Source organism: Ammospiza nelsoni, chromosome 6 (genome assembly GCF_027579445.1).
Source record: "Ammospiza nelsoni isolate bAmmNel1 chromosome 6, bAmmNel1.pri, whole genome shotgun sequence".
NCBI lineage: Eukaryota > Metazoa > Chordata > Aves > Passeriformes > Passerellidae > Ammospiza > Ammospiza nelsoni.
The window spans coordinates 49,988,734-50,097,609 of record NC_080638.1 but is presented as its reverse complement, the minus strand read 5'-3'; the positions used below and the strand labels follow the sequence as shown (position 1 = coordinate 50,097,609).

Here is a 108,876-nt window from a genome sequence, read left to right as displayed (position 1 = left end):
ACACGAGGCTGAGCTTGCTTCCCAGGGGAAGGGGGCAGACTCCATTTCCTCTGCCCCTTTTATACCAAAGCCTGCAACGTTTGTGTTTAAATTCCATTGCATGGTGAAAAACCTCTTCTGTTTCAACCAGCCAAAACCAGCTGCTATTTCTTCCTTTGTTTGAAATAGCAAAGCAAAATAGTGTTTACTTTAATTCTTGAGAGTGTCACAGATAATCTGTGGGATGGAGTCCTCATTTTCCATGCACTCCAAAACCACGGAGTGTCACGCACAGCTGTCAGGAGTACAAAAAATGAAATCAACTTGCTCAGCTCAGACAAAAGCAGATAAAAGTTCTGTGTGCATTGCCCTGTATGAAAAAACATGGAAGGGATGAGGAGAAGAATCTTAATATGGAAGAAATGTGAGGATATTAGGCACTCACAAGAGGATAAAAGAATCTGAAATCTGCCAGTAAAGAGGGATCTGTTGCCTTCCTGAAGCATGGGAATCTAATTACTCTTTTCTTCCCCCTCTTCATTATGAAGCAACTATTGCAGAACATAAATGACCTTATAGACTCATGAGGCATTCCTGCCAAAAAGCGTGTCCATTATCAAGTAATACATTTTCTGCTTGTGCAGTTCCTGTGTGCTCTTTTGAAAAGCAGTAAGTTCTCTTCTGTCTCCCTTATCACATTTCAGGATGCCTTTAGTCATAGGACTCTGCTTATTCAGTAGTTCATGTCAAATTTACTTCAGTAAGCAAAACTTAAGAGTTCTTTCAGAATTACTTTCCTTTTCCCCAGTGAGGGAAGTGTTAGGCTTGCTCCTTCTCTCACTGAAATACATTTGAGCTTTGCTGTTGATTTCATGAAGGCATGAGACAAGACTTTTTGAGCCTAAGTCTCTCCAGAGTTATTCTAATTCACACCATCTGAAGTGTCTTTTGCAAGAAATCAACAGTGAAAAGAAAATAAGCTTTTGGGACAAGCACTTCAAAAAGGCAGAAACTAATTTAAAAATTCATCATAGCTCAAGTCCTCCTGGCCAGCTGTACTGTAGAGCATGAAACCTGGGTCTTTGATAGGTCTTGTCTGAAATCAAACAATAATTCCTGATAGACAATAACCCCCAGATGCTATAAGCTCTCTGAAATGGGAGGGTGCTCCCAGTGCCTTTGGGGACAGCTGGGACCAGTCCTGCCTCTGGCCCAGCTACAGGATGCTGGTTGGCATCAATGCAGCCAGGCCATGGACTATCCCAACCAGTTATCCATGCAGTGGGAATGGTCACTGAAAAGGTAGTACTGTAAATTCATATCAGAATCCCAAATTCAGGTAAGCACGTTGGCCTCTGATGTCAAAACCGGGTTTTAAGGGCTTTGCTTCATGATACATTTAGTAATACAATAATAAAAGATCATGGTTTTGTTAAGAGTGAGCAAATATCCACTGTTTTGGCTAAGAGAGTGAGCCTTTTGTTTGCTCAAAATAACTCATAAATTGGAGTTGTGCCTTTAATAATACAGCTACTTGCTTTCATTTAAGAGAAAATTTAAATTGCTACTGTTATTGTGTCCCAAATTTTATTCAGTCACAATGGTACTCAGGTTTTTATTGTTGCTGTAAAACATTCAGGCATTTCTATGAATGGAACACCAACCATTGTGGTGTGGTGCATTTTCTATCAGACAATTTCAGATTTGCAACAAAAGAAAATTTAAAAAAAGAAACAGAGTTTGCAATAAAAGAGTCCAAGAAATGCAGGAAAATGTTCTGATTTTTTAAAGCAATGTTTCTTGCTGGGAACTGAGTTACAGTCACCTCTCCAGCCTGCTGAAACACTGAGTGCCCCCCATTCACAGCAGGGTCATCAATGGCTGTCCCACAAGCACCACTCTCCAGAGACAGTCATGGTGTCATTGTCATTTTGTGCTTTCCCCAGATTCTGACACTAAGAAAAATGAACTTCTGCATGCACCCACATTAGATGTTTCAGGCTTTTGGTGGCCTAAGAAGTCCTGCTCATCACCAGGCTGAGGTTCATGGCCCTTCCCAGCTCCAGCCTCCACTCCCACCCATCCTTCTGACACATGGAAAGAAGGCAAAATCTCAGCATGTTTTAGTACAAGTCAAGGCTGTTCAACACACTGGACAAATGAAGCTAGATGTGGGCAAACAGTCCACTTCAGCAGCAAATAATTTGGCTTTGGCATGATTTAGGCTGCTCTTAGCTTCTCATTGCAGATCGGGCCAGAAAGTTCTTTTGCAGAACCTGGAGTGGCCCAAGCAATTATCAAGACCCCCCCCCCCCCTCCCAGATAAAAAAAACCAAACAAAAATACAAACCATGATCATAAATCATCAACCAATTACCCACCAAATTTTATGTTCTTGTAGCTTATAAAAAGCATGACACTGAAGATGTCAAGATGGCTGCCACACACACCCAAGGAGAAAAGACTTAGTCCTAACCTTACTGTTAGTTTTTGCTAGGTATATACATGCAAGTATCCACACTACAGTGTAGATGCCCTGGACACCTTAATTAAGTAGATAGGAGCAGGTATCAGGCTCACCATGACTGTAGCCCAAAACACCTTATGTTCCTGGCAATGATCATGAATATTGAGAGAAGATCCCCTTCAAGGATTGTGTCGCTATCCCCAAAGCTATGGGCTGCCTTGCAGGGGTTACCTGGCAGTTCAAGGGCCTCAGAATGACAAGCTGGTGTGATGGAGCCTTCACAGGAAATCCAGTTTTGGCATGGGAGAGCTTTTCCTGAGCCCAGCACCCCTTAGGGGCCAACGCTGCCCCAGGGAGATGGGCTGTGCATGCTCAGGGAGATGCCAGATGTGCCCCTGGACGCCAAATCCTCCTGCCCCCTGTGCTGCACTGCAGCCTGCATCTCCCCAGCCATGGGCAAAACAAACCTGGTTTCTGACTCTCTTAAAGGAATTAAAAGGCAATCCCCCGGGCTTCTGAAGGAGCAGGTTTCTGGCAAAACATGGAAGAACCACTGATTAATGGGCCAAGCAAGTCTCCAACAGCGCACTACAAAGTTCTCCCTGTTGATCTGAATTCAGTGGATAAAAATTAGGAAATTACAGCTTCTGTTTTCATTGCTTTTGTTCAGTTTAAGTTTTAGTTCTTGTGTCCAAAATAGGCAAATAAATGGGGTTTTTAAATGAGTTTCTTCCCTACTGTAATGCCCCAGTAGCTTTGTCTGTGTGGATGTGACTCGCAGGGTATTTCCAGTCTCACTGCTGACCTGGGAAAGGTTCAGTCAGATCACCTGTACACTCCAGACAAGTCAAGGCTATCAGTCTCACTGTGCCCCAGTTTTCCTTTTCTGAGGTGAAATATAGTGTGGAATTAGACAGTTCCACCTTTCTCTATGCCTGGAAAATAGCTTCATGCTGAAGGAGAAATAGACTTCCAAGGTAAGACAGTAGACTTGTTTGATATGGACTGTCCTCATTTCTTTGCCATCAGTGTCTTATTGCTCTGAGACAAATCCTCTGGTCCCAAAATACAAATATTCCCTCTAAATATCAGGCTATTAATGTGTGTGTCACATTAAATGAAAAATACCCATTGATACACTCTCGAGTACTGACAAAATAAATGCCACAGAACACCTCTAAGCAAATATCTACATCCATCTGTATCATAAGGAGCAGATCCTGGTTTCAAATGAATTTGCATCTTGTAGTTGATTCTTTTGTAAAAACTGCAGCATGTGTTTGTGAGAGAAGGTTTTATGTATGTCCATAGCACCAGAAAAAGCTCAATCAGAATTACACACTAAACACAGGGTATGTTCTTCATCCAGGAAAGACAACTTGAATGATTGATGTCTAATAAAGCATTAACTGTGATCTAGACTTTTCCTGCAGTTAAAGTATTTAGACTGGCTCTTTCCTGTGTGGATTCTCTGATACTCTCTCCTCTACCCAGCTGTTTATTTAAGACAGAAATTGCAGGAGCATCCCATCATTATGATTTCTCTTTCTCAGTCAAATCTGGTTGAAACTGGTCCCTAAGTTCAAAAGTTACTATGAGAAGAGCAGTTAGAGATACAAAAACACACACATATACATTGACCACATGGGCCTTTTCACCAAAGTTAAATATAGAAAACTAATGAAATACACAAAAACTGCTTTAAAAGATGAAGGCTTAGGCTTAGGCTGGAGAGAGACTTTTTTCCCCCTCTCCAGCATTACCCATCAGTGTTTTGCTGTCTGGGCCCAGCACACTGATGGGTGCAGAGTAACCCAGCAGCCCTGGCAGTGGTTTCTCTGATGAGAACAGCAGCACAACCTTGTACCACAACCCTATTCCCAAAAGGACGAGGACAGGGGTGCAACTGTTGCCTCTGGGGAGGAAAAGCTGCAAATCCTGCCCTTGTATCCAGGCTGCCACCTCATCCTTTCCATGGACTGTCTCCAGGGAATGCCACTGCCCCCTAACTTATATATATTGATATCACAAATAACCATGGAAATGGGACTAAACCAAGACTCAGAGCGGAACTTCTGCAAAAGTTTGGATCAAGATCTTCATGGCAGAGCCCACTGAGAGCCTCCAGCTTTGGGACTCTGCTGATGTGCCTGCAAGGGTTTGTCAGTCTTTCCCAGGACAGCAAACCCACCATCCTGCAGGGTACCAAATCCATCTCTCCTAACGAAGATGATGCACCCTCATGTACCTCAGTGAAGCACAGATTACCCAAGCAAAAACCATCAGGTCAATTTAGTAAACAGCAGATTTTGCAGGAATGTGACCTGCTTGTCTTTGTTTACCCAAATCCTGGGATTTCTCAGCTTTGCAGAGAACTGTTTTCATTCCACCTGCTGCCTGCCACAAAGGTGCAGTTGTGCTGCTAGGTAAAATGGAGACGGCTGCAGAAAAGCACCCAGACTGCATCAACAAAAGGTCTTAAACATGAGGGAAATATCAGAAAAAAAAAAAAAAAGCAGGACATGTAGCTCAGCCAATGCAAACATGTAAGAAACTCTGCAAGGGCTCAGAAGAGAAACCAGATTGCTGTTGAAATAGCTGGTTAACATTTTGTCTGGAAGCACAGCTTCAATAAAAATAGGTAAGGAAACCAGCTAAGGACCCCCAATGGCAAACATATTTATTGAGAATCCAATAAAAGTCTCAGAACAAATAGCCTGAAGGACCTGTAGACACAGCCTCTGCTGTAATAAAAATGCAATACAAGGCATCAGGGAAATAGTAAGGGAAAAGGGCTGCTCCATGAGAAAACCAAACAGGAATCCCAGAGCATGAGGCCTGGAGACACAGGCTGGGATGTAATAAAATAGCTGCCATTGGGGAAAAAGAAAGAAAAACAAAACATCTAACAAAGGCACAAAGAAGCCCCAGATACCCCAGCTAGTCTAAAAAATCACCACAAGTTGCCGTAAAAACACATGGGAAAATAGGAAAAGGGTAATGGCTGCAAAGTGATCAACTCCTGCAGGTACCTGAGGGCAGGGCGTGGGTGAAGGCCCACAGGAAGCCATGTCAGCTGCAGTAAACTCTGAGGGTGCCGAGGAGACAGGGCTGTAAAAGGTGACAAAACAGCAGCCTCAGAGGGGCTAAATCTCTGCATGGGAGAAAGATTTACTTTAAATCCAAACCCCATTTTGCACGGGGTTTGTTTTGTTTATCTTGGTCAGCAAAACTTCCGGGTAAGTACAAAAAATGCCAGAGAATTTCTAAGTGCACAGGAAAAATAGTTTTCAGAGACATCTGCTAGCTCAAAGGTTCACTCTATACCCACTTATTGTGAATTTTCATGTACCACAAAAGCAGCCAGAAAAATGGGCAATTATTGTCAAAGTCATTGTCATGTTAAGCACTGCTAATGAAAATTATATAAAAGAAGGGCTCCTAAGAGCAAGCATGATTTTTTAAAAGGCAAGTGAGTAAACTGGGAAAAGGAGGTGATTTTCATTTCCTGGCTTCAGTCACACGCTGCAGGTCTCAGGCATTAAAGAGCAGCTGCCACAGAAAGGTGAAGATCTGGGGCTGTGCCATGACAGCTGCATGGGGAGCACGGGGGACAGCACAGGGGACAGGGGACAGGATGGGACAGGACAGCACAGGGGACAGGATGGGACCTCTCAGCTGCTGGCAATCCTGCTGCAGAGGGGCTTTTCTGCACTGCCCCACCATCAGTGGACAAGGGCAGCATTTGACAGCTCTGCCTGGGCTCTGCAGGGATGCCCTCAGGACAGCCCAAGGTGCAGAATTCCCCTGGTTTTCTCCAGGTAAATGCCAGCCCCAGAGGAGCTGCGGCACACATAACAACACAGGTCTGCAGCAGAGATTTGTGTGTGTCTTCAAAAATTTATTCAATCCTCCTTTAGCTTATTTAAAAAGAAAAAAATATACATATATACACAGACACAGACACACACACATATATATATATATATATGTATATGTATGCACTTCTTCTGAAACAGCTGCAGAATTAATTTGCTTAGATATGTGCTGGAAATTGGTAGTAACAAAGTGGTTTTTTACAAGACTCTGAATTAAGACACCTAAAGGTGATGATGCTTTGGATCCACTTGTCAGGTTTACTTTTCATTGCTGACAAAGAATTGTGTGCTTTTTCAACAGCACTTCTTCCACCTGCTTGTCAGCTCTGCCCCTTGCACCAACCACTTTAAACCACCCACACGTTTGAAACTGTCCTTCCTGAGCTGGGCTGCACAGTCCTAGGTTTCCTGGGCACAGGGTTCAGTGGCAGAGGATGTGGGATGTGGGATTTGTGAATGAATCCCCAGCCGAGCTGTTCCTCACAGCTTTGATCTCTCCAGTTCCCATCGATACTTTGGGGTAGAATTTGCCCTTATTGTGCAATTTACAGCATTGCTCCCCTTTCCAGGACACTTCGAGTCACAGACACCTCTCCCAGCCCACCTGAGGTGGATTTATCCGTCATTTCCATGCAGTTTCCATGTGCTCTATGCCAGGAGGAGCTGCAGGGACACAGCTCTCTGCAGTTCACCCAGCCACACGTGCAGGGGTGCTCTCATCACGTGCAGGTCTGGCAGGAGGAAAGCCCAAAAAGACCAGGAACGGCAGAAAGGGGAAAGCTCAGAAAGGTTAAGCTGTTCTGTCTGTGGTCCAAAAGAGCGGTGAGCTGAGCTCATTCCACCAAGTCTCTTGCTAATCTGGTGCTCTCATGGGTGTGAAATATTATCAGCTGTTAGAGTTATTAACCAGTGTTAACCAGGTAGTGTGTGCACTGAGCTATGTTTAAGGTTAACTGTGCCATTAAGGGCTTACAAACTCAATTAGAGATTTTAGTGCTCAACAGCTAATGGTTAATTTCTGCAGATGTCCTGTTTCCAATTACTATTCATATATAATGTAAGCAGCATGGCATCACACTTCAACTCAGACAGACCCATTTTTTTAATATATATTTTAGCCCAGCAGAAGGTTTCACTTAATTGTGTAATGCCAATATTTAGTATTCCTGGAGTGTCTTTGAAACCCCCTTTAAATCCCAACTATTTTCACCTTTCTTTTTCTATTATTATCACTGTTCCCCATGTCACTTGTGCTCATCTGACCTTACAGAGATGTTCTCTGCATTGTGCCATGACCCTGCTGCCCAACAGGGAAAAGGACTGCTGCAAAGTGCTCCTTCTGCTTCCCAGAGTCACAGGGAAGAGACTCAGAGGTTTTCTTTTTTATCTCTCATTGGACATGATGTGGGAAGCTCACAGCCCCCAAAGTGTATGGAGGAGCTCAAATGCAGATTTAAAAGCCTACATTTGATCCTCTGAGTTTGGAAATTTTTAAGCAGCAAAAACCCTCTTGTAAGACCAACTTTGATAAGAGAGAGTTTGGCTAAATCTGCAGAGAGAGTTAAGTGGAAAGTTCTGAGTCCTGGAGTTACACCCAGGTGGAAGGAAACTTGCTGCTGTCAGTAAAGAGCAAGAGTGAATAAATCAGCTCTCAAGTAATGAGCCAAATAAATTCATAACTGGAATCACCCATTAGGAAAAATCAATTACTTTCCATACAGGCAATTGTGATATTCCTCCTGAGAAGGACATGAACACATACCTAGTTCTGCACATATGAGTAAATCTATGCTTATCATTAAATCTGAGTTAAGAATACAATTAAATTGAAATTAAATATTAAATGCCTTGGGAACTACTCATGAGCTTGAAATTCAGTCATTTAACTGCAATGTTGAACTGGGCCTCTGGGAGAAAAGGACCCCAGGGAGATGCACACCACACTAGGCTTGCAAAATCCTGTGAGAGGGTTTCACAAGCCCTTCCAGACCTCTAAAGACTGTGCTGTTATTAAAAAGGCATGTCCCACCTCTGCTCCCTGCCATGCTTCCCCAGCACTGCAACCAACCACATTGTTTGGCCAATTGCATCAGCAAACTGATCTAGACAAAACCCAATCCTCCAAAAAGCCCAATAATTTTCAGATGGGTGTGTTCCTTGGCTCATATGACTGCAGGTGCTGTCCCACAAAATGGAGTGGTGGGAGGACAAGGTGATCCCATCCCTTGTGGTGGCTGCAGAGCCATCAGCTGGTCAAGCTGGTAAGGAAACTCTTGTGCTCTGAGGGCTTGTTACCAAGTTCACATTGTTAAGAAAGTATTTGCAGTCCCTTCTGACCAGTTTCATTGTGTATGAAATTGTGGCTGTTTGAGTCGTTTTTTCAGGTACAAAGAGCTTTTTGGATGATATCTAAGGAGATGATGTTCTGTGACATTTACAGAGGCGCGGTGTCAGTGCCTGTTATGGATATTCAGGTTAATGGTAGTCTACAGAAAAGGTGTGAGCCACCCAATGATAGAGATCTGCTTTTTTCTGTGAGAAACACCAACAGGAGTAATTAACCCAGTGATGCAAGTGTGCTCAGCCATTTTAAATTGGGAAAGACTTGAGCAAGAGATTGACAGAAGGGTGATACAACTTCAGCTATTAATTACAAAAGAGCAATGCTAAGTTCATATAATGGGTTATAAAAAAAATTATTGGGGATGGGAATAACAGATGGTTGGGACTCAGAATTTTTCTAGATGTCTCTGAAGTTTTGGGGTGAGATCCATCCTTCTCAGGCGTGCAGGGAATTCACACTGTGCATAAAGCTACTCTGGGCAGTGGTCTCCACTCTGGGGCCTGTTCAGAAGCTGTGGGAGGAGCTCCAGCAAGATGTTAGACCCATCCTAATGCTCAGTGCTTCTTAATCCACGTCTCCCACAGAAATACAGACTATTGAGCACCTCTAAATGCCCCCCACAAAGTCCCCAAAGGGGAGAGACTCACCCACACAAGCCTGTAAATGGAAGGCAAGAGAGAGGAGGAATAAGGCATGCATGACAGATACTCATCACATTCCTCAAAGCATCTCTGGATGAGGTTCACATCAAAAACCAAAGGATTCATCTATAAAAGACAATGAGTGGCTTTTATGAAATGAAAGAAAGTTTTTCTTTCATTTAAATTAATGGAAAAGAAAAGAACAGACAATCCTGCTTAAGGAGTGATTTTCACTTGGCACTTTCACTTTGAAGATATTTATTTATATCAGGCATTTACTTTACAATGGCACAGGCACCTCTAACCAAGACTAGGCCATCAGAGCACAGAATAACCCCAGCTCCCTACAAAGAGACAAAATCAGGAGGAGTTGAAAAGGTTTCTCAGACCTCAAAAGATTTTTCCTTGCCTTTTCTTTTTTCTCTCAGTAGAAACTCAGAAAAGCACTCCAGTGAATGGCAAAGTGTCTCACAAATATCTCAAATAATTTGGCAACCGCAGTGTTCCACATCTAATTTTATTACAGCACGTTGAATGTTTTGAGGGTTTTTACAATGGTTTTTGCACCTTTAACAACATGTTGATTATTGCATTTTGAAATAGCTCACTTCTTTAAGAATAACTTAAGTGAAAATTTCATTTAGAGTTGCAACACCTGGAGAAAATCAACATCATGTGACTTGTAGGCACTTCTAAACAGGAAATACTCCATTTATTTTTTTAGCTGTGTTTGTGTAATAAAGTCTAGCATCCAAGTGTGAGCAACACATTTTCTCGTTTTATTAAACAGCATGAAAGGATTTATTACTTCTCCACTGAATGCACTTCTGGCACCAAATGGAGCTGGACAATAATTGTCAGGCACTGAGTTTAACATTACGAGAAAACACCTTTGGTGGAGTTCAGAGTTTATTGTATAATGAAAAATACACCTAGATGGTGAGGCTTCCTTTGAGAATTTCTTTGGTGAGTATAATCTCAGGTACTGCTCCTAATAAATTGGATTCTTTGAAACAGAAATTAAAGTACTGAAATAATATCTAAGACAGTTATTTTTCTTTTCCTCCTCCAGCTATGCAAAGTTCCCTGAGAAGGGAAATAAAAACAGAGGGGATGGAGAACATTTCTTTTACAACTCAGCAGGTTAGGGCTGTGAGGTGCTCGCAAGAGCCATGTACCACATTTGGAATTTTCCCCCCTTTCTCCTCTGATCTTTCTTGAATACTCTGGCTGCTCATCCTCCTGTGAATGGAAAAAAAGAAAAAAAGTCTTTCCAGAGAAAGGCTTGAAGGACTTTCCTCTCTGTCTTTGTTTTATTCCCTGTATTGCAAGGGAAAGTTGCCCCAGCCAGGGTAGGAACCTTGAACACAGGCTTGGCTGGAGAGAAAGTCAATGAATGTTGTGCAGTGTGCAGCATTCTCATACCCTCAGGAGTTCCCCAGGAATGGAGACAGATGAGAAAAGGGAGAGAGGTGGTAAAAAAGATGTGGTAAAAATGGAATCCTGCACTTCAGAGGACGAGCAGCAGGGACTGATCTGCAGCACCCTGCTCTGAGCTCACAGCATCTCACACAGGCAAAGGTGCCTATGCAAAGTGCCTGGGAAACGTGGCAGTTTTATGCTCTCTTGACTCCATCACAAATGACTGCTCAAAGTTGAAATAACAAAAAGGCCCTGTGTATCTCTAGGGTCCAGGGCTGACAAATTCTCCCCGATGTCTCTGTGGAGCACTGCAACACTCAACATTTGATTTGTTTTCCACTGAGACTGGCAGCACATGTGTTAGAGGTTTCAGGTTAACTACAGGAATGGGAATAAACTTTACACAATCCCCACGTTCGGGGCTCTAACTAATGAAAAGCTCTCCCATTTACTGCCTTCCTCGGTGCAGGACAGCAGGCTGCAGGCACCCCGGCACGTCCCGCTGGGGAGTGCGAGAAGGTGGGGAGGGGAGCAGGGGTGGGACCGGTCCCATAAGGCAGGGAATCACTGGAACCATCGTTATTGCGAGTCTTTCACACCCCCTTGGAGCGACCTGTAAATTGGGTTATGTCCAGGGAACTTTATTCTGTTCTGCACCGCGGTGCCGCTGTCGCGGTCCCCCCATCCCAGAGTTGCCCGGGCCGCCGGCTGCTCCCGAGATGCGGGCGGGCGCCAGGAGAGGGCAGCGGTGCCCGGCGCTCAGCGGTGCCCGGAGCTCAGCGGTGCCCAGCGCTCAGCCCTGCCCGGCGCTCAGCGGTGCCCGGAGCTCAGCCCTGTCTGGCGCTCAGCGGTGCCCAGCGCTCAGCCCTGCCCGGAGCTCAGCCCTGCCCGGAGCTCAGCGGTGCCCAGCGCTCAGCCCTGCCCGGCGCTCAGCGGTGCCCGAAGCTCAGCCCTGCCCGGAGCTCAGCCCTGCCCGGCGCTCAGCGGTGCCCGGAGCTCAGCCCTGCCCGGCGCTCAGCGGTGCCCAGCGCTCAGCGGTGCCCGGAGCTCAGCTCTGCCCGGCGCTCAGCGCTGCCCAGAGCTCAGCCCTGCCTGCCCGGCGCTCAGCCCTGCCCAGCGCTCAGCCCTGCCCGCCGCTCAGCGGTGCCCGGAGCTCAGCCCTGCCCGCCCGGAGCTCAGCCCTGCCCGGCGCTCAGCGCTGCCCAGAGCTCAGCAATGCCCAGAGCTCAGCAACGCCCAGAGCTCAGCAACGCCCAGAGCTCAGCTCAGCCCGGCGCTCATCGCTGCCCGGAGCTCAGCCCTGCCCGCCCAGCGCTCAGCCCTGCTCGGGGCGCATTGCAGGCGGCTCCGCGGAGCCCTGACCCTCGGAGGGCAGTACAGGACATTTTCTGTATCAACCATCGCCACTCGGACGTGCTGCTCGGCTGCGGTTCAGGTTGCCGTGCCGGTCAGACGGCACAGGAGCCGCCGGACACGCAGGCATTCATTCCTCTGCAATTCCCGAGTGCAGGGCAAGGCATTGCTGAAGGGGAAGCAGGTTTTAAGGCCAGAAAGGACCTTTATGGAGAGGCACAACATTTTTAGCAGGGCCTGTTGCAATAGGACAAGTAATGGTTTCAAACCAAAAGAAGGTAGATTTAGACTAGCTATAAAAAATAAACTTTTTCAATGAGTGTGGTGAAACACTGGCACAGGCTGCCCAGAGAGGTGGGTGGATGCCCCATTCCTGGAAACAGTCAAGAATAAATTGGACTGGACTCTGAGCAACCTGATCTAGTTGAAGTTGTCCCTGCTCATTGCAGAGACTAAATGACCTTTAAAGGTCACTTCCAATCCAAATTATTCTAAATCGCTCTTACTTGGTTACTTTCAGTTGCTCCTGAGTTTAAATGATCCTTTTCATTTGTGTGTACTGCAGATCTATTGGCAATGCATGAGAACCTCAGGTGAAGCAAACTGGCAACAAAAGAAAAACTTTGCTGGTCTATAGTTCTCACAGAAGGAATATAGTAAAGCACAGTCAGTAAATACATTTAAAAGTAAGATAAATCTTGAAAGTTGTTTGTGCTTTTACACATTAATGTCTGAATGCAGAAAACAGTTATGCATATAATTGATGTTACCACCCTGATAAGCCCATCGTGGCAGATTAGCTGTGGGTATTTGCATTTTTATAGAAAGCCACAACAAGAAACCACAACAAGGTCTTTCAGCTCTACCTTAGGCAAGTTGCAGGATTTTTTGTCCTTATGAACATGTGGAGAAATGACATTTTGAGGGAAATTATTATAATTAATAGATATTCTAGGATCGAGACCTGGTTATAAATAACAAGGTCATTGCTAAATTGGGGATACTTTCCAACCAGTTTTAAAGTTTGTCCACCAAAAATAGGTCAGGCCATACTAAATGGTGCTTAAGGCAATTATAAAATCAGTTTGGAGGAATTGATTCAGATCTTGTGTGAGATGTATCATGAAATTTTACAACTTCAGGGAGCTCAGATCACATTTATGTGGTTCTACTCTAAACGTGAAACTTTGGTTTCAAAAAGCAGAATAATAAGTGAACCTCAGAAATCAAATGCAAGAAAGACGTGGTGAGAAACTTTGGTTTCAAAAAGCAGAATAATAAGTGAACCTCAGAAATCAAATGCAAGAAAGACGTGGTGAGAAAATATCCTGAAAACAGTCTTTTTCTTATGGGATAGGTATGTTTGGCATGAATGAATGGCAAACTTCTGGGGCAGATCTTAGGGGCATGTTAATTGCCTTCATAATCCTGACTCCTCACAGATCATAGATGTCTCCTTGGCAATCAGGCCCTGGAGACACTGATAAAGGCTTCATTTGGCTGGGAAATGACTCCTGAGTACTGCAGTTGCACACACAAAGGTACACACTGTATGAAGGCCTGTTCCTATGGAAAAGTGCTGCTGGGATTCCAGCCATTGCTTATGTTTGTACTTGGTCTGTTTTTTCATGAAGTCTCTCCAGTGTGATAGTGATGATAACCCTTGCCTGACTAGACAGCTCTGTGCCTCGACACTGTTCCCAGAGACAGAAAAACCCAGCCTGATAACTCATATTGGTGAGATTGAACTGTGACAGGAGTAAAAATAATAACAGGTATTTTTAAGTATGTGTCTCCTTCCAAGGTTCTACACAGAAATCTAGAGCTGGCACTCCTATAACATTTTTACAGAATGGACATTGTTCCTGTCTGATGATTTCAGCAAAGCAGCTGAGGATGTATTTAGATGTGAATGACAGCAGGAATGAAGGGAGAGAGAAAACATGATCAGATGTGGCTATTCTTCCTAGGTGGGCCTGGACCCTGGAGATATTTGGGATGAGGAGGTGATCCTTAGAAATTGGGCATTTATATTAGGGTTAGCCAGAAAAATGTTACCTCTCAAGAAAAGAGGGAATTGGAAAGACTTACCTTGTACTGGTAAAATATATAACAGTACATATATAAATACAAAACCAGCCTCCAAGTCAAGTCCTCTCCATCATCATCTCCACAGAATGCATGCACATGTCAATAATTTCATCATGCCAGTGCCAGGTACTCGTGCAGGAAGAGGTTAATTCCGCCTCAGCCTTTACAAAGTAAAAGCTCTTGTTATTTTTGTTTTGGTTTGGTTTGGTTTTTTTAATCTGTGTGAAGAAAGAGGCAGGCTTTAAATATTTGTGTAGGCTGCTTGGCAACAGATTGCATGCGATCTTTACAAAAACAATGAGCTCCCATAGAATTTACATTGTTCGAGCTGGGTGCTGATGGCTCCTGAGCAGAGCTCAGTGGCTGCTCTGTGCGAAGAAGCAGAGAGAGAGAGAGAGAGAGAGAGAGAGAGAGAGAGAGAGAGAGAGAGAGGTGTTATATTGTGCATTGTGTGCTACTGCTCTGGCTCCCCGAGAAAGAGGACTAGGGCAGGAATAAAGCTGGGGCTTTTACAGCACATGAAATGCATGAGGTGAGAGCTGACAGTGGCTGCTGTTGTGAGGTTAAGTCTGCACACATGACACGGTGCTCCCAGACAGAACCTGTGGCTGCAGGCCTGTCTCCTTTGGCTCAGGAAACAGCAGCATTCCCAATATTCTTCCTTCAGAAATGACATCTACTTGTCTGCAGCAACAACACTATTAAGCAGATTGCAATCCTTTCCCTATCAACTGGGAACTGATTTAAAACTGATATATCATCCGTTCAGCTGTTCAGGAAAGGCAGAGCATCCCTGTGCCTGCAGCTGTTCAAAAATAATTGAAATCAACTCAGAAATTATGAGATGTCTCAGAGCAATAAGCGCTACTTGGCTTGTTTGTTTGTTTGTTTGTTTGATTGTCCCTTTCACCTCTAGGATACAACTGCAGCATGTTTTCTTAGGTTTCCTCCAATGTTGGAGCAGAACCATACTTCATCACTCCCCAAAATTTTCTTCCTGACAGGGAAAGGGACTTTTAAGTAAATATCTTTTGCAACAGCAGTGAGAAGAAATCTGAGAATTTCTGGTAGTGAATTTTCCCATAATCTGGGGAGATGACACTATTTCCCTGCACTGGCAGCCTTAGATTTTGATCACAGGAACTAAACATGAGTGTATCTGATACCCTACCTTAAAACATGCACAAATAAAACTCTGATCACTGTTGCTTCACTGTTATCAGCCAAGATAGAGGCATTGCTTCTCTGTTTATACAGGCAATAATGAAACCACACAGCTTTCCTGAAACTACCTCCGCATGAAGAAACATGAATATAGCAGTTCACAAGAACTGGGAAAAGTAGGGAACAGTAAACCAAGAGCATCCAGTCCTATACATAAGATAATATGAATTCAGAGAAATTAGGTGACTTACATATGATCATATATGCCCTAAGCCACAGCCAAAGCCAAACTAATATCCAGACTTTTCAAAATCAGATGCTCTCAATTGAGTGAATGATGCTGATAACATTTTGTAGGTGTATCAATATTTGTGTTTTAATTCTCAGAACATATCTGAATGGGGAAGATGAGCTCTTGACAAGGATCACCTGGTAACAGGGCACCCCCTGACTCTCTGATCGTCTCTTTGCAGATACCATGTCAATGTTCTGAGTCTTTATGAAGTTACATAAGAGGAGCAGGAGGCAGTAGCTTTGTGTGCACAGATGTGTATGACTCGCACAAACAGCGCTGAGTAAACCAGACATTCACATGCTCATGTTCCACCAACAACACTCTTCTGTTTACCCCCATATTTATTAATTCCATACACCTGTATATACAGGTACACACACAATAATTTTAGACACACCTTTGACAGAGAGGCCATTCAGGTCAGGTACATACACGGGCATGAACTGTGCTGTAACAACTATCTAGCAACATGTATTTTCAAATGTCGTGGCATTGACTAAAAATTCAGGATAACCTCATAAAAATAGGCTGTGTGATTTAGGGACTGTCTTGCTGAATTGATAGAAGAGGATTAAATTATGACTATCAAACCATTCACCTTTGTCAGTGGATCTAATCACAATCCGTGTGATAGCGACCAAAAAATGCATCTGATGGCAGCTTTGTAGCTTTGTGAATGAGTGAATTAGTTCCCACTGGCTGAGCACTAACTGCAAACTGTTATCACTTCACAGCTGCTGTTATGACTTTTGCTTTGCTCAATGGCTTCATTTTCCAAGGCAGAAACCTGTAAGGAATGGAATTAAAATACTTTGACCTAGTCTGTGCAAGAGCTGGAAAAGCGAAAAGAAAAGCAGTACTCTTTTAAGATAAACCTCACAAAAATAAAGGCAAAGGACCATTAGGCAGATCCTCTGATACAGCTTTTATTTTACAAGTCATTATACTTCACACAATTAACCCACTTTTGAATAAACTGTACTGTTAGTATGGCACATCTTCTAGAAAGGCACGCTCTCTCTCTGAAGAAATTAAGAGTTGGCAAATCTTCATTTCTCTGGATGACTGACTCACTATTAAAATCTCCTCATTTGGATTCATCTTGGCTTCGGCTTCTGGCCATTGGTTTTTGTCTTTCTTGTCCCCAGTGCATTTTAAAACCCCTTAAGCCTGGTGTTTTCTTCTTAGGAAGAAAATTAACTGTGTATGTGAAGAGCTCTGAACAGTTTGCCTCTACATCAAACACTTCACAGATGTTTCTCACCAATGATCATAGGAAAGAGCTCCTGGACATATGCATATTTTAAAATCAGTTGTGCTATAAAATGCAACAAGTTTTGTAAGTTTTTTTACCGCTGGTAAAAAACCACTGAATACAAAAGGCAGAGCTCTCCAACGTGCCTACATGTGGTCACAATTTTACCTCATCCTGGAATCTCAAAATAGTCCTGTAATAGTTCTTCTTTTGGATAAATGGGATAAACCACTGACTTGTATAAAAACACGAGAAAGAAAATCTTTTATTTTCAAGTTTTGCACCTTTTGGCAGTCTTACTAGAACTTAACAAAATTGGGAAATTTGTCAGATTTTTATCTCAACAGTTCTGCAGTACTGGAGATAAATATTGCTGTAGGGACTTCCATTCAAACCCATCAACTTGCAACTGTGTTGGTTTTGAGAGGTAGGAGATGGCTCCAAATGCCTTTTCTGGGCTCTGCAAAGGGGAGAATTAAAGGGTATTTTCAATCTCCAAAATTTCTACTCAAATTAGACCATCTGAATTTTGTACTGTGGTATCTATGATCATCTACCACTTCAAGTCAAGGGAGCTGCAACATAAATAGATCTATTCCTAAGCCTCTCTCAGAAGCAAAGTACAAACATTTCCATCAAAGCTGACTTAAGTGAGGATGGCTCATACTTTTGCCTTCCTCATTAACTGTTGTTCATTTTTTGCAAAGTTACTAAAAGAGGGAAAACAATCCATAAATACATACAAATCCATCCCTTTTTATCCCCTCAACCCAGCTCTGTGCTACAGGAGGGACTGGGTGGTGCAGAGGGAGGTTGGACATGGGGAAAGGCAACATTAATAGAACCCCTCTACTGAACCCCAGGCAAGTCATCATTTCTATCCTTATTTCTATCCATCATTTCTATCCTGCATTGCTATCTTCATGCACACACCAACACCTACAAACTGAGCACAGAAAGTTCTTTTTGATACTCCATACCCACAAGATATTGCTGTTTTTTTCTCTCCAGATTCCAGATTTTTCTGTTTAAAGGATGGGTTTGAAATCCAGAGCTCGATTTGGAAAATGCATTTTGGCAAAGAGGACAAGAACAGGTCAGAAGGAACCAGGCAGCCTCCTCTCACTGGACACTCTTCCTGGCTGGGTGCTGCTCTCCAAACCAGCCCTGCTGAGCACAGCAAAGCCAGGACATCAACACCTGCTTAAGAAAAGGCTCCACTGTGTGATCTCCAACATGACTTGGAAGGTGATTAGTCTTTAAGGGCATATTGGTTAGAGGATGACAAACCCTGACTGTGCTGAGGTGAAATACCACCAACCAGGACTTCTAAACTGCCTCTATAGGCACCACAAGGACATTCCTAGCACTTCTCAAGGTCACACTTTGAAACATGATAAAGAGAAACTTTCTAAATCATCAACTTCCTTCTGCTAAGGAATGACTGATGGGTTTTAATTCTCCTTATTTTCAGAGGCTTCTGGCAGAACTGCAACATTAAATATTCAGTGAAATATAAGTAAGGTTTGAAAATGCCTGCTCTGAAAGAGCTTGGAATCATTAGTGAGTGCATCTCATACTGCAAAAGCCTCTGTCTGGCAGATTATGCATCGGAATCATCCATTTCTTACCTCAAAAAATTATCAGTTTATTTATCAGCTACAGGGTACAGCCCCTCCACTTGAAGCATTTATATATTTCTGTTACTTTCCAAGCTAATAATGTTTGGGAAGGTCAGGGAAGGAAGCTCTTCTCACATTTCTTTCACAGTCAAGCTGACTTTACATCGGATGTAAAATTGAAACCCCTTCTTCAAACAGAAGCAAACAAATAGGGAAAGGTTGAATTGCTTCAGAAGGCTGCTGCATTGACAGGCAGTTTAGCTGAATGTTGCATTTGAAGAATATTTGACATCTCCAGTGCTGTGAAAGAGGTCAGGCAGTTCAAAAGAAGCCTTCTTGCTTGCTGGCTTCTAAGAAACCAATTCATTTTGTTACTATGGTGAAGTACGCAGAATAGATCACACATAATTCATTCCCCCACAAACATTTTATTGCAAAAATATACTGGTTGTTTTCTGTAATATCAAATATTATTTCAGGGCTTGTAGATTTTGTTTCAGACAGGTTATGCCAGGCAATTACAGAAAATTGTAATATACAAGAGATTTGAAATCTGCAGATGGAAAGCAGTGTATAAAAGTCAGCAATGTTAGCATTGTTTATACAGCAACCACAGTGCTTGAACACTAATAATTACCTGATGCCATGCTTCCAATCCTAATATTGATGGGGTAAAAAACAGACCAGGCAATCTCCATTTTCACTTGAAGCATTCATTTTCAGTTGGTGTTGGAGAAGGCTGATTTATAATTTACCCCACATTAAATATTTGTAGTTATGTCCAGAAATAGTCTTTGCCAGAAAGTGCTATTGCAGAGGCCTTGACTTGTATCTCTGGGATCTAAAATGAATGAACCACAAGTTTATCTAACCAAGGGAATTCAGGCAGAGGAAGGTAACCAGGCCAGCCAGGGTTAGACCTGCAGCTGAACATTGTGCAGGGATGGCCACCCCTGAGCAGCATCCAGCTGGATTGCTTCTTCCTGCACACCTTCACCATCTCACACTGCTCTGCAGGGACCTTCTGCCACCACCCCATCTGCAGAGACATCCACACACCAGTTCTCTGCTTGCTGTCCCTCTCTCTCTCCATGCAGGAAGCCCTGACACAGAATTGGCCCCTGCATTTCCTTATTGTTTAAGGCACTGCTTGCACCAGGCTGGCCTCTCTACCTTTGCATGGAGACCAGACAGAATGAAACCATGAAAATCATGTTAGAGGAGCGAATTCTGAAGAGATGGAAGCTCCTAGGAGATGCTCAGATGCTCTCAAGGTGAACGTTTTGCTTCTTTGGTCTTTTCCTTCCTTTAGGGTGGTACACAACCTCTAGAGCTGGACAAATGATCCCTTTACTGGTAAACATTGCAACCTTTGTTCAGCATCTACTGGGGAAACAAACCTTCATGGTGTGCTGGAGCACACCGAAGGGAATCTGAAGGTCCTGAATTCAGCTGGTCACAGATGAGTAAGAGCAAGTCAGGCTCAAAGGGGCAGAATTACACAATACTCTCACATGGATGAGACAAGTGCATCCCGCATCCATCAGAAACAGAAGGAAAATAGAGGCAAAATAAAAGGGGAAAAATAACTAACAAGTTTCCAAAACCTAGATAGAACTTCTTCTGTGTCAATTCCTCTCTGAATCAAGGAAGGGTTTTGTCCCAGTAAGGGGAGATTTTGAATGAAAGGCTCATGGCAACAGAAAAGAAATCAGCTCCACAAGTACATAATATTCAAATGAGTTTTACATAACTACTCTCCTTTTCTTCCAACTTTCATCTGCATGGAAGAACAGCAGAAAACCAAACTGAATGTAGGAAAACCAGCCTGAAGGCCAGAGAACAGCCTTTCCCACTGCCTCTGTCAAATACAGTACATATGTTCTCAATAAATCACACCTTAAAATAAACCACACTTACCAATGAAAATGAAAAACAAAAAGAGGGAGGACTGAGAGTGACCCACACAACCCTGACTGAGAGTGACCCACACACCCTGCTCCCACCACACCAGCTGTCCTGATGAAGAATCAGAAGGAACTCACCTTTACAGCTCCAGCACATGAAAGCTGTCCCTGTGATCCCTCCCCATCACCCCAAAAGACCCAGACTTGGAAATAACCAAATTATTTTGTTGCTAAGTTGGTCCAAACAAGATTTACCTTGGTAGCAAGCAAATAAAACAAATTCACCTTCCAAGTCAGAAGCCACTGTAACTCCTGGCATTATTCATGGACTGTGTGATGAAACTCATGCAGAGCACATGAAGACCTTCCAGCAATTTCCATAGTCTGTTTATTGCCAGAATGTGGCACCAGTTATTGTGAATCACTGTGGCTCATCAGGGTGGCCTACATGGTGGACTTCTGGGAGGCAAGGAAGGAGGAGGCACAGCAGAGGGAGGCTGCTCAACATCCAGAGTTTGTAGATATGCTCAGTGGTACACTGAGGCAGGGCCAAGTGTCATCACCTCTCCATCTGAAAGGGACTAAGAGGAAGATGGGTCTAGTGGGGCACAACACTCCTATTTCTAAGATGGTATTCATTTTATTCATTTATATTATCTCAGTATCTCCTCTTGACTTGGTTGAATTAGACTGTCTTTTCCTCTCCTGACTTTTTTTGTGTTTTGCTTTGAAAGTCTGTTTTACATGGTATCCCTCCCATTGTTTACATGTGTGTGGGCAGAAGAGCCAGACTATGGGGTGGCTGCTGTCAGACAGGGTTATAGAAAATAAATCTTTGCTTACCTATTCATCTGGGAGAGCTAATGACTCTTTTCTCTGCACTGGCCCTCCTTGGTATTTCAGATATGGGCTAAGGAAGGAAAATAAAATCTTGATGAGACCTACAGGGGCATGATTATTGCCTTAAAATGGAGTGACCACTCAAGTCAGGTTGCAATGTATCTGTAAAATACAAGAGTTAAATAAGAATGTGGATTACTTTCCTGTGTTACAGACTTTTAACTTCTGCCCTTTTTTCTCATTCAGCAATAGGGTAAGACAGCATCCATTTTCAGTTCTCTTCCTGTAAGCCTTCAGAAAAAGGGTTAAAAGTTGAGTGAGATCCTCACATACTCTGCAGCCTCTTTAACAAGGCAGAAGCACTCAAGGACAATGCCAGTAGTGCCGGGGCAGGATCCAAAAGTTTTTCACCTTTCCCAAAACAGTTTGTCATGGACCAACATGAAACATCTTGCAGACCATGGCACTCAACAAGGATGTTTTGGGAATGTAGGCAGAGGGAGGTCTAGAAAGGATCCATGGAAAGTTGGTTTTGTAGCTCTGTGGTCTGAGCAGCCATGGATGGCTGAGGCATGACTGGATAGGAAGTTACACTTCTCTGAGTTTTGGGTTGAAATGCAAGATATTTTCACCTATTTCAAGATAGACAACATCTTTTTCTGGTCACCATTGGTCTGGAACTATTTTAAACAAAAACAGGAAAACATCCATTCCTAGAATGACTGTTCACATGGAGAACTCTGTTTATAAAGGCTAAACAAATTAGCTACGATGGCATAAATATTTTCCTTAATTTCAGAAATCGCTTCCTTTGTGTCAGATACCTTCCCTTGCCATTTTATCAGGAATCACAAGGATTCTCCATCTGGACAGGCACAAAGCTGAGCTGTAGAATTTGATGTCTTTGTCCCTACTATTACACAACCTTGGAGTGTAAACTTTCTTCTAAAACTGAGAATTCAACTCATTAAATCACTCACTGCTAAGATAGGCAAAGGATGAGAAACTAAAAGCTTTTTAACATCCTTATTCTGCATACACTAAAAAAAAGATAAAGGCAATGCAGAAGAGTGGTAGGCTCCCCATGAACTTCATATCAGACTCTCTGCCTTCTCATATGTGACAAAACTTTCTTTAATAAACCAGCTATTATAGTTCAGAGCCTCTGCCAAGTGTTTACAGCATTGCCCTAAGTAACAAGTCTGAGCCAAGGGACTTAATTAAATCTAACCTGCTTTTTCAGTTATAGAATAGTCCTTTAACATCAAAAGGCAAGTGGACTTTGATAATAAAATCTAAATCACTTTTTGTTTAAGAGAAGTTCTTTACTCCTCACTGCATACAATCAGTTACTTCTTAGAAGGCATATAGTATTTTCACAGATAATTTTCACAAGCCTTTACAGAGTTTACAACAACTAACATAAGATTTGGTGTTCTAGCTTTATATGAGAATTTCAGATTTCATACTTTCTTGTTGAGCTGATTCACAAATCCTAGGTTGCAGGGAAGAACTTAAAAACTTAAAAAAATGTTTATACACAATGCCCTGTCGATCTTATAATTTTTAAATGTTGTTACAACTTTAGAGGTTTACCTTTCTACTTTGGAGCACTTGGTTCTGCATATATGGAAATGTTTTTCATAATTATCTCAAAGGAGGGTCTACATAGGTTAGGCTTGTCCTAACCACAAAGCTGATGTGGTTAGGCTTGTCCTAACCACAAAGCTGATTTGGGAAAGGTGCTGGAAGTGAAAGTGAAAGTCTGGTATGGACAATTGCAGGTGACATGGCTGCTGTCTTCCTGCACACCTGCTAAGTGAAACTGGATCAGGCTTTTCATCCACAGCCCACGGTGTTCATGTAAGATGAAGTTGATGCAGCTTATATTGGTGTGCTGGGCTGAAACTGGAGTGATCAGACCTGGCAGACAGGCTGAACCCCAGGCTGAGGTGCTGCCTGACTCGCTGGCAGGGGCAGGGCAGGTTGCTGTGTGATGGCTTTGCCTCCACTGGCACAGGAGGAGCTGGCAGCCCCATCCTGTGCTGCTGCCTGACCACACCAACCTCTGCTACTGCACAGGGCAACACAGAGCAGGTGTTTTCCCAGCTAAGAATGGTCTAATGACTTTCTCCTCCTCTCTCTAAGCGGAAGTTTTAACTTCCCTGTGTTCACAGTGTTAATCATTTACATCTTAAACCCAGCCTGACTCTGAGACCCAGACTGAGCAGGTCAAGTGCAGCCACCTGGCAGGCTTGGAGGTGTCAGTGACGTGGCTACACCCTAAACCACCATGAGAGTGGAGGTGGGCAGCTCTTGCAGGAGGACAAGGAGGAGGCTGAAGGCAGTAATTAGCTCTAGGGACATCTGCAAGAACAGTGAATCACAGCTGTAACATCACAGGTCAGCCGGGGCTGGCACAGAGGAGTTACAGCAGAAAGAGTGTGGCCAGCAGGAGCAGGGCAGTGACTGTCCTCCTGTACTTGGCACTGGGGCAGCTGCACCTTGAATCCTTTTCAGTTTGGGGACTTCATTGCAAGGAAGACATTGAGGTGATTGTGGAGCTGGAGCACTTCCAGACATGGGCAAAGAAGGTGGTGACAGGTCTGAAGCACAGGTCTTGTGCTTCAGAGGAACAGCTGAGAGAGCTGGGAGGGTTAGTCTGGAGAAAAGGAGGCTCAGGAAGGATCTTATTGCTCTCTACAACCACCTGAAAGCCAGGGGAGGGTTATTCTCTTCTCACAAGTAACAGGGGACAGGACAAGAGGAAATAGTCCCAGGTTGTGCCAAGGGAGGTTTAGATTGGATATTAGGAAAAAGTTTTTCACTGCAAGAGTTTTCAAGCATTGGAAAAGGCTGCCCAAATGGTGGAATCTCCATCTCTGGAGGTATTTAGCAGACTTGTAGATGTGCCACTTAGGGACGTGTCTTAGTGGTGGCCTGACAGTATTAGTTTCACAGCTGAGCTTGATGATGTTAAAGGTCTTTTCCATCCCAAACAATTCCAAATCTGTGAGTCTATAATTCTGCAGCTGAAGGTTGCAGGTTGGTTTCCTTCTCCTCATTAATTTGTGGTGTACTGACCATAGCAAATGGCCACTTGGAGGTCTCACAAGCAGGCCAGTGCAGAATGGAAAGGACTATTTAGAGAGCTCATGGCACCCCAGCTCCAGGAGGATGCTCACGCACAATGGGACAAAGCCTCAGCAGTCCCCATCTGGCTCTGGGAGTAATCCTGCTTTGAGCTGCAGCGTGGGTGAGGGATCTCCAGGCACCTCTGGCAGACAGTATTTCCATTGATGCTGTGAAGTAATTCACCTGATTTTCCCACAGTCACACTTGCTCAGTTTCCAGCTCCACCTCTAAATGTGGTACTGATGCATTCAGCCCACTTGGATAATGCCTGGAAAAAAAACAGGTCCTCCCAGTGTAAAATGAAGGCAAAGCCTGGCATTGTGATTTGAGCAAATCTATTTGAGTTCAGACACTTTTTCTTTTCCACAAGCTGTTTTTTTCTGCTCCTTACATTCAGGCTTATAAACTCTTTGTTATGGCATTTATGTGTCCTTAGACCTGTGCAAAACTTTCCAGTCTTGATATGTAAACAGCTGAAGACTGCCTCAGACTCTTGGAGACTGTATTTTGGGAGAGCTGACTGCTACATGTTCCAGTGGTGACGAATCCTTAGGAGATGCTTAAGGGATGACTTTGCTTTCTCACCATCTCCATCTGATTTTGAGCCATAATGGCAAAATCACCAGAGCAGGCTGTGGGAAGAGCAATGCATTCCTGAGCTGGGTGAAACAACTGGTTGTGTGGAGTGTTTGCTTGGGATCACACAAACACTTCAGACTTGAAAGAACCACAATTTCTAGATCCCCGTTTGTTTATATTTAACTTTGTAGATTTCGCTTACATGTTTTGCTAGTCTAACTCTTGATGCTATACTGGTCTGACTGGATCATGCCAAAATTTGCTGTTTACCTGCACGAAGGTACAAATAGTGGTATATTGCAATGAAATGCTTTGTATGCAAATGAAATGCTCAAGCTGTTCATCAGGTTTGTAGAGAACAAATCTCAGTGACACCGAAGGGCCTTGGTAACAATTACTGTCCTAGGTGGATGAAAAACGGTGTACGTGAAGACAGTCAATGTGAGAATTCACCTCAAAGGAAATTTGAGAGCCTGAACAGACTACCAAGAGCAAACTAAATCCGAATACAACTGTGTTTTTAATGGGTAGTGGCACTGATTTCATGCCCTCGAGTAAAACCCCTCTGCTGCTCATACTTTTGTTCTTCCACTGCTGCTGTGGGTGCATGACACTTATTTTGGGGACAGCGCTCCTTCTGTCCCCAGGTACGGCAAGAGGTCTCGGCGTTGCCGGCGGCCCCCTTGTCTCGGCAATAAACGCGTTTTTATGGGGCGGGCTGCGGCGAGACGGGCGGGGGTCCCGGCCTGCACCCGAGGGGGCGGCCGGAGCGGGGCCAGGCCGGGCCGGGCTGAGGGCGGGAAGGGGCGGCTGAGGGCAGGGAGGGCAGGAAGGAGAGAAAGGGGCGGCTGAGGGCAGGCAGGGCAGGGAGGGCAAGAAGGGGCGGCTGAGGGTAGGGAGGGCAGGAAAGGGCGGCTAAGGGCGGGAAGGGGCGGCGGGCACGTCGCTGCCCATGGCAGGGGCTCGGCCGGACCCCCGCCCGCTCGGCCCCGCCGCCCCCGGCCGGGCGGGCAGAGTGAGGGAGGCGGTGGCAGCGGAGGAAGGAGGAGGAATGGAGGGAGGGACGCGGGGCGGGGCGCAGCCGGCGCGGAGAGGGGCCGCCCCCCCGCCCGCTCCGCTCCGCTCCGCGCCCGCCGTCGGTACCGGTGAAAGCGGCGGTGGCGGTGCCGCCGGCTCCCGCCGCCCCCCTGGCCCCGGCCCCGCGCCCCTATGGCCGGGCAGGAGTGGGACTGGTTCCAGCGCGAGGAGCTCATCGGGCACATCAGCGACATCCGAGTGCAGAACCTCCAAGGTAAACCAACACCCCGCAGAAACCCCTCCCTCCGCCCCCGCCCGCCCCGCTCCGGCCCCGGCTGCGCCCCCGCCGCTCCTTCCTCCCCTCCCGCCGCCCCCGGGCCGCCGGCGCGGGCTCCCGCAGCTCCGCGGAGCGGGGGCGGTGCGGGTGAGGGTGCCGGGCCGGGGGAGGAGGGCGGGCGGCGGGGCCAAAGTTTCCCCCGAACGCGGCTCCTGCCCGTCCGGCCGCGGAGATCCCGGCGCTGGGACAGGAGCGGCCCCGGGGCAGGGATGGGGACGGGGCGCGGGGGCTCCGGTGCCGGGGATGCTGCGGGGGCGGCACTGTCGTGTCTCCCGGGCGCTGCTGCCACCCACAGCCTCCCCTGAGAGCCGTCGGGGCGGGGGTGCGGGCTCCGGCTGGGCTCGGGGGAGATCTGGGGGCTCCGGGGCTCACTGTGCCGTGGGGTCCCCGCGGGGCCCGGCCGGGGCGCCCCGGGTACGGGCACAGCCCGCCCGCTGCTCCCCTGCCACACCTGGGGTCACCCGGCCGCGGTCAGGGCACGGCTCCGGGGCCGCGATTCGAAACGAAGCCGCTATCAGAGGACTCAATTTAATGTATCTTCTGATATGCTACTGTTGAATAAACATGGACAGAGCTTTTGGATAAATCCTCTGCGAGATGCTCTCCTGTTCTGCCACAAGCTCTGCCGGCGGAAGGGATGCAAATACCTGGCTCTGAATGTAGATCGGTGTCAATGTAGCCGAAGTAGTAGTTCCTCCCAAGTTATGTTTGCCCCTCACCAGGTAACTCCTCGTGACTGGAAAGGACAGCAAGACTCGATGGAAGAGGAAAAAAACAGCAGTGGTTTACAGGAGAACAACTTGTTCAGTGTAACATACTGATCTTAATCAATAGCTCACATAATACTGCGATGTATCTTCATGTTCCATAAAAATAATAGACTTGAATCAGAGGTCATTATCTCTTCCTGTCTGTGCATAATTATATTAAGGCACTGTCTACTGGCAGAGCAGTAGACTTGCTGGAAATTAGTTTTGGTTTGGATTGATTATAGAAGATGTATAATTTATCAGAAAAGAGAGTCAAATTAGCTGTTCTTTCAGCTCTGGTATATTAATGCAGTTAGCTACTGATGGGGTCACTCCACATCATTTTGACCTGCATCATCCTGCCCTCTGAAATTCAGATTTTGAGCACAGTCAGGGCGGTTGATTCCAGGTTGCATTCCCCTTGGGTTTTGAGAGTCTCTCATTACATTGTAGCTCAATGTTCCTGGCTTCTCTCTCAGTCTCTTTCTACTCTCTGTGTTAACATGGCTGGCCTGCCTCTGATCTCTTGCTGCTCAAAACTGTAGTCATTACGCCAAGTTTAATCCTTAGTTCGTGGGCATTTTTGAGAAGAAATACAAAAGTAATCTGTTCCTAGAAAGAGTAGTATGTTTTTGGCTTTGCCTCCCATTTGTGAGAGAATAGTCAATTTCTCTTTCTGGAATTTAAAATGCAGATGCACACAGTACAAATGCACACAGCCCCATCTAAAATTCCTGTAGTTGTATAGGAGAATGTCATCCTACAGAGCAAATTCCTTTGAATGACATTATGTTCATGAAAAAAACCTCCTGTTCTCTTCCTATCATCCAAGAGAAATTGTGAAACATATATGGATTATCACCTTGCTTGCACTGCTAAATAGGTTTTTAAGAAGTTTCATGCCTCATGTGAGCTCTTATAGGGCAGAAAAAACATTTGTTCTAAGGTGCTGCTCCAAAGCAAGTGATAATAGCTGTCACAAAAGATATGATTTGTAACACATAGTTCTCACATTATCTTCTAGAGATGAAAAACATGTTACAGATGGCGAGTCTGATACTCGTGAGAGTGTGATTTTTGTCGCTTGGGAGCTCGGTGGCAGAGCATGGTGCTTCTCTTCAGAACAGTTTCTTGTAAAATAGCAGCATATGCTCTATGCTCATATGTGGTAATTAAACTTTCTTCTGCTTTATAATTCAAAAATCACTCTCCCCTCTCAAAACAATGCCATCTGAATAAGTGCTAGTATCATTGTCTATCAGTTGTAGAATCAATAACAGCTTTGATGTGCTACAAAGTCAAGAGTTTGGGATGAAAAACTAGGTGAGGACCACAGAGCATTTCCATCAGCACCATCAGACCCCCCAGGCCCTGCTGCCCAGAGCCTCATGAAGGACCTGTGCAGTGGAGATCCCCATCTGCTGCTGCATCTCCAGCTCCTGCAGCACTTTCTTGTAACTCCAGCTGTGTTTAGAGTGTCAAGGGGATGGTTTGTCTGATTCCAGAATGCTCCCATTCACTGGGACATTTTGCATATGTGGAGGTCCCTCCTGGTCTCTGGGGGACCCATCATGTTTATTCAGACCCAAGAAGGAGTAAGGAGGGGATGGGAGGCAGCAGCTCAATATTTGCAGATCTGAAGAACACATGCAAACACTGGCATGTGTGCATGCAGGGTGGAGGTTTCTGGGCTGATGCACAGAGAGGTGTGTGAGGTGTGCAAGGCAGGCAGAGGCAGTGCAGCCACGCTGTGTCTGAGCCATCCTGCCCAGCTTGGAAGTGCTGGAAGAGCCCAAGAGCTGATGGCTCAAACGGTCTCAGGCAGCCTAGCTGATATTAAGGTTTCTGCAGGAATCACACAGACATCTGCTGTAGTAGTTCTCCACACCCTTTCTGGCTGATTTAAAATGTGAAAATTGTCTATTTCTCTTGCAAATTTCTTCATTATGTCTTAGCTGAGCTATTGAGCACTGCTGACATGAATTCTATTTGAAGATAGCATATGTTGTTTCAGTCTGTTGCATCTTCCCTCTCTAGTTTGGTTGTTCCACACCCAGGAAGAATCCAAGATGCCAGTTACTGGGAAGTGTCTGCTCTCATGAAGATGCTTTTGCAGTGATATGATCCCACCAAACTGAGATGTTGTAGGTGCATGTGCTGGCTGCAGAAGTAGCTTCAGGAGCTATATGTTCTGTCATGTGTGAAATTATGGCCGCTGTGGGTTTTTCAGCTCTTTCATAGGGAAACTCAAGCTGACAGCAAGGGGCAAAATTTACTAAATGGGTAGGACTTGGGGGTGGAAAAAAAAGAGTTTAAAAATGGAATTGCATCTTGATATTTAGGTATGTAATGATGGGCTTCTATTTTCCTTTTCCATCAAGAGATTTTCTATTTGATTTTTTAAAAGTAGGAAGTGACATTTCAAAATTGTGTCAGCTAAGTGATGCTAAAAGCCAGGCACAATTCTTCCATTCTCAACAGAGGTGATTTCAGAGAATAGAAGTAGAAGTGACAATTTAATGGAGAAGAGGAGAGAGGAATATAAAGAAGGAATAAACACTAGGTGTGGTGATGCACAAAACAAGTTCCTCCCTCCCGATGTGCTCGGTTTCTAAATACATTTAATAAACTGATACCCTCGTGCTCTTTGTTCTGATTGTATATTCTCCATAGTGAATTTCTCCACATACTGAGAGAGAAAAATGGAAAGCCTGCACAGAATGTAGGAGCGCATTGTCAAGCAGGGGAATGCTCAATAATTAATTTCCTGCCAGGAGATGGTTTTTTTCCTCTTTCTTTCTTCCATTACAACACCATTGGGAACATTTCGTTACAATACAAGAATATTTTAAAATCTTCCCTACTGGAAGCTTGATTTAGGACCATCAAAAATATACTTCCTTGTGTGGGGAATTGCACTTGCTAGAAAGAGGCAACATCCTCATCCTCATTTAGATGATATGTTGGTTGTGTGCTTTGCAATAGTCTAAATGTGTGTTGAACAGTACATATCTTTCCTTACATTCCTTGGAATGAAATATATAGAGATGAATAATTGTGCAATCAGATGTATCATCTCTGGCAAACAAGTGCTGCTACCACAACTTTAAAATAATTATGGTTTGAATGTTCATTTTGTATATTTCTAATAGAGTAGATGGGCTGGGATGGTAGAACTCTGCATTTCTGCTGTCAGAGGACAAGTCAAGGTCCTGCTGCTTGTTATGTCACTACTCACTCAGGGTTTGATCCAGAACTCACAGAAACCTGTACATGTTTGTTTCCGTAGATTTAAATATTTTCTTCAGTCTCATTCTTGCTCTGCTGAGGGGTACATGGCTTTCAGAAGTATTTGGAAGGCTACACAGGAGTGTATTGTAGCATTGACCAAAATAGTGGAGAAAAAGAAGGGTGACGGACTGGAAGAAATAACCTGAACAATATCAGCCCCACTGGTTCCCCATCCTTGCCGTAGTTTATATCTCTGGGTGGATCACTCAGGCATAGAGTCCCAGCACTCTCTGATTTTGCTTGGCTTTCTGTTTGGATCCTTGAGATCTGGACTTCATAAGCTTTGGACAGTAGTAGTAACTATAATTGTCACTAACATGAATCTCATCATCTTATGAGGTAACAGATTCTGAAGCCTCTGTCTCAAGAAGTCATACAAATGCCTGACTTACACAAGTTAACTCTGGCAGTGAGAATATCTAGATATCTTTACTTTGTGGGGGCTTAAGCATCACTGATGGATGACCAAAGGCAGGTGCTATAGTCAGTCTTGAAAATGTTTCTCTCTGTACTTTTTATTTATGTTTGAGGCCTATTTTTAATGACTTTTGCACTTAGCTACAGAGAGTAATAATTTTCCTTTAATTACAAGATACAGCAGCATTTAACTTGTTTGCTGTAGTTTGACATGCTTTTCAAATACATGGAAATTTCACAAGTAGAAGGAAACCTTTTTAATGTATCCATTCATTCTGACAAAAGTAAGGTGCTGTAGCTGTTCATTACTTTAACTCTTCTATAACTTGTCACCATACTCAGCAAGATTTCATTCTGCCTGGAGGCATGTTCATTTAGTGGAGATCTTTGTAGATTCAAGTGACATTTGGAAAGATTAAATTGTCTAGAGAACCTTAGGCAAAGCACTGTACAACTACAAAGTGATCCTATTCTGTATAAAATTTAAGTTAAATAGGCCTGAGAATTATAAATGTGAACACCCAAAATAAAGATTCAGATCCATGAATGAGATGAGAAGCCAAACGTTAATGCTGGAACCCAAGTGTCCTAGTGGGCATGGTCTGTGTAAGGGCAGTAGCTGTCAGCCATGGAGGGAAGACTTGCCCTGCTCCAGATGTAGGAAACCCTGGACTGAAATAAAGGGGCAGCAAGAGGTGAGACAAAGTGCAGATTGCCTGTTTCAGCATGCAATTTTAACAATTAACAAGGTTAACACCTAATTTCTCTAACAAATTAGAAGTCTGGGCTCTCTGTCCCATTGAATGGATGAAATGACACCAAATTCAAATCATGCCCAGTAGCTACCCAGTCACATGAACTCACTGGTGTGCTGACACTTTGTCTTAAGAGAGGCTCTGCTTGGCAGCTGCATGGACCTGACTCAAGGCATGGGGTAGATGTGCTGTCACTTGCCAGCATCACCTTCTCTGTCTTTGCTGGTGAGCTGTTGTTCAAGGGCTGACCAGTCTCAGCACTGGGAGAGCTGGTGAGATCTCAGATCATGTCACTTGCCTGAAGTCATGGTTTAAAAATGACAGTCCTCAAAACACTGTGTTAAAGCTAGTGATGATTTAAAAATATAATGGACTTTTCATAGTTGTCCTGCCTGTTTTTTGTTTTGCCCACTTGACTTGGACAGAAATTCAAACAATTTTCTTTCTCCTAAGGACAATTTCAAGGTTATGTCACTTGCCTTCTGAAGAATGTGTAGCATTTATTTTGAAAATATCACAAAGAGATTACTTGATTTCATTTTTTACTTTTAAAGACAGACTTCTGTTGGATTAGAAGAAGCAACCTTGGGCATTTTGGCTTGTCAGTGTCCATTTAGACATTATTTGTTTATGTCCTAAGTTGTTGGACCTTACTGTTGTTTCAGAATGATTCTTAAGGGCATATGTCTAAAGGGAAAGAGCCAAATATCTGTCTTGTCATGTAGAAGTCAAAATGATCTCCAAAATGTATTCAGGAGTAGAAATTACCAGATAGGCAGTGAGATGTGTGTCAGTGCTGGGGTGGTGAAGGGCATCACAGCACCTTATAAGAAATAAATGTCTTTTTCTACATGTCTATGTACCTGATATTCTATTTTTATATCTCCCCAGCCAGTTAAATACAGGGACTGTAGGTGGAGGATTGCAGGATGAATTTTACTTCATTATAATCGCTGCATATTTCTGTGCAAAGAGCTGAGCTGTATAGCCATGAACAAAAGTTTAAATTGGCATGTTCTAGGATGGTTGTAATAGCAACAGCCTGGATAGCTACAAAGGGAATGCCTGTGGACCTGTAAGCTTTAAGCAGAGGATTTCTTTATAAAACCAGAAATCCCACTGAATCTGAATAGATGTTATCAAAAACATTTTAAAGATAACTCTAATCCCGTGCCCATTACTTAATTTGATAGCATGATTCAAGACATATTTGTTATAATAATGTAATACTTTGAGGGATTCTATTGCTTTTCCAGTAATTAATTTCAGACATAAATTAAAATGTATTTTATGTATCTTGAAAGTTACTCCTGATGTTGGTCAATGTAATTCAGACCTAGTGTATTTGTGAAGAATGAGTTACCTTGTTTTTTATACGTTTTATATTAGCATCTCTTACTCTTAGCAGTCAGAAATAAGACCCTTCTAGACTTTGAGCAAATCTAGTGTTGATTTGCTCCATTATGTTTTTCCTCTTTTTGTAGTGTAATTGGTAATTAGTTGTTTATAAAATAAATGTTCATTAAATATGTTGTCACAGAGTTCATTTTAAAAACAAAGATTTATATACCAGCCCTTTTTATATTTAATGCATTCATCCTTTTGGATCTTCATTTTATCATAATTAAGACTGGAGATGAGTGAATTTTGTGGAGTCCAAAGCTACCCTTCTGTAGTGTCCATTACCAGGACACACATCTGTTTAGATGCTCCATATGTCGGAGTTCCTCTTGACCCTGCTAAGGTCAGGGATGCTTTACCCAAGGAATGCCCCAGATCCATTTTTACTCTTCCAGCCTGTTTTTCCTAAGTTTTCTTCAAGAGATGCCCTTAACAGTGCACTAAACCCCCTGACAACTGGGAGGCCATGTGTTATTCATGTGTTGTGAGAGCCATATCACAGCCTGAAGTGTCCATTTCACAGGACTCCAGCTGAAGCTCTGAACTGCAGCCAAAGCAGAGGGAGCAGTTATGTGCACAGGCTGTCTTTCTGCTGTGCACTAATGGCCAGATAGAAATACTTTGCCATTTTGTGTCAGTCCATTTGAAGAACCCCCTAATGCATGTCAGTAGGTGTGGGGTGTATGCAGTCAGGGTAGTTCACAACTGAGGGCTGATTATGCTTCTCTTGGCTCAGTGAGAAATAGGAAGGGCAAGAGAGACCTGGCTCTGTGACAAATGGAAGCAGTGCCAATGAAGATAACTTAAAATCTGATCCTTCATATGACTGCATCTGGACACATGATTAAAGTTTTCTGGCTCTTACTGATGTTCATGATAAACATGAACTGCAGCTGTAACTTAATGAAGATATAGCATTTATAAATAACATGGTATGAATGTCCACTTCAGACTTATTGTCCTAAACACAAGGAATGAAACATAAATCTGTCTGGGCTGTTTGCCCAGGGAGAGTAACAAGGCAAACGGGAGCAGGCCCATGGAGGCTCCTCAGAAACCCAGATAGTGCAAGAGGGACTCTGGCCAGTATTTGCATGTCATACTTCAGCTTGGTGAGACATAAAAATCCTGCCCAAATGAGAAGATGATCTTCCAGAGACAAAATTCCCATGGACTCTCCTTTTTGATAGGGTACTCCCTAGGCCTGTTTCTGGTACAAAACCTGAGTGATTTCAAGAGTAACTGGTAAGAGTAGCTGGGAAACATTTGGACCCTCTCCATGTTCTCAGATTTCAGGCTGTGGAGGGGACTTCCTGGCCTGATGATTAGTACTACTGAACAACATTAAATTCCTGTTACTCTCATTTTTTTTCTTTTTCTTTTCTTTGTTTGGTTTTTTGTTTGGTTGTTGTTTTTGGTTTGGTTTTTGTTTGTTTGTTTGGGTTTTTAAGATCTCTCTGGATACAGGACAAAGGGTGATTTGAAGTTTTAGACTCTTGCCTGAGTTCATCTGTTTCTTCCCCTCATAGAGAAAAAAGTTGTTAAGGGAGTTGATGTTAGTTAAAATCACTTGTGCTCAGCCTTCTTGCAGAAGTTGTTTGGTTATTGACATTGGAAAGAAGACAGAGTATGAATTTTTACTGGCTAAACTGCATTTCTTCTTGTGAAGGTAGAAAGTTGTTTTGACGTACTAAGTGTTGGCCTTTCAAAACTTCAAAACATTATGCGTTTCCTTATCCTTATCAGAAGGATTAAAGAAGATAGGAGGTTTTCATTCAACATCTGTGTGTATGAAGAGAGGAAGCACTATATTCTGGTTGCTAGCACAGCTAAAGGATGCTGTAAAATCCTTGGTCTAAGCTGCAGCTGACAGTATCAGTCATCATGAGTTTATTTTAATTTAAGAATTTGAAGGTTGCACCAGTGTGACTCCTGTGAAGTCAGGAAGTGGTGGATGGGTTGGCCCTGGTGATGGGAGCCCATTTCTGCAGGAGAAGGACAGTGCATCCTTCCTGTCCCCACCCAGCCAAGAGGGGCTGTGCTCAGGTGCTGAGAGAGGCCAGTGTGGCTGAGGAGGCCTGGGAAGCTGATATTCATCTGTCTCAAAACTGGAAGCTAATGAACACAGCAAATTATATTCAGATTTTGTTTTAACTGGTCAGATCTTAGTACTTTTAAAGTCCTTGACACCCTTTAATTTTGGGAAAGGTTGAAGCATTATTTCATTGCCCATCCCACAGATGGCTGTAGAGCAGTGTGTTTTTCCTGCAGGATCTCAGCTCTGTTCATGCACAGTGAGTCCTTTGCTTTTCTGTTGGGGCTGATTAGGAAAGCCAGTTGCAGAAGCAGCCTGGATGCCCACAGCAAGCGCTGATGAGACCCCCTTGCTGCGTCACTCAGGCCAGTAAACAGCTTTGTCATTTAGGCACTTAATTATGAGCTGGATGTTCACTTGACCTCTTATATTCTCATTTCACTAATGAACCAAAGCTTAGGAAGAGTGACTGACTTCAGAGCTGCTGCAGTTTGGGCTCTTTGAGCCAAAGTTTCCACTCATTTAATTTATCATACTAATGATCAGTTTTGGAGCCTAAACACTGGAGGTACATGGAAAATACAGTGTAATGTGCTAATGTGATGGCCCCGTGACAGAAAGATTGGTGGGGGCTGCCCACTTCTTCTTGGCTTTCTGGTCCTGCTACACATGTGTATTCTTGCATGCAGCATCCTTAAAGAATGAAGGGGCTGTTATGGATGTGGAAGTAGCATTTAGGAATTCTGGTTTTACAGAGGGGTCAAACTTGAGTTACGATACTTAGATAATATTGATGCCCATAGGCTTTCTTTCTTACTGCTTTGTGTTTGAGTTGACTGAAACTGAAATGTGTTCCTACTGCATTCTAGCAGGGATTTATTTTTACTTTTTTAGTGTATGAGTGTCTCATGATTTTAATGTATTTCTCTAGATGACACCCTTAAGTTAGGCTTGAGGATGAAAGACACATGAAAGCCAGAGGATTGATTTAAGTTATCTAGAGAATCTAATGACATGCTTTTCTATGTATGAACATGGAAAATTTTGGTGGAGCAGGCCTTGAATCTTAGTATTCTCTTTTCAAGGTGACCATTGGAACTACCTGACCAAATTCCTTTCTTCACATCTTCTTCTCTCCTTCACTGTGTTGCAGCAAAAGCTAACAATGTCCCATAACAATTCGTGTGACATATATACTGCCTTCTCCATAGAAACCTTTACAAGCTGGTAATTGCCATGAAGCTCCAGAGCCATCTTTCAGTCCAGTGTGTGGTGTTCTCATGCTGGTGGCAGGTGGTTCCCCTCTGGGTTTGCACGTGCTTGCTGGTGTTCTGTGCAGTGCACACCAGTTGGTGTGAAGGTTAACTGCAGTCAGATTTCAGTTTGGCTCAACTTGGGGTTTTTTAAATGAAAGAAGAACAAAATGTTTGTAGAATGAAATAAACCTGCTTTGTTCTACTTTTCCCCTTTTTGTGAAGATGTATTTTTTGATGTCTCATTTTGATCATCTCTATGAGTTACTAGTTATCATCTTCAGGTAGAAACTCTTTTTTCCGTCAAGGGCTTTGGAGTTACCTCAGTTAAGATCCAAATTAGCTGTACTCCCTCTGGCTCTTTGTACTATGCTTTCAGTTCACTGAGTTTGTTACAGAAGTTTTGTTTATTTTGTTTTGAGTATGTGTTTCTAGAAAGAAGACAAAGTAAAGCTGGGGAAGGAAGAAAACTTCCTGCTAGATGGAAGAGGGTAATTAATGATGAACATCTCCAGGAACTATAATTTGTTTTCTTTGAGAGATGTATGCTAATAAAAGCTTTCTGCTTGCATGCATAAATGAATCAGATTAAATTTTGTCCCAGCATGAACTTGCTGTCAATTCATGCTCTTCAGTTCTCAGAATCATCCAAATGTTATTTTAACAGAGAGCAGTGCTATATCCATTGTCCTGAAACCCTGTCTGCCTTGTGCACAGGTCTGAAAGAGCCCAGTGAGGTACAGAGGAAGACCAAGGAAAAGCTTGCCAAGGGCATGGATGAAGCATTTTTATCTTATGTGTGTCTGCCCTGGATGATCACAGGAATATGTTCTGCAAAAGAAAGAAATCAGAGAGTTAATAAAAACAAAATTAGAAATAGGACAGCAATCAGATTCTGTGTTTTCTTACTGCAAAGGTCACAGAGGATGAGGCAATTAATTGCCTAACCTTTAGAAGTGGTTTATTATGGAAGCTCTGTGATATCTGAGAGCAAAAGCTGCCTTGAACTGAAGCAAATTGCAGCTGGTGTCTTGTGGAGTTACAGCTTGATGAATAAGCCATTCTGGCCTTCTCCTGGAGGATTCCTTTCCTTCTTTGTCCTCTATTCCCAGTTTCTCAAGCTCTTTGGTGTTTGTTGGCCATCTCTATCTAGGCTTGGTTTCATTGCACGAGCAGAGGAAAGCATTACTGTTTTAGTCTCATCCTTAGAGATGTGTTATTAATACTATGAGGAATGAATAAATGACAGGTGCTTTGCTGGGCACCTTCCCCCACCTTCTCAATCTGTTTTCCACCAGAGCATGGGAGGTGCTGAGGCCTGGCAAGCCCTGAAATAGCCCCGAGTCTTCCCTGGGCAGGTCCTTCCCACTGCTCACGGGCACTGGCTTGCGACCAGCGTGTGCGTGGGAACAGATCCATCACTTAAGGCTTCTTTGGGAACCCCAAAGAACAATAATATCCTGTTGACTAGGATTTTACTATTTATATCCATCAGCTGAGCAGCCACCTCCTCTGTCTGCTCCTTGGTTACCAGTCTGTAAATCTGTCATTGGACCACATTGACTACTGCATGGATGACAACGTGATTTTTCATTTCACAATGAATTTGCTTGAGAAGAGCAAATACATTGATGAAGAAAGGTGTCAGGTTTTTTTGCTTTGTTAACCTGTTCACTTTTGGGACATCAGACAAAGAGACTGACAGGAAACTAACCTAAAAAATGAGTGCTTTCATTAGGAAACAGTACAATAACAAGAGGAAAACAATCAGATCCCTTATAGGTATCTGGCTGGGAGGAAATGCTGACATACACCTGTCAGATTAAAGACTGAATCCTACCACCCACATACTGTCCTGGCAGTTTATTTATTTCTTTTTTTTTTTCCACTCATTTTTTTTTTTCTGCAGCAGATTTTCAGTCTTCTGGAGTAGAAAATATATCAGTTTCTTCCAGAAAAAACCCTTCCCTGGCTTTGAAACGCAAGGAAAAATTGTCAAATTTAGCCTGGTATTTTCTAGGCTGTTTTTTTTCTAGGCTATTTTCTATCTTCTGTATTTTCAAAGGTGAGCTTTTTAAGAGAACCTGCACAATTTACTTTGAAGAGAAAAAATACAGTCTAACCTGTGGGAGTCAGCTAGAGTGAAGTGAAAATAAAGCAATGATTTCACTGCAAGCTTTTATGAAGATTTTTGAGGCTCCTATCAGAAAATAAAGTGTGCTGATAATGGAACTTCGTTACAAAATCCAGCTGCTTTTGTTCCAGTATGGATAAACCTGTGGACAGAGAGGGTTAAACCTGATCTGAATCAGAAGGGGTCATTGCTCCTCCTTGGAGCTAATTTTAACTGCTTGAATGTGGAACGCTTAACTCTGTAATTCTGCTTTTGTGCCATCCTGCATGACGAGAGACCAGTTCTTTTCTGAAGACCTTGCCACTATATCCAGCAAGGAAGCACCAAATAGCTCTTGGCTTCTTGGCTCCTTCTTTCCTGCACTTTGGAATGTGATGGCTCTGCCCATCTCCTTTCTCCTGTGCCATCACTCCCCAGCTCTGCCTTTTGAGGTTTTCCAATGCATATTTGTCCTTCTTGTAAAGTACTGCAAGCAAAATACATGGCAAGTTCAGCACTTAAAAGTGAATTAGGAATACTCAGAGAAACCGGTATATTTTCTGAAACCATTTTTAAATTATAATGAAAGCTTTGTGCTTATAGAAAGTTTGGAGTATTTTTGGTACCATCTGGACACCTAAGCTTGGACAACAAATCACTTTTGACATAATGACGACAGTGTATAATACTGTGTTCTTCTAACCCATGTCTCATTAATGTGGAAGCACATGGATTTTCCTGCAAAATGTGGATTCACCATCTGTGCTAGTATTCTTTGCATGAAGTGAAAGCCTGTTCTTTGTGTTGTGATTGCAATGGACCCATTCTGATTTTACTGCCTTCTCTCCTGGACCAAATGGATGGGTCACAGAACAAAATATATCTCCCCAAACACCTCTTACTGCTAATGCTTATTTACCTTACATCCAGTGTGGGAGCTACCAACATTTATTAAAGGTGGAACTCACAGATCAAGTGACATTTTTCTGTTATTCCCAGTTTCACTTCTGTGTGCTTTGACATTCATTTGGGCTGGAACCTCTGGACTTGGGGAAACTGTGAATTCCTTGTATGCCCCTTGTAGATGTCAAAACCTAAGAGACAGTAGCATTAAGAGATAAAATGTTACAGGCAGGTTTATAAAAGGTGTAGCAGATAGTTGCCCATTGAGCTTGTTGCAGCTTGGTTTGAATCACCTTGCACACCAATTATAGAGTAGCTTAGAGGTTATTTGCCTGTAGAGCTAGGAATGGTGCTCTAGTCTGATCCAAGGCTGGGGATCCTCAGCTTCACTGTACTTCACCACTGATGTCTGAACTGCTATTTAAATTCTCCTGCCTTCATTGTGACTCCTTTTAAATTTATGGAATAATAGTTAAGGTTCTTATATAGAAGGCATTGCAAAGCAATGTCTTTTTACCATTATGAAATTTGAAGTATTACAGAAAAAGTGTTTTGTATGCTCTGAAACTTTATACCACTAACTGATAGCTTCATTCATACTCACAAGCTGGTACTGATGGTTTCCCCATGAAACCTGTCAAGCCCAGGGATCTTTCATCATCTTATTCTTTCTTCATCTCTGTCAAGTTCTTTTTTTTTCATACTCCTGGTACTGAGAAATAGATGGAACATCTTTAAGTAATAAATCAAGTATATTAGCAGTAAAAATTTAATCTGCTTCCGTAAATTAATTGATGTAGTATGACTGAGCAAAGTACAATTAAGGGACAGATTCTGTTTTCTTGTGCTTTCAGTAGTTTTACTTCTGCAATCTCATGGAGATAAGTTGCTTTACGGAAGATACAGATCTGTGCTTTATTAATGAGCTTTTATGGTAATTTTGATACATCAGTAAATAATACCAAAGGGGCAGGAAAGCGCAAAAAAAAGGGATTTTTCTGTAAATGTATTCAGAGCATCAGGTGAGGGGTTAGACTTCTCTAAGGACACTATGAGGGAAGACAGTTCAAACAGGACAGCAAGAAGCTGCTGGGGCTGGAAGGGCACTGAAGGGGCTGGAAACTGGACAAGCTGGTGTAGAAGGAAGGTGCCTGATCCCTGTGCTTTGTGGCTAAGTCCATCTTTCTTCAGACACAGCGAATGACTTACTGCTTTTGGTAACAAATTTGAAACAGCAATAGCAAAGCCTTTCTTAGGTCCTTAAGGCAAAATTCTGGTGAGATTTAACAAAGAGCAGTGGCTGGTGGTGGTCAGCAGGATATTATCACTGAATTGGCTGGAGCAGTGTTTTCTGAAATGAATGTCAGTAGGAGAGCCTTGAACATGTAGGTAGACAAAATCCTATGATTTTGCCTGCTGGGATGAAAAAATCCAAAGCTGCTCACTGGGGACATGGAGGAGGAGGTAGATATGATACAAGAAGCTAAAAGATTTTATGCTTTGTTCATGACTTAAATCCACCAAACCATGTACTTGGGCAAATCTCAGCAACTATAAGCTATTAAGCCTGCCTTCATCCTTCCTACTTGTCATATCAATTTCTTTGCCTGCAACTGGGATCTGATCTTGCACCCACTGAATTTTTTGCCATTGAGCTCAGTGAGGCTAAATCTGGCTCCTGCAGTGGGGGAACTGCTCATCTCTGCCCGTCTCACGTGCACAGAGTTGCATGCTAAGGCTCTGAGCACACAGTGAGGGTCCTCCAAGGGCTGCAGAGTGCCTGGAGCCAGTTTATATAAATGTATCTGCCTGCAGTTCAAAATCCTGAATGCACAGAACTACATACCAGAATTACATCCAGATCCTGAGATCAGCCTGATCACACACACTTGTCCTGGCTTGGCATGCTGCCAGGTGAGCCAGCAGCACACCTGTGCAGGAGGGGTGGTGTGGAAGCCCCTGGGTGGATGTTGCAATGCTTTATGCAATCATTTGCCTGGCTCTAGGAGTCATTTTTATGGCTTCTGGCCTATTTCTCAGCAAAGCAATTAGCAAGTCCGAAAGGTCTTGCCTCAAGGCTTTCACAAGCCATGAATTATGCATTTTATTCTGTGTCCTGCTTTTCCTTTCTCTAACATGCTCTTTCTCATCATGTAATGTCTTATTTTGCCCTCCCATAAAATCTGACAGCCTGGTGCCCAGAGCAGGGGCACAGGAAAGCCTTTTCACCATCTATTTCCAGCACACAACTTCTTTAGTTGGTTTCCAATATATAACTTCTTCAGTTGGTTGGCTGGTTGATTTTTTTTTCAGGTGGTGTTTGTTGCAGACAATGTCTTCAGGCTATTCAGTGCCTTCCCTTGTGAGAGCAATGCCAATCTGCAGGGCATTCAGCAGCACCAGCTGCTGCCCTCCTGCCACCATTAAAACACAGGTTCAGCATTTATTTACAGCACATGGAGCCATAAACGTGGCCAGTGCCACTGCTGCAGCTAAGGAATAGCACAGGCTGTGTCAACATGAGTACCCTCAACAGTTAATGAGAGTCAGCTTTCCTGAAAGCCAGCCTGGCTGCTGGTGCAATGGTTCCCCTGAAGAATGAAGGAGGCTCTGCCTCAGCTGCTCATAGTTAAATGAAAACTGAATTAAGGATAATTTTTCCCTCTGCTGGTGTTCTACATGAGGCAAGGTGTTAGCAGTGTGAATCTGCTATTGCATGCTTGAAGCCGGCCCAAATGCTGACAACAGAAGTGGGTGCAGAGAAAGCAGGGAGGGTGGCCCAGGAGGGGACCCTGAATGCAGAGTTGGGCCAAGCATGTGCTTGGTACCAGGATCAGTTCCTGGGCTCATTCCCAGCCGCTGCAGGTGCTGCAGGCTGTGCTGGGAGGGGCAGGCACAGGAGAACTCAGGCTGGAGAGGCTGAGCACAGAGCCCTGTCCTGCTGGAGCACCCGGGCTGAGGCTCATTTGTCTGTAATTCTGGTTTTTGCTTTTGACATCGCCTTGAGGCAGGGAGGAAGAGTTGTGTGGCTACTCAAAACAAAAATAGGCTAGGAATTAATTTCAAGAGTATTTTCCTGCTTTTCTGTCTCAACAAGAAGCTCACTGGGGATGCCTGAGCTGCTGTGAATGACAAGGATGCTGGAAAGTGACCACATGGGTGTGGGTATGTTTACTCTACAGCTGACCAAGCAGGGTTATATACCTAATAGCTGTATACCTATAGTGCTTGCTGTAAGCAGTTTATTAGGCCTCTCCAGACTTGGAGGATGCTCCAGGGAAAATGCCTACACGTCCCCTTAGCTATACATTACCTGTTCATCTGCTGATCCATGGGATGCAATTATTCCTCCAGGCTCACAGAAAATGCTCTCCTAATTCAGTGCTGTGGCAGGGAGTGTGGAATGAAAGATGACTTTCAGCCACTTCAGGAGCTTGCTGCTGCCTCCTCTCAGGAGTCCCCAAGGAGTCCTGCACGCCTGCGAGGGAGCCAGCTCGTCTCTCCAATCAGTTATTTGGGATGCAGCCCCAGCCACTCTAGATGGTAATTCTGGGCAGTGTCAGCTGGAAGGTAATTTGGTCCCCAGGCCCCTTGTTTGCTGCTGGGGATTCTCCATGGATGCTGGGATTGGAGCAGGTGGGGGTGGGGGAGCTCACAGGCAGATTCAGAGCCTGTGCTGGCCAAATGACACAAGCTGTGTTTCCAGTACCAGTGTTCTCACGCTTTCCTTGCCCTCCTGCACTGAAAATCTTGTTTAGTTAACAAAATCAGTTATGTTTTTGAGGCTGCTCTTGGACTTGTAGTAAATGCAAAGTTTAATTGCTAGGATGAGAAATATTTGAGTAGTGAATTTAGTGCCATGGTATAAGCAAGGCAAGGTTTGTAGTGAGACGTAAAGCCTTTTTTAGGCTGGCTGATAAGTTACTTTGTTGTTTTTCCTGATCCTGTTTGTTGGCCTAATAAAAGCTCCCACCTCACCTCAGACTTATTTTGGTGGCATGCTTATCTGAGCAACAGAAATCAATGACATTAGCCTAGTGCAAGTGGTCATGTTTTCAGATTGGACTATGAAGCAAACAAATAAATTCAATGTTAATTTGTATAAACCCAGTTTATTTATTGTCTTATATTGCTTTTCTAAAATCTAATTTGTGACCATTAAGAAAAAAAATTAAGTTCTTTCATTTTTACAGGGTAATCTCTCGAATCAATACAATGAATACATCATTGTATTTTCAACAGCCTGGCTACAAATAAGTGGGGTTACAGCAGTGACTGACTGAGAATGACAAGTAACAGCACAGCCAAGGCCCAGCCTGGCTGCAGATGCAAAATGTGAAATTTGGCCTTGAGAGGTAGTAAGTGGATAAATTAAACTACACTTGCAAGCAGGAGAGCACTGTTTAGCTGTACTGCCATAACCTGAGTGTTCCCAGGGATGCCCAGTCCCTGAACAAAGTCAACCATCTGTGCTTCATGGCAAAAAAGGAACACAAAAAACACCCATCCAGTCTGCAGCTTGCTAGTAATCCCAGCATGTATAATGTATCAAAACAAGAAGTTTCACTGCTTGAAATGCAAATCTAACAAATCATATAGACTTTTCCCTAGTTTATTTGACTGTGTAGGGCGAGGCCTATTTAAAGTTCATCCTACCTTAGCTTATTTATGCATGGAAAGTCCTTGAGGAGTACTTCAGGGAGGAGGCTGGGAGATGCCTGAGTGTTTCCTCAACCCTTGCCAGGCTGTTGACGTGTTCCTGGGATCATTCATTCCCAAAAACACTGTTAGGATTTAATTCATCTTTTCTCTTCTTGCAATGGCTAGCAGAGCAAAGTGGAAATAGATTTTAATTTACTAAAGCAATATTTGAGGTACTAACAAAAGCCCCATGTCTGGGAGGACGCTGGTGTAAACAGTGGGGAGATTGTTTGAGCTGCTCACTCCCAAACTACTTCAGCAAATGTTTCCTTGATCAGTACAGTCCTCTCCTACCTGCAGCCACCCTAGCTGCAGGCATTACACGCCTGGAAGGTCCCTCCTGTTGACTTAGCCCTCATTAAAGCTGTGCCTTTCTCACAGCTGTGACTCTTAACACAAACACTGAGTTGTGACGCTTTGCAGGGGCTGGATGTGATCCCTGAACCTTGCTGCCCTGTCTAACAAGAGTCCTGGACCCTCTTTACAGTTTTGGCTCACTGGGTGGCATTTCTCTTAAGCCCTAAGTGGAAGCTGGACCTTCTCAGCTGGTCATGTAGATTTCCCCTGCAGCCTGACTTTTCCCTGGGTTTGATGCTTCTTTGCTGTACATGAGGATGGGAAATGCTCAGTGCCAGGCTGGGAAAGCACTCTCCTTTGCTGTGAGAGAATGAGGCTCAATTTCAGCCTCTGCTGTAACTCTGCAGACACAGAAAAAGGTCTGGGGCCAGCGATGCCAACCCTGCAGGCTGCAGTGCGAGCCCTGCAGCTACCGAGGTGGCAGGACTGGCAGGGGGGAGACAGAGGTGGTCCTGATTTCCTTCTGACAGGGTCAGCAAACACTGATCCTTCCCTGCCAAAGGAAAGCTGCTCCCCTGGCTCACAGGCAGCCCTTGGTCACGTCAGCCCATGTTTATGCACCCAACACAGCATGAGAGCACATAAAAGAGCAGTGTTGTCAGCTGAGCCCCCCCGCCCTGCACAAACACTGCCTTGTTTAGCCAGCTTGGCTCGTCATTTTTATTTCATTTTGGTAGGGTAAACTCCTTTTTTTTATTTCTGTGGTGTTGCTAGAAGACTGAGTTCCATCTGTTAGTTGTATCTAGTACTTGCTCGTTGTGTCTGCCTTAGGAACCTCCAGGTTTGTACATCTGCACCCTCCCAGGTGAAGGCTGCAAGAGGTGATTCTGCCCTGTCACTGTGTATTCTGAACTCAGCCTGATCTGCTTACCCACTCTCCTGGTTTTCTTACTGAATGCAGATTGAATACAAGTGCTTATGCACAGGTAAAACTATTTGTTATAACTGAGTCCATCAGGTTAATGCTGAATTAACAGGACAATTAAGTGAAAAAAACCCTTGGGTGGGATTGCTCCTGTAGGCCCAAAGAGCATTTTGCTGTGGAAAAAAGCAACTCTTCCAAATCTGAGTTTGTGTTACTCTACAAAATAAACTTGTCAGATGATTGCAGTTTTTGATTATTGCTTCATTCTCTTGGCCTTCCCCATCCCACCAGCTTGAATTTACTATTAAATATCACTAAATAATCTCTACAAATCAGAGTGCTCATATTTGCAGACCTGTCCTTGCAGAGAGGTCATTGCTTTTCATTGTAAATTATGCAAATCTGGAGAAGAAGCTAACTCTAGTCTTTTCTCCCTGAAAAAAAAATATTTCCAAGGTCAAGGAGAGAATTTTTGTGTGCAGAACTTACAAATAATACTCAAAGCATACCTTTGTTGTGGTCATGCTAACTGTTTTTAAAGAACCATTGAAGTGGTATTGGAAAGAAAACCAACCAGTGGAAAGCCCCCCAGCACCCATTCCTGTAGGTGCTGACTCCTCAAGAGATGCCTGGCTGCATTTTCCCTGCCACTGCTACCTTGGCATGGTGTGCCACCTGGGACGTGTCTAAACTATGCTGAGCTTGTCTGGAGAGAGAAGGGAAATGCTTCAGGGTACAAGCTGTGTGTGTGTGTGTGTGTGTGTGTATGTGTAGCTATGCAGGCTGGATCAAACTCTCTTTAAGTTGTGCTAATAATTAACCCTCAGCTTGTAGTAACTGTCGAGCATGATAGCCACGCTGCTGGCTCCTGTCCACAGGGTTATTGGGAATGTACTGCACAGCAGATCCCTTCCACTCTGTGTCTGGGAGCTGATCTCTGTGAATGGGAATGGATGTGAAAGATTCTAAATTAGCCACACTTGCCAGTATCTTTTTCCAGATTCTAATACTTTGTAGGCAGATACCAGTTCATCTGTCCTTTGACCTGTTATGTCAGACTGGAAGAGAATTCTTCTTGCAGAGGCTTCATTAAAGCTCTTGAGCACACACTGTGGGCTCTGCTCCCATGTTTGTATTAGCAGTGGTGCTTTTTCATGTTAAACTGGTTTGACCATAAACTGGATGAGATTAAGTCCACGTCTCTTTTATCTGCATTGTTTTTTCCTTCTTCTGTGTTACGTGAGGATGGGTAAGCAAAGCAGCTATTGGGTCTCTGTTGCTAATCACCCTTTCTGTGCAATTCCTTGCGGTACGAAGGATGCAAACAGGCAGTGAGTGTGTTTATGGCTGCCAATCACTGATGCTTTGGCAGCTCATAAAGAAAATATTACTAAGAGGTGCAGGAATTAATGTAACTTTTTTTTTAATGCTTAAAATATCACTTGCTTTAAATATCATCTGCTTCTTCTTGTCAGATGCTTTGCCCTAGCAGCGTTCCCTCACCTGATTGTTGTGAAAGCTGAAATCCTGGCACAGGCAATGTGGCTGCAGAGCTTCATGACTGAACCTCATCCTGGTGGCTGAAATTCAGCAATGAGAAACTTTTCACTGCAAACCAGAGGGAGCTCAGGCAGCCTGGGAAGGGGAAACCATGCCCTCCCCCTGTGTGACCCTGCATGGTGACCCTGTGTGCTGACCCTGCCTCTCACCCCACAGACCAGCCATCCTGAGCCTCCCACCAAGCTGATTTACAGCCTCTCCTTAAGTGCATGTGTGAAGGAAAGGGAAACTGAGCTGTAGTTAATCTCATGTTTCTAAGCAACCAGGTAATTCTCTGCAGCCGATCCCTAAAGGGAAATTCCTGTTTTCCTACACCCCTGCTCAGAGGACACCTTCCTCTTTGCCTTCTCCAGCTCCTGGGCAACAGGCAGTGGAGTCTGAGGAGGGTCACAGCTCTGCAGCATTTCTCCAAATGCTGTGGGGGAGGGCGAGGAAGCACAAAATGGGCACTTTATTAATGGTCTGTGACAGGTAAGGAGGTGTTCCTTGCAAAATCAGTAGAATAGAGGGAATGTGGAAACTTTAAATGTTTTTCCCAGAGCTAAACTGAAAATCACAATCAGAAGTGTAGAGGGGAGGGGGTCCTGTGCTTCAAGAAGCTTAAAAATGTCTGAATAGTGTATTCCCAATTCTGTTTGCAGTGAAACCTGTTTGCTGTTAAGTTTTGGTGATAGAAGTGACTGAATTCTATTCTCAGTCTGTTTGAGCCCCTTGGAGTGACTATAAGGAACTAGATTTTATTGATAAAAGGCTCCTGAGCCTCAGACCTCTGACTATACAAATAGGAGTTACAGGAAATTGAGCTGAAATGAGATCTCTGAGCTTCTCCACTTTGGGAAGAATGGAGGCTGGGCTCAGGCTTCATAAAAATAATTATTTTTAGGGCCTTTTTTTAAAAAAAGTCACATGACCCTTACCCAAGCAGTTACACTGTAGGAACCTCAATTTGCTCAGCTCCACCACTGAAGGTGATGTGTGCTGAACCCAGAGATGTGCTGGAATGGTGACAGGAGTTGGGCAATGCACTCTAGTCACAACTCCCAGTGGGGAAGGTCAGTACCTGACCCTGGAATTAGCTCATTTGGTTGGAGCATGGTGCTAATAATGCCAAGGTTGCAGTTTTGATCCCTGAACAGGCAATTCAGAGAAGAGTTGGACTCAGTGATCCTCATCAGTCCCTTCCAGTGCAGAATATTTTGTGATTCTGCTCAGGAAGCAGTGGTGGGTAACTTGAGAAATGATTCTGTTGGTTGAAGGCTGCCTATTTGACCAAACAAAAATTCTGGTTGGAGTGGGGGGAAAAATGCTAGAAATTCAACAGTAGTCAACAAAAGAAAATATAGTTAATAGAAATGGACATGTCATGTAGGACAGTGCATCACTGACTTGAGGTTTGGGGTTTTTTGCCTTGCCTGGTCTTTTATAAACTGAATCTCAGCTGAGAAACTGTCCCTTTTGGCCTTTGTCCTGTTTGTTGACAAATATGTGCTATTGGCTACTGTTGAGAACACCAAGTCCACTTCCATTTAACCCAGATAAGATTCTCTGTCAAATGGACATTTAGGTGTGACCCAACATTCTGTCCAGAAATATGTGTATTAAACCACTCTGCACAAAGGTTTTATAGCTTGGGTAACCAGATGCTGGGAGCACAATTCACTGGAACAAGTCTACAAGCCTGATGCATTTAAGCCTGTAACAGGCAAGTGCTTTTACAGAGTGAAGTACGGAAATAACTTTTGAAAATACAACTTCAGAGTTATATTCTTGAATTATAACTACTGGGAGGGGCAGTGATGGGATGGATTTGGCTGAAGTGCTGACCAGGCAGGGTGCCTTGTGCCATTGCCTCCTCAGGGACTTTGGGGAAGCCACAGAGCCACACCTCTGTAATGGCCAAGGAGCTTCTCCAGCACCACCCTGGCCCTTCAGTAGCTTGCCCTGGAAGCACAAGGGAAGGTTCACCTGGGCCAAGGGGCAGTTCCTGCCCATCCTGTGGCCTGGGCATGGGCTTGCCTTTGTGGTGATGTGCACAGGAACACAACCAGGGCTGCCTGGGGCCGGACAGATTTCATTTCCAGGCAGGAAACGCTGTCAGGGCAAAATATGAGGAAATCTTCCAACAGACTCATTTTAGTTTTGAATCTTTGCTATGTTTATCTCTTCTCGTGGCAGTAGAAGAGTGTGGCAGGGCAGTGTGGCTGACAGGCCTGCCTTGGAGCTCAGGGGTGCAGCTCACACGGGCACGGCAGGCACGGTGCCACGGCGGGATGTCTGGCTGATACCTGGCAGCCTGTGCACAATGAGTTTCTTCCTCTGTGGTACTTTTGTAGAAGATCTGACCATGGTTAAGGGAAAGGATTAGTGGGCAGGAATTGCCTGAGAAGACAGAGAGATTAAAGCTGTTGTTGTAATTTTGGTTTGGGAACACACAAGAAATATTCTAGTTGACAACCACCAGCACTGCATATGAGGTAGCTGTTTTCTGTCAGGCATGTCTACTCTCAGCACCAACATGGGCTTTCATCTCTTTTTAAATTAATGTTAATTACAAGTTATTAATACTTTTTTAAGCAGGAAAATGCAGCTGAAAGCAATTACCCCTAATTGCTAATTTGTGTATGTACATCCAAAATTATAATCTCTTCATCTGAACACCCAGTTCTCACTGGAGTCAGTCAGTGTGGTTTTGATTCCATTTTTTTCTTCAGTTCTGGATTATATGATAGTCTTTCTTTTAAATGGCTTCACTGAAAGCTACAAAATCTCTTCTCACAAGTTCTGTGATCTTCTGGAAAGCATGATCTTGTTAATAGTTAAGGAAGCCTAACTAAAGAGATGTTCTTTGGTTTTGGAGGAGTGCTTAAAACACAGTCACTGACATTGGGAATTAATCAGTTCTTGCAAGTTGTGCATAACATGCACTTGAATTTGTGCTGGATCTCAATTTCATCTGTGAACATTATCATCCATTTTCAGAAGCTGATGGCCACAAAGGCAGCTTGTGCTGATGAATTTGTGGTACAGTTCAATGCTGACCTTTGCAATCCCAGGTCTCAGATGGTTTTGGATTTTAGAATTTTAATTCAGAGATACCATGGCTTCTCTTTCCATCTGCATATTTTCATCCTTGCCAATGCAGGAAAGGTTCAAAGCTGCCAAATTCTGCCAGTGGGAGATGGCCTTTCTGGTACTGCAGTCAAAATCTGGTAGAACAGATTGTTAGATGGGTTGAAATCTGCTGGGACCACCTTGAGCTGGACTCCAGGAGACCAGAGGGCTGACATCCAGCTGGCACCAAGCAGTGAGCGCCATACTCTGCTTGAGTCCATGTTGTTGGACATTTTGATCAGCACAGAGTGTGCCTTCCTCAAATGTGGGAATGACACTAAATTAGGGGTGGCAATAGCAAATGAGAGAGCCTAAATCCACAGGGATAAACTTGGTGACTAGGCCAATGGGAAGCTCGTGGAATTAGAAATCAGAAAACAAAACAGTCTGCACTTTGGGGAGACCAACCCCTTGCAGTGGTTGGGAAGCAGCTGTGTGACTTGTGGTCCAGCTGATATGGACGTGGGTATTGTTGTGAACACCAAAACATTCCAGTAGATCTGAAAGTTGAAAACAACCCAACAATGCACCTTGACTGTGAATGAGTGAAGCCATCTTCTGGGTTACATTGGGAAGGTAATTGCCTTCTGTGTTTCAGTGTTAGTCACAGCCAGTCTTCTCCAAGGAGCTGTCATACTGCAGTTGGCATTTACAGGCTGTGGAAGGACACTTGCCTGAGAGATGGTGCATTTCTGAACATTTGCATTTGTCTGAGCACTTGCATTTTCTGCAATGTGCTTTTTTCCTAAAGTTTTACTTGAAATGTGCCTGTTTGCACTTCCATAGGAGACCTGAAAAAAGATAAATATGCTAGGGCAGGAAAAATGTTATTGGGTATTGACCAATTGTTAAAACAATGGCTTTTCTTTATCTAAAATAGCCCAGCTTTTAAAAAGAACTGAAGGAGGAAATAAAAGTGATTTTTATTCCACCTATTCTTAGTGTTACATAATTGCCCACCCATTTTGGAAGATATGCAGTACTGCTCAGGAATTTCTTTCCAGAAGCCAAGACCTGCAGCTGAGCCCTGTGCCCACTGCCCTTTGGGCTGCCCTTCCACAGCCAGCAAATGCCAACTGCAGTGTGGTCACTCCTTGGAGAATATTGGTGACTGATGCTGAAACACTTCATCCTATGGTAGTGAGGACTCCCAGGTGGAGGCAGGACTCTGTCATGATCAGCCTTCAGCTGTTTTAGTTCTGTTTAGCAAGCTGAGTATCCAAAGGCACTTTGTCATCAAAAGTTGTTCTCTTATTTTTCTTGGTTTTATATCCCTACTTCAAATGATGGATTCACCTCTTAGCCTGATGTATATCCACAGTACTTTTCCTGCACTAATGAGGGTCAGAGGACTTCTGACTGTGCCACTGGCGCTTCAGAGCTGTCAGGCTGTGAAGGAGGAGCGTGCAGCTGCCAGCTCTACTACAGACCTCACGCGTGTCTCTGGGCAGCAGAGCCAGCCTCCATCGTGGGGCTGTGAAGAAATCTCTTCTCCAGAGATTTCTCCACTGGAAAAGCATTTGTTGCACTTCCCATCCTACCTGGGTAGGTGGGATCATGCTATGTGTGCCCACTCCATCCCACTGTGCCCAGCACACCTGGCAGCACCAAGCCCCCTTGGAGAAGCTACCAGGGATGTCAGCTAGCAGCAAGCTTTGCTGAGAGCAGGGATTTTAGTGGGCTTCACCTATGGAAAATGATTCTTCAGCCATGGTCTATATTTAACTAGCTTCTGTTTGTGCAGCATTAAGTCACTGGAACAAGATGAGTTTGTTTTATTTCCACTGATATGGCATCTTGCAGCTAATGCCAGTCAAACCTCACACGCTGAGCCCAGCTCTTGTTTAACCAGGTGGCACATTTCATCCTGGAGCAGCTTGTAAAATTAAACTGGAAGAAAGGCACTCTTCATCTGCCTGTAGTGTGCCACCAGCACGGTGAAAACAGGACAGCTGTGTGAGTCCTGCAGAAGGCAGGGATGCCTGTGTGAGGAACACATTCCCCAGCTGAGAGCCAGAGTGTCTCAGGATCAGTCAGGATGTCTCAGGATCATTGGGTGTGTGCTCTGCAGTCAGACCTCTGCTGCCAGCCTGCTCTGCCTGTGTCTGAGGGACTTTTGGCTCCTCTGAGCTCTTTCTTATATATGAAACTCTGCATCTGCTGCATGTTGTTCTGCTCCTAACTAAAGATTTAGTTCTGGTGAAGAATACCTGCTGCCTTTTAATTATTCATTCTTTCAGCTATGAAATAACCAACAGAGAGGATCCTTTTATGGTGAGCTGGATTTAAAAGGCAGCAGCCCCTTGTGATTGTGATATTTAATGCATGAGCAAAGACTGAATGCTGCTATCAGGCCTCCTGAGATGGTGCATCAGCTGCTGCCTTTGGGCAGCATAATGCAGAGATGCCTGAGGGGTGTTGTGTTGTCTTGTGCAGGCCTGAAATGTTATAGCTGGAGTGACTAGGTGTGTGTCATGCTCCCCTAACCACAGCTATCACTGAGCAGCATCACAAGTGGGTTATGATTGCTCTGGCTTTCCAAATTGTTGTCTGGTAGGGAAAGGAACTACCTCTACAGAGCTGCACCACTTTATCAGCTGTGAGATGGAAAGAATGAGCAGGGAAGGCAAGAGGAAGAGATTGGCTGTGCCAAGATTACAGCCAAGATCAAAGACTGAATGAGGAAATCAGCACCAGCAAAACAGAGAGGTAGGAATGATAAATGCAAAGCAGGCAGGGAGGAAGATGTTATTGATCCTTAAGTCTCCAACCACTTGTGCAAAACAAAGTCCTCCATTCACATCACTGGGAGTAGGACTGGGACAAGCAGCTAACAAAATGTGTAATTTAAATATTGTAAATCAACAGTATGTGTACTTTTTTTGTGGCTTATGACTGGATAGCTAAAGGTATGTATTAGGGAGAGAGAAAATGAAGAAGCTGTTAAGATAAAGACTTTTCTTGTGGTGCAGACCCTGCAAATACACAGGAGAGAATGGACAGTCAGCCTGTTGACAGACATTACACATTCCTGGTTTTTATCACAGCTTGATGTTGCATTTTTGAATGCTTTTAAGAATTTTGAGAATCTAAAGGTTTTGTCAGCTGTTTTTTTTCATAGACACAATCAAAATGTTAGTTCTCATCCTGAGACCTTCCAAAGTGCTTATGGAAGGTGGGAGACTACGGCATGAAAACAAATTTCATTTGCTTCTCTGATGTTGGTGGCATACCTCAGCAATCCTTGGCTTTAACTACCAAACTGCAACTATTTCTGAAAATACAGCCATTGTATGCAGCCAGTGGATCACTCAGTATTTGGTTAGACATGCCATAATTTTCCCTCCTATATGAGGACTCATGCTTTGTTTATGAAGTGTCTCCAGTCTGGACAGCAGCAAAAATCTCTGTGATGTGTGTGTGACTCAAGAGACTAAATAAAATGGCTCAAGGGCTGTTAAGACATACTTTAACATACAGTTTAAATAGAAAGAAGCCAGTGCTGCTGCCAAGACAGGCAAAGCTATAACACACCCTTTTCCCCCTTGGCTCATACAGGCACAAGTGTTTGTGTGACTGTGCAGTGAATTGGATCGAGTGACCAAGTTAAAATAAACCCTTTTGTCCATCAGGTTAACTTTAGCTGGCATCAAATCCTGCATCTGGTTTCCCATAGAACTACAGAAGGATTTACACAGCTCTTCCCTATCCCCCACTCCCAGCCATTTGAGCTGATGGAGAACATTAGGCAAATCTTTGCACAAGAGCCATCTGCATGCTCTCAGTGGGTATGTAAACAGTGATAAAGGTAGGGGAAAACAGGTATGCACTACACGTCACCTTTAGTCATGTACTACTAAGGGATGAAGAAAAAAGCAAATTGTCATTCAGGGTCTTTTCTACCTGATGTGGCATTGCAGACTTGCAGCTCTGTCATGAGATACATGTTATGTGGCTGATGAAGCTTCCTGTAGGTAGGCATTTCCCCATTGCTGCATTTCTGATTTTGATTGCTTCCTAGGATGGAATTTGAATCCAGCTACATGAAGGCTTTTAAGTTAAAGAAGTAGTAGTATTTTAGTTACAACTTCTGTTTCCAAGAATAGGCTGTAACAAATTACATGACTGAGTTATAAACATATTCAAATAAGACACTCACATTAAAAGTGGCAAACAAAACTTTTTTTGCTTTTGAAGACTGTGAGAATATCCCTTCCCTTGCAAATAAGCTCTGATCCAGGCATTCCACAGCCACCCTATTTGTAGGCATAAGGGCTTTAGTTTGCTTCCAGACCCTCATGGGGAAGGAATTGAGGGCAAAACGGGATGGGCAGAATCTGCTCTTCTTGCTGTGCATTCAGGTCCCCTCAGTGGGTGTAAAAGGAAATCTGAGGCTCTCCTGGGTTGGATGCAACTGGCTGTGCCAAAATGCAAGATGAGCCAAGAACAGACTTGTCATTAAGTGTTTCCGTCTGATGCCTTAAGTTTCAGCTTTCATATTTTCCAGATTCTGCATTAGTGTATAACTCTGAACTTCATATAAAGTGTTAGCAAGCTCTCTTCACCATTCAATTAGGCAAAACAATCCTTTTCCAGCCTGAGAACCAAGGACACTGTTCAGCTTCAGGCCCAAAAAGTAAAAACAAAGGCGAATTGGGGAGAGTGATCTGGGAGGATGGGACTTCATAACCTGAAGCTCTAACTGGGCAATTAACTCCAATATGTAAATGGACCAAAACTTACAAAAGTGTGAAAACTCATGACTTGGGATCCATCCTGGGTGGAGCCATGGCTGGGCTCTTGTACTGCCCAAGGTGCATCCTCTGAAGGCATTTTAATAAATCCTTTATTTCTTTTAATAAATCCATCCTTTATTCCTTTAATACTGTCTAGCCTCTGTTCTAGGTGTCCTCTCAAGGCATCACCTCCTTTCAGTGTGTGCCAGGATGTGATGCACAGGCTGATGGGTGACAACCTAGCTCATGAGGGAAGTGTATCCTACTGCCCCAGCTCATTAAAACCAGGAGTTATTTTAACAGTACCTAGTCCATTGCTGTTAATATTGATTAAATGTTGTTGCTGCACAAGAAAACAATGTGGAGTAATTGACAGCACACGTGGGCTCACGTTTACTTCTCTCCTGCACTTGCCAGAACGTGCAGTGAAGAGTTTGACAGCTCTGCACTGACCTGCTGGCTGCAGAGCACCAGACAATAACTGATGTAATCCAAAACTTGGAGATATGAAGTTAACTTCCAACTTTTTTACATAGTAAAGCTGCTAGGTTAAGATTATATTAGTTTGGCATTCTGTATGATGTGGGTTTAAAAAAAAATTGGTTCCAACAATTTAGGATGGATTTACTGTACTGTTGAATTACAGTGTTGTTCTTTGCTGCTTATGTTATTAAGTTATTATGTTTATCTCTAAAGATAATGAAAATGAACAAAAAATTGACTTTGCTTTGCAAAGGTTTTAGGAGGCAAACTCTTGGCTAGGGAAACAGCCTCAGCCCAGCATTAAGAGTATCTTTTTGAATGATTTTCTGGGAAAATAACTCACAATTGGGATCCAAGCTACCACGGGGAATAGAGAAATTGAATGCATATGGGGAAAATCACAGTGTCTCTAATTGTGTTTCTTGTCATGAGTCTTGGAACATCAATAAACGTTTTAAAATGACCTTTTTGAAAGGGTAGGAGTGCATTTTTCTGAAAGCTTTAGGCAGGTTCTGAAAAAGCTTCAGCTTTTTCAGAATGCAGCATAAAAGCTAAACTGACAAAGGAATAGAAGATCATGAAAGTAATTATATTTTAAAAAAATTAAATAAACACATCCAGAAAACACTTGCAGCTTACTAAAGAAATACCCAGTGAGTAATTTCAATGGTTTGCTAGGCAACAGGTACCTTGCTTGTGCTCCTAATGTGTAGGTGACCTGAAATCTTCAAATAATGCTTTTGGCTCCAGAGGTGCACCAGGATATCTGTGCTTTCCTGGTAGCACCACCTGTCTCCTGTGGCCCCTCCTTATCCTTTTCCTGCTTCTGTGTCAGGAGAGGAATCTCAGGTGTCTCTCTGCAGATGTGGCTGCAGGTCTTACATCCTAGCCACAGTTTAAGGGTATTTTGCACGTAACAGTACTAGATTTGGGGGTTTGTAATAAAAAGTTCATTCTGATATGTAAAGAGAATGGACTAGTTTAAAAAAATCAACAGATCTAATGGATTATGATTCAGTAAAACTCAGTACACTTTGCATTTTCAAAAAACAATTGACAGCTCAGTGCAACTTTAACAAAACTTACAGAAGCTTAATGCTTCAGTGAATTGAATTGGATAGTCATATTAGGAGCTACAAAAATATCCGAGGTGCTGACATTACTCCAATGATAAAATCTACACACTGATCTTTACTTAATAATTTGCAGAATTCCTTCCTTTTCTTTCTTCCTTCCTTTCACCCATGGCAATCCTTTTGGCGTGGAAAGTACTAATTTTCCATCACACTGCAGTTGCATGGTTCTTTTTGATGTATCACACTTGCACACTTCCCACAAGCTCTGAGCTGCTGATTAATCTTACTAAGGAGTCGTACCCAAATTATACAACAGGAGTCAGTGGTCCTTTTGGAAATCCTAACAAACAGCATTTACTCACAGAGGAACACTGTGTTATTGATGAGAGTGATGCTTTTAAAAGAAAGTGGCCTGCACAGCTGTTTCTTAATTGCTGAAAACATTTAAACTGAAAGCAGTTTAAAATATAATGATGCTTCTGTAGAGGAACCTTTCATATCCCTGAATTATTTACAATATTGGTCTGCTGTGCTTGCTTTTCCATCTGCCTTTAATATGCATGAAGAAAAATGAAAGTGCCTGTGATTTGCACCTACATTTTTCCTTGCTCCTGAAAATGTTCCTACTGAAGGTCAAATTATCAAACCTGGAGAAGAGACAGAGATGCAGCATGTTTATGAGGAAATACAAGAACTGCTCAAAAGTATCATGGAGCAATTTACATTCAAATTTGAGGAAGAAGCTCGGATTAGAGGGGGCAGGAATTTGGAGAGCCCCACAAGGGTTTGTGAGCACCTAGTGAGACACAAGATAAGCTGCTCTTGGAATTAGCTGAGGTGTTTCTGAAACCAGCTTTTTCTGATATTTTCCGAAATATTATATTTGCTGGTACTTGGTGTGCGTAATAGAATCAAATAATCAATTTAACAAGTAAAGAATAGTGCAGGAAAGCAAAGTAACAATAACTAGAAGGGCTGTACATCCAGCAGAAACTGCCTGGAAAAAGGGGCTCCTTGGCAAATAATGCTTGGTTGCATGTGGAAAAAGTACAGAGCCTGAGTGCAGAGAGGACCATAGGAAAAAAGAAAATTAAAAAACCTTACTTAATATTGTTGTCTAGTGATAGCATGGGGGAGCAAATGACAAGCTGGTGAATCTGCAGGATTTATTTCTGCTCTTCAAAAGTACATGGTGCCTCGATTTTTAATGGGATAGAATGTGCTTTTTGGGGAGAGAGAAGTATGCATATTGGTTTTTTTTCTCTGACTTGACTCAAGAAGCAGAAGGAGGGTGGATGGTGGGATAATCTGTGGAACTTCATACCCCAGGAAAAATTGAAATTCACCCCTAGAGAAATGCCTGTAAATTGCAAAGGCAGATGAACTGTTCAGGGAAAGGATAAAATAATGCCAGCCACTAGTCTGGAAAAAGCTTCCAGGCTGCAATTAAAGGAGCTCAAAGAGATTAACGAAGACATAAAAAATAGCATTTTATCCAGAGTGCATATGTTAGACAGAGGCACGCGAGGTGTGGAGCAAAACTCCTCCTTGCAGGTTGGGGCAAAGCAGGGGAAGGGGGGGCAGTGCCCATGGCCCAGGCTGGCAGAGGGGCCCTGGGGCAGCCCTGAGGGCAGTGCCCATGGCCCAGGCTGGCAGAGGGGCCCTGGGGCAGCCCTGAGGGCAGTGCCCCATGGCCCAGGCTGGCAGAGGGGCCCTGGGGCAGCCCTGAGGGCAGTGCCCATGGCCCAGGCTGGCAGAGGGGCCCTGGGGCAGCCCTGAGGGCAGTGCCCATGGCCCAGGCTGGCAGAGGGGCCCTGGGGCAGCCCTGAGGGCAGTGCCCATGGCCCAGGCTGGCAGAGGGGCCCTGGGGCAGCCCTGAGGGCAGTGCCCATGGCCCAGGCTGGCAGAGGGGCCCTGGGGCAGCCCTGAGGGCAGTGCCCATGGCCCAGGCTGGCAGAGGGGCCCTGGGGCAGCCCTGAGGGCAGTGCCCATGGCCCAGGCTGGCAGAGGGGCCCTGGGACAGCCCTGAGGGCAGTGCCCCATGGCCCAGGCTGGCAGAGGGGCCCTGGGGCAGCCCTGCAAGCTCGGAGGTGCAGGGCTGGGGCAGGCATTGCTGCAGCCGTGGCAGTGCTGCATTGGAGCTGCTCTGCTGCTGCACCCTGGGACCTCCTGCACTGGGGATTCAGCAAATGGGATCATTCCAACAGAATGGGCTGGCTGTGAGCACCTCTGCAAATGGGGATCACTCCCACAGAACAGGGCTGGCTGTGAGCACCTCGAACCGAGCACCTCTGCAGTTCTGAGAGGAATTGGCAGGAGGGTACAAATCTGGGACGGGGATGTGGGACACTGACAGGAGCCATGTGGAGCGCAAGGACGTGCCTCTGCAGAGGGGCACCCAGGGGACGTGTGGGTTTGAATTAGGGCTCACTGGGCCTGTAACTTCCTAACAAGGAAAGAACTCCCTTTTTTTCCTAAAGCAGCAGAGTAGAGGACAAAAATGATCCATTTCCAAGGACTGATATGTCTGATACCACTCATACCACCAACTCCATTCAGGGCAGAGTGTTTCACTGGAATGAGCATTCATCCAGAAAGAGCACACTGGTGTGCAGAGCTAGGTAGAACACCTGTGAACCTCTTCAGTACACACAACTGCAGACACTGTAGCTTGGTTTCAGGGACATTATTGTACAATTTCGAGCAAGAACCAGAAAGGCATTTAAAGGTAAGCATGAGCTGGTGCTTCCAAACTGAAGGCAAAAATTCAGGTGTGCCATAATTGGCCATCAAATTCTCATTGATCCACGTTGCAACTTGGGAAACTATAAACTTTTAAAGACAGGTCTTCCCCAAAACTGGATTGCTGACAGCATTCCTTAATGCAATTCTACCTTCTCACTTCTATGTCTGAAGTTAATACAAAGTCTCCAAGCCATAAGAAACTGCTGATGAGTGTGCCCAGACCAGTGCAGATCATTTGAGGTGTAAGGACTGCAGTGTGAGAAGTTCCTGCCCAGGAACTGCAAGGGGTGGCAGATAGAGTGAAGGGAATGTGTCCTTGAGAGTGCAGCACAGGTGGCTTTGTGGGAAAAGCACTTGGATATGCACCTTGTGCAGAGGTCTTGAGTAGTCACAGCACTTGGGGACTGAGATGCTTCCTCCGTAAGAACACAGAGTCCTTTTTGATAACTGTGGCATTCTCTTTTGCTCCAGGCACAATTCCTGAAAAAAAGTACCAGTTAAGAAACACCTTTTTTTTCCCCCCCTCTCAGAAATGAACAGAGGCAGCAATGAGATGCTTCAAATTGAAAGAACATTCTCATATATCACCACACCCACAGAATTTATCAGAGTCAAATTCTTTGCTTAAAATTCTTTCTTCTTGTCTTTCACTGATAACTTCTCTGCCCAGAGCTTCTTCCAGAAGTGCCAGGATGCTCTTACAGGCCCAAGGCAAGGACATTGGACAGTAGATGCTGACATGCCTGGAAGCAGCAGTTTTCTTTACAAACACTCAGTTGATGTTGTAGTGTTTACTTTTTAAAACAAATAAATACAATGGTGACCTTGTCTGTCAAGCAGTTGCATTGCTAGGAAAACCTTTAATAGCAGCTTTTTCTGTATCCCTGGCTGCTCAGCAAACCTGCTTCTCTACAAAATGCTCTCCTCATGCCAGGAGGGAAGAAAGAGGGGTGTTCATACAGCCTAGTCAGCCCAAGGGAGAGCAGGGACAGCCCTAGGCAAAGCAGGCAGAAGTGTCATTTTCTGATCTCCATGGAGGAACTAGGGGTCTGCAAAGATAAACAGATCTGCAAGGAGATGGAGAAATAAATCTCCAGAAGAAGTTGGCATCAGTGAAACAGTGCTCACTGTGACGGTAAGAGAAAGTAACTGCTCTTTGCTTCTAGCCCACATTGAGCAGACTGTTTCTGGTTTAAAAATATTCTCTGTGGTGACCTGTCTGAGAATAATTTTGTGTTACTTTCCTGACTTTATTTCTGGCTTTTGATTTCCCACAGAGATCTGGAGCCTGATGGATTAGACCTGTTTCTGGGAGTAATTGTGGCAGTCAGGAAGGGCCCTGTATCTGGAATGTGCTTTCCTTGGCAAGCACTGGGAGGTGGCAACCTTCAGGGTGTGACAGGAGACCTGTTTATTTGCTTTGGTTCTTATGCTTACTGTAGGGGATTTTCTGTGTGTCCAGCTTGGGATGACAATACTTGTCTCCCACCCATGGGCTCTGTGATAGCTACATTGTCTAAGACACTGCAGAGTTTTATCACGGCTGTTTCATTAACAGACAGCTGCTTTAACAAGGCCAGTTGTTTTAGAAATAGGTTAGTACATTTTAAATTAATAAAGTAATTTGTTAAAGCAGTTGACTTTAACAAGGTGTATTAGTTTTTACCAGTAAAAGTGAATGAAAGGCTCTTGGAGCAGGAAGCCAAAAGGGTTGTTTTATCCAGGTCCTTCCTTCTCCCTGATTTGTTTTTTAATATTGCAGTCCATCTAAGGGTGGGACCATACAAGGTCATGCAAAGAAGACTTTATATTGATGTCAGGTATGGTAACTATCATCTGTTTATCTACAGTGGTGAAAGTCCTGCTGTAGACTGGACAGAGCAGGCAATAGTGAAAGGAAAACCAAACCCAAGGCTCTTGCCTTGCTATACAAGTGTGAAAAAGCAAAGGTTTCTCACTTTTTCTCTACCTCCCAGGGCCTTTTATCCATAGTGGTTCTTTTCTTCAGCCTAGAACATGTCAGCTTGCCTTCAGCCCAGGTTCTCTCTGCCCTGTCCCACAGCTGAGACTCATCCATTGCAGTACCTGACAGGGACTGTGCTGGAGGCATGTTCACACAAAGATCTGCCCAGCCAAGTATCTCTGACAATGCCAGAGGGGGTGCCTAGTTAGCATGAGAAAAGGGCAAGAGTTTTCACAATTTCCTCATCTAGTCTGCAAACATTTGCAAAACAGCGACTTCCAGAGTCAGGAGGGAATTTGCTGGTGAACAACATGGGTGAATTTTCCTTCAGTGACTGTCCCTCCTCTTAAGCTCTCACTAAACGTGTTGAATCCTCAGTGGCTGTGAGGACTTCAACAGTGCAACTGTGTGAAGAGGCAATTCCCTTAGTTTTGTTTTTGAACCTGTGTCCTGGTGTTTTCATTTGATGTTCTTTAGTTTTTTTGCTGGGAAAGACAGCAAATTAGTCTCTCAGTGCCACTCATGAGACACCTCACACAAAGAGAAAAAATTATTCTGTCAAATCCTAAGTCTTCATTTCTTCAGATCAAATAATCTTACTCTTGCCACCACTCTTGTATCAAAAGATTAAAGAATTGTTTGTCACCAGAAATATCCATCTGCCAGGTAAGCAGTCACTAGAGATTAGCATGATGTGTTCCAGCACCTCTGTTCTGGTAAAGCATAAAGATGACAGGACAAAGGCTGGTATCACCCATAGACTTTTTTCAGAGCCAGCTCTTCCTAAGCAGAGACACAAGACAGCACTCTGCCAAACCCACTGCAACTTGGAGATCTTGTCAGGAAACAGGCCAGGACCCACACTGTCTCCTAGTTGTAGGTGGATATTGGCAAGAAGTTCAATGCAGGGTAACCAGAAGGAGTGCTGGAAATAGGCAGCTCCTTCTTCTTGCTCTCTAGAAGTGAAATATTCACCAGCATTTATGCTTTATCCATGAGGAAACTGGGACTAATGCTTACAGTAGTGCCTGGATAAGGAGGGAAACCAGACACCACGGTGACTTCACAGATTTCCTCCTCCTGAAACCACACACCACGGTGACTTCACAGATTTCCTCCACTGGTTCCCAGGAGCTCCTGAGAAATGTGTAATTCATCATAGCTTAACTGGTGCAGCTTAACTGGATCTTGCTTCTGCAAGTGATTGCTGCTCCAATGTGCCAGGCATGATATGAAGAGTCAGGATACTTTTCCCTTTCGTGGAATGCCTCTGGTACCTGGCTGGGCACCAGCTGTCTCTGACTTGAGGAGTAATTAGTAGTGCATCTCTATTTTTGTGCCAGAGGTTAAAAATGTTTTAGGGCTACTGCTAAAGTATGAGATGAGGACTTGCATGCATTGACTTTTGGAAGTAACTTGAACCGCAGGTTAGGTTTGTTACATAATGTTGTTACATTAAGTTATTAAGAATAGGTGTATCCTGAGAAACTGTGGGATTTAACTTGAGTGGGCAAGTTTCAGGGGTACTAACTCAGCATTGATTAGCCCATCTCTGTTCTTGAAGAACAGTTAGTACAAGATGTGAGTGGAGCAACTGTATTTAGAAACATGTTTCCAGGGAAACATTAGTTTCCCTGGAAGACAACCCTGAGACATGAAATTTTATGTGACTCTTGGGACAAATGTTAAGTTTGAAGACTTTTTCTTCCCCTTACTTTTTATAGCAAGTACATTCTGCTCCAAATTCATTCGCTTCAAACCTGTATGGAAAAACCTATTTTAACTGTGGAGTTCAGTATCTCAGTGGATTTCATTAAGAAAAGGGCCCACGCAAGCTGCATTTCAAAGATCCATCTCTTGCATAGAAACTCAACTCGAATCGGAGCTTTCTAAGCACATCCTGGCATACCATGCCAAGTGTGACTTAAAAGAGCAAGGCTTGAGATGTAACTTGGCTTCTTGTATGACATCAGACAAATCAATCAAATGTAACTTGTTTTAAAATAAATACAGTGATAATTTCTTATGTTTGACCCTGAAATTGCATGGATCAATTTTATAAGTGTCTAAAAATCCAGAGGAAAAGGGTCAGTTTATGCCAGCAGAAGGTTTTTCCTTTGACTGACAATTCCTTCTGAAACCAGATGATTTAATCTCTTACCCCCTTGGCAGCTTCCTTACCAGTGAAATTCCCTAGAAGACTGCTGTATCTCTGTATTGCTGTAGTGGGCAAAGTTTATGTTCTTTATGCAAGGAGATCTCTGTTGAAATTGTAAATACTATGAACTTGTCTAAGTACTTTTTGTCATTATTTTGAAAATTTTAATCTGTTCATAAAATCAAAGTTTTTATTTCTCTTCATGTTGTCTGTGACAAAAATATGTCCTTTGGTATATAATTGTACTTCTATACCTGATTGTATCTTTTAAATTTTTTTTAATGGAGAAAGTTGGCTGAAAGTGTCTAAGTGGAAGGATTTATAGAATTAAGCTTTAAAATCCTATGTTTAATGGTCATAGAAGTAAATTAATTGATTATTGTTTTTCCAGTGGAGATCTATGAGCTAATACTGGCATTTGTAAAAGCCACCACTTACCTCCATTTTTTAATTTTCTGGCCAACGTAGGAGAGGAAGACAAGATTTTTCTTGGGAATTTGAATGACCCATGGTCCTTTCTTCTCATCTGTTAGTGTCAAAGTGTCTTTGTTTGCTTACGCATGTGAGGTTTAGTGTGACCACCCTACAAAAACAGCTATAAAATTAAACCTTTTCAATGCTGAGAGAACAGAGTAACTATTATTTATTATTTTATTTATAATGGAATGATCTACAGATTAAATCTGTTTGTTTTAGAAGACAAGTAAAAGCTAAATCCTGATGCTTATCTTGGGCTGTGGGTGCTGTCAAGGAGAGCCTCTGAGGGACACAGCTGTGGCCAGAATGCTGCAGGATGTGAGATGAGTGAGGAACGAAGGCTCTGCAGCCCTTAAAGAGGTGTGCTGCATGTTGTGGTGTCATAGCATCAAATCCTGATTAAATTATGTGCTTAGGGATTTCTGACAAGCTTTTTGTACTTAATTGCCACCCACGTGTTTCATCTGGCATGGAATTGTAAGTAATTGCATTGCTGTCTTCGCTCCATGCATGCTTTCTTTGCATTTATCAGCTGCTGATCTCCAGCAGAGCAGCAAAGCCCTCTCCTGACAATGTGTCTCCACTTAGAGGATTCCCACCTACTCTGCACACACCACAGAAAATGAAGAGTGTTCATGTCACTGGTGTGGCTGTTGCTGACCATTTGAAAACAAACAAAAAATGAAATTACTGGTCTGTCAGCCAGATGCAGCTGTAGGCAATAGTGTGAGCTGACTGGCAGTAAAGCAACATGGAGCAAAGTTATTTTTCAATCAAGTTAGGCTTTACCCTACTAATCCACTGAAACTACAAAGGCTGTTTTCAGTAAACTCGTCGCTTTATTAAATGGGAGCCAAAGCCAAAGGAAATCCACTTAAGAAAGAAATGTTAAACTATGTAATTCTGCAGCTGTAGAAATAAATTGAAATAGAGAAGGTATATTTTCAAAGCCATTCTTACAGCTAAATTGCAGTCAAAATTATTAATGGAAAAAATAAACTAAAGGGTAACCATGAAAAGTGTCTGTGCAGTTACACTAAAACAAAATTCCCATCCTGACATTTCTGGTGACTTTCTTATGAATGTCACGTTGGTGAGCAAGGGAGGAATGGCCTGGTGGTGAAGTTCAGTTGTAACATTTCCTCCTCTGTTACTTCCAGTATCAGTAACTTCCAGGGTTAGTAGGTAAAAGGTGTTTCTGTCTTTACAACTTTACTGCGCTGGGGTCAATATACAGGTGCAAACAAAGCCAGCACAGGAGAGGCACACTGGTGTATCAACTCCTGTTGGCATTCCTTCCTTGGCTGGGCAAATGATGTTATTGATCAGCAGTTTTGGTGTTGTTGGATAGATGAATGATGAAAGTAATCCTATGAATTCCTTATTTACTAAACATTAGGGCCTGACTTTGCTGTCAGTGTTTGTGGGTTCAGTTTCAAGTTAGCTTCAAAGCATGAATGATTGCACTGTTACAGATGAGAAGCACAGAGCATGAAAATTTACCCGAGGCCTGAAAGGAATTCCCACAGGCATTTAAGATTTTGAGCCTTCTCCTTGACATACCTTACATAGGATTTTTTGATAGAGGTCATACTCTGGTATCCATGACCTTCCCAGCAATATTTTGTAGCAGAGTCTAAATGCTGTTTTGCATTGAGAGTAATTTTTTTTTTTTTAATGATACCTCAGTTTCAAAGTAGCATCTGCTTAAAGACTTGGTGTTTCCCTGTTGCCATGCAAGAGGCTGCAATCAGGTTGTTGCATTCCTGATTATTTTTTTTCCTCCATGAAGATTTCATTTTGTTTCTAATCCTGAGGGGAGCTGACTGTATGATCATGTTTTAGTCATGATTACTCAACTCTCTGGTCTGACTTTGCTTTTACTATGGGTGCTGCAAGTGCTTTGATGGTGCTCATGCGGACTTCAAGCCTGCCAGAGTCCTTGGAGTACTTAATAATGTCTTTCCATGATCTCAAAATGACACACAATGGGGATATGTGAACTCTGGCTCTCAAAATCCATGAGTCATGGTTCATACTTCTGAAATGTTTTGTTTGTTTTAAGTCATTTCATACAGCTGTAAAGAGTAGAAACTCCTCACAAGAGTTAAGGTTCTCAACTTAAAACCAGGCTCTCACAACGAAGCAATTGCTGGATGGCATCAGCCAGGCAAGGCACAGGACCATGACCATCTGCAAAACCTTCTCAGCTGGAAGCACATGCAAAGGCAGAATAGGCAGAGTGGCTCTGTCCTGGCTCTAACACAGCTCTGTGAGATACCTGGCCTTCTTATGAAAGAATCTTGTACAAGTCATATACAAACAGGCTTAAAACAGCTTTGAAATCTCTGGTTTGAGCACAGGCAGGGCCTGAGTGAGGAGATTTTGTCATCCCATTCACCCACACTGCCAGTGCCCGTGCTGGTACCAGCTCACCTCATCTCAGTGCTGGTGACAAGGTGTTCAGACACCAGGGTCTGTGTGCAGTGCAGCCTTCCTTATGGTTTTGGTGTCTTTTCCTATTTGATGGTTTTCCATAAGGAACTGGAGTGTGTAGTCCTGACAGCATCTGTGTCCTCTTTGGCTGTCCATCCATCCATCCATCCATCCATCCATCCATCCATCCATCCATCCATCCATCCATCCATCCATCCATCCATCCATCTTTCCTATGGTTGAAGAAAAACAGAGGCTAATGTGCTGATTTTTTCCTGTTGGGGAGCACGCATGTTCCAGCTCTAAAGGTAACTGGAGGCCTAAAGAAGATGGAAGTATCACCAAATAAGCATATCCAGCACATACCAGCATTCCTCTGGGCTGAAATTGCCAGGTGTGCCTGTCAGAGAGAGGAAAAAGAGGCAGAACAGAAGCTGACTGATTAGAGCTCTTCTGACTCCTCCAGCAGCAGGAATGCTGTCAGCCCTCATGCTCTGCATTATTCCCATTGCACAACATTCCTTATTTGATATGGCAAATGGATAAAAAACCAGGAGGAACAGGCACTAGCCATAATCCTGTTGTTAGGGCTTGCAGTGAGATGCAAGGCAATGCAACAAGGGGAGCAAGAGTGAGCTCATGGGATAGTATTTGTAATGGTAAGTGCTCTTGGGCCAAGGGCTGCTGTACACACTGGGCCAGCTCTGCTGCCAAAATGTGGCTTGACCCTGCCCTTGTGCTGGCCCTCCCTCCCATGCCAAAATTTCTCTGCTAGGGACTATGACATATATTGGAAGGTCTGCCTTTCTCTGGAATATCAGATTAAATTCTTCTGAGTACAAGCTAATAAAACAAATAGATGGCTTAGGTCCTGTTGTGAAGTGTATCTATTCAACACATCTCAGGAGGGATAATTACACATGCTGGACACAGATCAAAGCAACAAAATACCTGTTCTTTCCATCAGTTTTTTTTTTTTTTTTTTTTAATTTTAAACTTGGCTTTTGGAAAGATGTAATGATGCCATGTGAGCACTGCAGGTTGTATTAAAGGAAGGGCTTGTTGCATGTGTGATAATTGGTCCCTGAAGTTCTTGCTGCCTCCATTTGCTTCTTTGTAACAGAAGACACTGCTGTGTCTTGTCCCCAGGGATGAAAAAGTCTGAAAAGGAGGATGACAGAGCTGATGAGGTTAAAGGTACAGTGCAAACACAGAGTATAGTTATGTACAGTGCAAACACACAGTATAGTTATGTAGTAATTGAAAGATTTTCTTGCTATGGGCAAAATTGTACATGAGGAATGTCTCTCTGGTAGATTTTGTTTTTGGAAATGTCCATAAACAACACAGATACTTGCTTGGCACTAAAATCCAAATTTTTTTATGTTTGCCTTTCCTTCTGAGTGGATGTTCCATGTTTTGGCTATGGAGGATAAAGTGTGAATTTTCATGGTTCCTGCCATGTTCTCATTTGAAATTTGGAAAATAGTTGCAGAAATTAGCAAGGTAGAGAGGTGGTGGCTATCTTGGAAGCTACAGGTGAGCTATTTAATAGCAAAGTGAGGAGGCATGTCAGCGTCAGTGTTGAAGATGCATGAAGTGTCTACAGCTCACTGTGCTGTGGCTTTTGATGGCATTGGTTTAATGCCATAAAATGGTTCTATTTTACTGTTGGATCCTCAGAACAAGAGAGCTCATACACACATTGCTCTTCCTTGGGTTTTCATCCTGGCAGATTTGTTCAAGCCTGCCTTCAGGCACATAACTAAAAATGTGGAGCTTCATCAAGAGCATCAGTGAGTCACTTGAGGGCTGCATTTCCACATTCTGTGAGACTCAGGGAGAACTGGGATTCTGAGTGTTACTGCAGGCCTTAATCCAAACCCAGTCCAAGATTTTGTCTGACACCTTCCAGTTTTGATTAATTGTTACGCTGTGCCAATATTATTTCTGAACTATGTTCATACATTATAACCTGGTCTTAGAGCCTGCTGGAGCAAAGGAAAGACTGCTGCTGATTTCAGAAAAGTAATTTCTCTGCTCACTTTTGAATAATACTCAGGACTTTGAGCTCACAATTCCCTGTTCTACCTGCAGCAGTGCTCACCAGGGTGCAGAGGGGACCAGGCTTTCTGCTGTGCTGCCCACACAGCCTGTGTTAGTGCTAGAGGGGCCAGGCTTGGGATCTTGAGGGGGAGACTGCATGGTTAACTTCACTGAACACTTAGAATTTTGCCATCCTTAGTCTGCCTGTTACTTCTTCTGTGGCTGCCACCCTTTCTAGAAAAGCAGGAGTAACTCTCTTGAGTTAGAATACCTCCCAACAGGTCATTTAAGTCAAATGGCAACTCCTCAGGTGTATGTACTGGTGCTGCATACTGAGTATGCTAGGCTCTTGGATTTTATAAAATGCATCTTAAAAAGGATTTCTACTGTAGTTCAGCTTTTTATCCATTTTAACCTAGCTTTGGCAGCCTGTGGTCTGCCTTCATCCATTTTTGAATGGTGGCTGCCTTGCACTGCAATACAGCACCTTATATAGTGTAGCTCCCACTTCTTACACTGTTTTTGGTTTTGTGTTCCTCTCTGTCCCTCCAAAAGAGGTTTGTACCCTCTACTTCAGATCACGTCTGGCCCACAATGAACAAAGCATCTGCTTATTCCTCCAAAGCCAGAGGATTTTTCTCTAGTAAATATTAATCTCCATAAATCTGTTCAATCTTTTGCTCTTAGAGTTGCATGTATTTCTGCATGTCTCTAATATTCACCTGATTACCATGCTCCTCACTCTGTTTCTTCTGTGCTGCTTATTGGCTTTGATAAGAGGCATTAAAAGGAAGAATGAGTGGGACAGGGGCAGTAGGCAGTGTGGCTCTGGGTTCTGCAAATCCATATGAGGTCGCTGCATTTCTTGAGCACACCAGTAGGTTTTGGTGGTCCCTGCACTGCGTTACTCTTTCTGGCTTTTACTACTGTCTTTCAGTTCTGCAAATATATAACTAACTTTTACTTCTGAACCTCTTCTAGTTCTGTGGTGTCCAGAAGGCTTTGTAAGCATTCCTTGGTTTGGATGATGTATTGGCCAGGTAATCTCGAGTTGTCTGGGGGCAGTGGGGGATGCAGAAAAGAGAAATCCAGAACCACCAGCACCCCAACAAACAACTCTTTGCGATTTCAGGGCTTTTGCAAGGTAGTTCTGTGACATGTTCATGGTTGCCTTTCCTTACCTGATTTTAGAAAATGAAATAACTGTCTTTTAAGTTTCCCCCAGGTAAAGGCAAATTCCAAAGAAGATGATATGTCTCTGGCAGTTGTCTTCTTAGCCTTTCTGTACCATCCTGTGGTGCTTTAAAGATCCTGGTTAATAACAGGGAGAGTTAAAGACTGATTTGTCTAAAGAAGCTCAGGAAACTGCCTGGGACTCTTCTGTGTTGCCAGTCCCCTGCTCCTGTGTTTTCTTCATTCTACTCGCAGATTTAATTACAACAGTTTCAAATGCATAAAAATACAGCTAAACACCAACCTGTTAACATTAACTGACAAATATAGGAAACAGTGGGACTGTGGGCACATGTAGTTCTCATCTGATTCTGAGTGTCAAGAAATATCCCTGACACATAATGCAGATTTTGTTTGGCTTCTTTGCTCATCTCAAATTATTCAGGCTTTAGCACTGTCATCAGATATGATGTATAGCAGAATATCTTATTGCATTTCAGATTTTGATGTCTCAACAAAGTTAACCAGCCAAAAGGATTTTTTTTCCTCTCTAGAAATGCAAAAGTGTGAAGAATAAGGAATGCTTCAAAGGTTTCTCGGTTTGCCATAACAAGTAAAGGTAAATGCAAAGTGGAGATGGAATGGACTGGACTCTGTGACTAACCCTTACTTGCTCAATGTGGGATGGTTTCTGGAGGATGATGTATTTTTCATTCTCAAGATGAGAATGGAGATCTTTCCAGGGATCACTTAGAAGTGATACATAGAATACTGATAGAGATGCTGATATGGCTGTGGGACCTCCTTCTCCATGTGGGAGGGAAAGGTCTGTGCTGGTAAAACCATGTCAGTGTGAGCTTTATTCAAGAGCCATTTCTCTAACTGATAAGAAGGTAGTGCTAACTGGTACCTGGTTGAACGTGGCAACTATGATTTTGTTAGTTTCAGAGGGGTGCTCCTTATTTTATTTTTGAGCAAGTACAGAGAATCTGACTGAATATACTCAAGTAGTAAAAAAGGTGCAAGAGGTTGAAATTGAATTTAAGCATTGTGCTTTAAAGCAGAGTTCACTATGCCAGCAGTGACAGGGGTAGGATATTTTGCCCACTGCAGAGCTGGGGACCTCAGTCCCAGGAGGTGAACCACTTGGAGAAGCCAGTACCAGTGCAGCAAGCAGCACTGGAACATCATGAACTCTGGGTGAGGAACAACTCTTGAACCACAACGTTATTGGTTCTTGTTGCATTTCTCCTAATGGCACCTGCTGGTAACAGCAAATCCTGTTTCATTTCATACACAGAAAGAGGTGTTATGGTCCTTGAACAGTGTGTAACAAACCACAAGAGGTGCTCTGCACAGCCTGGAAACCCCTTGGTGGATCAACACTTAAGTCACTTTTTAGATCAATATCAAAACTGTTGAATTTAACCTAGTTAATACTTTATTTGGGTCCAGCAATCTTCACAGTATCCACTGATGTCTGTTTCATTCAGTGTTCAGAACAGAATTGCATTTCTCTTTTTTAACCTTGTCAGATTTTATTTCATAACATTCCTGGTATGTAAATGAGAAATTTTGTTATTCTGTTCAATAACATTTCCCATGTATATAAAGAGTAATGTGAACAAAGATATTTGCTTTGTGGTTGAAGGGTACATGGAGGGGAATCTTTACCATCTGCCATTACTAAATTAGTTTTCAAGGGAAAATATAAATCCCTCTTATTGGAAGCTATTTTGATCAGCTTTAATAGTAATATTTTATGTAGGATTTCTCTTCCAAAGCCCAATAGAATTTACAAGTAAATTCATCTAATTCTTTGGCAAGAGAAACATCTGTCTCAGACATTATGAGGATTGAAGCACTAAGAGTTTTTTAGAAATCTCATATTCATCTTGTAGTATTTTTCTGGTAATCTTAATATACCAATTGCAGCAGTAAATATTTTGCTATAACCAGACACTGAAGTCCAAAAGAAACCTGTTTAGCTGCAGCTAATGAAAATGTAATGCTTGGGATCTTACAATGTTTGTGTTCTACAGCACCAACCCGAGTTTTAAAGAATTTTGAACCAATAAGACTTGGAGTCTGCAACTTTGATGGAATGAAAAAGCCTCAAGCTTTCAACACCTGCCATAGAAATTTAATAAGGACCCTAATAAATGGGTCAGTTTCAACAAACAATTAACTTAACAACTTCATCTGGAGGGCTTAGAGGCCCTGTTCATAAGAGGTAACTTGAGAGCGGACTCATGTTATATAGTGTAGTTAATGTTTGCTTTAGAAAACCAGGGTTTTTAAGATTTAATATTTCATGTGCTCCAGATTACATCAAATTGGCATATGGTACACAACAAAGCCTCCAACCCCTGTATAGATCAAACAGAAAATTTATATTAATCTTCTAAGCTGTTTGGGGATTTCTTAAGCACAAGGAAAATATAGAATTCACAGGAATTCATAAGCTTATAAAATTAATTTTGTGGGCAATTTGGCTAAAATTTTTCCTTATATTTGGATTATGCCTTTAAAATTCACACTCCTACAAATATGGAGATTTTTATGTGCAAGTACTGAGTGTTCACAGAGCAGTGTTGCTGGACTGCACCACATACACGAGCGGAATGTTTTGAGCTGTTTTTTCATTCTCTTGTGAAAACATTTAATAGAAATTATGTCTCTGAGCATTCGTAGTTCAATGTGTTTAATGTAACTCTGTGTTGTCATGAAACAAAAGTACAAAATTTAATTGCACTTTTCCCTGCCCTACTTTACACATTTAAACTCTCCAGTTTTTTTGCCGTCAGTTGCTACCCCCGCACCCAGTCTCTCCTGCTCACCCCCCTTTTTCCTTCTGTTACAGTACACCTTTAATCATCCTCCCCATGCCAGATGTGTTGCTTCCATGTGCTCTGTCCTTGGGCTGTGCACCTGAACTTTGTCCCATGTACTGTGTTTGAACAGTAGAAGGTCTCTTGGACAAGGATCTGTACTCCCCATGGATTGTCTGTATCCGGTATCTGTCATCAGCATCCTGCATCCAGTGCCTGACCACGTACTCTAACTAATGGCCTGGTCTTTATTTGCCTGTAGGCAATTACTTGCATCTATCATCATCTCAAATGAGCATTTTTAGGTAAAATCCATTTTCTAAGATGTCAGTCTGGCTTCCTTTGTGAACACTGTTTGCAGAGAAAGAAGTATTCAAGTCTGTCAGTATGTTCTAGTAATCAGAAATACCTAAGCTGTGTCACAGTGCAGGAACACCCAGTTTAAATCCAGCTCTCATTTTATTTAGTGGCCTGGAGTTCAAAAGTGGATTGTTCAATGTGTGTTCATTAGAGACTGATTGATTGCTTAACTCTATGAATGTGAGTTTGGGGGTGAGGAAGGCAGAGGAAGAGGAATTTGCATTTCCCAAGACTTAGGGTGTCTGAACCATGTTCCACTTTGGAGTTAGGGTGTAGTATTTAATTATCATACATTTTCCCATCTATTTTTGTTGTGTAATAAAAAGTGTCGTTTTCTCCTGATCAAAGACATTGGCAAATGCTGGGATACATCCAGAGCCATGCACATTGTGAACTGGTTCTGTGGTGGCCACTGGGTACTTACAAGTGAATATGGGGAGATTACCCTGGCAGGTTATTGCCTCTGCAGCCAAGGGTGGTTAAAGCATCCTCTGTCACAGTTTGATGGCCAACACCAGCATTTCCATCTGGAAGACTTGCTTCTTGTTGATAGGGAGTGTATCTATAGAGGCTGAGCTTGTGGTAGAAAAAAGGAAGGTGGATTTTGTGCTAATTACAAAACTGGAACTTGGCAAGATGTCTGGAAGGTAAGTTGTAAGTGGATCTACAAGCCAGCTTGGCCTGTTGTGAAGGTTTTAACGTCATTTGATGATGATATCCTAGATGAAATGCTAATAGGTTTGGAAGCAAATTTAAGTGACCTTCTGCTTTGCTTTGGGAGTAATATCCATACATGCAAATCAAGCAGTTTCCTGAAACTATGTATAATTATACACCGACAAGTGTTCTACTCAAATCAGCTTCCATGTTTCATAGCTCCTTGAAGTGCCCAGCCCCATGGTGGTGTGCCTCAGAGGATTATTCATAACTGGTTCTACAACAGAATAAATAGCATTTAAAGCAAATCAATATTTGCTATCTCCAATTTGCTGTTGAACATAGAGGCTCTTAGGGATTGGCTTCCTGCAGGTGATGCAAACAGTAGTGACCTTTGAGGATGTTTGGGAGGGGGAGAAATGGCGTTAGCAAATGCCCATGGAATTTCTAGACTGATGGGGAAGGAAATAGTGCCACACAGGAAAGCAGCAGAACTCCCTTGTGCATTGCAACTTAACCTTGAATTTTGCCCAAGTGGTTTTTGAACTAGCTTAGTTTTACTCTTTGAGGAATTAGTTGCCTTTGCCATAAGATTTTATGAAGCAATATCTTTGTGAATATGGAATACTGACTAGGGTGCAGTTACTGGGGCTGAGCCAAATTCTGCTGTCCTCCAGGACACAGCTGTGGGTCAGAGAACTGTGGGGTTATATAGTAGGGTACACCCAATCCTAACAGTACATCTTTTTCCTCTCCACTGGCTTCTTTCCCTCTAAATTATTGCAGTTAATGCCTGTCAGTGCCCTACCTATGCACTTGGATACAAACACTGTGCCTCTTACACTCTCCTTACTGGAAGAGTGTGGAAGACCCAGCTTCTGTGAGTGGTCAGAATTCGTATCTATAATTTTTCTCTTATATCAAGGTCTGAGCTGAATCAAAAAGTCAATTCCTGACTTTTTACCTTCCAACATTACATCTTTCAATTCAACCCTCACAGCAGGCATCCTTCTTTCCCAGTATAGGATTTGTTTAGGGGCCAGCCATATGGTGGGTGTAATTATTATTTTATAATAGTGTTATTGCTCTCTAGCTGCCCAGTAAACACAGTGCAGTTTCAGTAAACTATATATGTAAGTATAGGAACTTTGGACTTGAATGATTTTCTTCACTTTCATATAATATTAGGTGTGAAGGAGAAAAAAAGATTCCATTTAATTTATAGAAACTACATAAAGTTTATAGAGTCTCTACAATCATCTTAAATGAAAGGATTGTGGGAGGAGGGGCTGTACTGAAACTGGGAGGTCCCCAATGCTGGAGCAGAATAGCAGTTAAAGGCACACACCAGTAAATACCTGTGCTGAACTTTTCCCATTAAATCTGCCATCCAGCATATGGACTGCATTAGGGGGTTGTATGCCTTAGGGATTTTATAAACACATTTCCTCTCCTTTCCTCTTCCCCTTCCAGTTACTGTTGCTTTAGAATTTTACTGAATCAAATAGTGCCCGTTCTGGGGTCATCACTTCCTGGAAAGAAGCTGTTTGCCATAGAGACAAATTCACCTCAGAAACCTGTCTGTGTATGCAAGTGCTTTCCTGAATGTGCCTTTTTTTAATGTTTGGTGTGTGAGCTTCCCAAAGCAGTAATACCAGCTTGGCTCACCCATCCTTTGAGGCATATGTGCAACTCCTGATTTGCATCATGGCAGAATTTCTGCAGCAAAATTAGGAGCCAGTGTGTGCTCAGTTTTATGGATGATCTGTAAATAAACACAGCTCTCTTTTGCATCTTTATTTACACTGAAAGTGAAGGTTGCCAAAGTGACTGGTGAAAAATATGACAAGAAACCAAACCTCTGATGAGACCAGAAAACACTGCATTTGCTTCTGTGAACCTTTCTGTGTTTCCATTTTGATTTTGGTTGACATTGGAAATCTGTGTATCCAGCCCATTTGATAAGGTCTCCTTTTTCTTTTCTGAAGCCTGGCACTGCTGCCCATCCAAGCATTCCTCAACATTTTGTACAAGTTTAATGGGTGCCCTGCTGCCTACTGCTAGCTCCTCTGCCCGTTCTGTACACCTGTATTTGAACAGAAAGAAGCATATCTGGGAATAATTCTGGCTTAATCTCCACCCACTGTCAAAGGTTAATTTTATCAGCTCGGTTGTTGAAGTTACACCCTGGGTGACACACAGCACTTCTTGCTGCTCAGCCCTGGCTGTGGGAGTGAGTGCATGAAAACCCAGTTCTGAAGCTGAGGTGCTGAAGAAAGCAAAGCCCAAGAAATACGACACATCTCTCAGTTTATTGTACTTTGAGATTTGTAGGTGGTAAATGCTGTGGGTGTTTTTTACAGACACTCCGGAGTCCTAATATCATTTACAGTTTCATTTGGAGAGAGCTGTTTCAAATCTTTGCACATTCTTCTAAGATATTTTAAAAGAAAAGCCAACAGCAATAATTAGTTTGGCATTTTCTATGTTTTCTATAGCACTTAAAGGGTAATGACTTTTTGTAACCAATCCTGGAGAAAATCAGGTTTTATGGAATAAGACGACTTAAAAGGCCTTAATGGACATCAGTGACAGATGTACTTCATGCTGAAAAGCTCTATTCCACTGCATCAAAATAAGGAAAACAGTTATACACATGATTAGAGGCTGTGACCCTTTGGTTCGAATGATCAAAAAGAACAATATTAAAATTTGATTTACAGAAGCTACTGCTTGGCCTGTAATCAGTCTGACCAATAAAAGCAACCCAGACTTTTTCAGAATGTGATTTCCCAGTAGATAGGTTAGCTGTTTTTGTAGGGCTGAAGAAACACAAAATGGTTTTAAAATATATTTGATATGCTCTATGAGTAAATTGAAATACTAGCATATAACTAGTTTTAATGGGTTTTGTTCATAAATTATCAGATTTCCTTAATTCAAGTGAAACTTGGTAACCACTTGAGAATAATTGTCTTTAAAGTGAAATATTGCTTTGACATTCTACTTCATTTATATTAAATATATGGTTTACTCTTTTATATTAGAAGGTAAATGAAAGCTGGTCAGTAACATGATTCCCCTTACATTCTTGCCATAGTTCACTATAGAAATGGATTCAGGAAATGGCAGATGTGATTAAAAACTCTTCAGCTGGCCCAAGAGCTGTTTGTACAGCACAGTTCTGGCGAGGACAAGCACTCCTAGTCGTATTGCAATATAAATAAAATGATTCTTCAGCCTGGGGACTTGGAATTTTGATTCTAAATCACTGGTTAGGAGACGGGGAAGATGGGATTTCATGAGGCTTTTCCATTCATAAGAATGAAGACAAAATTGCTGTGTTGGTCCTGTTTCCCTGTGCATGCAAATATATTGGAATCCACGCCAGCCCAATTTGCATGAGGGTGTCAGAGCAATAATCCTATAAATTGACACAGAAGGGTCAAGCTCAGAGAGTGACAACACTGGAGAGCTGTGCACAGCACATAAATGTTCACCTTGCAGAAGCTGAACACTGAAGATTGCAAAACTAAGAAATTCCTTCCTCCTGCCTTTTAAATGCATCTACAAGTGTACAGCTCATGTCTGGTCAAAGAAATTGAATAAAACACTGAAATTGGACAAAACACTGAAATTGGACCTTATATCTCCTGACTTAGAAAATATTCATTTTATTCACCAAGTTGTCATGAATTCTAACTCTTTTGTGCATCAGTTTTTGAAATTTACTACCAGTTTTCCCTCTTCTGGGAAGTTAAGTGCTGTTTTTTGTTTCTGATATTTCCAGTCGAACGTGAAAATGTCCAGAAGAGGACCTTTACCAGATGGATAAACCTGCACTTGGGAAAGGTAAGACTGACAAACAGTCTTGATATTGTGATATATAGTTAAATTTTGGAAACAAAGTTGACATCTGTGCACATTTTGGGGGAGAATGAGTGGAAGTTCAAAGCCTGTTTTTATATTAATTAAACTTCATCTCCAGGCACAATGAAAGCTTGACTGGCTTTTATCATCTCAGTTGCATTTAAATCTTTAATGCCATTGCCTGTTACCATGAGGGTAGAATTTTCCCATAGAATGCACCCACTTAAAATCAAATATGGTTGAGGCTCTGAGATGATGTCTGTGTTCTCCCCTGAACTGGAAGTTTTAATATCTAAGGAATCATGGCTAAAGAAAGCTGTTCTTCAGAACCTGTCTTCATCCCAGATCTGAAGATGGAAAACAGTAATTCCTTATCAGTCATGTTATTGGGGGCAATATGATGGGATCTTCACACATCCACTTACATCAGAGAGCTAATGTTTGGACATCATATCTTTAACTTGTAATTGTTTCTTAATGGCACCATAGTATGGCTCTTAAACCTAAGATACTGTTCTTATTGATAGTAGATAAGTACTACCTCTCCTGAGTAGTTTGTCATACAGAGAATTTTTTTTTTTGATGTTTAGATTGAAAAGAGAAAAAAAAAATCCTAATATTACTGAGACAGCAGCAATGCTTAGTGCAGGATCAAGGAATGAGACCAGCTTCCTGATCTACTCAGACTGGTGATTGAGCTTCACAATGCTTTAGTATGTGCAGCTAAATTTCAAAAAAGTACAGAGTGGGACTAGGCTTGGGCTGACTCTCAGTTTAGTAGTTCTTGAAAAGTGATTGCACTCCAGACACAGTAAAGTAAAGGGTTTTAGAAGAAAGGCATCACATTTATAGTTGCTTAAGTCCACTACTCTGCAGTGAGTGTTTTTGAAGGCATAAAGGGATCCTCCTAAATCTCACTGGAAAATCAGAATAAGGCCAGTTGGAAATGTTTTGACTAGCAATTGCTCCCAAGGGCCTCTAAGAATGAAGACAGTGTTACACGATGCCTTTGTGAATCAGGCTCTAGGGCTTTAAACTAACTGCAGGTTTGGAACTTGTCAGAAAGGGTTGTCAAATATGTGACTGCAAAGAAGGTCTTTGATTTACTGAAGGAAAAAGGCTGAAAGGGTGCTGCTAATTCTGGTGTGCCAGGCATATGAAGTCTTAGAATCTTTGTGGGCAGGTCAGATTTCTCTAGAGTGCATACAAATTTTTTTTCCTCTCTGATTCAACAAATAAAAATGCTCTTGTGAAGAAAGGGTGAAAGCCTTTTGTTTTATTAATGCATTTCCTGGAAGTGGCGTAATAAACATAACCATGTAAACAATGACAACTTCACTAGAGCTGTCTCTAATTTCAGGTGATTCTCTGAGGAGACTCACTGAGAAAGAAAGGTGTCTTCTGCCTTTATCCTCAACGAGGGACTTCTTACAGAGTGGGTTCTCTTTTTCAGAGGCAGCAATGAAGTCTTCTTGTACTTCTTCAGGAAACTTTTAGTGTGATCCTACTTGGATCATCTCTTGAGAGGATCTGGCTCTGCTGATCATGGGATAATTTGGAGTAGTCTGAATTTCTGAGTTCTGTTTGTTCTTGCTTTAAGTACTGAAAGAATAGAAAGTGTTTGGGATTTAGTCTTTCAAATAAGTTATTTAATTTTGAAAGGAAAGATACTTTGCTTGCTTTCATGGAGCATTGTTTAGTCTCTTTAGGCTAGATTAAAGACCAGTGATGAAAATGCATGGTCCCAGTTTGCCAGGAGCAGTGCTGAATCAAACAGAAGTGCATTGCCCCACCAAAGATGAAAAGATTGGGCTCTTTAGGGACACGTGAGTGAGTGGCACTCACTGAGCAGACAGCAATTGCTGCAGCTGGGACTACCCCTAAGGGCTGAGCTTGGCTGTGTGCCTTAAGTGCACACATCTACCAACACTGCAGTGAAGTGAGGAGATGGTTCCCTTTGGAGGAGTTTGCTGAGAAAAGAGAGACACAATACAAGAAGTTGCTTTTTAAAGTTAGTAGAAAGTGCTGGGAGACAGAATGGCACCACCAGAAGACTTTCACATGAGAAGGGACATTGTGGCTGGCTGGATCATGGGCTTATTTCTGCACAAAGTGGTATTTGCTTCTGCTGGACATGTCTTAGTCTGAGGGATCAGCACCCAAGGCCTGGGTGGTTATTTCTCAGGCAGAGTATTTAGGGTTAGAGTCTGTTATGGGAAATCCTGAATCAGTCCTTGTCTGATTTCAGTTTTAGCTCCAACATTCATAGGTCAGAATTGCCACCAATGTGAAGAACAATCAGCTGTCTCTTACAGCAGGCTATGATTTACTTCTTGTATCTCTCTTTTGTAAAATTCTCCTTCCATCTATTGAAGTGAAGGGAGACGACCCATCTTTGTTGATCCAGCATCGAACTCCGATTTATTGATCTCACTCACACACTTTTATAGTGGTGTTAATTAAGCTCATGCATATTGCAAAATCCGAGCTCATCATAGGTCACAGATTACACATTAACCCCTCCTTTTGTTTTCAATACCTGTGGTTTGTTATTGAAACCAAGATTTGTGTTCTCACCCTGATATGAAAGTTCTCAAGGCCTCCATGTTTGTCAACTTTTGCTTTCCCAAAACTTATCCAAGGACAAGATATTTACTTGTTATTAAAAACAACCTGAGAACTTCTGCTGTTTACATAAACGTGCCTGAGAACTTTTGTTGTTTACAGAAACAGGCTGTGAGAATTTGCTCCTCACAGCTGCCTTTTACTTTTCCATCAGCTGTATATTTTCATGGCCTTTTTTCCTTCAAGCCATGTCTGAGCAAAATTCTCCAACACCATCTCTCTGAAATCATGATGATTTATCAAAAAGCAGTGTTTTAAAAACTACCTGGTTTCTTTTCTTCGCAGTGCAAGCCTCCTTTGAAAGTGAAAGACTTGTTTATTGATATACAAGATGGCAAAATCTTGATGGCACTCCTGGAAGTCCTGTCAGGACAAAAGCTGGTATGTACAGAGAGGGAGAAGCCTCCATACCTAGGAGCTGGGTATGTTACAAGCAACAGTGCCTGGATATCCAAGGAATAAGGGTGAATTTGGGCCCATGTCTTGCATAATGTAGTAAGAATTTCAGCAACGTTGTTGTAATTTCCTTATGTTACAGGTGGGTGCCCTGAGCTACAAGGTAGATTTCAAGGAAATATGACAATGAGGTGTAAATGGTGTGTGATCAGTGTTAATGTTCCTAGCCCTGAGGGTTTTTAAGGCTTTAATACTTTAATGCTCACACATTCCATTTCGAGATTACCCAAGTTACATTACCAAGAAAACACATATTTGCTGTATCATTTTTTTAATCCCTAAATTCTGTTTTCTATTTTGTCTAAGATCATTATGACACTCAGTAGCTTTTCTGATGCCTGCTGTAGGTCTGAGTTTCATTCATTGATTAGATGAATCAATGAATTAAATTCATTGATTTAGACCATATTAATAAGACTAATGAAACCTGAGTTTCATTCTGGTATCCTGACTCAGGTTTCATTAGTCTTACTAATACAGTCTAAATCAACAGGGCACAGTTTTACTAATCAGAAACTTCTTCTCTCCTCCTTTCCTTGTAAGAGTTGTGTAAAGTTCCACATACCAGAAATGGAACACCCAATGCAAACATAAATGCCCAGTTGACTTTAATGTTTTCTTTCTCCATCAATCTTGTCATCAGAGCTCTCCTGTGTGTGGCTACCACACTTGGGTAAGAGGAGCAGGTGTCTCACCATTGCAGATGCACCTGGTGATGCTCTGTAGTGACTGCCCACCTGCACAGCCTGCAGCAGGAATGCCCCTGAATGTGTGCTCACACATTCAGAGTCAAGGATATTTTAAAATATTCTTGAAGGTTGGCAGAGCTGCAGCAGAAGTAGCAGTGTCTCTATGTGCATTCTTACAGGCTTGAAATGAATTGAAGGGGGAGATACATCATGGTAAACCCTAGGCTATGCTTCCACAGGTCAGGGAGGAGGTGAGAGAAGGGGGTAAAGTCAGCTGGCTGCATTTCTTGTTAGCTGTTTCTGCACATATGGGTTAAAAACACTGTGCCAAAGTGGAATTGCAGGGAGACAGGCATGCAAAATCTTTCATTTCTCCCAAAGTGAAGGTTTTTGCCTCCCACCTGCCTGTGCCTGCTATTAAAACTGCTCATGCTTCCTAATTAGGATAATTTCATTTAATTCAACACAAAAGAAAATCTTTTATTATGAATTTTCAGACAAATCTGTTCCTGTGACTGAACATGGCTGGGGAGTGACTACACGAATAATCAATGTGGCAGGCCCAAGAGAGTGGTAACATCTGGGGAGCAGGAAAGCTGGTTGCTCACCCTGTTTTGCTACACTTGTGTAGTTGAAGCATTCTACTGCTCACAAAAATGGCAATAATTTTTCATAGATAGATTTCCTTAGCTTTATTTTGCCTCAGTGCTTTTAAGCTTTGTATGATGTGGTGAATGATTCCACCAGTTTTAAAAACAGTGTGGCAATTCTTTTTTCTAGATGCATGAATACAAATCTTCAACCCATCGCATTTTTCGTTTGAACAACATAGCCAAAGCACTTAAGTTCTTGGAGGACAGTAACGTGAGTATTTTCAAAGACTGGTCTTAATATTTTCTCTTGATGTGTGCTGCAAGTTTTAATTGTTGCTAAACTGATGTGCTGCATATATACAAGAGAAGTGTACTGCTCAGGAGGCTGTGACTTACCTTAGCAGCAAGGCTGAAAAGGCACATAAAAATGCACAACAAGAACACCTACAGAGTCTAAAGCAAGGATTATTTGCTCATTTTATATGTTAAAGTTCAATGGGATTAAAGGATCAGGAACCCAATATTAAAAGAAAATAAAAATAAATGCAAGTAAGTTTTATGATCTGGGTCTTAGTGGCATTACTTCAGTTACACTGATGGTAGATGACTTTCTTTTCTCAGAAGTACTTTCAGTTATAGAAATCATGTATTTTTCTGGTAAACTGATTGCTGCAGCAGCTGATCATGAGTTAAAAGCAAGAGAAAGTGAAACTGGGAACATGATATAAATGCATAATTCCAGGAATCAATGCCTTACAGGGATATAATTTCTCTCATAGTGAGTGTTGTACTACCACACAGCATCACTTCCTGCAGTTATAAGTGACCAAGTGTGATCAGACCCTGTAGCTGGAAATGATTCATTCCTTCTATTTCTCCTGTGATGGGTTTATTCCAAAGCCCTGTGGAAGTGGCCAGTGGGTTGGTGAGAGCAATGGGGTCCAGAGAAGCCCCAGCCAAGTAACAATTGATATACATGGTATCCTTAGATCCTCCAGAAAGAGTAAACAGATATTGAGCTATTTCCTATAAAGGATTCAAGTAAGGTTAAACTTTATGGCTGAGCAGGGATCAGTGTGTGCAAAACCCTGCTTTGCATAGGATGGTCCAACAGCAACTGGTGTCACTGTGCTGCTTCCCTGCACTGAGCTTAGCTCCTGCTCCAGCAGCAGTCCTTGTCTTGCAGGAGAGCTGCTACAAACCCCAGTGCAGGAATGAGCATGGTGTGAGGTCTCAGCACATCTCTTGTGACTTTGTAGGTGTGGGAGGTTTAACATCCTTTGCCTTTTTCCCCAGGAGAGGATGTGAAAGGTCAAGAAGTTGTCCAGTAACTTCCAGGTGTTCCAGGCTCCCTATGGAAACTCCATCAGTAGGGGCTGATCTGGCCCTAAATGTGTACGTCTACACGTCCTGCTGTAGAACTGCTAAGAAATATTTTACATATTCCCATATTTCTTAACAGTTTCCCAGTTGATGCTTTTTACCCAAATCCAGCTAAGGCCCACTGGCAGATGAGATTATTTCTCTCTGTTGGTACCAGCACTTGGCAGAGCTGCAGCTGAAGCACATCTGGTTGCCAGGACCTCACTAGGTCCTCAATCAGCAAGGCTAGGGAGGAGGAACCTTGAATTCAGGCGGCTTTTAAATTAGTAGTGCTAAAAACTACTTTCCTCTGGATTTCCTGTTCCCTTAAAAGTAAGCAGTCAATATCTTCTAGCGGAGTATCTCTTCTGGGCTGGGTGACAAACATAAGCAGCAGTAAGAGGACAGAGCTCACACTAAGCAGTGAAATGATAAATGTGACTTGCTCCCCATCTTGGAGAAACTGTTACTCAAATGTACTAAGTTCTAAAGGTTTCCCCATGCCAAATACCTTGGAGCTAGCAAGAAATCTGATCCTTGAAATATGACAAGTAGAGGTGTCTTCTTGCTAAGACTGAAAACATTGTGCAAACCACTAGATAAAAAGTAATTTTGCTTTCCTTTTTTCAGCTTAACCAAACCGGTTAGTGAAGGGTGGTGATGAAAGTGTTGGCAAAATGCCTTGGCTGCCAGGAGCTTCAGGGTTAGACATTAAAGCCCAGTGGGTGGAACCCGGCAGTGTCTGTGGAGCTGGGGCAGCAGGGTAGAGCCCTGCTGAGTGATTCAGCGTGTCCGGGACTCTCGGAGATAAATGGGCTGCTGGGTGCCATGTGCAGCACTGACAGCTTCCTTGTCTCCTCCCTCCTCCATGACCTTTGCCAAAACCAAATCTGTGTTGTCTGAGAGAATAACATCCTGGTGTTATCAGCTGGAAAAAACCTCAGTGTGGGAAAGTCTAGAGTTTGCTTGGATTAGGCAACCCTATCCGTTGCTAACTGATTTAATCAGAACTCTGTGACAAGCTGTGTAAGGTGGGATAAGGAAGGAGAAAGCAGATGCATACAAAAAAAGAAGTAAGCAGATCTTACTAGGATTTTAGATTTTTGTATGAGAAATTACTCTCCTTTTTATGAGTGGGGTCCACTGGAGGGGGCCCCATCTTCCTCCATTTTTGTATTGAGGAAATGCATTTGTAGTCCCAAAAATGCAGAACTGAATTCACTTCTGTTCTGCAGACTATACTGGGGGCTTCAGACAGGAGTTCCAGGAGAAGGGTGATTGTGATCAGGGCAAATTTTCATTAATACAAGATTGCAGCATTGCTTTTTTGCTGGCCTGTCAGTGGCAGCAGTGGTAGGGACATATCCAGTAGTCTCAGTGCATTTTTTGCATATACCTTCCTGCTTTGAATTTGGCTCTGAATTTATGATCTCTCCTACAGGTAAAGCTTGTTAGCATTGATGCAGCAGAAATAGCAGATGGAAATTCCTCTCTGGTACTTGGACTAATATGGAATATAATCTTGTTTTTTCAGGTAATAAAATTTGAATACTTTAACCATAAGTAATCAGTCTTCATGGTATCCATCTATTCCAGCTGAATACTGATTTTTAAATTGGTTTTTAATCCTAAAGAACATAATTAATCATACCAAACCTGAGCTTTTCCCCTCCTAACATACACTAATTTTATTCTTGCAGCTGCTTTCATTTTACTTCATTGGACCTATTTTGATGTAAATTGGAGACAATTTAAACCCTCATTTAACTTGGACCTGAATTAGAGCTTCAGATTACTACTTTCCCTTCTTTCCTGTGCCTTCTCAGGGTTCTGTTCCAGATTCCCTGGAACTGAACCAATGTCCTGGGTATGGTTCCAGGTCACAGTTTATTTTCAATAACCTTTACTGGATTTGGTCCAATGTGGTGGGAAATTCCATTTAGAATCACTGTTCTCTGGAGACTTACTCAACACAGCAAAAATTCCAAACTGATATACATGGTCATATGAAAGATCTCAAAGGACCTGGAACTGATAACATGTATTTGAGCCTGAAAATTGATTTATCCCCAGGCTGAGATTAAAACTGCTCCCTAACCTACCCATAGTTTGGAAATTACCTTCTAGACAATCCCAAATTCTAATGGACAGAGAGAGATGGAGGGAGGGTTCTGCAACTCTCATGAGGCTGTGAGGCCCTTTCATTCTCTTGGTCTGATTTAAAAAATGGCTATAAGGTTAAAAACATGATCTCAAAGTTGCACTGGGGCCTCTCTCCCTGGCTGAGCTCCTGAGGGTGAGCAGTGCTGCACAGAACAGTTTGGCCAGGCAGACTCACAGACAAAGATGGTGTGACCAGAACCTGCCACCCTGGCAGCAGAGGGCACAGGGGTGGGGGGACCTAAAAGCAGCAGAGTCTCAAATGTCAGTGCTGGTCAAGGACAGGAGGGCTGCTGCAGGTCACCATTTCTCGATGAAAAATACTTCACTCAAGCAATTCCTGTGAAGAGAACAATTCATTTAAACTAACTTTTCTTTCAAGGACATGTTTCTTTGCATTTTGTTTAATTTGCACAGTTTAGCCTGAACTGGGAGCTTGCTCTTTCTGTTGCCTGGGCTGCTGCTGGCTGTCATGCTTGTAAATACAAGTTGAGAGTTAAAATGAAAAGGTTTATAATTATCACTTAAAATTCAGCTATGGCACTGATCCCTTTAAAGTTTGCATGAAAACAAGGGCACGATGCAGCCAGTGATAAAGCAGAACACTGTGTATTTCACCTTTTATTACAGATTAAGGAGCTTACAGGCAACCTGAACAGGAACTCCTCCTCCTCCAGCCTGTCCTCTGGGCCCAGTGGTCCAGAATCAGACACATCCCCCAGCACTCCCAGCGTGGAGAGAAACATGTCCATTACAGTGAAGGACCAGCGGAGAGCCATCAGGGCCCTTCTAATCTGGGTGCAGAGGAAAACCAGAAAGTAAGCTAACAAACCTTGAACAAAACAGTGTCTTGCCACCTGCCCCTCTGAAGCTGAGTCTCTTTTCTCTGTCCTGCCCCATGGGTGTGTTGCCATGTGCTGTGGCTTCTTCTGCTGTTGAATTTGGGGAGCACAGTGTCTCTGAGGGGGGTGTTTCACTATGACCATGTGTTCACAGCAGCCATCTGACCTTGAAGGCCGCTGCTGGCTCCACAGTTTGAGTGTTAAATGTTAACTTGCACTAACCTGCTTGGTGCTGTTTAAAACAGGATCATTTTCTACTCCCCAGACCCCAGCTTTCATGCAGTCTCTTTGACATCTGATTACAGGTCAGGTATAAGCAGGGGGTGAACTGAAAAAATAAATGTACTGAAAGACTTCATCAGCAGCCTTTTAAATTAAGCAGTAGCCCAGAGGAAGCTTCTCTGTGTATTCCAGAGTGTCTTGAAGGACAGAGCCCCTACCAGAGTCCCTCCTTCCCCAGTATTAAAGAGGGGAAGGGGGTGAAATTTAAGTCACTTCTCCTGAACTTGTAACATTTGAGTGGATTTCCAGTGCACAAGACATCTCTCTCCCCTTTAATAAAAAGTGGTTCTTTCACCAAAGCATTTTGTGTAGAAATGCTTTGTCTTGGCAGAGTTACTAACAGGTTAAAAAACTGTAGTGTAAGATGTCTCATGCTCATGCAAATACTTGGGATGTATTTTACATGTATTGTTATTTGAAGTAGTGACTGGCAGAGAGTTTTTATTAAAGAGGGTATGCGTCAAAGTTACCTATACAGGTTGGTTAGCTGAATATTTGGTGGTTTTGTCTCTGGATTTTTATCTTGCCTTTGAACACAAATTTTCTAGTGTTGAAGACAAAAATTTACATCTTAAATACTTGGTCCTGTGGACTGCATCATCCCTTGGTTATCTCCAGGGAAGCTAAGGGTGCTTGCTGAGCAGATAAACTTGCCCCCTGTAGTTCACTGCTGCCAGTGCAGACCATAGAGGAAGTACAGTTTTAGTCCAAATTAATGCTGATGTGGTTATTAATAGGTGGAACAAAGAAAGTGAGGACCTGAGAAGTGAAGGCCACAGACTTTTCAGCCCAGTCAAAGAGTGTAAATTGAAAAGATCTAATAAGAGAAAATTATTCTTGCAACTGCAGTATTTAAAACATAATAGCATCATTGTAATCCTGTTATCTCATGATCTGTGCAGAATTTTCTATTTTGGGTCTGTATTCCATTGCAAGTTTGATGGCTGTTTTTCCTCCAAAACTTTGGGCATCTAACACTCTTGTGGTTTATGCATATGCTGACACCATTTGCATTTGGCAGTTTTTCTGCTATAGAAGGCCAAGTACACAGGAATGTGAATCATTTATGCTTATGCGTTTAAATATTTAAATCTTGGAACTTTTCCCAAGCTATGGCATTAAAATGCTGGAGAGCAACAAAAACAGGAATCACAGAGACATTTGGTTTTGTGAATGTTAAATGTGGTTGCTGAATTCTTAAGGGCTTTGTTTTCACTAACTACTTCCTATAAGCAGGTTGGTGTCAGCTATTAGCCACACCAATTCAGTTTGTGAACCCATGTGTTTTCTGAATGTATTTCTAGATGTTGAAATCCAAAAAAATATCTCAAATATGACAAGTGCTACTCAGCAACCTTACATTTTAACTTTCAGGAGTCTGAAAATGATGTTGCCTTTACTTTGGATTTTGTAACAAACCACCCATGTAAAATGGATGTAATTCTGTTTAGGTATGGCGTTGCAGTCCAGGACTTCACGAGTAGTTGGAGGAGTGGCCTTGCTTTCTTAGCTGTCATAAAAGCCATAGATTGTACTTTGGTAGACATGAAGCATGCACTGGAGAAATCAGCACGAGAAAACCTGGAGGATGCTTTCAGCATAGCACAGAATAAACTGGGTGTCCCTCGGCTCCTCGAACCTGAAGGTAAACACATCAGCTTTTTTGGGTAACACTCAGTCTACACTGAATTAATGAATATTGCCTTGTGATACATACCAAAAACCCAACAGTGATTAGGCTGCTGATGGGATCAGTGTGCTGAGCTTTTTGAGAAGAAAAATAAAAACGGTCAGTGGCTTGTAATTGTATGCTTCCTGTCATATTTGTAATTGCATGCTTCCAGTCATTTGTAAGCTCCTTGAGGTCAAAGATCGTACTATGGTTTTAGCTCTGTACACTATGCCTATGTTTAGCTATGTTTATAGCTGGTCCTGGTTCCTGCTTAGATGCTTTGTGACATCTGCACTCATAGAGGGCATCAATTGTTGTGCTGAGGGGTGTCTCAGTGCATTAGCAGTGTTCTGTAACACCGAGGCTGCAGACTAAATGTCGCTCCAGGATGAGCGATACGAGGCTCCCATACCAGGTAAATGAAGACATACCCATTCAAATGCATCCGCATCTCCCAGTTTTCCCTTTGCCATGCATATATACACACAAGTATTTATACCTGTAAAGCTAAGTGTGCATGTGTATATAAAATACATATAAATGGATTTCTTGTCGTTCTTTTTACTGAACTCTATGAGACCGGCACTAGGCCTTGGTGTCATGATTGAAAGCACAATTGCACTTTCATCACCTGGTAGAAGACTGGGCCATCCTGCTAAAAATAAACCTCTATATTGTCACTCAACAGCAGCCAACTGTCTACTGACAACAGCATGAATGGCAGTATAAAAGTGAATGAAAAGAGAGCCCTGATCGGGGTTCAGTATGTGTTTGGAAATAGGAAAAAGTGAATGTGAATGGGATGTTGAGAACTCTGTCAAGTGCCATCAGCAGTGAAGAGCATCTCTCTTATCTGTCAGAAAAAAGAGAAGTGTTTGTAGCTGTTATTTCTGTGCCCATAATGGCAGGATAAATGTCTGGCAATCTGTTCCTCTGCAAGAGCGTTTCAGAGCTGTGTGTGCTCAAGCCCCTCACGTCTGTCTCCACAGATATCATGGTGGAGTCCCCCGATGAACAGTCAATTGTGACATATGTGGCACAATTCCTGGAGCACTTCCCGGAGCTGGAAGGGGTATGTGTTTACTGCTGTGTCATGTCATTTCTTTAATTTGCTTTGGTGTATGTAATAAAGTCAGATTTATTTTCTAGGTTTCTTTTTAGCTATTTAAAATAAACAACAAACCTGGGTTTAATTTTTTTCACATTTTTGTTAAATCCAGTGAAATGGGCTTTCATTGGTGATTACTAAAATGCTTAAGGTAGAATTGTGCTTTTATACATTTACATCCAATTGTAACTCTCAGAGGTTAGAATTGGTTTCATAGGAATCTACTACTTTGCTATATTGGTTTTAAACAAGACTGAAATTTATTCCTTTATCTATAATGATTCATTGGACTTTGAATTTAATTTTTACTTCTATCCTCTCAAGTTTGAGGGCCATGATCAGTCTGAATTTAGCAGGTATGAGACACAAGACCCCAAAAGCTGAATCTTGTCAATACAACAGTAAAAAGCACTCATTATAAGCATGACACAAACTGCAGGACTTTGATGCAAAAATAAAGAATTGAGGATTAACTAAGGGTTGACGGTGTCAAGAACTGGCAAAGGCCTTTTGAAAAAACAGGCATTTTCTCTCATTTCTTGACTGAAGGTTACAATTGGCATATATTTTGTAGTTGATAAAATTGGTGGGAATTACTAAAGTAATTGGAATTAAAATTATTATATTAACCTAATAATTATTATTAGATTAGATAAGCAATAAGATTGGTTGACATTAAAACTTGTTGGCATTTTTATGAACAAAGTTAAAAACTATCTTTCTTTTAATAGAGCTGTTGGAAGGAAATAATCTCGTATATCAATGTATTTCACAGTGGATTTATTTGAGCTGTTAGATTTATGTTATTCCCAGGGTTTGGGATTGTGTCAAAAAGCCAAGTCAGTTGTCTCCACAGGTGCAGCAAGGAGAGATAAATACATTAACAATTGAGGAGTAGGCTTGTCTGCATTCTGATCTTCCTGTACAACTGCCTTCTTGACATTGAGCTCTGTTCAAGGCACTTGACTTGCCAAATTAGTTTTCCTACTTTCAAAATAAGTGAGTTATTAATTGGCAATTCAGAAGGTAATGGACTGAAAGACTAGGTATTTATTCTTTCCATTGTGTTTGGGAAATGTAAAATGGTATCTGAGCTAGGATTTGTCTTCTAATGGTGTATCATCACTTACAGGAAGACTTTACAGATCCTGACAGGGAGCTTCCAATTGAGTCCACATATGTCCACATCAAAGACACACCGTCAGAGAAGGAGGGCAAAATCTTGATTTTAAGTGAAAATGAAGAAAACATGTATACTGTTAATCATGAGAGGAGTCATCCGGCTCCTCCAAAGGTCCATATTCATGATATCCCTGAGAGAATCCCATCAGAAACCATTTCTGAAAATTGTAATGGGAAACTGAGTCAAGTGTCAGGCGATTTACAGGAAACATCTGAAGAGGAGCCTCAAAGGCCTACCTCACTGAAAATTACAGGACCTGTCAGTTTTGAATCCAATTCCTCTTGGGAGGTTCCAAATGATAAATTCACATCAGGTGAAGAGAGCATCTCTGATGATCCACTGAAACAAAATGATGAGCTTTCTCCAGCTGTTCTGACAGATCAGAAAAATTCTGTCGACTCTTTTGAAGAATACTCTGAAGAATTAACTAAGGAAACCCCTACTGAATATGACAATGAAACCAAGAGCCTTTCAGCCAATACTTCTTCTTTGAGTCCAGTATCCTGGACTTCTGGTATACTTACAGATGATTCTATTAATAAAGTTGAAGACAGCAAACCCCAGTCTTCAATTATTTTACCAGAACATTCATCAAAACAAGAAGATACACAGAAGTACATTCTCCACCTTCTAAATAAGGAACTAGAGACACTTCCACAAGATGAACATCCAAAGGAATCACCTGGCCTTGAGACAATAGAAACAAACACTTGTTCACTGAATGATTCTAATCTCAAAAGCCAAGAACTATCTACACAGCAGGAAACATCTGATGACTCTCTCTCAGATATACCTAAAACTCCAGAGGACCTGGACAGCTGTGATGAAGTTGAATCTGCAGCTGAAGTGGTATCCAGTTCTTCAAAAGTATCTGTGATACCCCATGATCTCTTTTATTATCCACATTATAATGTTCCCATATCAGCAGTTCTGAACGCTTACCTGGAGCCTTGTATCGAAGGTTATGATACAGGAAATGAAAAAGCTTCTTCTGAAACAGTAACAGATGTTTTACATGACGAGAACTTACCAGAACAGGACCACAAAGAAGATGCTCCAGAGCTAGACTTGGAGAATAAGCTACGTACCCCTCCATCAGAAACAGATACTGAGAACAGCGAGGAGGAAACTACAAAAACAAGCAGTCATGCGAATTCTTCAGATGAAAAAGAAGTGCTATTACTAGTAGATGAGTTAGAAATAGAAGAAGATGCCAATAAGGCCACCGACCATGAAGATTCCACTATTCCACAACATCCTGAGGTATTTTACTTTATTACCAGCATTTCTTTGTGTATATATGTGGACTTAGCAGATCCCAGTGGTTTTTATTTGCTTCCTTTTGCAATGTCTGGGGGAAATACTCAAAATGTACCTAATTTCCTGTTCCATTACACTGTTTGCCACAGCCCCCTACTGGAATGAAAGGAATTGCAGATCCCTGAGAAGATCTGACTGTAAAAGAGAAAATAAGTTCTAATACTAATGGTACTGCAAAAATGTGAATTTATATTATGTTTTAAAATAATTTGAGGCTTCTGTAATCCCTATGCATAAAAGATTACCTTAAAGTACAGAAAAATGTGCCTTTTTATTATGTTTTAAAATAGAGGTTTCTGTAAAATCCTTAGGCATAACAGATTATCAGACAGGGTATTTCTAATAATCTGCTATGAGATTAACAGAAATCAGTATTGCTTCTAAAGAAAGGATACAGGCAATGATAATTTTATCTCAATCCAAGTAAGTTTGCCTACAAAAACTTAGAAAAACAATTTGAGTAGGCTATGTTACATGGATGAAATGAAGGCTTCTCTGCACTGGAGGAGGAGAAAGAAATGGGTACTTTGGGGGTATTTGGTTTAGGCAGTTTGCTCCTGCATCTCTTGCAGATACCAGTTTGAAGTGCCTTACATGTTTTCCAGCACAGTAATTTTTGACAGCATTTTTCAGGAATGAATGTCCATTTAATGCTGCTCTACATGTTGCTTAGACCTGTTGCTTGAACATATTTTTGTCCTGACTCTAACTAAAGTAATGAAGTCAGTTTGCTGTTAACTTGAAGAACTGATTGGGGGTAGATTTTAAAAGGTCCAGTGGATTGCTTCAAAGAGCCATGTCATGACCTCTTAATAGAAAGATCTGACATACCAACTGTGTGTATGTATGCTGAACTGATGATTCCATGTATCACTAAAGATTTTCAAGAAATTAATTTATTTTTTATTTTCTTCAGTGAGACTTTAAGTCTCATACTATCTGCAATTGAGTGTCTAAGTAGGCTGGCTGCACCACTAAGATATTTAGAAGGGTGGGGAATCAGTCATGTTGTCTAAAGCAAAACATTTCCTCATTTCAACAGGCCATAGTAGAACATCTAAAAGATTTACCAATAGCCATAAAGACACCAGAAGAAAATAGTAATACAGACGAGGAAGAGAAAAATATGATTGAAGAAGATTTGCAGATCTCAGATGTTGCCACTACTAGTCTATCACAAGATGACCTGGAAGAAAATGCTGAATTCCAAGAATTTACCAGGTATTTCACATTAACTTTGTCTCAAATACGCTTTACTGGTCTTTTGAAACTGCCCTGTCCATTGGATGTTTGTTGTAGTCTTGTTTTAGGAAGAAGTATTGGGATTCATTGGCTTTTTCCTGTGTTTCTCTTAAATATGTTGAGTGATTCATTGGGACTTGACTTGACTGTGGTACAAACTTTGCCACACAAAACCCAAGTGGGAGCCCAATGCATTTTGAACATGGAAGTGTTATTATTGCTTTCCTAACAGAGAGAGTATTTTGTAATGTAGATGAAATAGTCCGTGTGCATTGTGACACTTTGTGGAAGCATGACACTGACTGATTTCAGTAGATACTTTTTGGATGTTTTTTTCTGGTTATGAACAAGTAAATGAGGTGTTGGAGAGAAAATAAGATGAAGTACTCATGGGTCAAGGTAAAGGCATTTTAATGAAAAGGCAAAGGCCATGTGTGGAAGAAAATTAGAAGAAGACTAAAAAAAATTTTATTTATTGTCTACTTCCCATCAGCATGGCAGTGTCCAGCCACTTCCTGGGAAGCAGAGTGTTGTAGTGGTTGCTTCAGAAGACAGATATAAGAACAAGTGTGTGTGTGGGTCTCACTGCCCTTTGGTCAGTTTGGGTCAGCTCTCCTGGTTGGGTCCTCTCCAAGCCTCTTGCCCAGCCCCAGCCCAATGCTCTAGGGAAATTTAACTGCAGCCCAGGCAGACCCTGTACAGAGACACTCAGCTAATTTTGCTTCATTTACTTCCGGTTTTTCTTATGTTCTAATTTATTCTTCGGTAATCTATTTTATGGGACATGAACTGTAATTTGTTGATGCTTATCACTGGAGCACTCTAATGAATTTGAGAGTTTGCTTAGAAAAACCCCTTGTCCCCTTCAAGCTTACTGTTCCCTGTCAGTCCAATTTTTTATATCAATGGCCATAAAACTTGGGTATACTCTCAGTTAAATGTCAGTGATGTCAAAGGTGCAAAAATGCTCTCAGATACAATATTTTAGAAAAGATTCCTTTTTGAGAATATGAATTTTTTATTGTGGGTCAGATTTTCCCAAAGCCATTTTTATCATGTTGCTGATAAATTCCAGTTCATATTCTAATACATGCAGCAATGCATATTTGTGGTTTTGTGTAGCTTAAACCTGTCACATCCATTTGCAGTGTCTCTCTTTTAAACTTAACTTTATGAATTTAAAAACTTTGCTTTTACATACAGAAACAGTGACAGTGATGCCAACTTTCATCTCCGAAAAAGGTTTTCTCGTAATGCTTCTGAGGAGGTAAGTGTGAACATTTATTTATTGCTGTTTCTCTGGTTCTCTCAAACTCCAGAAGTTCACACACTGTAAAAAGGCCTCTAACTGTATGAAAGTCTTGTGACTTCTAATAATTTTAGTGCTAAAACCAGGCATAGTTGCATAGTTTCAGAACTCTCCTAAAAACATACTAAACTTTAAGCAAATTCACAAAGGAGTACCTAATACTACAATTAAATCTGTTGTAAATTTAAATCTTACTTCAAATATATACCTGTATAGCTGCAACATTTTGCTTGTTTGAAGCTGCTTTTGTTTGCTGCTCCAGTTTCTTTTAGTTTTTGCATTCTCTGTATAATGTTGATGCCCTGGTCTCAACACTGCAAAAATGGTGGGTGTCTCCTGAAAAGCAGTTTCTGAAAAACTGGGTTCTGGTTCTTTTCCTCACAGTACCAGTGTATTATATTACCAGTAGCAGCAACTAACCCTAAAAGAATTTTAGTTGTAATGTGAAACTGCATCCCTAATGACAGATGTGATTCACACTGGCTTCTTGAGAGCACACAATACAGCTGAGGTCTGGATTTTTATTTTTAAAGCTAAAAGGAACGGACACGCATCAGCAATCTGGGCATGCTGAGCAAGGACAGGAATATGGCCTTTTTTCAACACAAAAATAAAATTCTGATAATCTTGGAGTTTTTAAAGAAATGCTGCCGCAAGTGTTCAGTGAAAGGGAGGTTTCACACAGATGCTTTAATTTTGCAGTACTGTCAGAGCTACTAGAAATACATATGAACAAGGGGAATTTTATTCAACTAATGAAAGCAGTTGAAAGCAAAAAAATCTTATTTCACAACTTTTTTCCTTTTCTGTGTGTGCACCAGACTGCAGTGCTGGATCTGCTGACGGAAAACATGTTTATAAGCACACTTTCATTTTATTTGAGGAACACTAGATACAATTTGCACAAAGTACAGTTACCACCTTTGTGAGATGCTGAGTTTGGTTGTCTGATCTGTTTGTGGTTTGTTTAAGGAAACCTATGGTGTAAACGAGCAGAAGATGACAGATATGGATGAAAATCCATTAATCATTGGGTGAGTGTTTCTGATTCAGACTGACTTTTGCAAGGAAAGGTACTACTAGCAGTGATACAAAGGGAGCTGGAAATTAATTACAATGGTAGCAACTGTCTTCTGTAATGGCTCAGAGTCCACATTTTGCATAGGTGTAAGACACAAAATTTCCTTATTGCTCAATCTGTCCCTTGACTGAAATGCCTTTGATTGACTTGAAAGATTCAGCTGTCTCATCAAGACTCTGAGCATTTTCCCCACACGGTGGATATTTCAGGCTGGGAGAAGAGTGGGACAACTTCAAATATTAGCCCCTCTGGCAGTGATGACTCTTTCCAGGTTTGGAAGACTGTCAAAACAATGTTTAGTGAGATCAGTGCCAGGGAAAGTCAATTTCTTCAGTGGAGGACCAGCCTCTGTTGGAGCATCTGTAGTTTTGGTAATCTGTATGTGTGTTTAGTTTAGACTTAGGGTGATTGGTCATGAACACATGCATCCCTTTGGTATTAGGGTCTAAATATCTTTAAGAAACAAGGATCACTTTAGGTTTTGCCTCTTAGCTGATACTGAATAGTACCTCCCACAACTTCTAGGTAAAATGGCTGTTATATTTAGATGCAGAAAACACACAAAATATTATCAGGATCCATTGGCCTCTCTCTCTCTCTGTTAAAAAAAATTACACAAATAGCTGTTGCAGTTGTATCAGTTGAACAGTTTGCTGATATTTTGTGTAATGCTCAGGTATATATCCAGTAGGAGGCCCCAAGCAGAAAAATGCCATTTTTCTCCAAAAGTAGATTAAAAACAGTTTACTGGAGTGTTTTTCTTGCAGTACTAGAAAATTATAAAATGACTGTGCCTTTTTAAAAAAGACCTTTCCTTGTCTTTGTGAGAGCTCAGTGGTGCTGGCAAAATCCATCAGCCTTTGCCCTTATGAACCACAGCTGGAAATTTTTGAAGTTGAAATTTTGGAGTTGTTCTGCAAACCCTCAACTGCTAGCTGGTTTCTTGGTTGGAAGCCTTGGGCTTTATCTGTTTAATATTCTAGTGCCTAGCATGAGGTGCTCTGAAAGTAGGTGATTTGGGGAAAGTATATCAAGTCATATCCAGTGTATAAGCAAAACTGTGGAAGTTTGAGATGTGTTGCCCAGTGTTATGTTTGCTGTTCTGAAAATAAAACGGCATCTTCTTGACTGGTGGAAATCTCCTTGCATCAGAGGGCTGTACTGTAATGGCACTTACTTCAACTACCTGAGAATTTGTCTGAGTTTTCAGAAGATTGATTCTTACATTGTTGCCTCTGGAAGGAACACACTGCTAAAGCCCAGCATGCCCCTCCTAGTCTAGCTGAAGGGGTGACTAGACTGAAAAGGTTCATTAAACTGCTGTCCTTTAGACCACCCCCGGATCTTCACAGTAATTATTAACTGAAGGTTTCTTCTTCCTTTCCTTGCCTCTTACTGAATTCTCTCCTATTTTCAGGGAGAAAAAGGACTTGGAAGCAAGCGAGACTCCAGCACCAACTCATGAGATAACAATTTTTGAGCAGCCAGAGATATTCTACTTTGTAATTTTCTTTTGGGTGCTGGTCTACTGCCTTTTACTCCTTCCACAGATGCTTAGCAACAAAGTTTGATCTGTGTGAGGTGTGGAAAATAAAGGGATGGTGGCTGGATTGCTTTGTGTATCTGCATATGAATATGTTCCTTCAGGTGAAGCACAAACAGAAATCCAGAACCTGGTATTTGTGTTTATTATCAGGTTGTTCTCAATTCCGCTACTGTTGTGCTATGACAGTGTCAAAGCACGTTTTATATTATGGTAATTGTGTAAATATATATAAAAATGATCTGATTTAGTAGATGCGATTTTGTACATTTGTGCCTTGCTTTATAAGATGCTAAATAAAACCAGATAATTATCAGTAGAAGTATGAACAATTCAGAGCTCTAGTCTTCAAAAATTATTCTTCTGGCTTCACTTTCTTATGTAGGGCCTGACAGCTATGGAAGAGGGATGGTGATGACTTATCTTGGGGTCTGACCACCTGCAAGGGCAAGGCTAGAAATGTTTCTTCACATTTTCCATTTCAAAGAGTGGGGGGCAGAGCAGAGGTAGTGAAACACACATCAGGAACTGATTACAGTTCCAGCAGCAAATCCAGTGGAGCAACAAAATCAGGTTGAGGGTTTATTGGGGTAGGAAAGTTAGAATTTTCAAGGATTTAAAGTAATTTTTATCCTGCACCTTTTTGTATGTTTGATTTGCAGGAAAAAATTGGTTATGAAGAAGTGTGAAGAACATACATGCTAGCTGCTTCTTAGTAGACTTTATATGGGAAATCTCAGGCCAGAAACTAAAGTTTTTTAAAAGTACCTCAGTGCTTCTGAGTCTGCTTTTGCTTCAATTTCTTTGCTGCTTTTATTAACAAATCACATAAAGATTTCTCTCTTTTGCATATACAAAAAGTAATAGGTAACCAGCTTTGCTGAGGCTACTGTTAAGGCACTAGGGTGTGGTAAAAGAATTAGAAATACCTTTCAAGTGTCTATTTAAATTGAGAAAGAAATGAGAGATGTAAAACTAAATCCAGAAAAATGCTGACAACAAGTATTGACTTCCTAGTGGGACTAAAGAGATTCCTGTGGCTTATCCATGGGCACTGTTGAGCTACTTCTGCCTCTTGCAATTTTTGTCCACATCAATGATCACTTTAGGATATTTCATATAGGATTTTTGCCAGAGAAGGTGTAATCCATGCTTTGTAGACAAAAGAGAAGTCTTCAATTTCTTAGCAGTAGCTTCTCTCCATGTGACTATTAGTGAAGTCACTACTTCTCATTGGCACATTTTTAGTTTCATGGTGTGCTTTATGAGACTATACCACATTGCTGCTTCCATCTGAAAGTTCAGAAGGCTGACTGCAATATGCTTCCTAAAATGAAGGGGTTTAAAATTTTACTCTGAGTGGAAATTAAATAATGGCTGTAAGTTTTACATATTTTGTGGTAGCATAAGGTGTATCCCTGCCCTGGCTAAGTTTTCAGATGAACTAATTGCACCTGGGATCAAGATGCATCAAAATATTCAGCAATTTATTTGCAGGTATTTAAAAACTGTCTGTAATCATGTTATCTGCTGGGGCAATCCTAACCATTCATCACACTTCATTCTTCTTCATAAGCTTTTTGTCCCCCTGAGATTTTTCTCCTGAGCTGCAGTTAGAATTCAGTGGATGTAAGGAATGACAGAAGATCTTAAACATTGAAGATAAAATTCTGAACACCTTTCAAATCTTTCTTATTCTGCCCTGTCACTGTTGATTAGAGCTGGATTCACCCCATGAACCTAGAAATAAGATCCATTGTTCTTGAGGAAGAGATGAAAATGTCCCAAATTAATTTGGTTTAAATCAGCTTAAGTAAAAAAAAAAAAAATATTTCTTTCATCTTCTTCATTAAATCAGTCAAGATTTTGAGTCAGCTGATTTTGTGATCAATAAACCTGTTTGTGCTTGTTGTAGAAGACAGTGATACCTTCTTCCAAAAGAAAACCTATATCAGAATTTTTGAAGGTGCCTTCTGGAAGTAGACTAAAATAGAAAGTTGAAGGGTTAGTGCTTTCGCCTCTGAAAGAATAAAACTTAGTACAAGAAACATTTTATGCTTATCCTGAAAACCAGGGAATACCAGGCTGGGGTATGGCATCAATTTAATAGCTGCAAGCAGCAGTGTACTACACTACTTTGGAGCAAAATGTTGGCAGCTTTTCATTATGTTCCACTCTTCATAGGCTTCTTTGGTTTATGATAACATTTTCTGACCCTTTGTATCTTCTTCCATGTTTATTAATCTGCAGCAGAGGCTATTTGGAGTTGGATTGCAGTCTCTTTATAGGGCTTTACAGCTATCAAAGTTCAATCAAGTATGCTCTCCTCTTCTTTCCTTTCTCCTAAGAAAATGAATCAGGATGAGGAGCTCTTTGGATGTCTTAGCTAAGCAACTGACATCCATGAAGAATGGGAAGGAGAACAGGAACGTGGTGATGCCAGAAATGTCATTACACAGTACTTTTGTCCAAGAAGGAGAAAACCCAAGGTTTTCTTTGTTACTTGCCACTGATGAAGAGGGACTGATACATTGCAATGAGCAGTTTAAATGTCAAACAGCATCCCACAATTGTATTGGTCATCTCTGCCAGTGTTTCAATTGAGGTACACTTTCCAGCCTGTCCCCTTGAGAGACAGAGATTGCTTCTTCCACCCAAAATAGAAGAAAAAAAACCAACTAAGTCATTCCATGATACTTGGTATTACATTGCTTTCAGTTTTGGGGTTTAGTTTTGTTGTGGGTGTGCTACAACAGAAGCAGTGTACCTTACCCAGCCATTCCATGGGTGAGAAGACCCAGGGTGAAGCACTAAGAGTGATTACACTGGTCAATTGTGCTTTAAAAAACTGAATTCTTTAAGAGTTTTGCTTTTACCTCGAACTGTAAAGACTGACATCTGCATAAGCAGCAGCTTCCCCCAGTTAAACTGACTTGTGAGCCTGCATCTCTTCTTCCACAGCAGAAGATCCAATTCCTTAATGCAAGGGCCCTGTTCTGAAACACTGCTTGGTTTTGGGCTTTGTGGTCTACTCTGAGCTATTGCCTAAAAGCCTGATTATGAAAAGTTTATTATGGCAAAGCCTGTTTTAACTTGCTACCCAGAGGGCTGGCTGGTGATAGTGGAGGGTTTAAACCCTGGTGGGCAATCCATTGTCTGCCCATTTTCCAATAGGTATGTGCACTGTCTGAATACAGAAGGTTTTGCTGAACTTTTGCCTGGGTTGAAAAATGCTAAGCTTGAACTGACCACATATGGTATATTGATTTGGTAGCTGAATTCAGATACACAGAGGTACTGATCTGTTAAGACTCTTTTTCTAAAACCTGCTGGTTTTGAGCAAATGTGGGTAGCAGGGCATTGTGAAGTGTAAGTGTCAGGAAGTGCCTTGAGGATCACTGGATAAAGGATGTTTGGTGTTCACAGAAGCAGCATTAAAGACTGAGTGGCAGCTGTAATAGGATGGTTCAATGTCATTGTAGTCATAACTGCAAAGTGTTTCATCATGATTTTATAGAAAGTGCAAGGAAAGATACATCATTAAAGACAGAGCCCCACTAAACATTTATGGGGCAGATGACTTAGAGTTGAAGAAGTGAGTTAAACAGTCACATAATCTACAAACTGACCAGAATATAGCTTTTGCCAAATTGTAGGAAATTATCAGTGCAAAGGCAGGGCAAACACAGACTACAGTAAAAATCGACAATCAATTTTCAATGCCATGAATATTTTTGAGAGATTGAGCTCTAAAATGTATTTTTATTGAGTTTCTAGATTGTAATGAATGTGTCTACAGAATTTTATGCAAAGCTTGAGAGTTCAGCTGTTTTAAAATGATTTTTTTATATAGCAGTGATTATTTTATCTATATATTTAATAGAATTGTAAAACCATTTTAAGAGTACCTGTAAAATTCTATGTATGTGATACGATTATTTATTAATTATGACTCATGAGAATGAACATTAAGCTATGCATTGGTTTTGTCATCCATTTGAAAACTGGAAACTGCAAACAGGAGAGGAGCTTTTAATGAACAGCAGATCTGAAAAGCAGGGGAAATGATTGAATACATTTGTGTGATTCTTAAAGCTGCATAGCAATATGTCATTTTGTGATGTTAAACTTTCAGCTAAAGTTGCAAAATATACTGAGTGATTGAGCTACTTTCTTCCATTAAAACTTCCTGAGGCTGAAACTTCTACATGTTGATATTTGGCGCCTAAACACACTTAAATCCCATACATTTTCTGGACACTCCCAGTTTACTCCTGTTCGGTGTGACTGTAACTTCTTTATTCAAGTAGTGCTCCACTGACTTTAAAAGGGTACCATGCTGTACCCAGTGGAGGTTTTTAGGGTTCTCTGCACTAATCCTCAAAGAATTTGAGCTTTAGGAGATTCACTTGGCCAGTGTGTGTGGTATCACATTCAGCCATCTAACACAATAATAATTATAATTGTGCATTATCACTTATGCTAGCTTTAAATACTTGGGAGTCCCTTCTTGCCAAGCACAAACGTGAATGCATCCAGAGATGTGTTCAGTTCCTCTACTTCTGTGGAAGTCAGTGCAACACATCTGTGTGCTAAGCACACACTACAAGATCTGGCCCTGAGGGCACTTAAATCAACATCAGCCGCATAGGCCAGGAAGTCGCTGAAGCCTGTGCAATGCCCATGCAAATCCAATGTACACCAACCATGCACCACTCACTTCAGTTACCTCCATGTTACACAGAGCGTTTGTTTGCCTAAATTCTGCAGAATCAACCCTCCAAAGAGAGGGAGTTAACATCTACTTCTGTCAATTAAGAGAACAGCAGCAGGGAACAAATAACTGGAAAGCAAGGGTGAGGTTTCAGGCTGGGGTATGGCCCTGGAAATTCCCAAACTGCTACAGCTGAAAGCTCATACCCTGACAATAGGTTGCCTGCTGTTTCCATTGAGCTAATGGGTAGCAGATCTGAATGGAGGTAAAAACCACAAAATCCTTTGTATTTCTGCATTGTGCAGGTTTTTGTCAAGTAAATAACTTCCCCTGGCACACCACTGATAACACTAATTTACAGCTGCCCCAATTTACCATTGTTCCCATTCCAGGTTTGTATACAAAAACAGGACACACAGTGTGGCTTGTTCTCTCCCATTCCAGCCCAAGATCATGAAGCCATTCATGCAGGAGGATGGGATACATGTGCATTCAATGATATGGAAAAGTCATGGTCTCTGTGGAGTAGCTCGCTTGCTCTGTCCATTGCTTCACACAACTCCAGTGTTCACAAAGGGTGAAAAATTAATCCTTATTTTTTCAAGTGCCATAGTCATTTCAGGGTTATCTTAACTGAAATTGTGGAACATCAAAGTATTTCTTTCCTCCACTAAAGACATGGAAAACCTCCTCCCACTTTAGTGGCTCTTTTGAGAATTCCTTTCCAAGCAGCTGCTACTGCTGATACTGGAAAATGAGACCCATGCTATTTCTCTCCATAGTGGGGGGAAATGTCTTAATTTGTGTCTCTGGAACATAAAACTGGCCCCTGAGTGATTAGTATTTTCTTTTTTTTAATTTCTTTTTCTTCATGAAAAGGTTAGAAGGACCAATAAAAATTATTTTACCTTAGTAAGAAATACTATGACCTACCATTCCAAGAAAGGCTAGTTCCTGGTCATCACTGCTGTGTTAAGACCAGATAATGTCTTATTCCCCAGTTTCCTTAATTTCATTGGGCCTTCCTGGAATCTCTTTGATTCACATAATAGATTTGCTGTGTCCAAGGACTAGTTTGTACAGGGGAGTCCTTAGTCCATGGCCATTATTAAGACTGTAACAGAAAATCACTCTTGTTTATTTCAAAATGAGTGGTCTGATGTGAATCAAGTAACTTTCAATGTATATGCTGCTGAGTTCTTGAGAGAAACAATGGAGTCACATTTTAATGCCAAATAAGTTACACAAGTCAAATAAGTATTTTTATTGTAATGAAAAATTCAATTTGTACTTTTGTCTTGAACAAAACATTTTAGTAGGCATACCACCTTTTGCTATTGTATACCGCTGTGTAAAAAGCTGAATAAACTGTTTTACCTTTCTTGTTAAAGTTCTCTAGTTTAAACTGTAAAGTGCTACATGGCTAAAGAGTTAATGAGGGACTGCATCCTAAATAAATAATTTGTAAGTAAGGAATGTAATATTTAAAATACATGTTTCTCTTTGGCAAGTGAAATGAGGAATGATGATTTTTTAAAAATGAGAACAAATGCTGGGAGGATTTGAGTGGTGTCCAGATATACTGAAGGAAATGCATTTTCATGTACTATCAAATACATTTCTTCTGAATACTTTCTGTCAGAGGCTTGTATTGGATGTTTGCACTAGTTGATCAAAGCTAATTTTTGTGAGAAAGAACTAAATTCTTCTGTATAGCTGGTAAACAAAATGTTTCTAGAAACTGTTATGCTGTTATAAGAATAGTATTTACTAGTGAATAGCTCCAATTTATTTTACAGAATCTCCAATTTTGAAATAAATGGACAGGCTTCCTGTATCTAATCTGTTACCTGTGGGTTTGTCTTGTGGATTCTAATTGTTCAATTTATTAATAGTTATATATTGTATCTATTATAAATATTATTTTAATCTATTATACATTTTCAAGTCCAGAAACTAAATGCATGTTCTAGGAGAAAAGACCTCAGTAAAGACTGCAAATTCATAAAGTGCATTGTTTCCCACTTGCCCAAAAAGCGACTTTTCATTTTGGAGGAAAAATCTAAACTTTTTTCTGATCAACAAACAAATGGATTTAAATTGTTTATAAAGGGGAAGAATTTCTAATTTATTAATGCATAGAAAATGGCCTTATAAAAGGAAGCCATGGGAAAGGTTACAAAAACAGTTGTGCTTAATTATTTACTGTTCTTACAATTTATTTATCTGGGCTGTTTCTATATGCTTGTTTAGATTTGGGGACTAGTAAATTACTAGCTGCAGCACCATTTCATATTTACTATGCACCTCCCCCTACACCTTAACTCCCCTTGCAGGATATGAAAAAAAGAAAATATAGTACAATAGGGGTGGAATACATAAGAATCAGCCAGCCCCATGATGCGTGTCCTGAAAAATATATCTAAATTAGATAAACACACTGAAAGGAAATGGCATATGGGAAAGGTATAGGAATGCTTCCTCTCTAAAGGATTAATGGGTATCACACTTTAGGACTTGTAAATATTCCTCTAATCCTTCTACAAAAATCAAATAATCTCACATGTTTTCAAAGTGCTTCTAACCACTTCTGCAGTAGTTGTACCTGCCTATTGGACCACCCTCCCTCACACATAAGTGTACAAAGCAAGAGAATATTCATGCTTCTGTTAAGAATTTGGGATATTTGGGTCCAGTCCTGTTAGCAACATAGATTTCCAGAGTCATAGAACAGTTTGGGCTGGAAGAGACCTTTAAATGTTACCCAGTCTACCTGCTCTGCCATGAGCACCTCCATCAAATCAGTTTGCTCAGAGACCTGTCCAGTCTGATCAAATGTTTCCAGGGATAGGGCATCTACCACTTTTCATTACCAAAATTTTAAAATTTCTAAGTACACTTTGGTTTTTTTTTGTTTTGTTTTTGGGTTTTTTTTATTAGTTTGTGTTTGGTGGGTTTTATTGTTTGTTTGTTTGTTTTTAGTTTGTTTTTTTTTTTTGCTACTGACACTGTGGTTAGTGGAATTTGCAAATGCACTGGGGAGGGTGCAAGTGTGTGGAAGCAAAGTAAACTTTTACAATGGTCTGAGATCCAAACTTTAGTTCAAATTCAAACATAGTAAGACAGGAACCATTGGACTGATTTTCTTTTAACTACTCTGGGATAAAAGTAATTCTGACAGAAACTCAAAAATAATCTCCCTTATCCTTGCTCTGTAATCACAATTACTGTAGCTTGAAGATGATGCACATGCAGTGTTGGAAACACACTGGATCCATCTGCATCTTGGCAGCAACAAAGACAAAGCACAGGGTTAATTTCAGATAAGGAGCCCTCCACACAGTGAGAATGCACTTGGCTTGTGCAGGAGCCCAGACCTCCCAAGGATCACCTGTGGCCATCACACATATTCGTGTTGTAGTATAAACTGAAACCTTCATGCTCTCTTCAGGGCTCATTTTTCCTGGTCACTAAAGAAAAGCCAGCAGGAGCAGGAGAACCTTCAAACTGGTGAGTGCAGAGAGCAAAGCCTTTGACTTGAGCTGTGCTCTCTCTATGACAACACCAATATATGGTGGTAATCTTTTCTTGAGTTGCTATTTCTACTGATGTTACAAGGATTATTTCCAGGAGAGCTAATTGCACAATTTGTGAGATACCTTCTGTGACTAACTCCATTCCTTGGTGAGACAGTACCACTGGCTTACCACAGTCCTTGGCAAACCACACTTTATCTTGGAATACCATGTAATGTATGATCAAAGCAAAATGTATAGCTCCATCTGCTGTAAATACTTTGAATTGATTATTTTTCATTTCTTTTTTATGGTTGCTCTGTACCCTGGGGAACAGATTTATCACTGCTGATATGCATTTTCTGCATGTTAACAAGAATTGACATACATATAGATTTATACATTGTAAAGTGGTGTTTCTTGGTTCTCAGGCATAAATGAGCATTAACAAGGGTATATCTCAAGGACATTAGGAACTTCTGTTAACTGTTGTATGACAGATCTTTTGCATTGTGCCATTGCAGCTACTTGTGAAATTGCTCCCCTCTTTCAGTAAAAAAACCCCATCAGGTGAAGTCGTAGGTGACTGGAAAAAGGAAACCCTGCAATCCATTTTTAGAAAAGGCAGAAAGGAAGAGCCTTTCCCCCTTGCCCCTCTAGTTCCCTGCTGGCACAAACCTGAAAGGAAACAGTGCAGGGCTCAGTTCTTCACAGGCTAACATCATCAGTAAACCTGGACAAAACTTTTCCATTTTGCTGCTCATGTTCAGGAGATGTTTTTAGTCACACCAACATCTTTTGTGACTCCCTCCTTTTTCTACTTTTGATGTATTTCTAAATTTATGGGAAAAATTAATCACAGCATCCAAATTCACTGTAGGTTTGATGGCATCCAAAAAAGCCAGAAATTATTTCTAGACGAGTTGGGAGCCAATTTTGGTTTAAAAATATTCTCTCTTTGTGAGGCACTCCAGAACAGCTAACAGAATTCAAAGCTCAGAGTTGAATACAAATCTTGCAGTTGACAAATTTTGTTCTCCATTGTCTTTTAGCCAGTGGTGGCTATAGGGGGTCAAAAATTGATTTCTTTCCTAACAGAACATTTCTTTTCTCCATCTTTCTTCCTTACCAGTGATTTAAATTTGTTTCGTTTCTTTAGTGATGTGTCACTGTGATAGACATACTTTGGAGACTGTAAGTAGAAGATGATGGAGAAGATCATCAGTCTGAAGAAATCCAAGGAAAAAGCAGGGAACTCTGCCTGGGAAATGTTGCCAGGAGACAGAGGAGTCAGTTTCCAAATGATGTCAGCTCATATGCTTATGTCAGTAATTTAAAGAGGTAAAAAAGAAAATATTACTGAGGTTTCTCTTGCACTAAAGAAAATATCCCTGGAATTACAAAGTCTGGGTCACTGAAGTAGGAAAGCATGCCAATTTTTTTTTAATGCATTCTAGAGTGAGACAAAGATTCATGCAACCTAACACCTTCTTAGAATCTAAGTTTCAGGTTTAGAAATAGAATCTTCTTTCTTTCTTCCAACTTCCTTCTCTATAATCATACCTGCAGCCTTTTCTCATGATGCATTGCAGGTGTTATAATTAGCACCGTGGTTTAAAACGTTTTCAACTGCTCTTTCCAGCAGTGATTCTCAGCTAGGAGCTGGAAAACCTGGCAGCCAGACTGGGGGCTTCTTGAGAGGAAAACCTCAAGGAAAATTTCCCAAGTGGAGTGCAGAATAGACACATCCTATCCTGGCCAGAGAAACTAGAATGCAACACTTGGGCACGCACTGCCTCGGTGACTGGCAGCCTGTGTCAAAGCGCCGCACTGAGCCCGGCTGTGACAGGAGGGCACCGTGGCTGGCACCAGCAGCAGGGAACAACAGAGGTCACCATTGTCTCAGCAAGGAATCTCTCCAGAGCCATTTTAGACCCTGATGTGAGTGGAGCTGAAATGCCTGGTTTCCACTAGCGTGATTGGAGAGTTCTGTAGCATGAACAAAGACAAAGTTGTGACAAAGTGATTTTTAATGTCAGTTTTCCTCTTTTCTAACCCAAACAGAATCTTTCTTTACTCTTAGTCATTAGAAAAAAACAGAAAAGCCTCCACTCACCATCCATTACTAATTTTATTAAAAAGGGAGATAAATGTCTCTATTTTCTTGTTGTCTAACAACAGTTACCCCATAGAGTAAATATCAATATTTATAGTACTAAAGATACGGGGAAGGCTGTTACTTGGTACATTGTGACTTATTCTTTCCCAGATTTTAATAGTTGGGCAGTGTGTCCTTTTCATCCTACCGCCTGTTTGTTTTGGTCTTAGGGTTAGTTGTGTGTTTTTTTACCAAACTCTGAATCCCAACCAGTTTGAAATATGTGGAATTTTTCAGTTGTGTTTCACATCTCACAAGTTCATCTCACATCTCGCGAGTTTATCTCACTTTAAAAATCTTTGTAAGGAATTTGTGAAATAACATAAAAGATAAAAAACATAAATTTTTAATTTGGGGTTAAACCCTGAGGGTTAGGTCTGATTACACAAATATACGACATCAAATATCTGTTTCTTAGAATAGAGAGAGGGTAATGGGGACAGGATTGTAAGGAACAGCACAGATTTTATCCTGTGCTTTTATATCAAAAACTCCTGTCAGCCAGCAGGCTCAAGGAGGAAATAGCTGTGGAGAAAGACACCCAATTTTATAAGAAAATAACTTCCAGAATTCTCCTGGTATTTGTCTATTTTGTTTTCTAAGTATTCTGCTTGCTTTCTCTTTGAACCTACTTGAAATGGATAAAATTCATTATTTAACCATGGCCTGCACTAAGGAGGGTTTCTTTCTGCTCCATTTCATGTTAGAAGGAATCAAGAATGCCAATTTCCTTCAGTACTTCAGCTAAAATTGGAAAAATAGACCCATATGCTCTGACAGTTCCCACTGGGTAAGACTGAACAGCTGCTCTTCTTCCTCAGCTTTTGTCATGGGATATAATTATTCTTCCATCCATAAAAAAACAGAAGGATGCCCTTTCAATCCTATAAAAATACCCAGTACTGTAACATTTAACAACAGAATGGCAGGCACTTGAGAAGTTGTGCTCTAAACAGCAGCAGAGGTTTGTGCCAAGAAAATACTTAATTTGATAATACCCCGGGCCTCTAGATCACTTTGAATCTGAAGTAATTTTAGTTGGGTTGTTTTTAACGAATCTTAGGAATGCTCCAGTCAGCTTTATTTTTCATACTGATTTTGCAGGCATAGCTGTGTTAAAATGGCTGTGTTACAATGGCAAGTCCCTGGAAGAGAGCAGATGGAAGGAGGAAGCTTGACATCCAGTGACAGATCTTCCAGTGAAAACACACTGCCTTCCACACAACTTACAAGGGCACTGGCTGGCCAGAAGTGGCATTGCATTTATGGCCATCTTCTTTATCAGGCCACCAAGGTCAATGACCATCCAGTCCTTGTGCAAGCACATGAGACCACAGGAGACTCTCACTTGGTCCCCTGGCTTAACACAAATGTAACTCATTCACCTCTGCCTGAAGGGTTTTGGTGGTGGCAAAACCTTACCCTACACCAGCTGTTTAATTCCAGCTATTTCAGGGCACTTCTAAAAATATTTAGTAGTAACATCTACTAGATCAGTGGAGTGTTGCCAAAGTACTGGAGTGAGACCAGTGCTCCAGCCAGGCAACAATCTGCCTCACGCAGTGACAGAAGGCAATGCTGCCTTGGGAGCCCACACAACCCAACCACCTTCAGCTGTCCTTTCTTCTTCCACTTCTGGGCCCTGAACCAGCAAGGACTAAAGGCTCCCCAGTGGAAAAGTGGCTCTTTACCTGTGGCAGGGAGGTGACTTATGGAAATGGCCACCAGTGTGGAAAGGTAGGATTTTTGATAGAGAGCAGCTCAGCGCTGCTGAGGGAGGGATCACCAAAAGGGATCACCTTTTTCCCCTACGGCCTGCCGTGAGAAAGAACAACCCCATTCCCCCAGATGCCGCACTCCGTGACCCTCAGGGGCACAAGGAGCGAAGGCCTGACCCTCGACCTCCCTCCCAAGATGGCGGGCGCCGCCCTCGCCTCAGCGCCCCCCGCCCCAGCGCGCGAGACCCGCCCGCCGCGGGCACGGCCGAGCGCCCGCTCCGCCGGGGGAGGGGCGGGAGCGCGCACGCACGCGAGCGCCGGCGGCTCTCCGGCAGTCGCTGTATCCCGCCCTCCCATTGGCCGTCGGGCGAACCTTTCACCTTTTACCCGGCTGCGGCCGCCAATCGCCTGCGTCCTCTCATAGCGTGTGGGGATGCGGGGCGTACGGACTGCGCA

At 42.2% G+C, this 108,876-nt stretch overlaps 1 protein-coding gene across 1 annotated transcript; it reads left to right on the top strand.

Moving 5' to 3' along the window:
* Window positions 1–26,035: 26,035 nt before the first annotated feature.
* Window positions 26,036–102,866, top strand: CLMN (calmin). The gene is made up of 13 exons (XM_059473667.1): window positions 26,036–26,263; window positions 76,769–76,830; window positions 79,759–79,854; window positions 81,399–81,482; window positions 84,015–84,107; window positions 85,364–85,551; window positions 87,309–87,502; window positions 88,519–88,601; window positions 89,770–91,083; window positions 92,183–92,361; window positions 93,586–93,649; window positions 94,664–94,725; window positions 96,190–102,866. The coding sequence occupies exons 1-13, from the start codon at window positions 26,182–26,184 to the stop codon at window positions 96,341–96,343; spliced, it is 2,655 nt and encodes an 884-aa protein (XP_059329650.1). The 5' UTR covers window positions 26,036–26,181; the 3' UTR covers window positions 96,344–102,866.
* The last annotated feature ends 6,010 nt before the right edge of the window (window positions 102,867–108,876 follow it).

Coding starts and splice junctions, on each gene's coding strand:
- CLMN (XM_059473667.1), top strand. CDS start 26,182: ATGGCCGGGCAGGAGTGGGACTGGTTCCAGCGCGAGGAGCTCATCGGG. Junction 87,503..88,518: donor TCGGCTCCTCGAACCTGAAG/GTAAACACATCA, acceptor CTGTCTCCACAG/ATATCATGGTGGAGTCCCCC. Junction 91,084..92,182: donor CTATTCCACAACATCCTGAG/GTATTTTACTTT, acceptor TCATTTCAACAG/GCCATAGTAGAACATCTAAA.